Source organism: Hylobates moloch, unplaced genomic scaffold (assembly GCF_009828535.3).
Source record: "Hylobates moloch isolate HMO894 unplaced genomic scaffold, HMol_V3 SCAFFOLD_4, whole genome shotgun sequence".
NCBI lineage: Eukaryota > Metazoa > Chordata > Mammalia > Primates > Hylobatidae > Hylobates > Hylobates moloch.
This window is the reverse complement of record NW_026652279.1, coordinates 125,036,438-125,180,616: the sequence shown is the minus strand read 5'-3', so window position 1 is coordinate 125,180,616 and position 144,179 is coordinate 125,036,438. Positions and strand designations below refer to the sequence as shown.

Genomic DNA, 144,179 nt, shown 5'->3' with positions numbered 1-144,179 from the left:
ATTAATTAATCAATTAGTTAATCCAACTATATGTCAGCCCCACATATCCGGGCATCATGAATCATCAAATTCAGATTAAACAACTAATTTTTGAAAAAATAAAAATATAACACAAACATAATTATCAACTCTGCCAACTTTCTTTAAGGATTACTAGTTTCTTTCACTTCAATGGGCCATAGTATACCATGTACAATGATTACTATTTGAATATCATACAGATACACTTGCTTTGAAACTATAGAGAGTGGTACTCTAGTGTTTAAACTATCTCAGTACATGTCCATGGTATTTTGTCTATTAAATATTTTACACAAGTCTGGGTAACATAGTGAGATTCCATCTCTACATAAATAAAAATTTTAAAAATTAACTAGGTGTGGTGGTGCATGCCTGTATTCACAGTGACTCAGAAGGCTGAGACAGGAGACTTGGTTGAGCCTGGAAGGTCAAGGCCATAAGGAGCCATGATCACACCACTGCGCTCCAGCCTGAGCAATAGAGTAAGACCCTGTTTCAATAAGTAAACAACAAAAATATTGTACAGCTGCACCATTGTCATGAATCGGCACTTAACAATATATATGAAAAGTGAAAGATGTTAAGAAATCACATGTACCCAAGCACATGTAAGATGTAATTATCTTATCTTACAGCCTTATCGCTTTATATTTATAGAAAATACCATGCATTAAATGATGATGTGCAACAAAGTTTAATGAATAATGTTGCATAAGAAATCACTTTGGAGAGTATAAATGCATTTTAAATTTTTTTGCTTTAAAATGCATTTAAAAATTTTTTCTCTAAACTCAGAACATAGCCTTGAAATGCACCTTAAAATTATTTGTTTCTTTTTCTTTCTTACCAGACACTCCCTTGTATCATGCATGCTTATTTAATGATATGCTTGTTTAGTATACCAGGGGATAATCTAGAAGCAAACAGGACATGGAGACCCAGCTGCAGAACTCTCCCCCACCTAGAGATCACCTCAGAGTGGATAATCTACAACCCAGTTGTGGCCAAGGTGATGCCAGCTGGAACTCTGGGTAGACAATAATTCAAGATAGCCATCAAAAGATGTGAAGACCTACAACCTGCGCCACTCCCTCATATTTCCCATACCAAGTTTCCCTTTTTAAACCCCTTCAGTCAGCCTCCCAATTTAAAACGGTCTTTTGGAGACACAAACTTGGCCATTTCCCAACAGCTAGCATTTAAATAAAGTTGCTTTCCTTTCACTGCACCTCACTTGTATTTTGCCATTTGAGGTGCGAGCAGCTAGACTTGCATTGAATTATAATTGAACATTTTGGAAATTAGGTGATTTTGAAGCAACTTATACAATCAAGCTTAATAGAATGAACACTACAAAAAATGCAAAGAACGACTTATTCATAAATGAATTATGTACTGTTATTCTCATTTCTTACAAATAATTTATTATTCTATAAAAATAGGGTTGCTCTAATATAAATGTGACAATTTAGATTTTCCAACATATAGAATTCATTTTCTTAAGGTAAAATATCAGTACAATCCAAACTGTTTAATTCTCACCCTTTAAAAAATTAAGCTGCTCTATAATTTTACAGTAAATTTTTATTAATTTTTTCTCACAATGGAAGTACAAGATATTTTGTATTGAAACTTAAAGAGAACATAAGAGTTAAGGCTTTTCGGCCAGAACCTAAAGTGTCCATTCTAGAAAAAATTCAGTTTGAGGGTGTTACCACAGATCCACATAATTTTCTTTCAACGCTATCTTTAATTAATTTTAATAATTTTCTATATAATTTTTCCATCTTCTCATTCTAAGAATCCATTTTTTCACTCTTTTATCATCCACTTCTATTTTCTAAATAACCTGAATGCTTATATAGGCTTCATATTTTTGTTAAGAAGAGATTTGCTTGTAAATATAAGATAATATCTTTAGATTAAATTAGCAAAGTATTAATATTAATAAAATTATTCAAACATTTTATATTTTTGAATATAGAGTAATGTGTTGCAGAAAATTCTTGTCAAGAATTTTGCTTTGCTTATCAAGGAAAACAAAAGTACAATAAATGCAGCTTATTACTCTTTTTTTTTTTTTTTAATTCAGGGTCTCACGTTGTTGCCCAGGATGTAACTCAGTGGTATGATCATAGCTCAGTTCAGATCATAGCTCGCTGCAGCTTCAAATTCCAGGGCTCATGTAATCATTCTGCCACAGTTGGAATTATAGGCATACTCAACCACACCCAGGTATTTTTTTTTTCACATTTTTAAAGATGAGGTCTTACTACATTGCCCAAACTGGTCTTGAACTCTTGGCCTCAAGATCCTCCCACTTCAGCCCACGGAGTGGCTGGGATTACAGGTGTAAGCCACCACACTGTCATGATGTTTTCCATAAGTAATTTAATATATAATCAACTTTAAATAAAAAATAAACCAAAATCACTTCAAGATTATAGTATCACATTTTTATGTTGATTATACATTACAAAAATTAGTTCCATATGTGTGTACATCTAGAATCAACTACATATTTTTAATGTGCTCTTTGATTTCATTTTGATGAATAACAATAATGTGATATAAAAATTTCTAACAATTCAGTTTATATTTATGTGTTAATGCACTGACAAAACATTGCCTTCCAATAGTTATTCAAGCTTTCAAATATAAAAAGACAATATTATTTATTGACAATGTGCTTACTACAAAGAGCACAAATAATTTTAATAGAGAAATTATTACAGTTGAGTAGATAATATATTTTAAAAGTTCTAAATGAATGAAGATGTTGGATTTATTTTCACTTATTATCAAAATGATTGCAATGATTAATATTATTGCCTCTAGATTGAGGAAGAATAATTTCCATTTTCCAATTTACTTATCTGTGAAATGGGAATGTGACAAACTTAAAGAAGGCATGTATTGTTATTAGCATGAATTTAATAAAATCTAGCTATTAAAATTACTCTCAGTATTATGAACATACCTAAGTTAAGAAACCGTTTACATTTAATCAGTCTTGCAAAAGTCTGTATCTCTGCCAATATGACAGGATAGTTAGTATAGATGATACAGGAACCCTATTGAAAGAAAGTAGATGAGAGAGAGCTTTGGATTGTAACTCAGAGGGAATAAATTCCAAACCTGTCTCTGGCTCTAAATTTAGTTGCTATTTGAGCAAGTTAAGTAACTTCTGCCTCAAGATCTTCATCTGTGAATGATGAGGTAGAAATGAAAGTTAGAAAAATGATATCAAAATATATGGCCTTAAAATTTCTAATTCTCTGAGCCCTTTTCACTTGAAGGGGAGAAGAAAGCTCATTAAATGTATTGTGATGTCTACCCTTGAAATAAGACAGAGATCAAAGTGAGGCCTTCTTAGACAGTATTTATTAAAGCAGAGCTCTGACTTCTCTTAAGGAATTGTTCTCAATAAGATATGCTTTCAGCCAGGAAAAGAACAGTCCCATTTGTCTTTTTCTTTAACTTCTTCTTGGTCACTAGTTTGTAACACTTCACCCTTTGGAGAAATAACTGCCTGCTTCTGTCAGTCTCATTAATACTCTCTTCAGTGAATTCCTGGCTGATGCCCAGCTAGGGTGCTTTCCTTCAAATGGAGCTTGGCAATAATGGTAGCGATAACTGATTAGACCGGGGCTATTTTTTTTATACATCTGGGGTTCACAGCAAAGTCAAACAGCTAGCTTGTAGGCCAGGTGCTAGTAACTAATTCCTTCTTTGGAGAATGTAAAAATAGATACATGAGGTCGTTGCCTATTTCTCACATTGTTGATTCAGATCTTACACAGTCATTGTGTCCTTCCTGTAAAATTTATTTTTAATAATTTTTACCTATTTTATATTTACTCCATTTAAATTTAAAAAACAGTGACTGTTTTTTCAAATGCTATTTACCAATTTGATTTTCTAAAAATGCTAGAGCTTTATAGTCACAATTCATAGCAAATCTACAGATAAACAAATAAAGAAAATAAACTGAGGAAAACCCATCATACACAAACAATCAGATGAATTCTTTAGTTCTAATTTTGTCATGAATTACCAATACAGAATCATCTTTCTGTACTTTTGGATGATACATGGTTAATAGCATAAAATGAAAATTGCAGAATTGCAGTATATAATAATTACATACATCTAGGAAAAAGTGGTAGACGTTATATGTGTACATTCAAGATCTTTTTTAATTGGAAATCTTTACTTGGAAAATTGGTACATAAAATTATACTGGATAAGCCATCAACGTAATTTGTTCATTTGCATTTAGTCAATTTACATAAACATTTTTAGAAAATTAAAAGCCAGATTTTATATAAAAGGTGCATTTGCTTAATGAATCTCAAAAATAATACCTTCTATTCATTTTCCACAGAAAGGCCAAACTACAAAATGTTCATTAAAGTTTTTTAACCAATTTAAATTTCTGGGAGAGATATGAACACTTAATTGAACAAGGGTGCTAGCGTTTGCAACCATCCCTTCAAAAGCAAACACAGTAAAGATAGCAACAATTTATACCAAGCATCTAGAAAAAATATTTTTAATTTATTTTTATATTTTACAATTAACATGCATATGTGCGAAGCTTGTTCTTGTGACCTCCTCAAGTAAATAAAGCCTGACGTTTTAATATAATAAAAAACGTTTTAATAGAATAAGAAAATGTTTGAAGTATTTCACTAGCCATCAAAGGCATGCATGTAGCTGTGTCTGCTTTATAAACAGAAGTAGCAGTTATGCTTGCCAGAAAACCTATTATTTAGCTGATTCATGGATGCGTATTATATTTTAAAGGTCAGAGTTATCCATTAAACTTATTAACACAAAGCAAAATGGATTTAATCAAAACTTCTTTTATACTTTTGTGTCATGAATACTAAGGAAAGAGAAAGATTTTAATATTTTTGAAACATAATAATCATTACTAAACTGAATGGAATGGCAGTTATCAAAAATTGGAAGAAGAAATATACTGTTTAATTTTTTAGAGAATAATGGAGAGAAATTGCTTTTGCATGTTAGAGAAATATTGTTTAGTTTTCCATTTCTCTGTTTCAGAGGAAATTGATTAGGTTTTCCATGTTCAGGAGACACATTTTTCCTTTCTTACACATTTACCACCTTCTTTTTAGACAATATTGAAAAGGATCTCAAGATTGTAATGGAAGATAAGATTCTTATTCATGGCAGTGGTAGGGAGAAAAAGTAATATATTCTTTTCTCACTCGTGGCAAATTTCATGACAGAGACACCAATAACAAAGGACTGATTGACCGGAGAAAAGCATATAAATTCATTTAAAATAAATTTCACAGGAGACTTCAGAAATGAAGAAACAGGGAAGACTGTGTATCATTATGCTTATGTTTGATGAAAAGTAGACAGTGTCATGGAAGGATGCTTGGACAAAAGTGCACATGGACTAATTGCAATAAAGTGGGGAGAACTCAGGAAGGATTGTTCAGATTATTCCTTGCTTCTCTATGTCTTCATTCCTTTCCTCCCAATGTAGAAAGGACCCCTGTCACATGAGAGTCTTCATGAGTGACAGAGAAGACAGAGAGCTACTTTCCTAAGTTTTACAGCCTTCTTCAGGGCAGACGGCTAAGAAGAAAGTGAGACTGGTCTTCCTGTTGTTGCTGTTTTCTCCATTTCCAACTTGCCATATTTTGGGGCAGCATTTATTGTACCCCATCAGCAACCTGTTCCCGGTCCTCAGCCACCTGTTCCCGGTCCTCAGCCATTTCTAATCCTTCCAGACTGAAGATCTTTTAAAAATCCTTTCTTTAAGACCTAATACTCCATTGATTTTACTCCCATCAAAATTTACCCTTTGACTCTTTCTTCCTGACCGCCTACTACCAATCTTGCTTAGTCTTTGGGAGACTAAAAAAGGAAAAACTGGATTGTCAAACATGTATCTAGACTGCCCTTAGATGATGGCTGCCTTAAGTCAATATTTCTGCTCTAATGAACAAAGACGGAGATGCTAGCACGACCGCAAGGACACTTGGATCTGCTACCACTTTAGACCCTCACATGTTTAACTTGGTGAACTGATAGTGCCAAAAAAAAAAAAAAAGTGCTTTTTTCCTGGACTGAACATAGCACTACGTTGCGATACAAGATTTAGTGAGCAAAGAATGAGTTACATTTAGCTGGTGTCTTTGTGAAGTGCCTAAACTGCACAAAAACAATCAACTTTAGAGTGACAGAGGAGTGATTTAGGCAGATACACACAGGTAATTTTGTGTAAAACCTTGCCACATTAATATGACAGACGTGCATGATGCTTTAAATGAATTATACCTAATGCTCAAAATGCTATTAGAAAGAATACTATTTTTATATTCTAAAGATGAAGACAGTGAAGTTCAGGGAATTTAATAATCTGTACAAGTTTACTCAAGTGGTAACTTATTGGTGTGTATCTTCTCCATTGTACTGAGAACTTCTAAAGAAGGTTTATTTCTACTTATCTTTGTATCTGTTCTAGTCTGCAATACATAGTAAATGCCCAATTGGTGTTTTTAAGTTAAATTATTAAATGTAAACTGTACTCACTGACATTTAAACAAGTAGATATTTTGTTGCAGATTCTGATTATTTTTAAAGTATTCATTCTTTGATATTTTCTATTTTTCAGATATCATTAATACTGTAATTGTAGAGAATATTTAAATATTACTTTTCGTTACTGATGAATATATGCAGGCCATTTTAAAAGTACTAATTTAGAACATACGATAGGAATACTCAAAGCTGGTTTTGTCATTTCTGAAAAATGCTAGCATTGTGCTTCCACAAAATGTAAATCTATGCATTGACATTTGCATTTTTTTATCTTGAATGTGTGAATGTTTAATACAACTTAAAAATTCATGGTGCACCTGCCGGGCACGGTAGCTCACGCCTGTAATCCCAGTACTTTGGGAGGCTGAGGCAGGTGGGTCACAAGGTCAAGGGATGGGACCATCCTGGCCAATATGGTGAAACCCCATCTCTACTAAAACTACAAAAATTAGCTGAATGTGGTGGCACGTGCCTGTAGTCCCAGCTACTGGGGAGGCTGAGGCAGGAGAATCGCTTGAACCTGGGAGGTGGAGGTTGCAGAAGCCGAGATCGCACCACTGCTGTCCAGTCTGGGTGACAGAGCGAGACTCCGTCCAAAAAACATAAAAATAAAAAATAAAAAAATCGTGGTGCACCATAGAAGTTAACTCATTTTTCTAATCAGAACTTCTATGTTTTACAGGTTGAAATTAGCAATGGTTTCATTTCTCTCAGCGACAGTTTAGACTAGAGTGTGGGCTAATTCCTCACACTCATATTATCCTTTTTCAAAAGATTAGGAATCACATGGAGAATACAGTTGTAACAAACATTAAAATATTAGTTCTTTATCAAAGGAAACCAACAAATTTCCAAAATTGTAAAAGAAAAAGCTGCATCAGTTTACATACTCACTAGTTGGGTGAACCTATATGTTCACATTTTGGAAGCGTTTAGTTTTTCTTCTCTTTTGAATTTGGGAGTTGCAGGGCTTGGAAAGGATTTAATTCATCAGAATACTCAACATTTTGTTTCAGGAGTTCAAATTTAATTATTCTTTTATATGTTTAGTTTTCAAATTATATTTAGATTCCTTTATATTTTTTCATACATTTATTTTGAAAAATGTTTGTGAATAGAATTCAAATGTGAAAGTTACTTTATGAATTATATAGGATAAATTATGCTTAACTAAACTCTGGGATGATTTTTAAATAGCAATGCAAAGATGTGAAGTAGAAAAAGAGGCTCTAACTGAAAACCTCTGAAAAAGAGAATCATAGAATACATGTGAGAAAGACTTAGAACCCAGTTCTCTGTACTTCTCTTATATCAGTATCCTAGAATTTTTAAAAATGCAATACTTAAAAATGTTTAAATTATACTTTTTCCCTCTGGTTTCTCTTTGCCTTGAAATTGTTAAAGGACTAAATTTCAAAATTACAGTTAAATATAATAATATTTTGAGTGATTTTAGAGTTCTCTGACACTTTCTGCAGTAAACTGAGAGTCTGTTGTATTAAAAACATAAAATACAAATGTGTGATTATATTTGTGTGTATATATTTACATAATTTATATGAAACATGTACATCATATATGAAAAATTATTCTTTTCATTGAATATATATTCTCGAATGTTTCAAAAAATGTCTATCTTATTCATAAACACACATATATAGGTCCATTAAATCTATATTACATTTGCAATCATTAATGACTTTATTGCACAACTTCTTAACATAAAAATAGAAAGGCAGAAGAAACTTTAAGTGACGCTATTTAAAATATATAGAACCTATGACCTGTGGTTCACACAGTACATTGATTTCTTAGCATACTGTTTGTTTATAAATACAGACCAGGAAAAGTTAGTCAATTTTATAGTAGAAGCAAAGATTAAACTTCAATAAAATTCTTTTTGTAAGAAATAGACCTTGATGACTTTTTAAATCACCACTGTTATGTTTTGTCTGGTAAATATTATAATCTATATTTCATCAGAATTACCCTTCAGATATTTTTGTTTTATTAACAGATTTTCATTCAATTATCTGCATTTCAGTCAGATAATCTCACAGGAAGAAGAGAAACAATCACTTAATTGTTTATAGCTGGGGTTGTATTCAGATCGAATCTACATAGCTAAAGCAAAATAAATATATAAATAATAATTTGAAAAACTTGAACAATTCAATATGGTATCATACGTATATTGTACAAATATGTCTTCAAAATACCTGATGTTAGGAATCAATTCATTTATCACCAATATGAGCCTTATTATCAATAATAGCTATTAATCAACTTGAAAACATATTTTCAAATAATCTTGATAAAAATTAATGAGCTACCTTTTCATAAAGTATGTAGGGAAAGAGAAACTTTATTATAAAGTTTTTAAAAATAATTCAAATTCAAAAATTATTATATACAACAAATTTATTGTTGTTTAGATTATATTTAAAATTATGAGTTTTTTATACAAGATATTTTTATTATAAATAATTACTAATATTAAAAATATTTTAATGGACTTTTTTTAATTAGGTAAAAGCAAACTTTTAGAGCTGGAGAAATTCAATAGAAATTAACAAACATTGTGCTAAGTTAAATTTGCTCTGGTTTCTGTGCTATTTTTGCCTAATGCTAAGTTAAAAAAAAAAAAAAAAAACGCATGTGTGGAAACAGCAGAGAACTCTATATGGGGCACTAGGTAACACTGCCTCAATAATAGTCACTTCTCATTAATGTATCATCAGCAGTTGCTTTCTGGAAAAAATAACAATAAGTCTCTCTTTAAACTAATATTGTTTCTCCCATAATGGAATAAAGTTTCATTCTAAATACTTCATCTCTTGAAGGATTTTACTATATCTTTCTCATTCATTTTACAACCACATTTTTAAAGCTCCTTATTCTTTTGGCCAGGAGTGAGTAAAATATGTGAACTTACATTTCTATCATAAACAATGAAAAACAAAAAATAACAAAATATTTGTAAAAAACAACCATGGTTACTGAGAAAACAAGAACAAATGAGATGAGAAATATCATTTCCTAGAGATTCGGCAATTCCAAGATTGTGACTCAAGGATGAGTCCCCAAACAGAGTGCAGAAATCTTGCCCAGTTGAGACAAATTTTGAAGTGTGAGACGTCAAAGTGGCCAGAAATTCTAGGGCACATTATATAAGAGAAGGAATTTATATTAGAAAGAAATTACAGTAAGAGTTTTTAGTCTGTGACTAAACACCAATCTACACATTTGTAAGGTAGAAACCCAGGGAAAGAACAACTTCCAAAGAAAGAACAATGATTAGATGGTTGTAGATGTGTGGTGCTATTTCTAAGGTCTTCTGTTCCATTGATCTATATGTCTGTTTTGGTACCAGTACCATGCTGTATTGGTTATTGTAGCCCTGTAGTATAATTTGAAGTCAGGTAGCATGATTCCTCCAGCTTTGTTCTTTTTTCTTAGGATTGTCTTGGCTATATGGGATCTTCTTTAATTTCATATGAAATTTAAAGTAGTTTTTTTTCTAATTATATGAAGAATGTCAATGGTAGTTCGATGGGAATAGCATTGAATCTATAAATTACTTTGGGCAGTATGGCCATTTTCAGGATATTGATTCTTCTTATCCACGAGCATGGAATGTTTTTTCATTTGTTTGTGTCCTCTCTTATCTCCTTGAGCAGTGATTTGTAGTTCTCCTTGAAGAGGTCCTTGATGTCCCTTGATGGCTGTATTCTTAGGTATTTTATTCTCTTTGTAGCAGTTCTGAATGGAAGTTCATTATGATTTGGCTCTCTGCTTGTCTATTGTTGGTGTCAAAAAATGCTTGTGATTTTTGCACATTGACTTTGTATCCTGAGACTTTGCTGAAGTTGCCTATCAGCTTAAGGAGATTTTGGGCTGAGACTATGGGGTTTTCTAAATATAAAATCATGTCATCTGCAAACAGAGAAAATTTTGATTTCTTCTCTTTTTATCTGAATGCACTTTATTTCTTTCTCTTGCCTGACTGCCTTGGCCATAACTTCCAATAAAATACTATGTTGAATAGGAGTGCTGAGAGAGAGTATCCTTGTCTTGTACAGGTTTTCAAAGGGAATACTTCCAGTTTTGCCATTCAATATGATATTGGCTGTGGGTTTGAAATAAATAACTTTTATTATTTTGAGATATGTTCCATCAGTACCTATTTTTGAGAATTTTTAATATTAAGGGATGTTGAATTTTATCAAAGGCCTTTTCTGCATCTATTGAGATAATCATGTGGTTTTTGTCATTGGTTCTGTTTATGTGATGGATTATGTTTATTGATTTGTGTATGTTGAACCAGCCTTGCATCCCAGGGATGAAGCTGACTTGATCCTGTTGGATAAGATTTTGATGTGCTGCTGGATTTGGTTTGCTAGTATTTTATTGAGGATTTTCACATTGATGTTCGTCAGGGATATAGGCCTGAAGTTTCCCTTTTCTGTTGTGTCTTTGCCAGGTTTTGGTATCAAGATGATGCTGCCTTCATAAAATGAGTTAGGGAGGAGTCCCTCCTTTTCAACTGTTTGGAATAATTTCAGAAGAAATGGTACCAGCTCTTCTTTTTACCTCTGGTAGAATTCAGCTGTGAATCAATTTGGTCCTGGGCTTTTTTTTTTTGGTTGGTAGGCTGCTAATTACTGCCTCAATTTCAAAACTTGTTATTGGTCTATTTAGAGATTTGACTCTTCCTGATTTAGTCTTGGGAGGATGTATGTATCCTGGAATTTAGAAATTTCTTCTAGATGTTCTAGTTTATGTACATTGAGATGTTTATAGTATTTTCTGATGGTAGTTTGTATTTCTGTGGGGTTAGTGACAATATTCCCTTTATCATTTTTTATTGTGTCTATTTGATTTTTCTCTCTTTTTTTCTTTATTAGTCTAGCTAGTGGTCTATTTTGTTAATTTTTTTCAAAAAAAAAAAAAACAGCTCCTGGATTCATTGATTTTTTGGAGGGTTTTTTCTGTCTCCCTCCTTCAATTCATCTCTGATCTTTGTTATTTCTTGTCTTCTGCTAGCTTTTGGATTAGTTTGCTCTTGCCTCTCTGTCTCTTTTAATTGTGATGTTAGGGTGTCTATTTGAGATCTTTCTAGCTCTCCGATGTGGGCATTTAGTGCTATAAATTTCCTCTTAACACTGCTTTACCAGAATCTCTGGTACACTGTCTCTTTGTTCTCATTGGTTTCAAAGAACTTCTTGATTCCTGTCAAAATTTCATTATTTACCCAGGAGTCATTCAGGAGCAGGTTGTTCAATTTCCTCCATCTGATCTTTGACAAATCTGACAAAAATAAGCAATGAGGAAAGTGTTTCCTATTCAATAAATATTGCTGGGAAAACTGGCTAGCCATATGCAGAAAACAAAATCTGGACCTCTTCCTTACATCTGATACAAAAATTAAATCAAGATAAATTAAAGACATAAATGTAAAACCCAAAGTCATAAAAACCCTTGAAGAAAACCTAGGGAATACCATTCAGGACATAGGCATGGACAAAGACTTCATAATGAAATGCCAAAAGCAATTGCAACAAAAGCCAAAATTGACAATTGGGATCTAATTAAACTAAAGAGTTTCTGCACAGCAAAAGTGAACAGACAGCCTACAGAATGGGAGAAATGGGAGAAAATTTTTGCAATCTAAAGATCTGACAAAAGCCAGAATTTACAAGGAATTTATACAAATTTACAAGGAAAAGAAAAACAACTCCATCCAGAAGTGGTCAAAGGATATGAAAAGACACTTTTCCAAAGAAGACATTTACATGACCAACAAACATGAAAAAAGCTCAACATCACAGATCACTAGATAAATGCAAATCAAAACCACAATGAGATACCATCTCACTCCAGTCAGAATGGTGATTATTAAGAAGTCAGGAAACAACAGATGCTGATGAGGCTGTGCAGAAATAGGAATGCTTTTAACACTGTTGGTTGGAATGTAAATTAGTTCAACTATTGTGGAAGACAGTATTGTGATTCTTCAAGGATCTAGAACCAAAAATACCATTTGACCCAGCAATTCCATTACTGGGTATACCCAAAGAAATAGAAATCATTCTACTATAAAGACACATGCACACATATGTTTATTGCAGCATTATTTACAATAGCAAAGTCATGGAACCAACCCAAATGTCCATCAATGATAGACTGGATAAGGAAAATGTGGTACATATTGGAGCCAGGGAGGCTGGATGTCTTGGTCCCAAGACTTGTCCCCACAGCTCAACACATCAGGTTTGGTAATCTGTGGCCAGAGTGCCTCTTCAAGCCTGACTCTGACCCATCCTTCCTCACTGGGCGGGGCTTTGCTACAGTAACTCCAATAACTCCAGCCAGAGGCTCAAGGACAGACCTCTAATCTAGAGAGGCAAGAACAACTAATCCAAAAACTAGCAGAAGTCAAGAAATAACTAAGATCAGAGAAGAATTGAAGGAGACAGAGACATAAAAAACCCTCCTTCAATGATGGACTGGATAAAGAAAATGTGGTATAGAATAGTATGTAGCCATAAAAAGAGATGGGATCATGTCCTTTGCAGGGACATGGATGAAGCTGGAAGCCATCATCCTCAGCAAACTAATACAAGAACAGAAAGCCAAACACCACATGTTCTCACTGATAAGAGGGAGTTGAACAATGAGAGCACATGGACAAGGGAGGAGAACAACACACACCAGGGCCTGTTTTGGTGTGGGGGGACGAGGGGAGGGAACTTAGAGGATGGGTTAATAGGTGCCATGGTGATGGCACACATATGCCTATGTAACAAACCTGCTCGTTCTGCACCTGCATCTCAAAACTTAAAGTAAAATAAAAAATAAAAAAAAAGAACAGTGATCACAAATTTGTAAGATTAAACAATTCCCAGAGCTCATACAGTGCAAGTTAACATGAGTGTTCCCTCTATTCAGAATGGAGAATTCTTGCTAAATACATAGGGAATTTATAAAGACTTGCCTTAATAGTGAGACAAACATAGTTCTAGAATGAAGTCTGCTCTAGACCTGCCATAAAGCAGCTAAAAATTGCATATGACAAACAGTGCAAACTATTGCATTAGGAATGTAGTTGCCTTCCAGGAAAATCAACTATTTTTAAATAAACAAAATTCAACATGTTTACATGTAAAACACAGTTTCAGAATCTAATCATATATTACTACACACATAAAGAAACAGAACAATGTAACATACAACCTGGAACTATAACAGGTAGTTAGACAGTTAAAAGAAAACTAGGAATGACAAAGAAAATCGAATTAGCAACAAAAAATTATTGAAACAGCAATTCTAAGAATTCGTAGTATACTTAGGGGTAAACATGATGAGGAGAGAAAAGGATAATATAGAAAAGACTCAAATGGACTTCCAGAGGTGAAAAATACAGTATCTAGGAAAATACACTTGAAGAGATTATAAAATGAGTTAAATAGCACAGGATAAAGAAAACCAATGAACTTAAATATGTAGCCAAAAGACTTTAAAAATATGCAAAGAATATATGTGAAACAGAAATAAGGTTTGTCAGCAACTTTTGGTAGCAAATAACAGAATCTAACACACACACGCGCTCGCGCGCACACACACACACACAGAGAGAGAGAGAGAGAGAGAGAGAGTTCCAAAAGGAGGAATGGCATGGTGGAAAAATTATTTGAATAAATAGTAACTACAAATTTTCCAAATTTAGTGAAATGTGTAACACCTGGGATTTAAAATCTAAATAAGCTTCAAACAGCATAAACCTAAAGAAGCCGAACTAAGACACATCACAGTCCAAATGGTGGAAATCAGTGATTAGGAGAAAATCTTAAAAATAGCAAATAACAAAAAGACAAATTACATAAGGACAGAAAAAATATAAAAGCAATGGCAGACTTCTTGTCAGACATATTTAAGGAAGACAATGTAGCAAGCCCATTAAGGAACTCAAGGAGGAAAATTTCTGAGATAAAATGCTATAGCTATTAAAATATATCTCCATGCTATATCTATTAAAATATATAAAGGTGAAAAAAGACTTTCAGAAAACATGGTTAGCAGAACTTTATTACAATAAATATAAAAATGTAACATCTTCAGACAAAAGGAGGATAGTACCACATAGAAATCTGGATCCATAAGTCAGAATCAAGAAAGCAAAAATTATGAATATTTGAATGTATTTAAAAGCTTAAAGGTGGTAAACACCTTTATTAACTCCATTTTCTCATCTGCTATTTACTTTTCAGTGGACAGCAATTTGGCACCCATCCTCACATCCCCACTTATCTGATAAACTTCCTAATAGCCAAATCCAAAATTATTGTTAGGGCTTATTTACTTGTTCTTTCTTCTGTATTGGATGTTCATGGCTAATTCTTTCTTTGGGACACACATGACTTTATCATTCCTAGTTCTTCTCTTAACCCTCATATATTTAAAGGATTTATCTGACTTATGTTTCTCTGTACATCCCATTATACAGTGTTGATTAGTATTTGCAACTGACCATTAGTTTTCTTTTAGATAGGCATTTTCCATCACCAAAACCATTTACTCACACGGTTTTTGTTAACCACTTACATGTTAATTTTTCCCAATTATTTTTCTGGCATTTGAATATCTGTACTAACTAATGAACCCATATATTTATTTGTCAGACTTTATTCAGCACCACTGAGCCTCAATATCAAAACAACTAAAATTAACACACAACCTTCAATTGCAAAATATGCATTTATACTTCACGTTCATTATATTGTTGAATGGTACCATCATTTATCTACTTGGCTAACTGCTAACCAGAAATTAAAACTCCTCCATTCATCTTCTTGTCATTGATTTACCAAAATGTGCTGAACACTTTCTACATGTTAAGAACTTAAATGTGCACAAGAAATATAAAAATAAAAAGAAATATCTGTTCTGCTGGAGTGGAGACATTTGGGAGACAACAAATAAAGTTACAAAACAATGGAAAAGAGGCGATGAGAATAAAGGGAAAGATGTATCTAGAGTTCTTCTGCAGTGATCATGTCATTTGAGACCTCACAGGTGAAGTAATATCATAGCCGACTGTTGAATATTGATTGGGGTTTGAGAAGACAAAAAACAAAACAAAACAAACAAACAAACAAAACAAGATGTCCAAGGCAGAAGACATAATCTGTGAAGCCATAAAATATTGATATAGAAAAAGAAAGTAGTTCCATGAATATGAGTTAGAGGCACTAATGTAGACTCTGGTGGACCTTAAAGCGGGTTTTTAAGGAAATATAAACTTGGCTTTTTGTAATATATAAAACGTTTGACTTTTTTTAATTAAGAGAGTATGTTTTATAATGTTTCTTTCTTGTACTATACCCACTGGTTTTATTTGAAAGGAATGAGGAATGTTGGTGTGGTGGGAATATGAATATATATGTGTGTGTGTGTGTGTGTGTGTGTGTGTGTGTATAGAACTCTGATCTCCTACTGCAGGGAGAAAAATTGCCTGATGATACTAATCATTATCTTTCTGAATCCACCACTATGTACACACAAAGAATACACTTAACTGAGATGCTCCTAGCCAGAAAACTGAGCACAGCAGGATACAAGTGGAGGCGCATTTCTTCACAAACTGGAACTGCTCAAACAGGTGACTTTGTCCTCATCCGTTTGGCTGAAGTTGTCTTTGAGATGCCCTGCCATCTGAGAAGTTTTTTATTCAAATTTCTTTCCCTCTCCCTGTATTTTTACAGATATTGGACCTGTTTTGTAGTCCGAAGGCTATCTCTACGTATTTATCTTCTTTCTCTCTTTAATATTACTGGGCATTCTCTCTTATAACTCCTTCACATATCTAATCCTTCCTTGGCATCTGCTTCTTGGAGATTGTAAACCAACACAGCTGGCATCTGTTCGTTATAAGTGACAAAACAGATTCTGTAGGTAGACTCTTCAAATACTATTTAAGTGAGAAAATTCTCTAACCTCAACATCCCATTGGTACCCATAAGCTTGATAAGAAAAGGGGTTTACCAGGACTTCGTCTGTTGATACTGGAGAGACTGTGGTTAAGTAATGAATCTATGAACAAAAACAACAATGATAAAAGCAGTAATAAGCTCATGTTAAATAAATTTAACACTCTTTGTGTGTGTATAATATACATATATTTAATAGAAAAGCTGACAAGGATTCTCTGTGTTAAGTTAGCCAATTTCTGTAGTGAACATTTTATTTGATATTCTTAGATTAAATATTTATTAAAATGTTACCTTCTTTTAGATCAATAATCTATGGCACAGCGAATAAATAAGTTATATCTGTGCATGGTACTATTCAATGTCAAAACAGAGATTCAAATGGGCCTGTATGTTTCCAGCTCAGCCTACTTAAACTATTGTAGTGTCTTTTCTGACAAAAATTGAAGTAGAAAAACTTCAACTGACAGAAAGTATATTTCATGTTATTTTATCTTTATCCTTTAGCAACTCTCATTCCAAGAAAAACATTCAAAGGCAAGATCAAAGCTTTACACCATGAGATATGCCAAGCTTACAAACATTAATTATATCTAAATTATAATTAAATGCATATTATCTCTTTCCAAATAAATATAAAAAGAATTTCATAAAATTGTTACAATGAAAATTCTTAGCTCTTTTATGAAATCATTGTTAATTCATCTGAAAACTGATTCAATAAACTTCAGGCCATAGCAATATAGGACACAAGTCTTCAAATATATTGCATTATCTTAGCTCAGATTCTATTTATAAATTTCCTAAAGATGGTGCTAATGATGAAACAGGCCATTAAACAAACAAGAGAAGAGTTTTCTTGCAGGTTTAATATTCTGAACCAGTATTAGGGCTATAATAGTTGAGGATTATCACCTTTATTCTATTACCACATTCTTAATTTTCATTAACATAATCAATAACTTCTAAATTATAAGATAGGAACTAACATAAACTTTGTCAATGTGAAAATAAATTTTATGGAACAGTATATTGGAAATACTCTTAAAACTGGTAATATTTTTGTCCAAATTTTTTTAAACTTGCCTTTTCTTTTTGTGTATAGCATACTTTATAATGTTCTGTCCAGTCTGGCTCAACCTTCCATTTCAAGATCACTTTCATGTATTCCATCCACCCAGTGGTATAAGTAACCCAGAGTATTTCTGTGCATTTTTGTCATGTTTTGTTTTCCAGAATTACTTTTTCTCTTCATCCTAAGTATCTGGGTCAAATTATACCGATTTTTAGAAAATCTCTTTATACCCCAACAAAATGCCAACTACATAACAACATTGAAAAACAAATTAATTATTTTACTCGCCCATTACTGGTAATAATTGTCTTTGGATTTCTAATAAAACTGGATAGCTTGCAATTTCCCCACAAGTGTCTATAAGTTATAACATTTCAAAGACTTTTTAACATGAACCTACATGCTGAGGAGGCTTATTACTTCATGTCCACAAAGTTTCTGAGTTTCTACTTACACAAGTGAAGTTGTGAGTTTCTTTGCAAGGTTTCTCAAAGTTAAGTATGCATAGAAATCACTTGAGAATCTTAATAAAAGGCAAATTCTGATGCAGTAATTGGGAAGGCATTTAAGAATATACATTTCTAAAACTTCTGTGATGCCGCTAATCTGTGGGCTACACTTCCAATCGCAATATTGTTGAGTACTGCAACAACTCATATATTAAATTAAATCCCTTCTTTAATTTCTACAAATATATTAATATACAATTTGTACAGAAACTATGAATGCAGTATACTCTTCAAACTTCTGAGGAAAAATTGGGAAGTGTTTTAAATTAAAACATTATAAATTATTTTAGATGAAATGAGAGGGTTCATCACTGTTAAAGTGTCCTTTGTTTTTGTCCGGCAAATCAGGAGATTCAATAGCATTTCACCCTATGTAATACTAGCCTCTTTTCATTTAGTTGGTTCTATCACTGTACTTTTTTCTTCTTAACTTGTACTTTGAATCAGCCAACACAATCCATGCAGGATTTTACCCATTTTAAGAGTACTTATTAGACGCTTTTACACAGAAAAGTATATTGCTCCATGAGGGAAATTCTGGAACCAGTTATCAAGAAAATAATTGTTACCTCATTAAATAATATAGATAACATAGAACGATGGTCCACAAAGATCTTTATATGTCTTGAGGACAAATAAGACTCAGCAAAGGTTTCTTAAAAAGAAAGACAACGCTATAAAACTAACTCTACTTACTCAAATCATGTGAAAGAAATAAGGATTTTTCTATTAAAAACAAAACAAAACCTGTACTTATGGCTGGGCACAGTGGCTCAGGTCTTTAATCCCAGCAGTTTGAGAGGCCAAGGCGAGCGTGCATCGCTTGAGCCCAGGAGTTCAAAACTAGTCTGGCAGCATGATGAAACCCCATTTCTGCAAAAAAATACAAACATCAGCCAGTCGTGCTTGCATGTGCCTGTAGTCCCAACCACTCAGGAGGCTGAGAGGGGAGAATCTCTTGCGCTCAAGAGGTTGGGGCTGCAGTGAGCTGTGATCGTGCAACTGCACTTCAACCTGGGTGACAAAGTGAGACCCTGTCTCAAACAAACAGAAAAAACATAAACTTTTATGTTGGCATGAAAACATCTTTTAAAAAAGTGTTTTAATTTTTACTGAAATATTATTATCTATGTACCTCTGGAAAAATAGCCATAACTTCTGATGATTAATAACAAAATATAATTTTTAAAAGTTATTCTTCTCTATTAAATTCACACAGAGCAAGAGTTTAAAGGATGGCAGGCTTAGCACTCTGTTCATGTGCAAAATTTCTTCACAGTCAGCTCATTGCCAATATAATAAAAATAATCTATCGATTTTCAGTGAAAAGCCATCTGATACCTAAATAATGATAAATTCATCTTTGTGCTATTATGCTCAGTGTTCTTTGGTTCTTGGTATTTTCTTTTATTGAAAAGTAGCAGTCGTTTTCTCTCTCCTTTCTGCTAAAAATAGTGAGATCTTTCATCATATCCTCCAGCGTTATGACTGTCATATCAACTTCTGTTAAGCCTATAGTTTTATCACGCATTCTCTTATCCACTTAAAGGAAGTACATAGACAAACTTCACAAGCAGAGTAACATTTATCTTCTAAGTTCTTCACTTGTTGAAAGCATATTCTCTTATGCTAAAAATATCTTTTTACAGAAAGAGAAATAAGTTGAAATGGGAAGCCAATTCTCAGAAGGAGGGATCGTTCAAACACAAATGACCTGATTTTTTTTTTTACTAGGAATATATTTCCTACTATAAGAAAAGACAGCAAAGAGTGATACATTGGTAATATTAGAAAGGGGAAACTTGCTGTTACAACCCATAGAATTTGAACATTAATGTACTCGAAGCATACATCAAGTATATTTTTTTACTTGCTCTTACGATGTCTCACAGTTAAATAAATCTAAAGATGTAAAGTGATAATATAATATATATTCAAGCTGCTGACAGGAGAAATATTTTCATATATATATATATTTTTTTTTCCAGGATTCTTTTCATGGCCTAGTAGTTTCAGCTTAGAAAAACCACAAATCAGGAAATAGAATATTAAGAAAATGAGAGGGGTTGGGACAATTTAATTTGACAAAATATTTTGTGGGAATTCTGAAAGATCTTACAAAATTTTGGTTAGCAGAAATACTTGTTTGGTAATGGTTACAATATATTAAGAAAATATAAGGTGCTGGTTATGTGCAAGAATGTGTCTATGTGATTGTGTTAAGGTTTTTGAAAGACAAGTAGATTTATATTGGAACAATGGAGCTATTAAAAATAGAATATTTGATCTATGTAATACTTTATTATTTATTAGAAACACTATTTTAAAATTTGCTTTTAATTTAACTTTAATTAATGTTGCTATTTATTCAATGAATTTATATGCAAACATTTATACTTTTTTTGAATTTTATTATTATACTTTAAGTTTTAGGGTACATGTGCACAACGTGCAGGTTTGTTACATATGTATACATGTGCCATGTTGGTGTGCTGCACCCATTAACTCGTCATTTAGCATTAGGTATATCTCCTAATGCTATCCCTCCATTTATATATTTTTAAAAATGAAATCATAAATATGCTATATTTAGATGTAATCTTAATATTTTTCTTATGTTAATAACAGAAACAATTTTACATTCTATAATTTTAATTAGTACCATGTCAAGTATATTTTCTACTTTGCTACAATATGTTGTTTTTATTACCTCCACAATACTAGGCTTTTTGTTTCTCATGACTATATTTTCCTTGCCCATACTATCATTCTTGTGTGCAATAAAAATAATTAGTAAAACATAGTAATATGTCTCTATGATAGTACAAAATACAAATTTCCTTATAGCTTTCTTTTTTTTACTTGTGTTTATATCATTGAGATCCAAACACATCAGTTGGAACGTAAATAATTCAATCCTTTGTACAGTGGCTTAGAATTTTATGGTAGGCATGTTCTATAATTATTTCAGCCTATCCATTATTGATTCGCATTTACATAAGTTCAAGGTTAACTGACCACCCTCCACCCACACTATAACACTGTAATAGATTTTCTTGTGTTGCATCCTAGATATATGCCTGTGTTTGTGGATTATATGCGTATATGTGTGTGTATGTGTGTGTGTATGTATGTGTGTGTATTTGATTCCCGGGGTGGCAGAATTAGATCAAAGTGTCTGTCTTATTTGTTATTTTCACAAATATTAAGAAACACATTCCTATATATTTGTGGAATTTCATACTTTTTAGCAGTGAATAAGAGTAGACTTTTTCATACTTTTATGCTAGCACTTAGAATTTTCACCCTCTGAATTATGTTAATGTGAAAGTTAGGTAGTTAAAGCTTGGTTTTTTAATTTGTTTTTTCCTGAGTATTAACAAAATTGAGTGAATTTTTGTGTATTCTGGACATCTGAATTTCCACTTTTATTACTTATTAATAACAATGCCCCAGTTTAAATTAGGTTATTATTTTGTAATCAAATGTAGGGTTTTAAAAACTATTTTGAAACTATTTCTTTTACTGTCACTAGATTTGCATATTTTTTTATAATATACTATTTTTGTTTTGTATTTGGCATATTTATCCATAAAGTCTTAATTTTTTTGCTATTGTCAAATACTCCCATTCCCTTTAACTTCTACCCCTTCTACCTTCCTTAACATGAAAGTGTTAAATAGATATTTTCTAAATTAACTTCTGAAATTATTATTAACTTAATAAACATTTTAGCATTTATGCCATTTGGATTTTGTATTTATAATTTGGTGTTATAGTCCACATTTGTTTGTTTTTTAAATAGCTAACCAATGTGTCAATACCATTTATTCAGCACCATTGACTCAGCACCTTCTATCATAGAATAACGGTCAATAGTACGGAATAAATTTTATTCACTTACAATTGACTTTTCTGAGCTCCAATATAGATATCATATTACTTTGTTTACAACAGCTTTTTAAAATGTTTTCATACATGTTAAGGTAAAATTGTCCTCATCAACTTCTTTTAACATATTCATTGGGAATTAACATACATTAATTATTATAAGGATATTAATATTTAATCTATTACCTACGCCATCCTCAAAAAGAAAAAAAAGCCATCAGAAAATCTAATTTGAATTACATTAAATTTAAATAATAGTCTTGTATGACTGTTAGTCACAGATACTTTTATCTAAGAGCATGATACTTCATTTGTTTTAATGCTATGTTAGGTCTTTCACTTAGATATTGTAGGTTGTGTCTCATAAATATAGTTATTATTTGTTTCTTAAACTTATAACTATCTTTCATCTATTTTGAGATTTAATTGACTACTACTGATCTATTAATGGTAATTTAAACACAGTTTTATGGCTAACAAAACTTAATATTATGACCTCCAAAACTAATGTTAACATTTCTCAGATAAATCAAGGGACTCAGTATGAGTTCAACCTAAAGGTTTGGCATTCTGGAGATCCTTAAAATTTTATAAAGTTACTGAGAAGAAAGAACACAATGATCTAGTCCTCTTACCAAAGTCCAAAAGCCATAGTACCCACCATTATCTCTACAAAGAGAGAGATTTTGTGGCAGGATGTCCAATAAATATGGCAGTTTGGGAGCTACTTTTCAAAAGCAATAGTCATTCTAGTTACTAGCACAGGATGGTGAATAAAATTAATGAGGAACAAAGACTACCAAGTTTTGAGGTCTGGAGTGGTGGCTCATGCCTGTAATCCCAGGATTTGGGGAGGCTGAGGCAGGTGGATCACTTGAGCTCACAAGTTTGAGACCATCCTGGGCAACATGGTGAAACCGGATCTCTACAAAAAAATACAAAAATTATCTGGCTATGGTGGTGCACATGTGTGGTCCCAGCTACTCAGAAGCTGAGGTAAGAGGCAGATATTGAGTAAGCTGAGATCACCCCATTGTATTCTTGGGCCAGAGAGGCAGGCTGAACTGAGATTGCTGCCAGCCTGGGCAATAGAGCCAAACTTTTAATAAACCAAAAAAAAAAAAAGAAAGAAAAAGAAAAGAAAGAAAGGAAAGAAAGAAAGAAAAGAAAGAGAGAGAGAAAGTTATCCTGCCAAACACACACATACACACACACACACACACACACACACACGCCTGAACTAAAACTGACTCTGACTCTCTAACTGTTCGAGTCTATTTAGCACCCCACTATCAGCATGAAAGAACAGAGTATTCTCAGAAAATAAAAGCATATTCCCCAATACCCAAACCTGATGCAATCATATAAAAAAATTGTAAAGGATGAAACTACCAAAGGATAGTGCCAGAATCCATAGAGCTTTAGAATGAAGGCATTTCCTCCCATAAAGAAGAATCAAAGCCTAATCAAGGAACATTTCTTAACTTCAATATATGGGTCCCTCAAAATATCTGTCCTTAGAGATTTCATACTTGCTGTGAACTAACAACTTCCATGCATTTCCATTTTTTTCATTTCCAAATAGAAGTGCTTATTTTGTATAGAATCTTACTATTCAAACATTGTATATTAAGTGTGTTAATGACAGATTAGCTTTGTTAGGTTAACAGGTCTGTAGATCACAAGATACCTGCTGAGAAACTACAGGTCATTAGTGAGGGTTCCTTGACTTTGAACTTGAGTCTGTAATTGGATTACACTTTATGATGATTGAATAAATGTGTTTTGCATGTGGAAATCTCTTCTCTTATACAGTCCTATAAGAATATAATTATATCCAAATGCATTGATTTAGGTGCAATCATGCAACTTACTTTGGCTAGGTTACTGTAAATGAAAGTAGGATGTAGTTTATTCTAGAAAAAATAGATGTATCATTCTCCATATTCTCTTTTCCTGCCTGAGAGAACTATAAAGTCTTATGTTGTAATGGTGGTTTCATTACATGAAGCAGTTTTTTAGGTAGGTCTCATGAATGAATATGGCAAACACAGCTCCCCCAATAACTAACATTTTATTATGGCATTTGATAGGCACTGTGAATGAGAAATAACTATTGTTGTATGAAGACACTGACATTATTCTTAATTTCTGATTTTGTTTTTTGTAAGAAAATGCTATATTTGTAAACTAAATTTGGAGAGTTTTCATCTCTTGTATGTACATATGCATGTACTGACATTATGCAAACATTATTGGTATGGTTAGCTTTTAAAAAATTGGAAAACATTCAGCCGAAAGTAGAAGTAAAAAATAATTCGCATTTTATCAAGATAATTTTCTGTGTTGTATTCATTAGGTTTTTGTTTACTTTGGAAAATTGAGCTTTAAAAGTTAATATTTTTAATTTATATAACCTTCTGTATTGCTTTTGATTTATTATAATTATGATTCTGGTTAAATGAATGTTATTCATTTTATATATATATACATATTCAATTATGGTGACCTGTTATTCTGTTTTGATCAATGGTTGAAACTTTTGGCACTTGTGGTCAGCTTTTGCCAAGGATGAAAATTCTAAATTAAGTCCTTTTAACTTAGAATTAACTTTGAGATTTTTTTCAGTTGAGCTCCTGGAAAGTCTCAAAAAGCATATATTTCATCTTGTAGGGATATTACATTATTGGGCTTTTTGGTAAGTTGTTTGGTAAGTCAAATGGAAAGTGATACTAAATATTTTAATCACATTTATGGGTATGTTATTGATATAAATCTTTCAAAAATTAATAAATTCATAGAAATCTAATATGTATTCTGTCATAATTTTAGTTGTTATGTGAAATCTTTTATAAAGTTATATTTGTTTGGATAGGTTACCCATGTGAGTATTCTAAAGATCATGAGAAATATATAATGTCTGATGATCCTGATGTGATGCTGTCAGTTATGATTCAGATTATCTTACAGTGCTGTATGTAATAAAAAAATAAGTAATTTTTCTTGTCAATTGTGAACTATCAGATTTTTAACCATGGCTCTTCAAAGATTTTTTAAATAGATAGTTAATGCTTTGATTTATTTCTAAATGCATTTGTAATAATATTTATGGAAAGGACTCTAACAAATATTCTTGAGCATAGATTTCTCATAGCTTTAAGACTTGTGCACCTAATAAAATTTTTCAGAACTCTGAGAAAGACAAACTGATGTGATCATAAAATTGCAAATCAAGATCAATCAGAACAAAAACTAATTAATATGAAGGTAAGTAACTGAAAATATTTTTAGGACTTTTATTTGAAATGGAAACTTTCTTGTTTCTTTACTTAAATATTTTTTTTCCAGATTTAGAAAAAAATTTCTTTCAGGCTATCTATAATCTCCAACCATTTGGTAAAGAATATTTTGTAAACAAAGATGAAAAGATTTGCTTTTTCTTTCTACTTGATTCTTCCAAAATTCAGAAACTATTTCTGAGTATTCTTTTTTATTACAATAGGGTTATTTGTATAAGTTCAATAAAATCTGTTCTCTTTTTATAGTGGAATATAACATTGGTTATATTACAATGGCTTAGACTGAAATATATTTACTACTTTGGTTATAGTACCAAGGCTTTGACTGAAATGTCATACTTGATAATGTGCATAAAATATTCAATATCAAGAGTTCCCAGCCTTACAGTGAATGAGAAAAATAAGAACAGTTCTTAGCAGACCCCAAAACCTTGATATTATAAGTGAAATCTAAAGTCTGCCTTGGTTTGACTTTCTACACTGAAGAGCTTTTTAAGTTTAAAAATCCTATGAGCTCAATGTAGAGAAAAAACTATGTTTATTAAAAAAACTATAATATATTGGTTAATAGATTGTAGCTTCATGCATTATTTTCACGTTCTTGCTATCTATCTGTATACCAGACTAAATCCTAACTCTTGTAGATCTTTTCAATTCACCATTCTTTCAGGGAATTACTAAAAACAAAAACTGCTCTGTTCTTAAAGCATTATATGCTGAAAACTAGATACATTTTAAGGGACAAGCCTCATGCCTGATGTATGGGCCACACAAAAATTTCACCAAACCACATAATATTAGAGACATTGATACTGCAAATCCAGACAAGAAGTTAATGTTTTCATGCTGTAAGCAGCTTTTCCCAAGATGCCAGAGCAAGACTTCATTTATCATAATGAGAGTCTTACCAGCCTTAATGCTACTTTTCGCACTTGGCAGGACAGTAACGTAATTGAAATTTTACAATCAATAGCCTCTGTCTGTAACTTGACAGAAACTGACCTGAGATATCCTTTAGTATCCATTGGTTAAATAAGGAAATGTCTATGCTATTGCTAATACCACATGCTAATACCACCTAGATAAATTCCTCTAGAACAGTTGAGATCCATGTGCACAAAATAAGAAAACAGGCAACATGGTTGCAACAGGTCTCACCTACTTTCTTAAAGTACTTGGATTTACGCAATTAGTTGCCTTTCAGTCTACGTTAAGACGTTAATGGCTCAAATCAAATCAAATGAAATTTCAGAATGCTCTCAGATGCTAGACACTTATGGAATGTAAGGTTCCAAGAAATAAAGAGAAAATGTTGAACCCTGTTTAAAGAATGACTTCAGTATATTAGGGAGTCAACGATTTCAGTGAAGAGAATTTATGGTGAAGTTATGAGAATTTAAGATGAAGTTTATGGGTTTGTCATATTACTATTAACTTTACTTTGTATTCTCTCTTTTTAAACTTTGTATCTGTTACTTATTAAATTTTGCAGAAGTACAGTTCCTAACAGGTTAATGTTAGCCCTGCATTTTGAAATGATAGCAAAAGACAACACAACAGACAAAATTGAACTTAATAATAGACTCCAGGTAGACTTAGCCTGAGAGTCATTCCCTTCAGAACTTCTTTATTGCTCAAATATGGCTGAAAGAGTTTTGATACTGACTCCTAGTTGTCAATTACTCCCCACAATGTGGGACAACACCAGCAGCCAGGATAAGTCTATCCTGGCACTGAGGGACATGCAAACATAATGACAGGATGATTGACCAATGATCCTTTCAAGAATAATCTTGATCCAATGGATATGTGACAATTTTCAGAACCGGAAGGGAGTCATTCATGTTAAAATTTTTTTTTGACAAATAGAGCCAATAAAGGCTATGAGGAGAGGGTTTTCATGCTTATTTTCCTCATAATAATCTATCACAAAAGACTTTGCAAAAACCCAAAACTATACCGTTGCATAAAGGCCATGACAACCTCACACAAAAATACTTCTTCAGGGTCATGTGCCCAGCAACTGCCACTCTAACCCCACACTGGTGTGATCCTTGCTGTTGATGTTTGCAGTCAAAGATAATCATTTGAAGACAATTATGTTATCCTCTTCATTTTTACTTTAAAAACTGTTGTCTCCCTTTACCTTCCTGAATACGCACATAGTTTACTAAGCATGAGTATTCCCATTGCAATGCTCTGTTCAATAAACATTATTTTCTCTTAGAGAGTGTCTCTCTGTTTGTTATTTAGTTTGACAAATGTTTCTGCCAGATATCTTCTTGGTCTCGGACTTCACTCACTTCATGTCTTGCTTTAATAATCACCTCTGTAAGAGGTAGTTATTCATAGAGGACAGTTTCTGTAACGTGCATTAATAACTTTTACTAAACAAGTCTAAAATTACATTTTAATTGATTTTTAATTTTTGAGAAAAAGTGACAAAATACTTTTAAAATTTGCTTGTATTCCCATATATATATTGTTTTTGAGACAGGGTTTCTCTCTTTCGCCCAGGGTGGAGTGAAGTGCTATAATCTGGGCTCACTGCAACCTCTGCCCCCGGGTTCAAGCGATTCTACAGCCCTGGCCACCCTAGTAGCTGGGATTATAGGCACTGACCACCACACCTGGCTAATTTTTGTATTTTTAGTAGAGACAGGGTTTCGCCATGTTGGCCAGGCCGGTCTTCAACCTCTGACCTCAGGCGAACCACCTGCCTTGGCCTCCCAAAGTTCTGGGATTACAGGCATGAGCCACTATATATTTTTTGATTTCAACATATTTTTAAATTCAGGTGTACTTTATATAAATAATATATCATTTTTACTGTTTTGTACTGATAATAAGCTTTAATTTTCCTATTTATGACATATTAATTTGGAACAAAGAATATAAAAATTATTTTTTAGTCTTCTAAGGATTACATAAATGTTCCCCATATGAATGACATGTAAAAATGTTTGCTTAACATTAGTGGACTGTGTCTATACCACAATTTTAACAACTTATATAAATTTAATATAGAATTCAAATACAAATAAATCATTAAATTCATATACACTGACAAATTCTCAACCCCTCAAACTACCTTTATTTGGTAAAATATATTGTTATAATAATTTCTAGAATTATTTTCTTTTTATGTGCTCAATTGTCAAACAGTTTATGTAAATTTTATGCCTATTTTTATACCAATGCCATGCTGTTTTGTGAACCATAGTCTTGTAGTATAATTTGAAGCTGGGATAATGTGGTGTCTCCAAATTTGTTCTTTTTGCCTAGTGTTGCCTTGGCCATATAGGCTCTTTTTTGGTTCCATATGTATTTTAGGATTTTGTTTTGTCTAGTTCTGTGAAGAATGAAGATGGTATTTTGATGAGAATTGCATTGACTCTAGATTACTTTAGACAGTATGGCCATTTCCACAATATTGTTTCTACCCATTCATGAGCATAGGATGTGTTTCCATTAGTTTGTGTCATGTATGATTTCCTTCAGATGTGCTTTGTTGTTTTCTTTGTAGATATCTTTCACCTTCTTGGTTAAGTATATTCCTAAGTATTTTATTATCTTCTTTTCTGCTATTGTAAAGGAGATTGAATTCCTGATTTGATTCTCAGCTTGGTAGTTGGTGTATAGCAGTGAAACTGATTTGTGCACATTCATTTTATATCCTGAAGCTTTAATGAATTCATTTATGAGATCTGGGAGCCTATTGCCTGAGTCTTTAGGGTTTTCAAGGCATACAATAATATAATTGGAGAACAGTGACAGTTTGACTTCATTTTTTTTTCAATTTGGATGCCTTTTGTTTCTTTCTCTTCTCTGATGGCTCTGGCTAGGACTTCCAGGACTATGTTGAATAAAAGTGGTGAAAGCGGGCATCCTTGTCTTATTCCAGTTCTTTGAGGAAATGCTTTCAACATTTCCCCATTTAGTATGATATTGGCTTTGGATTTGTTACAGATGGCTTTTGTTATTTTTGAGCTACATCCCTTCTATGCCAAATGCAAACAAATGCTGGGAGAATTTGCCACTACCTAACCAGCCCTACAGGAAATGCTAAAAGGAGTTCTAAATCTTGAAACAAAGCCTCAAAATTCACTAAAATAGAAACTTTTTAAAGCATAAATCTCAAAGGGCCTATAAAACAAAAAAAAAAATGAGAAAAACAAGGCATTTAGGTAACAACTAACATGATGAATAGAAAAGTACCTCACATCTCAATACTAATGTTGGATGTAAGCAGCCTAAACACTCCAATGAAAAGATACAGAATGGCAGAATGGATAAAAATTCACCAATCAAGTATCTGCAGTATTCAAGAGACTCACTGAGCACATATGGACTCACATAAACTTGAGCTAAAGGGCAGGAAAATATATTCCACACAAATTGAAACCAAAAGCGAGCAGGAGTAGTTATTCTCATATGAGACAAAACAGACTTTAAAGAAACAATATTAAAAACATGACAAAGTAGGATATTATATAATGATAAAAGGATTAGTCCAACAGGAAGATATTACAATCCTAGATATAAATGCATCCTTCAACTGGAGCTCTCTAGTTTATAAAATAATTTCTACTACACATAAGAAACGAGGTAGAGAGCAATACAATAATATTGGGGGACTTCAATACTCCACTGACAGCACTAGACAGGTTATCAAGACAGAAAGTCAACAAAGAAACAATGGACTTAAAATACACCCGAGAGCGAATGAACTTAACGGATATTTATAGAACACTATACCCAACAACTGCAGAACGTGCATTCTTCTTATCAACACATAGAACATTCTCCAAGATAGACTATGTGATAATCCACAAAGCAAGTCTCAATAAATTTTAAAAAGTCAAAATCATAACAAGTATTGTTTCAGACCACAGTTGAATAAAACCGGAAATTAAGCCCAAAAGGAAGCCTCAGAACTGTATAGTGGAAATTAAATAATCTGTTTTTGAATAATCTTTGGATTGACAATTAAATTAAGATGGAAACATAGAAATTCTTTGAACTCTTTGATAATAGTGACACACTTATCAAAATCTCTGGGATACAGCAACAGTAGTGCTAAGAGGAAAGTTCATAGCATTAAATGCCTACATCAAAAAGTCTGAAAGAGAACACATAGACAACCTAATGTTACACCTCAAGGAACCAGAGAACCAAGAACAAACTAAACTCAAACCAAGAATAAGAAAATAAATAACAAAGATCATAGCAGAACTAAATGAAATTGAAACAAACAAACAAAAATAAATGAAACAAAAAACTGGTTCTTTGAAAAGATTATCAAGATTGATAGATTAGAGAGATTCACCAAGAAAAGAAGAAAGAAGATCCAAATAAGATCAATTAAAAATAAAGTGGAAGATTTTACAAATGATACCACAGAAATAGAAAAAAATAATTCAAGGCTATTATGAATACCTTCACACATACAAAAAGTAGAAAATCTGGAAGAGATGGATAAATTACTGGAAATAAGCAATCCTCCTAAATTAAATCAGTAAGAAATAGAGACTCTGAACAGACCAATAACAAGCTGTGAGATTGAATCGGTAATAAAAATAATTGCCAACAAAAAATGTCCGAGACAAGGTGGAATCACAGTTGAATTCTATCAGACATTCAAATAAGAACTGGTTGGTACCAGTTCCTATTGAAACTTCATAAATTATCCAGTCTCAGGCAGTTCTTCATGGCAATGCAAGAAAGGACTAATACAACTTGGATTTTTGGTCTTATTTTTAAAATACTTGTTTATAATTGTTTTAGTTCATTTGTTCCACTATAACATAATACCACAGACTGAGTAATTAATAAATAATAGATATGTATTTCTTACAGTTCTGGAGGCTGAGAAGTCCAAGATCAAGGCATCAGCAGATTTGGTCTCTGGAGGGCTGCTGCCTGTTTCAAAGACAGTACTTTGTTGCTGCATCCTCCAGTGGGCATGAATAATATGTCCTCACATGGTGGAAAGAAGTGGAAGGACAAACTCGCCCTGTCAAGCCTTTTTTTTTTTTTTTTTTTTTTGGTAGAGACGAGGTTTCTCCCTGTTGGTCAGGCTGGTCTCGAACTCCTGACCTCAAGTGATCCATCCACCTCGGCCTCCCAAAATGCTGGGATTACAGGCGTGAGGCACTGCACCTGGCCCCATCAAGCCTTTTTATAAGTCACTAATTGATTTATGAGGACAGAACCCTCATAGCCTAATCACTTGCTAAGGGCCCCCCATCATCATACTGTTGTATCAGGGATTATGTTTCAACTTGAATTCTTCAGAGGACACAAAATCCAAACCATAGCAATTAAAACTCACATCTTTATTTGTAAATAATATAATTATTTGCATTATAGTCTTTTCATATTGCTTTATTATCGCTAGTCACTCTAATGTATGTTTTTTGGTTTGTTGAGTGTATTATTCTTAATTATGTTGGCTTTCCTCATGTATTTTGAAATACTTGATTTTAAAGTCATATTATATAGAAGGCATCTTTTGCTTGATCTTGCGCACTTTCATGTGTCCCATCTTGGCTCGAGCTTCTTGTGTAAGCTCTCTGTTTATCGTTTTAGGGAATAGGATCACTATTATGTTTAGGTGACATGGTATTGACCCACCCTTCCAAACTGTGGACAAACAGCTCTACCTAGGCTGTGGTCCTGTTGGGAGAGCAGAGTTGTTCTAAATGCCCACTTCACAGACAGCGTCTTCCTAGCTGTAGACATAGGCAGATAGTAATCCAGTCTTGAAATCTGAGCCTTATAGCCTACCTCTTTTCCCGGACTTTCTTATATATCGATTCACTACATTCCCTGTGGAATATTGTGCATTTTGGTGTGCTGCCTTTTTAAAAGTTATATTTATATATATACATTTATTTATTTCTAGATACTTTATTCTAGTGTTTGTGCGTGTGTGTGTGTGTGTGTGTGTGTGTGTGTGTGTGTCTTTTCTATGGCTTTCAGCACAAAGTAATTTTCAACATGTTTTTAAGATTTCATCTTAAATTATTCATATTTCAGTCATGTTCACACTTTTATTCTTTTTGAGGCCTATCAAAAATACATGTTCGAACCCCCTTGTAGGAACTTTAGATATCTAGAGCACACATTTTTACCAATAGGAATCTAATACTTCTCAGTTGTAACCTCAGGTTTTATTTTCAAAGTCTAAAAATTTTCAGTGTTCCAAAGGGGAATATTACAAATATAAGCCATATGTTTATAAGTATAATACTGGCTTTCATTTTGCTACAATTGCAGACCCTTCCTTTTTGCCAATAATAATTGAATCCTGTGTGCTGCTCCTGGCCACAATGTAATTATTTATCACCAAGAGTTATGGTATGTAACATAGGTCTATAAATAAAACACCATGAATCGCTATGAAGGTATATTTTACTTTCATTCTGTATTATAATAATTGGTTCAAGTTCTCAATTTGAGGTCTTAAAAGATATTAATAAAATCCATAGTGCCTGAACAAATTTTCCCCTCATTATAAATTGTTACAGCATTGACACAAGGCTGCTACAATAACTAGATATTAGCTTAAAGCATCATCTCAGGCAAAATGTTCCAAGTAATATGAGAGACTAATTTCTTCTGCTTGCACAGAGTCTTCTTAATGGAGGAAACCTGAAAATACGATTTTGAGTGAAAAATCAAAATTTTATGTTATAAAAATATCTACTTAAATCTTTTTTATTGGGGAAAAACCCCTGAGGTTGTGCTGTATTTGTAAAGGATATTTACATCACTGTCTGTTCCTCTCAGCAATGAAGCTAAGTGATTTATCACAGCTATGTGACCATTCATCTCCACAGGCTTTCTAACAGAGTATGGAAAGGCATGTAAGCCAGAGTGAATCTTTATGACATAAGTCATTGTACATGTGTTTGGTAGCATAAGTGATTAATATCTTAAAGATATATATCCAAGACACTTCTCTACACTGGCCAAAGCAAATCTAAATCTATTAAATTTATTTTGGAAGGATTATAGTTGTGGGGGCGTGTGCATGTACAAACATGCATGCACATGCATGTCTCAGATATTCTTAGGGTAGTTCTCTTGACTTTTCAAGGCAATAACTTCTTATTTCCTTTAGTTTTCTAAAACATTAAGTGAGAATTGCCAGTAGGGTAGAAATGTAAGACATGTAGCTTCTCTTTCTGAATGTTGTTGAGAAACAAAATTATTCTTTTCTGTTGAACATAGAAAAATTAGCGTGTGGGAAAGGAAGAACTGATATGCCCAAGGTTGGATTTATTAGAGGAAACTCACTTGGGTTGTGAGGATTTCAAGGGTGGTAAACCGTTTTATGCAGATCCATAGGAAAGTCCTGATCAAAATTACTTTGACCTTTTACCAACATTGTGATATTTTCTAAGGTGTACAATGAGGTTACCAAAAGTCAAGAAGAAATACATTATTAATATTTCTTTAGTCCATCTACCACTTATTCCTATGTCAAAGATAAATCTGGTATGGTATATGTTGTCCTCTGAGGTTCCTTCACACTTCCAAACACATGCTATATATATTCATGCTGTGACACTTTCTTTAAAACATGTCTGAGGAATTTTTTTCTTCCAACCATGTTGTCTACACATTTGATAGTTATCCCAGTGAAAATCATGGTAAATATTTAGCTCAGTGGTCCCCAAATTCTACTCTGTGGATTGTTGACTAGCTGACCATGGAGTGAGAATCACGTAAGAATACTAGCTACAGTATAGACATTTTCCCTATACTACTCTAGATATTCTTCCTTCATCCTCAGAAATACGGATTTTTTCCACAGATATGTACAACCACCACTGCAGTTTTAGAATATTTTCATCATTCCCCAAAGAAACTCTATTCTTTAGCCATTTCCTGCCCTACTACCACCTGTAGCCCTAAGCAGCCCATAATCTACTTTTTGTCTCTATAGATTTCCCTATTTGATACTTTTACACACTTCATATGTCATTTTATATAAGAATCACATAATATGTCATTTTTTGTTAATAGCTTCTTTCACTTAGTAAAATATTGTCATGTTCCTTCCATATTGTAGGATGTATCAGAATTTCATTCATTTTATAGCTGAATAATATTAGGTTGTATAAATATACCACATTTATCATGCTTATCGAATCATTTATTGATGGACATTCAGATTGTTCCCACCTTTTGGCCATGATGAATAATCCTGCTATGAACATTCACGACCAGGTTTTGTGTAAATATGTTTTCCTTTCTCCTGAGTATATAGTTTGGAGAGGATATGCTAGTTCATATAATTCTATGTTTAATCATTTGTCAACTGTCCAACTGTTTTCTAAGATAGTTGCAACATTTTACATTTCCACCAGTGGTGTACAGGGATTCAAATTTCTCCACATCCTTGCCAATACTATTATTTGACTTATTAATCCTAGCCGTCTTAGTGTGTGTGACATAGTATCTGATAAGTAATGATGTTGAGCACCTCTGCATTTGCTTATTGGTAATTTTTATATCTTCTTAGGAATAATATTCTTTCAGATCCTTTGTCCATTTTTAATTTTTTATATTATTGAATCATATGAGCCCCTTGTATATTCCAGATAAAAATCCCCTGTGACACATATGATTGCACATATTTTCTTCCTTTAATGGATTGTCTTTTAACTTTTTTGATAATTTCAACTGAATACAAAGTCAATGTATATATATTTTTGCAGCAAATTATAGAGACAAAATTAAATAAAATGAACAGTAATATAAAAATCAAATGTGAAGTATAAAATAGATACACAGTATTGCACAAATATTTATTGAACAGAAATTTTAAAAATCTACTTAAATGAAAGGACTTATCATGCACATTGATTGAAAAATTCTCCTTTTTCATTTCTAAATCAAACTTTGTATTTTATGCAAATTACAAAAGTAATTTTTGATAGAAATTAAATAGGTAATTTAAGATACTATGCAAAACTCAAAACACAGAGAATCCTCAATACACTCTTGAAGAAGAATGTGTTGGAATAAATATTCTCCCAGGTACCTATAGTTATAAAAACATAGTAATTAAGATACTGTGATATGTACAAAGGATAAACATATAGGCCAATTAACAAAAACCGCCCAATCCTACATAGATACTTGACTTTGACAAAGGACACTAAAGATCCATGAGGAAAAAAAAGAAAAGAAAGAAAGAGAAAGAAAAGCCTTTCCAACATAAGGTACTGTGTTATATTAAAAAGAAAAAAAATAAAGAAACAATACGAAATAGATTTGAGTCCATCTCACACCATACTAAAAACCATAAACTAAAATAAATGTTAGGTGGATAGTAGAATAAAATATAAAAAGTAAAATAACAGAGTATTGAGAAGATAATAGGAAAGCATATTCATGATGTTAGGGTAGGAAAGGATATTTTAAGCACAACAATTAAAAAAAAACTACCAAGAAATTTGATTAATTGAACTACACTAAACTTAAGGGTTTTTATTAATCAAAAGACCTAATTCAGACAGTAAAAGGCAAACCAGGTAGCTGAAGATATTTCCAACTTTTACCTCTGAAAAGAGCTCATATCCGTAATCTAAAATAACTACAATTAAAATTAAAATGCAATCTTAAAAATATGCATAAAGTCAGCTTCACATAGAAAATAGGCAAATAGTTAACACTTTAAAAGTCCTTAAACTTATTATATATCAAGTAAATGCAAATTTTAAAATGAGATACCACAATAGTAACAAGTAATGGCTGTGACGAAGAGTAATGAGAACTCTCATTAATTTCTTTTGTAATGTCAATTGATACCACTACCTTAGGAGTCATTTTTGTAGTAAAAGACATGCATAAGAATGTTTAAAGTATTATTACTCATAAAGCTCAAAATGTAAAGGGACTATATACACATATTTTGATATATTTAATAAATGGATTATTCTACAGCAATGGAAATTAATGAGCTATTGGTATATGAAGCAACATCATGAATTATTCTCACATTGTTATAATAATTCTGATATAATATGCTTATACTTTGAACGTATACGAAGTTTAAATTCTGGCATTATTATAACATAGCTATCCATGTGAAAGTCTTGGTACTTGTTATTTTTGAATGAGAGGAACAAAAGACAGTGACTTTCAGGGAGCACAAAGAAGGCACATAGGATACCAGTATTTTTTCTGTATTTTGTAATCTATATATATTGGTGTGTTTTGCATTAAACATTTTTTTAAATCCCCATACAGCCAGGAAAACACTAATTGTTTTGTTGCCATAATAACAAGTAACCACCAGGTTCTGTTTTAATAGTGTTTAATTGATTGATGACAACTTGACTCAGTTTAATCAATGGGAACATTGAGCCAATAACATAATTCTAAAAATGAACATCTCAGTGATAATCTCATATTTTTGTGAGCCAATCAGTGAAAGCCTCCCTGCAGTGAGTACATTACCAACCAATCAATAGTTTTACCTGAATAATCACACTTCCACAATATACATTAATCAAAACTCCCCTCTAAAAAGGCCAACAGTCCCTGAGCTCCTTGGTTCTTGCTTCTCTAATCCCTTGTATTTTATTAGACTCCTGCTTTGTCCAGAGAGGGGCTACAAATAAGCATACCTCTTCCCTACTTCAGTATTCAATGCATTCACTCTTTATTTCCTGTATTGCTACTGCATTATTTTCTCTCCTCTTTCAGTAAGAAGATTGACAATTTATTAAGAATACTTAAGATTTCTGCACTTTGTAGGGATGCATATTTCAATAAATGTTTGTAAGATAAAAACTGCCTTCTAAAATTCTGTGAGCTTTCCAGGAAAAGCTAAGGAACTCACTGTAAAGAACACCTCAGCTCAGTCCAAAACTACAGGCAGCTTTTGATGATGAAGGGTGAAGTTGCATACAACATTAGTTTCATATATTCTGCCAACATATTTTCTGTTAACTAAAGCCAGTTTCTCCCAGGAAAGGTTTGTTGGGAGCTGGAGATAGTAAACAAAGTTTAAAAAAAAAAAAAAATCAGCACTGTTTAAAACATGCTAATGAAGTTAGCCTTCCTTATTAAGGGTCCATTCTTATTGGTCTCATGGTTTATGTGGTTACATCCCCTGTCAAATGTATTCCTGCTGTGTCTTCACACGGTGGAAGAGGCACACTAGCTGTTTGGAGTCTCTTTTATAAGAGCATTAATCCCCAAAATTAGGGTTCAAGCTAATTACTTCTCAAAGGCCTCATCTCTCATCATAGTGGTTAGTATTTTAACATGAATTTTGGGGGTACAAATTCAGAGCACAGTATAACACATTATTATTATTATTATTATTATTATTGTTGTTGCTTAATGCCATCAGTTACCTTGTGAGGATACTTTAAAAATGTTTTATATTCATTGGTATGTCAATTTTAACTGGAATCATAAACTTTTAAAACAAGAGTAAATAAAATACATTCCTCAAGAGTAGAATAAGACTTAAGTATTATAACTCATTTTGCCTCATACGTCATTTTTTTTTTTTATTATACTTTAGGTTTTCGGGTACATGTGCACAATGTGCAGGTTTGTTACATATGTATCCATGTGCCATGTTGATTTCCTGCACCCATTAGCTCGTCATTTAGCATTAGGTATATCTCCTAATGCTGTCCCCGCCCCCCCCACCCCCCACCCCACAACAGTACCCGGAATGTGATGTTCGCCTTCCTGTGTCCATGAGTTCTCATTGTTCAATTCCCACCTATGAGTGAGAACATGCGGTGTTTGGTTAAACAACAAGTGCTGGAGAGGATGTGGAGAAATAGGAACACTTTTACACTGTTGGTGGGACTGTAAACTAGTTCAACCATTGTGGAAGTCAGTGTGGCGATTCCTCAGGGATCTAGAACTAGAGATACCATTTGACCCAGCCATCCCATTACTGGGTATATACCCACAGGAGTATAAATCATGCTGCTATAAAGACACATGCACACGTATGTTTATTGCGGCACTATTCACAATAGCAAAGACTTGGAACCAACCCAAATGTCCAACAACAATAGACTGGATTAAGAAAATGTGGCACATATACACCATGGAATACTATGCAGCCATAAAAAATGATGAGTTCGTGTCCTTTGTAGGGACATGGATGAAACTGGAAAACATCATTCTCAGTAAGCCTCATACGTCATTTAATAATATTAAATAACATAAGAAATATTCTTAAACTATTGCTAAAATTTAATTACCCATCTAAAAGGTTTTCAGTTTATTTAAAAATTGGATTATAATTATTTTATTATATGACTAAGTCAAATTAAATTTAATAACTGTTTCCTCATTCACTTTATTTTTGTAAATATCTTATATTGAAACACAAATGTGGACTTCAAAAAAATTTTCTGTATAAAATAAAATACAAATGCAAATGTTCATTTTGTACTGATAATAATTCTATGAATCAATCATTATTTATAGCAGAGTATATGAGAATTTGTTTCTCACAGTTTACCTCTTACTAAGAAACAAGAGTTTCTAAATTTCCTAATGTTCCAGGTTTAATTTTAATAATTATGTTTATAGTTAAAAATTAAACAACTAATTTTAAGATTTATGGATAAACATAGTATAAAGTTAAGATTATCTAAAATAATATTCAAAAAATTTACAGAATTATTGCTTTTAGCACTCAACTTTTAATTAAAAATAATTATTGTCTCAAATCTGCAAGAAATTTTGGCCTCATAAACATACACATTATAGTCGTGTGAAAACGGTAAAAAAGGATACCAATAGTTTCTTTTTACATCCCTTCTCTAACATACACACTGCCTGGTATCTTATTTACAATCTTTATTTCTTATTCCACAACTGAAAGTTAATTTTGTAAAGAATGGCAAAATGGCTTTACCAATGAAGATTAATATAACATTAATATAAGCAGAAAACTATCTGAGAGGATTTTGATAGTATACTACAAAAATTATTTGTGTAATTGAAAAATATCCTTTTGAATGTTGATTTCTTATACATGGAACATATCAGTTGTTATTGTATATAAAAAGTGAATAGTAGATGAACTGTAGACATAAAATAATTCGATATTAAAATAGCGAGATCAGGCATAGATACTATGTTTATCACTATCTCTATAAATCCTTAAAACACAAACATGATTAAGAATGTTTAAGGTTGATTAATACCATTTAAAAGTGTTTAAGAATGATTAAGAATGTTTCATAATTAAGACTAAAAATAAATAAGGATTAAGGAGAAAAGAGGTTAATTGTAATCCAACTTAAAATGTCACTTGTATTAAAAAAAGGCTGAAAAATAACTTTAGACTCATATAGTAATTACATTTTAATATCTCTATTTAAAAACTCACTGTGAATAGTGTAAGGAGAACATTTGCAATGAAATACACTGCACAGGTGAAGGAAAATAAAGATATGGAGACAATTGAAATGTTGGCTCAGTTTTATAGGCACACATTTAGTAATATATTATTAATATATTATTGCTAACATAATGTTCATATATAATTTCATGATATTAAGAAAAGTTAACCCATTTGAAAAACATTTTCACAGATTATTGTCTTATATTGACAAATATAGGGTAAACTTTACATAAAATGTAACAGTGCAAGGCTAGTATAAGCTATCTCTCTAAGATTCATTGTTTCCCTCAGGCACAAAAATGTGATTGCAAATATGTTGAGTAGTCTCATAACTGTTATAAAGTGAATCTTGAACACACTTATATTAGATTGTGTTACTACTAGATTATGTTAAATTAAGTATTGGTGGTATGCCCAGCACTATGTTGAAGCATTAATACTGAAGGCATTGCACTTTCCTAGAGAGATTGGTAATTGGCAAGAAAGCCTATTTATACTTGGTACAGGACATAATAATCGAAAATAAAGTGCCAGTGTCAAGTTAATTTTCAAAATTGCTTTTATTCAAGTATTTATGCCTCCATATTCTCTTTATATAGTTATATTACTTGACACCATTAACAACCCAATGGGCAAGTTATGCAGAAATTATTGTCCCCATCTGACATTTGAAGAAAGTTCCTTTATCTAGGTGAAGAATTACATAGTGACAGAAACCTTGGGTTCTCAACTTGTAGTCCAACAAATTATCCAATCCATTTCATTTGCTATATAATGGGTATACATTTCAGGGATACACAATATGGATATCAAAAATCAGTAGTTATGTCATAAAATCAGTGATTGCTTTAATTATATAGAAACTCATTGAGAGATACGTAGAATTATTTTTCATTAGCTACTTCAGAACAAGTCAGTTTTGAAGCTCCTGTGGATGAAGTTGAATGAACTACTCATCCTGATATCCCTAGGGTCTTTCTTAGTTTTAGCACTAAAATTCCTGCATCCTAGGAATCTTCTTAGTCCTTGATAAATCAAGATGTATTTCCTGAAACAATTGGAATATCCTTGTTTTCAAAGGAAAAGTCCTACATGATGAATCCTTCCCTCCACCAGTTCTAGAAAAAAACAGGACATCTGGTCACCTTAAGAGAAAAAGTAAGCCTTGTTTATGTATGTGTGTTTTTGTTTTGTTTTTTGAGATGGAGTTTTGCTCTTGTTGCCCATGCTGGAGTGCAGTGGCACGATCTCAGCTCACTGTAAACTCCACCTCCCAGGTTCAAGCGATTCTCCTGCCTCAGCCTCCGGAGTAGCTGGGATTATAGGCGTGTGCCACCATGCTCGGCTAATTTTGTATTTTCAGTAGAGAAGGGGTTTCTCCATGTTGGCCAGGCTGGTCTCGAACTCCCAACATCAGGTGATCCACCCGCCTCGGCCTCCCAAATTTCTGGAATGACAGGTGTGAGCCACTACGCCCAGCCTAAGCCCTGTTTTCTTAACTGTAAGGGCAAAGAGGAGAATTGACATGAGGTCAGGACATGAAGGAAAATATTAAGAAGACGATAGAAAATACATTATTAGAATTTATGTCGTGAAATAGGAGAAAAACCCTGAGGAAATTTCATAGATAATGATTTGTCTTGGTTTAAAGAGCAAAAGGGACAAGAAGTTTTTGAGTGAGTCTAGAGAAAGGACAGGAAGAGAAAGCCTGTCACGAGTTCAGATAAATTATCAAAACAAAAAGAAAGCATTAAAAAGATATAAGGACAGAAAATAACAGAAAAATATATCGTTTTCTAATAGGTTCTCTTGCTGCAGTTGTTCAAATTTTATTCTAGCACACATGGAAGAAGGGTAAAGTTAACAAATTAATTGCCTGTAGGATAAATAAAACAGGTTTTTAGATAAGAATAAGGGGATAAAGCTTTCATTATTGTGATGGATTTATCTTCCTATATTTTTCCTAGATGTTTTTACCAAGGATTTTTACCTTTGTTTACATTCATTCACTTATTCATTAAAAATACTTTTTATGAGAAGCTACAATATGCTACAGACTGTTGTAAATTCTAAAGATATAGCAGTAAGCAAAACACAAAAAAGCTATGTGTTAGAAATTATATTTCTAGTAGGAGATACAAAATACATAGCATTAGTTTCCTATTGATACTATAAAAACTAACACCAATTATTTTAGAACAACAAAACTTTTATTAATTTACAGTTTTGGAGCTTATAATTCCAACATAGGTCTCACTGAGTTCAAATAAAAACATTGGCTGTAAGGCATTATTTTTCAGAATCCCAGGGCAAAATCAATTATCTTGCCATTTCCAGCTTCTAACAGGAAAGCTGTTCACATTCACTGGATTATGTCCCCCTTTCATCTTCAAATCCAGCAACATTCAATTTAATCTTTTACACATTGCATCACTCTGACATCTTAACACTTTTGCTTTCCTTTTTTGCTTTTAAAAGACCCTTGTGATTGTATTCGGCCCACCCACAAAATTCAGGGTACGCTCTTTATTTTAATGTCAGTGATTGACAGCCTTAGGTCCATCCGCAACCTTAATTTTGCCTCGTCATACAACTTAACACATTCTCACATTCCAGGGAATAACACATGGACATCTTTGGACCATTATGACTCTTCCTATCACACAACTAATAAGTATAGCATAATGACTGTTAGATGCGAGTTAGTGTTTTGACAAAATTTAAAAACAAGAAAGGAAGATAAAAGGTCATAGTGTGGGGAGGAGGCACTATTTCAAAATAGGAAGACTTGAGAAGCTCTAAATGTAATATTTTTGCAAAAATATAAACGAGAGAAAGGAAAGAGGGGCATGTACATTCTCATTAGAAGTGAAACAAGCAGTAATAACAGGAAATGGAAAGGCTGTGATGCAGCTAGATACCGGACATGTTCAAGCACAGTAAGGAAGCCAATAAGGTAGAATTAAATGAAAATACAGGAAGGTAATAGATATTGCAGGCAATGCGGTAATGGAGTATGAGAAGTGCAGATCATTTAATACATTGTGGAATTTGGGCTTTTGATTTAAAGAATATGGGAAGTCACTGGGTAATTTTAACATAACATAATTTCTAAATTCTGTTCAAGATATATATTTCAGAATAGATTATAGGAGAAAAAGTTTGGGAGCAATGAGGCTAGTTTGAAGTCTCTTGCTTAATCACGTTGCAGGTGATAGTAACTTGGATCTGAATAGTATGACCGAGATGGTGGGAAGATTCAGATTCTATTTTCATTTTGAAGGTCAAGCCAACAGATTTTGCCAACAAAGTAGATAGTGTAGAATAGAATCAGAGAAGTCTGTTTATCTAAGTTTTTTGGCTCAAATAACAGAAGATATACTTTGAATTTTCTACTTTAGGATGTCAAACAAAATAACAAACACAGAGAGGCTGTCTAAAAGAAAATGACATTTATTTGGGAATAGGACATTGCAATGGGAATATGTGTGCCATAGTAAACTATGTGCATATGCAGGGAAGTAAAGGACGACAAAGTGTTTTTAAAAGTAAAATGAAGATAATTCATAATTGTTTAGAGATAATTAAGCTGGACAGGCAGTTGCTTGGCACATGTCTTTGCAGAAGTAATTTTTGGGTAAGAGTGTGATGAAATTTGTGCAAGGTGGCAGTATTTGCAGAGTCTTCTGATACTTTTTGCTATCACACATGTATGCATGAGAAGACTATACTTATAGCCTTCCCTGACTCTGTCAGTTTTGTTTTTTTTCCTAACACAAGTGATTCCATGTTAATTCTGACTACTTTCTCATTTTCCACTTTTGATCAAGATCTTTCTCTGAAAGCATAACTGATTCATCATTCTGTAATTAGGTTTTGAGGACTCTTGGTGCCAAGATGGACCTATCCCAGATTGCTTACCTGGTCCTGTTAGAGAGGGTGAATGGCAGCTAGGAGTCGTGTTAAAACCATTTTAGCCACATTTGACAAACAAGGGAGGTGTGAAGAGAATGGCTCTTAGGAAAAGTCTGATAAGAGTTTATTATTTAGTTTTATTTTTATGTGTTGTAGCCGTTTGCTATCTCAATGTGCTGGACCAATATTATTTTGTAAGGAGTTACACTTCTGCAAAAAATTAACAAGTAACAGATGCAAAGTTTAAAAACAGAAAATATGAAGTTAAACTGTTAGTAATATGACAATTCCAATTTACACAATAGTTTTGAGCCATAAACTTCAACTTAAAAGATGCCAATTAAAAAAAAAGATAGGCATTAAGAGGGATAAGAGTCTCAGTATGGAGTCTTGTTCTGACATCTTGGTAATAGCTGTTTTCAGCGTGGAAATAGCAATCTCTCATCCAGGGTTGAAGTTTTACTGTCTCTGGTTAAGGCATTGAGCAGTTTGGTGAAATTTTTGTGTTGCCCACACATCAAACATGAGACTTCTTCCTTAAAATTTATCTTGTTTCAACTTATAGGTCTTCAGGAACAAAGAAGTTCCCATTTTTAGTAATTTTATGAAATAAAGTTGGGTTGCGGGAATCTAGAATAATTCACTATTTTTCTAGTCTATAGGTAAATAAAAAGAACTCAAAAAGAATGCTCAGAGCTACACTCTATATACAATCAGGTATATTATACTTTCTCTTTTGAAAACTTACTCTACATTGATCACATAGAAATCTCATATTTGAAAACATCTGGATGCTAGCAAGCCAAACCAAGGCAGAATTTAGATTTTACTTATAGTCTCAAGGTTCCTGGGCCTATTAGAAAGTGACAACTTTTTTTTTTTTTTTTTTTTTTTTTTTTTGAGACAGAGTCTCGCTCTGTCACCCAGGCTGGAGTGCAGTGGCGCAATCTCGGCTCACTGCAAGCTCCGCCTCCCGGGTTCACGCCATTCTTCTGCCTCAGCCTCTCCGAGTAGCTGGGACTACAGGCGCCCGCCACCACGCCCGGCTAATTTTTTGTATTTTTAGTAGAGACGGGGTTTCACCGTGGTCTCGATCTCCTGACCTCGTGATCCGCCCGCCTCGGCCTCCCAAAGTGCTGGGATTACAAGCGTGAGCCACCGCGCCCGGCCTGACAACTTTTACTGACTGTAAGGCTGAGAGTCCTTGAAACCAGACATTGTATGCACATTCTCAAGTGCTGTATTTCAGTCAAAGTGTTGGTAGCATAATCAATGTTTCCAATTGTATCCTGCTATAAAGAGAGAGTTAATTTTAGTGAACTTATACAAATAACCATATTGCCATATAAAACAAGAATACTGACAAATATTTTCGGCATTTTGTAGAAATCAAGCAGAAAGAAAAAACAATTTTTTGATCTTTGTTTACAAAAGTATACCAAGTTGCATAAACTATAGATAGCTATTAAAGAACATTTTCTTAAATCTGGGAAACAAAAAATTTAAGTAAAGAACCAACTATGCTTTAACTAAAACTCGTAAAAACAGTATCATCATCAGTTATTTAATCTCTTGTAAATGTTTTTCTACTTTACCTTGATTAGCAGTTTTATGAATCCTGTTTTTTCATTAGAATTTTGAAAAAATTATTTAGTCAATTGATCTTAAAGTTATGAGAAATCTGTCTTCAAGAGTGCTTGTTAGCTTCGATAACTCTCTTCCATCTTACATTCCCCGAGGGGCCCAAATCAGGTTCCCAATCCAGTAGCTTCTACCAGAGAAAGAAGAACTCATGCTGATTTTGATAACTGCTAGATCAGAAAGTGAATATGCCTTTCTCACTGCTGGAGACATTGTCTGTGACCAAAGATTTTTCCGTTTTCTGTTGATGAACATGTAGGACTCTCATTAACACCATGGAACTTATGCATGCACTTCACCAAGGGTACACACCCCTTAGTGTTGAAAGATGAACATTCCTAAAATAAACTCCTTTTACATCTAAATTGCAACACACAGGAGGTCTCAATGCTGAGCCGTGCACAAATAAGGAAGAGGAAGACTGTCATGTGGATAATGAGTATATGCAAAATTCTTTAGTGAATAATCACAGACACTGGCTAAGGCAATATGCAACTGTGCATGCATAACATCTCAAAAGCTGTGCTGCTTGGATCATGGTTTGTTGCTGTGTAAAAGAAATTAATCTCGGGATGAAAAGTTATTATGGCACTGGCTTAACAACCTATAAAATAAACTTAATGTAATTATATCTGATATGAATTTAAGCATGTGGCATAATCAGAGTTTGAAAAGATTAATCCGAGAGGATATGAAATACCTGAAGTGACAATTATTTAATAATGCCTCAGGAAAACAGCTATTTAAAAAGTTTGGTATGCCTAAAAAGTTATATACAAACAATACATTATTCACATTTATGATAGATAGGATCTGAAAGTTTTTCCTCTGCTGAGTAAGACCACACTCCAGTTTTGGATTGACCAAAATCGGGGCTGGGGGACCAAGATCTGACTTAAATAAACAGAAAAGGGGAAGAAAGCTGACTCTTGGACCGCTATCCTGGCACCATTGGGTTGTTACTGGAATCTTCTCATAGCTATTTAGTTTGAAAATATTTTTTGTACTGTTCTTTTTAACAATTCACTCTACTTACTACCTAGAGAGTTAGAGGTGAAGAATGTGTGTGTTTGTGTGGAAAATGGGTGGGAGACTTTTATTCTAAATGACATGCACCATGGTCTGTTAAATATGTTTCTTTTTCTTTCTCTTAAGCTTAAGGCACTGCACGTAGAAAACATTCCTCACTATCTCTTCCACTTTTTTTGGGAGTTTCCTCAATCCCTCATGCAGATAGACTCCAGAGAAATTTTATGGGCCGTAAAAAAATTGAAGTGCACTCATGATATCACACTTACTATAACTTATGAAATTACTCAATTTATCAATTTTACTCTGTAATTTAAAATTTCAGTATCATTTTCAATTTCTAACAATATACATTGTTTTTCCAAGGAGCTATTTAAAATTATTTTATAACACTATATAACTCATGTCTTTATAAATATTGATTTTCTTTAGGAAATGATGCTCAAGTTTTGACTGATTATATTCTATCTGCAGGTCAGTCATAAGAATGTATCAGAGAGAGCTTTGGTTTCTCAGTTCATAAGTGCAACACACATAAATTATTAAAAGCAAGTGATAACTAATCAGTACTTCTTATTCGATATTTTAGAAGGAGAAATTGTAATCACTAATGTTATCAAATGTGGGGATGCATTATGTATATAATCTCTACATTTCTGTTATTAAAATCTATAGTAATAATAAACACTATGGACAGATTAAAGTCTTTTATTTTGAGACCCAAGAAATGCAATGTACGAACAATAAAAGGCAGTGGGAGAGCACCAGCCTCTCCATTGATACAATCCTTTTCATTTTCTCCTAGGGTCTTGCTGATCATGGGATTGTATCAAATATTCTTAACAGCATGAAATAATCAACATCCTGAACTAGAGAAAGAGCAAGATCAGTAGACAGAAAAATATTATGTAACCATGAAAATAGTTATGAAATTTGATGATAATCTCTCTTTTCTTAGTTTTATTAAATGCATATATATGTAATAATTATTAAATAGCATAATAATATAGATAACAATTTTTTTAAAAAACCCACCCTCTACTAAACTTCTTGGATGCAATTTATAATACGTAAATGTCTTAAGTTTAAAAATACCGAAAATGTATTACCTTCAGAAAGAACAGAAATTGTAAGTAACCCTTTCATTTCCCCTTACATATAGGCATCTCAAAAATCTCACTCAAAGAAGAAGATCCTGCCATTTGCAACAACAATTATTAAGTAAATAACTCAGACAGAGAAAAGTGAACACTGCATGATCTCACTTTTATGTAGAATCTGAAAAAATAGAACTCATAAAGGCAGAGATTGAAAAGGTGGTTGTCAGGGGCTGGTGGGGAAGTGGATTGGGAAAATGTTGGTCAACTTTCAGTTGTAAGATAAGTAAGTTATGGGACTAACATAGAGCATGGTGAGTATAGTTGACAATATTGTATTGTTTATTTGAAATTTGATAAGGAAAATTTTAAGTATCCTACACAAACACACACACACATGCACATGCACACACACAAATGGTAACTGTGTGTGGTGACAGATGCATTAATATATACTATACATACAATTTGTATTCAATATATTTACATGTATATATAATATATATACAATTTTTATGTCAACTAAATATATTTAAATAAATTAATCTTATTAAATATACAATACAAATTATAACAAACTGCACACTTCTGAAAATTTTCTCCAATTCACTTCAAACTGTTCTTTCATGAAAGCTCTTTCTTCTCATTCCAATATCTTATATTATATTCTTAGCAATATTTCACATAAGTACTTTTTGGGGGAATGTACCACAAAGTGATAAACATAGATCTATTTTTATTTCACAGAGGTCTGCAGATTATCTTTGTTCATTTTTAGTTCTCAATGATAAATTATTATATACTTCCATTTTAATAACTATTTATTGTTAAAACAGTATCTATCACCCATACAGACAAATTTTTTTTAAAAAGAAACGCTACATGGTTTTTGTGCTAGTTAAGGTCAAGTGATAGAAATAGAAAATAAATAGTGATTAAAAAATAAATGGTGATAGAAAATAAATGGTGATAAAAAATAGCATTAGCCCTTGAGTTTACATCAACATTGTAGTTAAATTACATTTTACCATTGCTTATGTCAATTTAATAATACTCTTTGCAGATAAGGTAGATTTTCACAATAATGGTCCTGACTAAATCACCCTTCCTCTGTCTACAACCCAGTAAGTTGATTGCTGCTGAGTAGCCATTTTCCCACATCCCATAACTGAACTGGCCTTGTGACTCACACAGACCAATATAAAGTTGCAAAATGATGTTGTGTCACTTTGAGGCCTTATGAGGTCTTATAGTTTCCATTCTTGCTTCCTTGCAATGATTCACCCTAAAGGTTTTCCATCAATTGCATGAGTCTGCTGAGATAGAATACTGGCACAACAAGTCAGGCAAAGTATACATATCATTCGCAGATAGGCATCAAGGATAAACAAGCCCTAGGATCCATTGCAAGCTGAACTCCAAGGTTCAGGAAAACTGCCTAGGTTGAATAGTCTCGTCTGTGCATGCCTCACAACACACTGCAGCTAAGGGACCTGAGAGCACTCCATTGTGGGTGTTACATTGGAAACGACTTGTCACACTGGGTTCAGGTTTCAGAACATCCTGTTCTGAGAGGAATAAGGACATAGTCTGGGTTATTTCAGACATCTCCCCTTTATCTCCGGATGTTGCATTCTTGGTAAATTCTGAGAACTGCAAGCAGGAGGGAGAAGAGCTGAGGAAAACTTAGAAAAAATAAAATCTCTGAGCCTCTTTGTATTCCTAGAAATAGGAAGGCCTTTTTCACCATAAGAATACATTTGGGGAAGAAGCATTCTTCTCTCACTTTAGTATTTGCTTTTCATGTTATGACATTTTTTGCTTAATTGACTATACAGTCAATAATCTCTTCTTTAATGGAATATTTTATACTCCTAGAACTACACTTCTAAGAATTATAATCTAACAGTTTGAATTATCTTTCAGTGGAAATTTTTGATGATGGACATCATTATATTATAGTAGAAATGTCTCTTGTTATGCTCAAGAGAAAATATTGATGAGCCTGGATAGCTAACTGGGAGGAAGAAAAATATCAAAAGCATTTTCCTTCATGGGGAGGTTTTCTGGATGATATAAATCAATAACTCACAAGGAAGTGCCCCCTTCAAGTAAAAAATTTGATTATGAGATATTGTGACCCTGAAAACCAGCGTCTGTTTTTTGATAATTTATTTTATTTTCAGAACTGTGTTTTGAGATGCCATTTTTGCCTGATGCTTTATATACCCCATATGAGGAAAGATGACCTTTTTACATATTCCAGATTAGTTACAGAATACTAAAAATAATCAGTATAAATGAATATGACAAAGTGTCATGAGTGGGAAGAAATACTTTCATAATACTTTATGGGTTAAGTTCAGGTAAAGTAAATGTAAAACTTCTTTGAGTTTGAAGTTTCTTCATTAGCAAAGTTTTGGAAAGACATAGACATGATCTCAGACAATAATATACTATACGTGTAAAATTAAAATGATTATTTAGAAATAAAACCTTAAGAGTAAAATATAGTAGTACAAAATATTAAGTTCAGTGTGGATTTTAAAGCTACATTAAAATCTGCCAGGGAAACAAAACTAAACTATGGAGTGCTTTCTCATCCTTGCACTGGATTATCTTCATATTAAATAAGGAGTAAGTATTTATATTATCAGATTCTATAATAAATATTGGCATGACATGTAAGACATAAAGTCAGAGCACTTATTTATAAATATCTTGATAAATATCATTCTCCTGTCTAATCTTTTCATTGTAATACACAATAGAACTGACTGTCTCCTTCCTTACATTACACAGTATGTAAATGAGGCAATTATCACTTCAGGCAGACACCGTTTTGTTTTTTTTTAATTATGTCATGGCGAAAGCAGAATAAAACCAAAGCTTCAAAAAGTTTAATAGTTAGCCATCTATAAGAAGTGGCACCTCTTAAATAAGCAAGTCACCAAAAAAACACCTGTGTAAGAAATGTCAGAATGAAATACAGTAAAACGGAATCTGTACTGAGAATCTTTATCAGAGTGCATAAGTCTTTTCACATGTGGCCTGTTATCCTCGTGTTAAGATCATAGGGGAAATAATTGCTAAAGGGTGCATCCAGCTGAGTCTGTATTTTATCTCTGTATTTATGAGAAAGAAGATAAAGGGCAGTGCTCAATCTAGCAAGATCAGAGTTTATGGCTCCTGTTGGATGTTAGTGTTGAACTTGGGTAATATAGGTTGCTTTTCCTAATGAAGTGATAAAATATGAAGATGAACAATTTAAACCTTCTCTAATAAAAAAATCAGTGGAATATAAAGGCATCACAATTAATTAGTCTCTTTTTAAATTTTCCTCTTTGATTTACTCTCAGGTTATTATAATATGAAACTCAAGTCTATGTTTAGCAAATGGAAGAAAAGAACATTTAAATCTAATGAAGATCAAGGTAATTAAAACAATTGAATATAACAGCAGAAACTCAGGCTGTGAAAACGCCTTCAACGGAATCATTCGATTAACCTGATTCAGTAATATCATTCAAAACAAGAGTTTACTCAGAAAACATTAGGTGCTTGGCAGGATATGCCATTGTCTGTTTTGGCAGAGGTAATGTCAAACTTGGTATATATAAGGACAGATAGTAAGAAATCAGACTGCATACCTATATTACATTTTAAAAAATGTTTCAAGAAATTTATCCTCTATTATACTTTGTTAAATGGACTCCTGCATGGAAAAAAAAAGTAAATATGTTCTTTATATTTATGTATTCATTTACTTATAGCCTTCTCTTATATGGGAATATTCTAAGGAAGCTAAATGTTACATTAATGTGCATATATTTCATATTTTTAATAAATGATGTTATTCCAAATTTTCTATATCTCAAAAATTAAAGATTATTTGCTGTTATTTTAATAATGATTATTCATTATTCTTGACTATTAAAGATTATACACCAATAGAGTACAGATCAATATTTTAACTTTCACATGCATTGATAGGCAAAATGTAATAGGGAATGTAATCTAAATAGTACTACCTTTGCTAGATGAAGTTTACTCTATCCCACTGTATTGAAATGTAAATGTTTAAAATGTAACTATTTGAAAGTGTTAATATAAACAGATTTACATGTGGCTTAATCTATATTGATGGGCCATTATTGACATTCAAGTAAATTCAATAGGTTGTTTATATGAATGGTTTGACATTTATATCAACTTTCCTAAAACTACAAGAAATATTTTCTTTTGTGTTGGAGATAAAAAATCTAAAATTTTATCTAAATTTTACTGAAAAATGTAGAGTTTCTACTAGCATGTGAATCTATCAATGACCACAATACTCAAAGGGGATCTTTATAGAGTATTAACTGTCAACTATATTTTAATCAGTGTAGCATAACATCTTGACAAGGTCGATAAAAATGACTTTCAAAGTGTTTAGAATTGACGGCATATGCAACAGTAATTAATTCTGGACAATTTTATGTTTTAGAGAGAACCTTGGATGATAGGAACATTACAGACTTCAGAAAAAAAAAATTTAAAAAGGAGATTCTCATCCCAGCTGAGCTCTCAGCTAGGAGTGATTTCTACGGGCTAGTGACCTAACTTCATTGTCTCAGTTTCTCATTTGTAAAATCGCAATAAATGGGCATTACTATGCTTGGTTGCTAGTAACGTTTAACATACTGATTCTTATTTAGAATATGTTGAATAGGAAATAAAATAGCCATTTACCTATTTTCTTTCTGTCTTCTCCTTTTAAATAAATTAGCTTTTCTTAAGTTTTTGTTGTAATTTAAAGGCAAGAGATAAAATAATCAAGCATAAAAACATTCACTATTTTACTTGTATCAATATAATATCACATTTGTAAAGTTGATAAAATGAAAGAATTTTAAGTCAGCCTAAAGTGTATAATTGTCATTGTTAGCCAAAGCATCTAAAGAAGCTTAACTTGGAAACTAAGTGTCACTGTTAATGTGCCATCAAGTTCATGTTCATTGTATCATAGATACCTAGAAGACTTGAGAAGGATGCTTACATACACTCACACAAACATATTCTCTATATTTGGCTTAATTTTTTGTGATGCTCACTTTCCTGAATTTTCAGGCTGTAAGTAAAGCAATTGCATATATGCTAATGTCCACGAACTGTAGGGGTGTACTAAAATTGAGTATGTATAAGCAGGTTTTAGAGGCCTCATGAACAGGTGACACATGCTAAAGCTACTAAAACTTGTATTTTCTCCTTGAATCCCATTTATATCAGCGTGTAACTTATAAAATTCATAAGGTGTTTGTTTCACTTATTTTCTTTCTCTTTGTCCTTTTCTTCCTGCATGCATGCTCGCTTGCACACGGTCATTTTGACAGAAGGTAGTCACTAGTAATTGATTAGCTTCATATTCTAAACCCCAGGGGTTGCCTACAAGATTAATGAGATTGTTTTTGTTTTAAAGAACAATAATCTTAGGTTATGAAGACCTCCTTGAAGGCATCCAGAAGTCTGATCAGAGGAGGGATGGAAACAGCTTTGACCAGGAGATCTCACCTCCCGCATACCGACCTTACTCATAAAAGCTCCTATTATGTTCAAAGGCAAGTCAGATTTGAGAATTTGCCTCTCCCACTCTCTCATTTTGGCCAAATCAAATAAAGCCTTTCTCTCCTCCTAAGCGCTGATATATCAGTGTTTGGCTTATTGTGCATTGGGTACTCAAACGTAAATTTATAGCAATTTCACTCTTCTGCAATCATTTGAAATAATTTTTCTCCTTTGATTTCTGTTTGTTCTTTCACTCACCCACAATGATTCTACCAGAAATGTTTTAATCAGGAAAGATATAGCTTGAATTTTTGTATGTAAGTCCCTAGTTTCAAACTCAAATTTACATGACAAAATAAAAAACAAAAACAATAAAAAAATCTGTGTATGCCTCTCCATCTACACATTAATGGCAAAAGTACAAGACATGGAAAGCATGGCTTGTATGCTGTGTGTGTACTGATTGTTTCATACATATGTATTCTTTAGACTATGTCTATGTATAGAAACAAATTCTAAGATTAGTGCTGTTTCTTAAATCATAAAAAAGCTCAAGAACTGCTAATCATAGGAATAAAAAATTCCCTATATAATATTTCATTAGTGATATTTCCAGCCCGAGTGCTTGTATTAACTATATTTTTGGTAAGTACATTTTTAGATATTTATGGAATATCTGATTTACTATAATAATAAATTTGTGTTAACTAACAAAAAGTTTAAATATTGAGTGCATTAAATAAAATCTAGTTACTTGTCTAGGAATTTTTCAAAGCAAAAACTTACTCAAATATCAGTTGACATTGTGAAAATAGTTCTGAACATAATGTGTCATACATAACGTAAAACTTTAAAAATGAAAGCGAGAGTTTCTGTCTTACATGTAAAATAAGTTGTCAGTATTAGAATAGTATTTTGACCTTGAACAGAAATAAATCTCTAATAATCATCATTATGTTACCAAAATGAGAGAAAATAACACTATATAAATACTTAACCAAAGAATGCTTTTTTTCATCTAATAATATAGATATGCCCCTAAAATTTACCATTCTAAGAATGTGTGCATGATCTATTACTAGCCATATAAAAATAATTGTAGTGGGCATTTTTGAGGGGTCATTTTAGAACTTTTCAAAATTGCCCTGAGAATATTTTGTTAGAATAGGTGCCACATATTTTTAGAATCTTGATTTGGGAGCTATTTCAATATAAGTATTTCTAGTTGTTTAAAATGAATAATTTTAAAAAGAACAGCTGTAGGCAAGAAATAAAAGATTAAAAACTTGTAGATTTTTATTTAAGACAGTTAATGTACATTACAGTCATGTACCACATAATGAAGTTTCAGTCAATAATCCACTTCATATAGGATGGTGGTTCCGTAAAATTGTAATGGAGCTGTAAAATTTCTGCTCTCTAGTGATGCTGTAGCCATCATAACTTCATAGCACAACACATTACTTACATGTTTGTGGTGATGCTGGTGTAAATGAACCTACTTTCATAAATGTATAGCACATACAATTATGTATAGTATATAATATTTAATAATGATTATAAACTACCATGTTACTGGTTTATGTATTTACTCTACTATACTTTTTATAGTTATTTTAGGTATTCCTTCTACTTAAAAAATAAAAAAAAAAGTTAAGTGTAAAACAGCCTCAGGCGGGTCCTTCAGGAGATATTCCAGAAGAAAGCATTGTTATCATAGGAGATGACAGCTCCACACATGTTGTCTGACATGACCTTTCAGTGGGCAAGATGTGGAGGTTGAAGACAATGATATTGATGATCCTGATTCTGTGTAGGTCTAGGCTAACATGTGTGTTTGTGTTTTCATTTTTAACAAAATGTTTTAAAAGTAAAGAAAATAACAATTAAAAAGTGAGCCTGGTGGATCATCTGAGGTCAGGAGTTGGAGAGCAGCCTGGCCAACATGGCAAAACCTTGTCTCTACCAAAATTACAAAAAAAAAAAAAAAATTATCCAGGCATGATGGTGTGCACCTATAGTCCCAGCTACTCACGAGACTGAGGCAGGAGAATTGCTTCAATCCAGGAGGCTGAGGTTGCAGTGAGCTCAGGTCCACCACTGCACTCCAGCCTGGCTAACGAGCTAAACTACATCAAAAAAAAAAAAACAAAAAGAAAGAAGGAAGGAAGGAAAAAAGGAGGGAAGGAGGAAGGAAGGAAGGAAGGAAGGAAGGAAGGAGAAGGAAACAACAGAAAAAAAGCTTATAGAACAAGGATGTAAAGAAAAAAAATGCATTATTAGCATGCCTCTCCCACATAGAAAGACAAAATAATGTGTAGAGACTCACACTATGAACTTTTTTCCAAAAAGAGATTCAGGAACTTAGAAAAACTAAAAGAAACCCCAAACTCTTTGAAAAAAAAAAAAAAAAAGCTGCAGGCTGCATGCTATACTGTGAGCCTGGTGGAAAACTGTAAGCTTCCAGAATCTGAGAGGGAGATGAACTGCCTCCAGGATGTATACTTCCAGCAGGGAACCTGGCAACCCAGGCCACGAGGGAAGGCCTTAACCCTACCCAGCACTGGAACTGATACAGGAAGCAATGGGGAATGTAAAAGTAAGTACAGCTACTGGAAGAGCCTTGCATGCATTCCCAGTCTCCAGCGTAGATGGAGGGAGACCATTTCTGACTCTACCTCATAGGAGACCTCAGGGAAGTCTGCCAGCTAAATAAGGCAGTGGTCACAGCTTAAGAGAAGCTCCCAGCCAAAATTCACAATATAATTGAGTGGGCATGAACTCCCTTGGCCAGAACCAGGGGATGAGTGGGAAGTGTGTTGCAGCTATGAGTGATGGAGCTGGGTGCCCTTGCTTAACAGTTGGTCAAGGAGGAGCATGATCTGAAAGTCAGGCTTATGGTCTGGGACAGTTTTGAGTTCCAAGTGCAGAATGCCTGGAATTTAGCTAGCTATAGATAACAGAACACCACAGGGATGAGACCTGCCTTGCCAACTACATGAGAGCTGGATGAGGTTTACTGTCGTCTGCTACTCCACACTCCCTATGTAAACTATGCAACAAAGGCAACCTTGCTTCCACCTAGAACATTATCCCAGCAGCCAGAAAATCATCAACCAATCCCCACAGGGGCTATTGCTTGTTGCAAGCATGGAAAGACAGAATATGGACCTATCTGATCCAGCCCCCACCTGGCTTTGCCCCTGAGCCTGCCCTGGTAGTTTACCACAACAGACAGAAACTTTTGGGAGCTCTATGTCCCTGGTCATTCCTTGAGAATCCAGAATAACTCCCTAGGTAACATAAGGCAAACACAAATCTCACTGTTACCATCATAACTGGCACTCTTTTGCAACTGTCATCTTCTGGCTGGAGGTCAACTGGCACAGTTCATTATGGCATCTCCAGGCAGATTAACGCAGTGCTCAAGAAGGAGAAAATCTGTGCATAACCTCAGCTATCATCATTGCCTTCAACACCCTGGCTAACCAGGAGGTCCTGAGTCTTTCCACATGACCAGTTAATTCCTACTACAACCAACATTGGAGAAATCCAACACACCAAGGCTATTTATAACCAAGGAATCTCACAGGGTCTATGTCACTAACCTGTCACCCCCATCAGAGCTGGTGTTGGTACCCACTGCTGTGGGTACCTGCAGCTCTATCCAAATAGTCAGGCAGCCCTGATACTTGTGAGAGGTCTGGGAGAAGGGGACTTCTTTTCCCACTCATTCATCACTACAGACACAGCCGGGAATTCTCTCATGGAACCTCAGCATGGGTGTACTTATAAACGGACTTGAGGACAGGTAACATCACTGGATCCCTTGCAGACATTCCTGAGCATCCACCTGAAGTGTGGCAGCCCCACTGTCCGGCTAGACCCAGAGGAGCAACAGCATACACAGTAGAATAGCTCTCAGGGCTTTCTCCTCCTAGGAGAAAGAAGAATGCGCCACATCAAAGGAACATTCCGTGGGACAAAACAATCCAGATGGCAGGCTTTGAATCCCAAAATTTTTCTGCTGGTGGGAAGTTTCCTTTAGTAGAGGCACAGATGCAGTGCTGGGCTCAGCAGGGAATACCTGCAGCTCTTTCCAAATACTCAGGCAGCCCTGATACTTGTGAGAGGTCTGGGAGAAGGGGACTTCTTTTCCCACTCATTCATCACTACAGGCACAGCTTGGACTTCTCTCATGGGACCTCAGCATGGGTGTACCTGTAAACGGTCTTTCTGGAACAATTCAGGGCGACTGCATCACCACCAAAGGAGTGCTTGTCAGGTTCATGCTCGCATGAGGGGTAAGGTAACAATTCCTCTCTATTTGAATGTCCTCTCGACATTCCTACAGATGAAAAGAGGTGCCTGTCTGATCTGAACAAGCAGAATACTGGGCCAAGAGAATGACTGTGATATGGTTTGGCTCTGTATCCCCATCCAAATCTCATCTCAAATTGTAATCTTCACATGTTGGGGAGGGGCCCGGTGAGAAGTGATTGAATCATACAGGAGGACTTCCCCCTTGGTGGTCTCCTGACAGTGAGTGAGTTCTCATGAGATCTGGTTGTTTGAAAGTGTGTGACACTTACCCCTTTGTGCGCTCTCTCTCTTTCTCTCTTTCCTGCTGCCATTGTGAAGAAGGTCCTTGCATCTCTTCCACCTTCTGCCATAATTTTAAGTTTCCTGAAGCCTCACAGTCATGCTTCCTGTTAAGCCTGTGGAACTGTGAGTCAATTAAACCTTTTTTCGTCATGAATTACCCAGTCTCAGGTAGTTCTTTATAGCAGTGTAAGGATGGATTAATATAACTAGAAGATGGATCACTTTCCTGCTGGCCTGGCAGGAGAGCTGAGGTGGCTCCCACTCTTGCCTCTGATAAGACCTCAGCGTGTTACACTGGGAGATCCCTCAGCCACCCTCTCAAGGCTTTTGTGACCTCTGTCTATCATTGCATATTGCATTTACCCACCTGCTTTAGTGACAACTTGTTTCTACCCAGGGACACCTTTCCTACTCGACTGCAGCCTGAACTATTCAATAAATAAAATACTGGGGAAAAATAAATAAAGTGAAAACCACAAGAGAATGAGATAGGCTTCAACAGACCTCTGCCATTCTAGCTTCATAGGAGACAGTAAACTTGCTCATACACTGAGCACATTTCTACTACAACCACCATTTGAGGAATCCACATACACAGGCCCTCTATAACCAAGGAGCTGATACAGAGTCTTCACCCCTGAAAACATCAAGAGCTGAATTACACCACAATTAACTATAAACATTGAAGTCACATCCTTAAGGGGAAAAAAGAAATTAAAAAAAACACAGTCAAATAAAAAATAAATTCAAAAATAATTTGAAGAAATAGTCTATCCAAATGAGAAGGAGCCAGAAAAATAATTCTGGCAATATGACAGTATGTATGTAACACCTCCAAAAGATCACATTACCTCTCAAGCTATGAATCCATATCATTGTGAAATCTTTGACATACCAGATAAAGAATGCAAAGGGTTGATTATTAAACTACTCAATAAGATAAAAGAGAAAGGTGTAAACCAACATGAAGAAATTAAAAATAATAATTCAGAATATGAATGAAAACTTCCTAAAGAGTTAGATATTTTAACAATATCAGAACTTGTGGAAATGAAAGACACATTTAGGGAATTACAGAATGCAGTGAAAAATTCTAACGATAGACTAGATCAAGTTAAATAAAGAATTTCAGAGCTCAAAGACAAGGCTTTGGAATTAACCCATCAGAAGAAAATAAAGGAAAAAGAATATAAAGAAATGAACAGTCTCCAAGAAATATGGGATTAGTAAAATGGCCACATCTAAGAATAACTCATATTCCTGAGAGAAAAAAGAAGGCAAAAAGTTTGAAAAATTTATTTGGGGGAATAATTGAAAAAACTTGTGTGGCCTTGCTAGAGATTTAGATATTCAGATACAAAAAGCTCCAAGAATTTTTGGGAGATTTATTGCAAAAAGCCATTGCCAAGGCATGTAGTTATCAGGACATCTAAAGTCAACCTGAAGAAAAAAATCTTTTTTAATCAAGGTTTCAGAAATCGAATATAATATATAATGTTAAAATCTTTTTATGCAAGAGTAATGAACAATATGAAATTGAATTTTTTCATATGGTACTTATAATAGCAACAAATACAAAATACTTCCAGATAAATCTGATAAAATATGTGAAAGTTTCACACAGCTAAAATTATAAAACACTATGAAAAATTAATGATTACTTAAATAAATGCAGAAAGATACTTTTTCTGGTAATGAAATAGAATGATAGTTTTATTTTTGTTTTTGTTTTAAATTTTACCTTAAGTTCTGGGATACATGTGCAGAACATGCAGGTTTATACCACAGGTATACATGTGCCATAGCGGTTTGCTGCACCCATCAACCCAGCATCTAGATTTTAAGCCCCACATGCATTAGGTATTTGTCCTAATGCTATCCCTCCCCTTGACTCCCATCTCCCAAAAGGCCACAGTGTATGATGTTTCCCTCCCTGTGTTCACATGTTCTCACTGTTCAATGTCCACTTATGAGTGAGAACACGTGGTGTTTGGTTTTCTGTTCCTGTGTTAGTTTGCTGAGAATGATGGTTTCCAGCTTCATCCGTGTCCTTGCAAAGGACATGAACTCACCATTTTTATGGCTGCATAGTATTCCATGATGTATATGCACCGCATTTTCTTTATCCAGTCTATCCTTGATGGGCATTTGGGTTGGTTCCAAGTCTTTGCTATTGTGAACAGTCCTGCAATAAACATACATGTGTTTATTGCATTCTACTTTATGGTAGAATGATTTGTAATCCTTTGGGTATATACCCAGTAATGGGATTGCTGGATCAAATGGCAGTTCTTGTTCTAGATCCTTGAGGATTTGCCACACTATCTTCCACAATGGCTGAACTAATTTACACTCCTACCAACAGTGTAAAAGCATTCCTATTCCTCCACATCCTCTCCAGCATCTGTTGTTTACTGACTTTTTCGTGATCGCCATTCTAACTGGTGTAAGATGGTATCTCATTGTGGTTTTTTTGATTTGCATTTCTCTAATGACCAGTGATGATGAGCTTTTTTTCATGTTTCTTAGCCACATAAATGTCTTCTTTTGAGAAGTCTGTTCATATCCTTCACTGACTTTTTGATGGTTTTTTTTTCTTGTAAATTTATTTCAGTTCCTTGTAGATTCTGCATATTAGACCTTTGTAAGATGGATAGATTGCAAAATTTTTCTCCCATTCCATAGAAAAATTCTAAGAGCAGTGAGACAAAAAATTCAGATAACCTGTAAATGTAAACCTATCAGACCAGAAGCAGACTTCTCTGCAGAAACCTTATATGCCATAAGGGATTGAGGTCCTATCTTCAGCCTACTTAAACAGAATAACTGTCACCCAAGAATTTTGGATCCAGCAAAACTAAGTTTTATAAATGAAAAAGAAATAAAGTCATTTTCAGTAGAACAAATGCTGAGGGAATTTGCCACTGCCAGATCAGCCCTATGAGAAATGCTAAAAAGAGTTCTAAGCCTGCAAACAAAAGCTTGATATGCACCAAAATAAAACCTCTTAAAAACATGAAACTCACATGGCCTATTAAACAGTAACACAATGCAGAAAATAAAGTTTTGAGGTAACAATCAACTTGATGACTGGAACCGTATTTCACATCTCAATACTAACGCTGAACATAAATGGCCTAAATGTTCCACTTAAAACATACAGACTGACAGGATGGATGAAACATCACAAGCCAAATATCTGCTGTCTTCAAGAAACTCGTCTAACATGTAAAGATTCTTAAAAACTCTAAGTAAAGGAGTGGAAAGATATTCCATGCAAATGGAAACCAAAGCAATCTGGAGTAGCTATTCTTTTATCGATAAAATAGATGTTAAAACAACAAAAGTAAAAAAAAAGACAAAGAACGTCATTATACAATGATAAAAGGATCAGTGTAATAAGAAGATATTACAATCCTAAAGTTATATGCACCTAACACTGGCACTTTCAGACTCATAAAGCAATTACTACTACACCTAAGGAATGAGACAGATAGAAACACAATAATAGTGGGGAACCTCAACACTCCACTGATAGCACTAGACAGGTTGTCAAGACAGAAAGTAAGCAATTAACAATGGACTTAAACTACAGTCTGCAACAAATGGACCTAACAGATATTTACAGAAAATTCTATCCAAGAACTGCAGCATATACATTCTTCTCATCAGCACATGGAACATTCTCCAAGATAGACCATATGATAGATTGCAAAACAAGTCCCAATAAATTTTAAAAATCAAAATGATATCAAGTATCTTCCTAGACCACAGTGGGATAAAACTAGAAACCAACTCCAAAAACAACCCTCAAAATTATAACAAACACATGGAAATTAAACAATGTTTTAGTTAGATCCCATTTGTCAATTTTGGCTTTTGTTCCCATTGCTTTCGGTGTTTTAGACGTGAAGTCCTTGCCCATGCCTATGTCCTGAATGGCATTGCCTAAGTTTTCTTCTAGAGTTTTTATGGTTTTAGGTCTAACATTTAATTCTTTAATCCATCTTGAATTAATTTTTGTATAAGGTGTAAGGAAGGGATCCAGTCTCAGCTTTCCACATATTGCTAGCCAGTTTTCCCAGCATCATTCATTATACAGGGAATCCTTTCCCCATTTCTTGTTTTTGTCAGGTTTGTCAAAGATCAGATGGCTGTAGATGTGTGGTATTATTTCTGAGGGCTCTGTTCTGTTCCATTGGTCTATATCTCTGTTTTGGTACCAGCACCATGTTGTTTTGGTTACTCTAGCCTTGTAGTATAGTTTGAAGTGAGGTAGCGTGATGCCTCCAGCTTTGTTCTTTGGGCTTAGGATTGGATCTAATTAAACTCTAATTAAACTAAAGAGCTTCTGCATAGCAAAAGAAACTACTATCAGAGTGAACAAGCAACCTACCTAATGGGAGAAAATTTTTGCAACCTACTCATCTGACAAAGGGCTAATATACAGAAACTACAATGAACTCTAACAAATTTACAAGAAAAAAACAACCCTGTCAAAATTGGGCAAAGGATATGAACAGATGCTTCTCAAAAGAAGACATTTATGCAGCCAACAAACACATGAAAAAATGCTCATCATCACTGGTCAACAGAGAAATGCAAATCAAAACCACCACCTCACACCAGTTAGTATGGCAGTCATTAAAAAGTCAGGAAACAACAGGTGCTGGACAGGATGTGGAGAAATAGGAACACTTTTACACTGTTGGTGGGATTGTCAACTAGTTCAACCATTGTGGAAGACAGTGTGGTGATTCTTCAAGGATCTAGAACTAGAAATACCATTTGACCCATCCATCCCATTACTGGGTATATCCCCAAAGGATTATAAATCATGCTGCTAAAAAAGACACATGCACACATATGTTTATTGTGGCACTATTCACAATAGTAAAGACTTGGAACCAACCCAAATGTCCATCAATGATAAACTGGATTAAGAAAATGTAGCACATATACACCATGGAATACTATGGAGCCATAAAAAACGATGAGTTCATGTCCTTTGTAGGAACATGGAAGAAGCTGGAAACCGTCATTCTCAGCAAGCTATTGCAAGGACAAAAAACCAAACACCTCATGTTCTCCTTCATAGGTGGGAATTGAACAATGAGAACACTTGGACACAGGAAGGGGAACATCACATACTGGAGCCTGTCGTGGGGTGGGGAGAGGGGGGAGGGATAGGATTAGGAGATATACCTAATGTAAATGACCAGTTAATGGGTGCAGCACACCAACATGGCACATGTATACATATGTAACAAACTTCCACGTTGTGCACATGTACCCTAGAACTTAAAGTATAACAACAACAACAACAACAAAATATATATATAATGAAGCTGGTTAGGTTTTAAAAGGCTTCTCAATGACAATTACTTACATAGCTGAAGAAATGGGAGACAAAAGGAGGGCTTCTCTGCCTCCCCAGGGTCTTGGTTTGCCTGGTGGATGGAATGAAAATGTAAGAAGCACTTGCAGATAGCATACAGTCTGGCTTTGAATGATCAGATGTGAATACGTTTCTTGGGATTTGAGGGAGGTTGGACAAGGGGTAGGTGTGGAAGTGCAGAGTGAGCTGGAGAAAGAAGTCTGGCAAAGAAGTTGTAATGACTCAGGAAAGGGAATAGGGGTGTCTCTTTCCCTATGGGTAGAGGTAGATGTTTTAGGAAAAAAGAGAGAGAGAATAAAAGGATAAAATTTTGTTATGATCCCCCCAAAACTTGTTATGTAAGATATATATCTACTGATAGGAGATTTTGAAAATTAGTATCAGCTTTATATTTTGGCACATAATTTCATTGAGATAGTTCTTTGGCAGAGCAGATTAAAATGATGCTCCTAAAATGAAACTAGAGTCTCCAAAATAATTGGCTCATTTTAAGCAAAATAATATTGATGATCAACAGTGACTGGCACATAATAATTGTTTAAATATTTGTTGGCTAAGTCAGGGAATGAATGATATGCTTTGGCAATTACTGACAGTATATAAAGGTCTCAGGGAAGTAGAAGACATCCACACCTCAGAAGCATCTTCTTGAAACCCATCTCAATTCTCTCCTCTTGACAACATGTGTTGCAACTACTATGGCAACTCCTGTGGCTATGGCTCCAGCTAGGTCTCTTGTTATGGCTGTGGCTATGGCTCCGGCTATGGGTGTGGCTATGGAACTGGTTACGGCTGTGGCTATGGCTCTGGCTCTGGCTGTGGCTATGGAATTGGCTATGGCTATGGGTATGGCTGTGGTTATGGAACTGGCTATGGCTATGGATATGGCTCTGGTTCTGGCTGTGGCTATGGAACTGGCTACGGCTGTGGGCATGGCTGTGGTTATGGAACTGGCTATGGCTCTGGATATGGCTCTGGCTCTGGCTACTGTGGCTACCAGCCATTTTGCTTTAGACGATGCTATTCTTCCTGCTAAAACATCACTGTCAGAGGACCATTTGCTTCTAAAATGACACGTCTAAAGATAATGCTGATTCAAGGATTCATACTCCAAGATTTCTATATCCAAGAATTACATGTTTGACAGAGTCTTGGACCTCTAGCCTTACATTTCTTTGAATGAAATCATGGCCATAGGATCCATGGTGTCATCTGACTTTTTTCCAAATGTTGTCTTTTGCTCCCTTAATCTCTGATTCTCTGTTATGATTGTGTTAATGATCATAACATCTACTGTTGGGGAAGTCAATCATTTGTAATAAAAATGGTTCTTTATTCCAAAAAAAAACACAATGTTTTAGTACAAAAGAGTCAAAAAGCTAAAAGGAAATATAGTTTATAAAGTAAAGAATTATCAGTAAGCTAAGTTTAATGTATTATTGAAGAAATAAAATGTATTTTATAAATTTACCCTAATGTCTAATGTCTAAGACATCTACTGTAGTGTACAGTAACATTCCAGGACTTCACATTCACTTGCTAATCACTCACTGATCCACCCAGAACAATTTTCAGCCCTATAAGCTCCATTCATGCTAAGTGGTCTATATAGGTACTGTCTTTTTATTATTATTATTTTATACTGTGTTTTTACTGATCTTTTCTAGATTTCAATAAGTTGAGATACACAAATATTTATTATTGTGTTACAATTGCCTATATTATCCAATACGATAACATGCTGGGCAGGTTTGTAGTCTAGAAGCAATAGGCTATACCTTATAACTAGGTGTGTTCTAAGCTATACCATACAGGTTTATGAAAGTACACTGTGAAATCTGCATGGCAAACATCATTGCCTTATGATACATTTCTCAAGTTTTCAGAACATATCCCTGTTGTTTAGCAGCACATGAATGTATTTGATTTATTGTCTTAATGTCCCTTTGCTTTCCCCATGCTTTACCATCAACTGCCTAATGAAACAGTCTGGAATTGCGTAATGACTAACTTAGTGCTTTGAGTTTAATTCTTTTTCAGCCACTGTGGTATCTTGATTACTATATTAATAACGTGTCTCCTTTATGTGTTTTTAAATAGTTACTTGGTCATGAACTATTTATAAGCTTTGGAAACATGATTTCATTTATTCTGCAGGATAATTTCAGGAAGTGGGTATTAATTCTCATTGTATAAATGAAGACATTAAGCACCAGAGTTTAAGTAGCTTGGTAAGTGTTATTCCAGTAATTAAATAGGCATAAATAGAGTACAACTTTCTCAGTTCTATCTATAATTTCTTTCTATGTATGGGCTTATTTATATCAACCAATATACACCTTTGTTTCAGCAATCAGTTATTGACTTTCTTTTAAGAAGGAAGAGAAGAAGAAACAAGGGAAGAAAAAAAAACAACCATAATCCTCTTTTACTATCAGATACCACATTTTTCTCTTCCACATTATCTTCTTTAAAGAACTGCAGGTTGCAGAGTCTATGAGTGCAAGTGCTAGAAAGGCCAGGTGGAAATATTAAAAGTGATGCAGTTCAATACTGACAGTGATGAAATACAGAATATATGGACCCTGATGTCCATAAAATGTGGCACATATACACCATGGAATACTATGCAGCCATAATAAAGGATGAGTTCATGTCCTTTGTAGGGACATGGATGAAGCTGGAAATCATCATTCTCAGCAAAGTATCGCAGGGACAAAAAACCAAACACTGCATATTCTCCCTCATAGGTGGGAATTGAACAATGAGAATACTTGGACACAGGAAGGGGAACATCACACACTGGGGCCTGTCGTGGAGTGGGGGGAGGGGAGAGGGATAGCATTAGGAGATATACCTAATGTAAATGATGAGTTAATGGGTGCGGCACACCAACATGGCACATGTATACATATGTAACAAACCTGCACGTTGTGTGCACATACCCTAGAACTTAAAGTATAATTAAAAAAAAAGAGAGAGAGAGAGAGAATGTATGCACCCTATAATCTCAAGGAGGGGCGGCAACCCAGTTGAATATTTTTCCAAGCCAGTTTAGGGAAAGATTGATAAGGTTTCCAATTTTTCAAAAGGACCCATAATCCAAATTTTTATATGAAATCTAATTTTTAATTTCATATGAGTTGGAAATTAAAATCAATGTTTTATTTATGTTATGATCTCTACTTTTGGTTCTATGAGATTATTACTTGTTTAACTCTCTGTAATCTGAATTCTGCCACCCACAAGCCATATTAATGGAGATCGTGAATGACTTACATATTGTCTTTTGAATATATATTAATTTACATCTCAATTGACCTGCAAACAGTTTAAAACTCTTCAGGTGTGTTTATCAAAAGATTCCTTCATGTGGCTTTTTATCTTTCTCTACTTTTTCATCAATCTCATTTATTACTAAATTTCAGTTATCATCTGCCATGCCAATACTGCCAACTCTAAACATTTATCACAGTTTACTATGCAAGCTTTATAGGAATATTAATATACCTCATATTCACATATTCAGCATACATCTTAAGTGTTAATTCCCCACACATATGATTGTCGTTCAGGAGACTTTCTTTGAACCTCAATAAATGTCATCACATTTTATAGCACTCTATTTTTGTTTCACTGTTTTATTAATCATTTCTTTGGATAATATCATATATCTTCTACAAAAGTATAATTTCTATAGGAAAGATAATTTTATTTCTTATTTTTACTATGACATTTTAGCATCTACTATGCTGGCCAGCATGCCACATATTTGTCAATAAATAATTTATTGCCTCTCAGCTCCAAATTTACCCTGCAATCACTCTGCCATAATGTGTGGAATTCCTCTTGTATTTACTTCCTCATAGTGAGCACAGTATTCAAGCCTTCTCAGTAGAGGGCACGGGAGAGATGCTGTAGAGGAAAGGGCTCTCCTATGGTGCCTGCCTCCTTACAGTGAGTGGGTGGCGTGAGTGTGAGAACATCTAGAGGTGCTATACCTCAGAATCTGAGGTCCCTCAGCAATCTTACAGCTGGGGCTGGCTTCCTGCAGCCTTCTCAGCATGGACACAATTTCCAGGCTTCATACTTCCACAGGTTTTTTTATTCCCTCTACCCACCTGTGTACCTGGACCCTTGCTAACTTTTGCCTGTGGCCTGCTTGCAGTTAAGAATTTGTCATTAAAAAAAAAAAAAAAAAAGAATTTGTCTTTGGCAGCCGGGCGCAGTGGCTCACGCCTGTAATCCCAGCACTTTGGGAGGCCAAGGCGGGTGGATCACGAGGTCAGGATATCGAGACCATCCTGGCTAACACGGTGAAAACCCGTCTCTACTAAAAATACAAAAAAATTAGCCAGGCGTGGTCGCGGGCACCTGTGGTCCCAGCCACTCTGGAGGCTGAGGCAGGAGAATGGCGTGGACCTGGGAGGCGGAGCTTGCAGTGAGCAGAGATCACGCCACCGCACTCCAGCCTGGGCGAGAGAGTGAGATCCCGTCTCAAAAAAAAAAGAAAAAGAAGAAGAATTTGTCATTGGCTCACTCCTTCTATATCCTTTTACTTAGATCCACTGAAAGAGATTCAACTGTGTGGCACCTATGGTGAGGAGAGTTGCTTTCTGCCATTGTTGCTGTCCAGCAGTTGCCAAATAGCTCTGACCTGAGCAAAGCAGTGAAAAGCGGTGCTGTTGAGTGGATTGCCACTGCACCTTTTTCAACTACTCTAGTCTTGCGGAGGAAACCCCTCTTCTAAATTTTTTCTTCATTGAATACTCTCCCTCAGCTCTAGGGTACCATATAGAGTTTTCTTGTATTTTAGAATTATTCTTTCATCAAAGTTTACCAGTCTTTTGTATTGCATTTCTCCTGTCTAAATCAACTGTGTGGTTTCTACTCATTATGGATATAGATTGATACAAACTCAATAAATATTTTTGAATGAATAACTCCACAGTCCAAGTTATTTTAATCACTGTAGAAAATCTCCAGTTTCTTCCATATTTCTGAACATGCTATGTATCAAGAGACAAACCACAAATTTAAAGAAGGTGTGGTCAAATTTTGTGTTTATAACATTTGTAAATGTTTGGCATCTAGAATACATGTATAATTCCAACAAATAAGTAAGAAAAAAATAAATAATCCAGTGGGATATTGGGCAAAATATTGAAACCAAAGTGTCATAAAAGAGGAAACATTACTTTCTAATACACCTGGAAAATGTGTACCCACCCGAGCAACCACATAATGCAAATAAAAGTTAAAACAAAACACAACAAGGCAACAAAAATTCCCTTGCTTAAGCCTAATGTAAACAAACAAAAAATTCATCAAAAGACTATTAGTTTCTATATAGTCAAGGATAGTGTCCAAAACCTGGAGCCCAGAACTGATTCAGTGAGGAAACCACACTCACCACCATTAAAGATTAGTTGCTATAACTTACATGGGTGTCACCATTGTTTCAGTAACTTGATCTTGCCGCTACTGCTATTGCTACCAGTGAGAATTTTATAGTGCTTAAATGTATCATTATATCATAATTAAAATCCTGGGGAGTGGGTTGATCTAATTGTTAGAGCTTAGATCATCGGGCATACCCTAGCTGCAACAGAGACTGAAATAATGATTACCTGTTATCTTCAGCTTCTATAGTAGGTGGCAGGCTCTGCATTGCAACAACAATCACAAAATAAAAGGTTTCTCAATCATATAAAGGTGATTAAGATACTGAGCAGCCAAAATGCACATATGCACATAAACAGACACTCCCATTACACATATGCCCAAAGAGATTTATTTCAGTATTCCATATAATATTAAAAACTTGAAGAAAATCTAAATGTTGGCCAATACAAAAATGCTTGAATAAATGGTAATGATATTGGCAGACATTATTATTAGCAGCCATAAGTCAGTCTCTATATGCCACTTTCTCTGGCATTCTACTATGGAAAATAAACAAATAAACACTTTCAAAGTTTCTCTTTTGTCTTCTGGTCCATATAAATTATATCTTGGTTAGTAATATTTGAAGAGAGATCTCCTGTGAGGTTTATGAGGAAGTTATTTTTCTTTCTATAAAGACGTGTGTGTGTGTGTGTGTGTGTGTGTGTGTGTGTTGAGGGGCTGTACATAGGAGACCAGCCTAGTTCTTGCTTAATAGTGAGGGCATAATGTGGTGAATTGAAGCAACTACCTTTCAGTTATGAGGCTACAGGTCTAAGAATGACTGTGAGGATTGCTGATGGAAAGAAGTGAGCCTGGCTTACGATAACATTATTTAGTGACTGACTCTCTATCCAAATCTTTATTATTTGAGAAAACAAACCCTAAATTTAAATGGAAGGTTGTCGGGAATTTCCATTAAGTCAAACTGAAAGTATCCTTAACTTACTCAACATTTATTTCATAGAATATTAAACAGCACTTGATTATGCTGGACCCAAATGCATCGATGTGAATAAATCTTAAAAGTATAATGTTGAATGAGAAACCACTATGTTTGGAATAAGTATAATATGATGAAATGTATTAATTAAGAAAAATTATAAAACATTTCTGAATATTGTTCAAGCATACAATATCTGATCTCCTTACGTATGCAAAAAAAAAATACCTTCAGAGTCCCTCAGTAAGCCAGAAGAAGTGGAATTTAGCAAGTTTTTAACGGTGATAATGAGAATTCAGTTTTTTCATTTGACTGATGATCAAATAGCCAAAATGGTTCTGAATCAATGTGATCATGAAAATAGTGATCATGAAGATGATTCATACATTGCAGAAAAAGAGCCCATGACAACATGGTGAAAATGTGTGATGAGCTTATTGAAGGGCTAAAGCAGTGTGCATTCATAACAGAAACAGAAATATTCTCAGTTCATAAAATCAGAAAGTGAATTATAAGACAAAGAGCGCTGTTAATGAGACAGATGATTCTGGAGGAAGCATTTAAAAAAGCCATCCAGCTGAATGTCTCCTAATCCCTAGAGGATCCACTTCCTGGTTGGCAACTGTTTCTAGTGTTTTTTTCTCACCTACAAAAGATAAAATACTGTCTACAGTAACCTTTTAATCAAAACACAGCTTCTTAGGTGGAGACTGAAAGCCTGCTCTTATTTTTTGTTGCTGTTGTTTAACAGCTGTTAAAGGTATTCTGGTGAAGCTAGTGTGCTGATTAGTTACCCTAAACATATTATTTTTTCACTGTATTAATATTATGTCATATTTATTATGGGTAAGTACTTATGTGTGAAAAAAATATAAGAAAATGCTTATCAGTAGTTATAAATTCAGAGTTAGGAATGATGGTGTTGCCAAAAAAAAAAATCCCCACAGACTGTTCACGTGGGTGGCTGAGATAGTAGCACTTTTGGTTTCTGTTGGTTCACTGTACAAGAACTTTATTTTATGCACGAAATTGTTAAAAATATTATGTAATGTTAGCTTCAGACTATCTTGGTAAAGTGCTTATGAAAAATAAATTTTGTGTTTATATTTGTGTCTCAACCTCAAGACATCTCATTATGTGTATGCAAATATTTCAAAATCCCAAACAATTCAAAATCTTACACACTTCTGGTTCCAAGAATTTTAGACAAGGAATAGTTAGTATGTATGAATAAACAGCACTTAAGAGAGAAAATGAAATTAAATAAAAGCCGAAAGAAGAATAAAGAAATTTCACTTCACTAAGAAAAATAAAAACAGCAAAGAAGAAATGTGATGTGTTACTGTGCTAAACTAAAGTTAGAGTTATGCTACCATTGCAATGACTTTCAGGAATATTTGATGATATCAACAAGGTATTGCTTCTGCAGCACATGGAAAAGGCTGTGGAGATAGTTTCGGCTTAATTGAAGTGGAGCTAACATTGTTAGTTTTACTAACAATGGAAGTGATATGCATGATATTAGAATTATATAATTGTTCTGCGGGTTTTGACTGCATGCTCTATGTCACCAATTTTTAATATTACAAAAGTATAAGAGTGGGAAAAGTACAAATGGGCATTATTTGTTGTGTGTGCTTAATGTGTTGCCAAAATGTAAGGGCTGGTTATTGGTAATTCTATCAAAAAGAGCACACACACTGCATACATACATATCCTGGAAAGAGAAGATTTAAAAGAGAAGTGAAATTAAGATCAATAGAGTCTGTGCTAAAAAACAGTTGACATAACAGACATTGTATACTATTTCAAATAATTTCCATAATAGCTATAAGATAGGTTACCATTATTATTCAAATTTTAGAGATAAGGAAACTGAATTATGGTTTTATTTAGCACTGGACAAAGCACAGACAGTAAGTAGTAGATATTTATTTAAAACAATATTCATATTTTATCTAGAGCCCACAGTTTGAACATAATATCATAAAGGATTAAGTAGGAAAAATTAAGAACTATTAGAAGGTGATGACAGTCTTAGGTTTACATCATATTCTTATAATTTATTAATTTTTCTTCCATGTTTATGTGTATTTTCTGAACCCATTTCCTTATCTTAAAAATGGAAGTGTTAATACTAGTCTTGTAAGAGTTATTCTATCTTTCCCACAGTTTTATCATGGGCAGAAAAAAAAACTGATAGCTACATATAAACCTATGACAAATGAAATGATATTCATTGTTCAAATATTTTATCACGTTTATGTACACCTCTTGTTTAAACTTTATTTTTTCACAGGAAATGATACAAGTTATTATTAAATTTGTTGCTTATAATGAATGTCTTATAAGCTTAATTTATAAGTTTGTAGTTGGCCATTTTATTCTCTATTTTATTGAGAATTACTCACTAACCATGCAGTAGTATTGTTAGTATCTTTCTTTTTTATCATATGAATGATTTTTTAAAAAGTGAAGATAGAGTTTTGTGGATTAAATACCATTCAAATTATAATTTATTGTTTTATTTCACTGGCACTGCTAGAAAACTAGTAGGTTTAACTATGTAAAGACGATCCATGTTTTTCATATTTTAACTAAATGTTATATTTAGTTTAACTATATAAATATTAACTTTCTAATACCCCAATATATTACTCACAAGCCATGAATGAACATACTTTACATGGTAGTCAGTAAAAACCAACTTTTTCAAGTAGACTCAGATGCCAGTATCTAATTCCCAAAAGGCTAAGAGGCTAAGAACTTGGTCTTGTGTACTGCTGTATTACTAATGGTTAAGAACATGCCTGGGACTCAGTGAACACTCCATAAATATTGATCCTATGAGTGTGAGAGAGTGTGTGTGTTTGTGTGTATGCACACATGTGTCTGCGTGTGTGTGAGAGAGAGAGAGAAAGGAGAGAGAGAGAGAAAGAAGAGAGATCAACTTCCATCTCATTATTTCAGGCAAGAGCCACCATAAACAATGTGTACTAAGTCGTAAGAAGAAATGGAATCAGATAGAGCTTTATTTTGGAATAAGTACTCACTGATATTAAGCAATGTCAAACATAAAGAAGATTAATGTAATGTTCAGGATTTGAGTAAAAATAAATCAGAAGAACTGGGAAAAGAATATATCTGCTTAAGTTTTGAAAACCTACAAAACAAAGTAGCAGCTTACATATATCAAAGCTTGGCTGTTTAGTAACTATTTTCTACTTCTGTTTAATTTTTATTGTGTGTGTGTGTGCACGCGTGTGTGTGTGTGTGTGTGTGTGTGTTTGTGTAGCCTTAGATTTGCAGAATAACTTAAGACCATTTCACATTATTATCAAATTAATGCAGCAAATGAGGAAAAATTCAGTGTATCTACATCAAAAAGCAAGGGTTATTTTTAACATTAACAGTAAGGAAATGTTTAAATGCATTATTTAAAATTCAAAACAGAAGTGATAGGTGCCCATTTTTAATAAGAGGAGGCAAATGAACATTTGAGAATTTTCCAACAATTCCACAATTAAAGAATATATAAAAACTAGATATTTAAAATGTGTATATCATCAGGGTGTTTGACTAAAATGTACTGTCTGTTTTGATGAACCAAAGCAAGAAAGTGTTTCAGGAGTTCATCAATGTTGAACAGTTGCTGACAGCTTTGTTCTAATTTTTGAAAACAATTGTTTGCTAAATTATGAGGTATCTGATGAATAGCTTTAATTAGATTAGCATCAAGAAAAAAGAATAAAAAAGAATATATTCTTTAATTACATCAAGATCTAAGCTTATGTTTATATTCAGTGAAAGAAATCTATTAATGAGAAAAATCTTTTTGTTTTTCCCAGAAAAATACAATTTAAAAAGTAGATGTCTATCTCTTATGGTCCACTGTTTTCCTGGTTTTAATACCAGGGTGTGCTTCCAGTTTTAAACTCCTTTATTCCCCTTGATAGTAGAAATCTTTTTCGGAGCCAACATCATCATTTCTTAGGGCATTTATCAAAAGCTTAATGTATTATTTTAGGCTGAAAATATATCAGTGCAAATGTAATTGCAATCTCTGTAGCATCAAAGTAGGAATACCCAGAGTTCATGATTGGTCATTCTTATCCATGAATGTATCGTAATAGGCTGATATGCTCCCTTTCCCAGGAAACAAATTTTCTTCTGGACATGGTCCTTCTGATTAAATAATATCTTATCACAAAGAATGACACTTAATAGTAGAAATTTCAGGCCTTGAACATTTCATCACTGATCCAACCTGGTTAAGTATAGAACATTATTAAAGGGGAAAAAAGGCTTATAAGTTGCTTAGTAATCAATCAACTAGCATTTACAACCATCATTTGATTATTACTCTCTGTGGTACTGTAGTGGAAGGAAAATCTAAGCCGTCCATCCACTCCTGAAAGAGATTTGAATTAAGCATATCTGATATACCATAGCAATTTAATGAGTAAAATTATTCAATTGAGCACTTTCTGTTGAATATTCTCAAAGAGCAGCTTTGGTCACTGTCAATGTTATTTTTAATGCTTTTTCCCAGAAAGTGCTAGTCAATCTAGTATTTCAATTATCAACTCTAGTCACATCATTTCTAAATTATATCTATAAATGTAAACTTTCTTTAATATACCAGAAATCTATTTCCATATTTATTATATTTCATTTATTCAGAAGATATATTTATTAGTCACCTATTTACATGTACCTCTCTAAGCTCCGTAACAACTTTACCAGTTTTGATAGCTCAGTGTCGTAATCGTTGATTCTTGATCATTGAAATGTTTGATAACATGGACATCAAGTCAAGCAATCATAGACATTTAAATTACTTATAAAAGCCCCTAGACAGTTAATTTTCACTTACCAATCCTTATTTTCTAAAAATTTTGTCAGGATTTTTTCTTTCTAGAGTATTCAGATGGTACTTTTATGAAACTTAACCTGAGTTTTTCTATTTTTCAAAAAATATTTATTCAAATTTTTATTTTCTAGTGTAATTATCTGACTTTTATCTAGAATTTCAATTTCTTAAAATTTTTACTTTATATTTTTTAAACCTGATTGTCACCAAGATAATTTTTATTTAGTAAAGTAAGCACATTCTTTTTCTGCTAAATATATATTTAGTTCTACCTTTCTACTTTTGATTCCATCACAGCAAAAAAATAGTCTGACATAACCTCCTCCTTTTGTTTCAACTTTTTTTTCTTATAGATATTGGCCTGTAGCTTTGAGTTTATTTATTCATCTGCATCATTTACCCATTCCAAGTACTGCTGCGAAAATGTGCCCATCGATCTTCCTTTTCCTTTACTTCTCATTTTACTACCAACTTCCTTTTTCTTCTTTTTTCTAATTGCCATCAATAAGTATAAAGCATCACAGATTTCAGTGTGAAAATTAATATGGCTGAAAAAAGAGATGTTAAGAAATAAATGCCTGTAAATGCATTTTAGGTAAGGAAAATATTATCCTGTGTAAAGATTCCTGAATTACTCTGGTGGAATTTACTTTATTCTTGTTTCTGGAGCATGGGAATTATTAAGATAAATAGAGCTTTGTTGATTCCCTTCCCCTAGTGAATGGATTCCTCCCCACACATTCACAATTTTGGTAATAGAGAATACGTTACCAGAGAAAAAGGAATACTTTTATTGATTTTTTCTTTTTTACAAACATCATGTGCAACACCAGAGTGTGATTTCATGCTATCTTTATCCCAGAATGAATGAAATGTTAAATTTTATCTAATATTGGCTTCTAGGGGCAATAGGGAGTGAAATAGATTAAAGTGGATTATCTCAGAGGCGGGGCAAATTGAAATTCTGGTGCTTTGATGTGGGAGACAGGTGTAGTACCACATTAGAAATAGTGCTGGAAATCCTAAATTGAGACCATTAGGTACTTGAATGCTGTTTGCATGAATAATCCCAAATAATTTGCATATATATGTTTTTGCAGAGGCTGAAAATGAACATGTAGCACTTCTGCCCTGGGATTCTAAGCAAAGGCCTTGTTGGCTGAATGTTGCCTTTGGGAGAAAAGATCATTCTAGGGGAGTTTACTATTGAACTTTGAAGGGGCCATGTGGGCACAGGAAAGGTGCCAAGTCGGCCCAGGAAAGGTGCATGTCAGCCATGGCAACAACAGGAAGTTCTTCCCATTTCCCTGAAGTGTATAAACTTCAGGACACTCAGGATGCTCAAATGCTTTCAACGGGCAATCTTCATAAACAAAGATTAACTCTGGAGAGAGTAAGGGGAGCGGGACAGATTTATTTTGCTCAGGAAAAAAAAAAAGGAATACAATATTTCTTTCACCTGGGGATATTTTAAAACTATAAATTACCCTTGAATTTCAGTCAGTTATGAACTGAGATTAAATCTTACTTAGAATATTGTTCTACTTCAGGAAACACGCACTGTGATTCTCTAATGAGAAAAAGCAATATTGTGCTATGTGTTCTATAAAGATTATTAAATACATGGAGGGAATAATGTTCACTTAGCACAATTAAACATTATGATAGGCAAGGATTGGTGTCTTATTGTTGTTTAATTTGAAAGACTCCAAAGATTAATGGGCAAGTTGGAATATGTTTAGCTATCAGGCAACTTGATTGTACTCTTTTTTGCAGTACCCAGTCAAGTCTTGGCCCCTGTGCATGTGTGTATACACACACACACACACACACACACACACACACACACAGACACACACACAGGCAAAGAGAATTACTGAATTCTCTTGAATTATTAGGAAATCATGACTTTTGTTATGGATTGAGGCTAAAGTTCAAGGTGTTTTTAAATCCAATATGAATATCAAATTTCTTCAGCATGACTTATTAAAAAATAAGCTATACTTTTTCATATATATATATTTAGAGAGAGAGAGAGAGAGACAGAGAGTGAGTGAGAGAGAGAGATCATGAGCCTATAGAGGTGAGTCTCTTTCTGGACTTGCTTTTGTTCCATTAGTATACATCCTATTTTTGTTTAACACTACACTGTTTTAATTATTGCATAATAGGAAGCCTTGATATATTGTAGGGCATAATCTCCATCTCTGCTCTTTTTCAAGATTGACTTAGCTCTTCTAGATTCCTTAGAATTTGCTTAAAAGTTCCACAAAAAATAAAAATGCAAACAACCAAATAAATTTTATAAAATAAAACTTTCCATGACATAAAATATCACAGGATATAGATAAAACTTTTTCACAATTATAAAGTGAATAATTAAATGTCCATTTAGGAAAAGAATAAATTAACTAAGTATTCCAGTTGGCTGAAGGAAAGGGAGAATGACCATATTATAGGAGGAAGAACAAAAAGTAAATTAAAAAAAAATACAGTAATCACAGTGATTAATGCAAACACTTTAAAGAAAAGTAAACTGGAAAATATCTAGAAAATCTAATCATATTTTTTAATAAACAAACTTCAAATAAGATAAGAGCATTAATCTGCACAGAGGTTACTTACAATATATAATACACTTCAAAGTACATTAATATGACATGTTTAAAAATATTTTTATTTTTGTGAATAAGATGGCAGAAACAAAATGGCACAAAGCAAGAATAATAATAGGGTAAAGAAGCAAACAAAGAAGGAAGGTGAAAAATTTACTTTGTATATTAGAGACCTTTGAGGATTATAATATATATTATGAAGATATGAGAATCATTACTTCATTTTATGCTCTAAAAATGAAATGTAAATTCAAATAATACTATCTTAATCATTCTTTTCAGTTTCTCTTAAAAATAAATAAATTGATGGTGCATTCTTACGTGAAGTATAAGTGAATTTGCAAGTTTAGAGAAATACAAGATTATATATTTCTCATTAAATGCATGAACTATTCAGCATTTAGAGAAACAAATTCTTAACCAAACATTATGGAACCATCCAGAATCTAAAGTAAAAGGTTATGATGTGTACAATGGAATAAATAATTTGAATAAAGATATATTTTAAGAAAAAGTTAGGTATTAAAATTAAGCCTTTTAAAAATTTATTTAAAGTATTAAAGCTAACTGAATATGCACAGAAATACATGTTTGTACAAGCAGTAAGAGGACATAAATATTCATTAACAGAAAGTGTTGAGGCATCATTCTGTACTTAGGTTATGCTTATTCAATCTTACCTTGCTTCTAATTGTTCTTCATTTAACCACTTGTGTCTCAAAGGTTTTCTGATATAAAGGAAAAATGCAGCTTGAAGCAAAAACCAAATGCTTGCATGCATTCAAATGTATATACCTGGATATACTTTCTCAACTTACAGAGGCACTTCTGTGAATTACCATTTCATCAGTGAAATGAGGTGAAAAACTAACATTGCTTTTACCTTAGGCATTCTCTTCAAGGGAACATTAGAAGCTGGAAAATGAGACTCTTTAAGTCTTTATTTATCATATTCTCCAAAATCTTAAAGTAATTGTATGTCATTTCACATATAAACACAACATATCCACTTTCCTGGATATTCTAAAAGCAAAATCACAAACTATCTGTGAAAACTGTTATATTAAAATGTGGATCAGAACAGCTGTTAGCATCGTTTTATTTGCTTTCTTAAAAATCTAATGTTATGAACATTAATTATCCATAAAATATCATCATTATGTAAAAGAGATAATTTCTCAAATCACTTTTTCTCCAAACTAATGATAGTCGAATAAAACCATGCTTCATCACTTTATGAGGAAAGAAGGGACATATTAGAAGTGTAAGCTTAGAAGCCCATCACAACTTATAAGTGAATACTGACAAAAATAAATCTACTTTGACCTGTCTCTGTTCTCCTTGTCACTTCTTCAAGGATTTTCTGTAACTTTTCTAATCCTCTTTTGCCTCTCTATCTTATGCTCTCCCAATTCCACACATTTTTATGTTATTCAGAAATTAACTTAGGGAAACATGACTTTTTTTCTGCTTATGCCTGTGGCATCATAGAGATTGCTGATTTTAGCATGCTGGCATTTCCCCATTTTCTAGAAGACCATGGTTTAAAAAAGGTGAAACAATCACTTCTGTGTGAGAACATGGTAAATTAGATAATTTATTCACTGACTATGTCAATAATAGTGCAGAGAAGGACAGTTTTTGAAACCATGGGAAATATTGTCTTAATTCTTTAATTCTACTTATATATAAGTGACATTAAAATGAATTTCACTACATAACTCATTAGATTTTATTTTTAATGAAGATTCAAACTCAGTTTGAAAACAATTCGTTTTCTCATAAAACACAAAAATGACTGAGACTTTAAAACATAAATGTATTCACATATATAATTGTACATAGAGTTATGGAATAAATACTTTAAGACTATTAAGGAAAGTTAAAAGAAGTTTCTGTAATTAAAATATTATATTTTTTATGTAGAATATAATGAGTTTGTTTTGGGAGCACTTATATAATAGGGAAAAAAGGATTTCATTAAAACATAGCGGATGCAAACATATTGGTCAATACCTTACAAATCTCACGGATTTTCAATTGCCTTGCAGAATAAATGAGGAGAATAAAAGTGTTGACACAGCTTGATGAGTTGATATTTTTTAATGCTTACTTTAAAAGAGTGCCTGGTGCAAGCTATTTGGCAATTTTGCCAAGTTTCTAATTTCTGAACTCTCATTTGAATTAAACTGTCTACCAACCTCTTGCTCCTTGCATGAGGAGACATAAAAACTCAATTAAGTTGATGGAATATACATTTTAACTAAACAGTTTTTTGAGTTTATTGTATTAAACTGGAATTAAAATTTCAGCAACTATAAAGACACCCTGCTATCCAAAAATAAATAGATAATAGAATAGATAATAGCTCAACTTATAACTTTATAACTATGGTCACTAATTCTCTCTTAAAATATTTCCTCTTATAGTATATAATTATTCAATGCTACCCTAAATGGTTACAATTTAAGATGTAGTATTTGTGAACTTACATTAATAAAAGATGCTATTGATGGTGGCGGGAGGCAGACAGGTTTCTAGGCAGGGCAGGTCCTTGGTGGGGCCCAACCATCAAGTCAAGGATAGCCTAAAGCCTGGGGGCTGGGCTTCCAGTTCCAAATAGAGTCTGCAACCCAGAGTGAGAACTTCCTTGATGCCTTTCAGCCAGTCAGATGGTGCTTTTTCCACACTCACCCATGGACCAACTCAGCACCACTTCCTCTTGCTCATGGACCAATCAGCATGCACTTCCTCCATTCTGAAACCATAAAAACCAAGGACTCAGCTGGACTCAGGCACCTCACAGGCTACTCGACTTTGGGTAGGGGGCTGCCCTCTTTGGGTCCCCTCTCTGCTAAAAACTGTGCTGTTGTCACTCAATAAAAGTCTCCACCCTGCTCACCCTTCAGTTGTCAGAGTAACTTCATTCTTCTTAGAAGTGGGACAAGAACTTGGGACCTGCCAAACGTGGGTATGAAAAAGGCTGAAGCACCGTAGCCCACAGTCCTCCACCAGTGTCCGGCGGCTGCCCTAGACAACAGAAAGTAGCAGTGGGGCTGGGTCAGCCCAGGAACCACAGGCCAGAGTTGGGCAACATGACTGAAAAAGATGTTAACACACCCCTGTACACTGAGCTGCAGAGGGTGGGAATAATACTCCCTTAATAATAATACTGGAGTTGCTGGTGTCTCCGAGTTTGTTGGGAGCCACTGCATTCCCCTCATCCAGATGCAGGTGCCCAAGGTGGAAGCAGGTTGCTGCATGCCCGGCTGAGCTGCAGGCTGAGCGTGGGATCCCACCGTGAGCGCGCGATCCAGCCTGGAGCACAAGCCAAAGGCAGCCCACTGAACCAAGTGGGTGGGATACCTCCTGTAGCAATCCAAGGGCAATCTTGGGTAGGGGCATCACCAGCCTCAGAAGTCACCAGCTGGCAAAGGGGCACCGAAAATTCCTGTGTCACTAGTCTACTTTCTTAGTTTAAGATATTGGGAGAAGACATAGTTCTTTGTTCTGCTGATACTAATAAAAAAATACCTTTTGAATATTAAGCCTCCTTCTTACTTGTGCCTCCCCCAACAATTTGCTCTATAAATTCAGACAAATGTCCTAGCATCATCAATGCATTTTTCATTAGCTCAACCTATTTCTCAGTTCCTTCACCATCTGGCATATTTTTTCAAGGTGACCTATTACTGTATAAATTCTATTTAAGCAACACTCGAGCAGGACACAATGCTTTTCTAAGTAAGTATTCACTGACAAAGTGTATTTTCTAACATAAGTAATTCTCTAAAGTCCACCATATATTGAACTAGAATTCTTAGTATTTGATGTACTTAACCTAAATTTTATATTAACTTAAACATTTGTGTCAAACAGAAAAAATATTGCAGGCATGAAAAAAGTACATTTCACAGAGAATGAATTGAATCAATAAGGATAAATTTGAAAAATGTTAGGGAAATGAATAGAAGGTCAAAAGTCAAATATTCTTTTGAATATATGCAAACAGTTTTAGTGCCAAGACTGAAAATTAGTTTTTATGATTACAGAAGCTGTAGATACGCCCTGACATTTGCAAAAAATATGCTATAGTAGTAGGCCAAGAGAGGTAGTCTAGAAACTGATTGATTTGGAGAACATATAAAATAATAAGCTTAAAATGTATTATTATTGTTTTCTTCCCATAGCCAGTTCTGTGAATCAGGAATGAATCTAGGAATGCTGCATTCTGAAGGCATGTGGTGATTTTATGGTTCAAGTAAAATAATAACAAAAATATTAAAATAAGTATCACACACTTGTTACAAAAGGAATGAACACTGAAAAGAAGTCAACTATGATTCAGTTTTAAATCTCTTAGATATATTAGTGTATCTTGACATCACAAATTTATTTAATAAATATACTTCTAATTTGATGTCAATTTGAATTAAGTGATTACATAATTATTATTAATTTGTAAAGAGCTTCTTTTTTGCCAGACACTATTCTATTTTGTTTACTCCTTACAACTCACTGAGAAAGTTATTATTTTTTTTTTCATTTTACAAGGGAGGAATGTGAGGTTATAAATGAATTTCCCAAGATCACACTATTCCTGACTTGATACCAGTTATATCTTAGTCCAAGATAAAAATAAAAGCTGTAATTTGTTTTAAAAATTTGTGTAAAGAATATTATGTTACTTATCATCTATTTGTCTCTGTCAACTGTATTTCTTATAACGTCCAAATTGCTAGATATCATGACACTGCAAGTCATTCAATCCATTCTCGAAATTAACGAGATTTAATAGTGCTGAGTACTATTTTGACTGTAAATGAAATGTTTAATGACTGATATTCAAGTATAAAGGCATCAATCATCTGGCAGGCACATTTTTAAGATAAAAATAATGCATTTTAAATTCATGATGAAAGAAGGAATTCCTAATTTGGACTCAAAATAAGATCAAAAGTCCAATGACTGGCACTGGTTCTGCTAATAACCATCTCAATGGCTCCTTGTATAAAGTTACCTGATATTTTAGGTCTCACTCATCTCCATATTTATTCAAACTATTTTAAAAGGACTTATGATGTGCCAAAAACAAAAGCAGAACTCGGAATAAAGTGATATAACAGAGTCATCAAACATACAGACTAATTTTCCAGGCATTGGACTTCATGAAATAACTTAGCAACTGGGTGCAGAAATAGTAGAGAAGTGGTTGGAAGTCTCAGTTCTTAGACCCACAAGAGATTCCAGATCCATAAAATGAGAAAGAATAAGCAAAGGGGAGTGAGAAACAGCTGCCAATGTGATAGAATTTAAACCAAGGTAAGATATCGCGAGAGGGTGGTCCCGCTAGGCTTAGCGTCGCTCCCCAGCTGGAGCTCTTGCTGGCGTCTCCCCGCTAGCAGCGGCTGAAGTGCCGGGGACTAAGGGCACGTCAGCAGCCGCCACTCCTTCCGCGTTGGCTCTGGCGCCGGGGTCGTTGTTTCGTGACAACCACTCAGGTAGCCGTTTCTGAGACAGCAGATGCGGCCGCTTTAGCCCTGAGCGGGCTCCCCGGCTCCCTGAACGGTCTCTGCCAGTGCCCAACTCTTCTCTTCCGGACTCCAAGCCAGGCAGCGACCCTGAGCCAACAGCAGGAGCGCCCGAAAATGGCGGTCTGGACTGCCTCGCACTGGCCAGTCAAGGGGGTCCTGAAAAACAAGATCTCTACAGCTTCCTCTATGGTGGCCTTAGCTGAACAGCCCAGCGGGAGTGTCGAGGAGGAGCTGAGCAAAAAATCCCAGAAGTGGGAAGAAATGAACATTCTGGCGACATACCATCCAGCAGACAAAGACTATGGTTTAATGAAAATAGATAAACCAAGCACTCCTTACTGTCGTAAGATGGGTGATGGTGAAGATGCGTGTAGTGATACAGAAACCACTGAAGCCGTGGCACCAGATACCTTAGCTAAGAAATTAGCTGCTGCTGAAGGCTTGAACCCAAAGTATCGGGTTTAGGAACAAGAAAGCAGTGGAGAGGAGGCTAGTGACCTCTCATCTGAAGAACGAGAAAAAAGGCAACAATTTGAAATGAAAAGGAAGCTTCACTACAGTGAAGGACTCAATATCAAACTAGCTAGAGAATTAATTTGAAAAGACCTAAATGATGATGACAAAGATGAAGAAATGTTAAAGACTGCAGTTGGAGAAAGCATGAAGACGGAAGAATCAAATCAAGGCTCTACAACAAGGGACCAACGGCAAAACACATTCAGTAAGTTCATAGAAGAGCTTTGTTCAACAGTGCAACTGTTTGTTAGATATAAGCCCTGTAACTATAATACATTGCTTCTTGTTCTCCACAATTTATGATTTAAGTACCAAAATCATACCAGTTATTATATATTACCAAGAATTAAATGATATCCTTAGAAACTGATTAGACTGAAAATGACTAATTGTTATATATATCTTGTGCCTAGTACGTTACCACAAATACAACGTAATATCATCAGTCCAAAACTGCATTACTTTTGTAAAAACATTGGTTAATTTGTGTAAGATATTATATAGCATTTTTAGAGGATAAAAAATATCTTTGGGGAGGGGAACTAAGTTATTTTCATCACTCTAAATGGGGCGATACCTCTTACAAGTTTGTTGGTTTGCTTTTTTTTTTTTTAAATCAAAAGACAATTGAACAACAGGATGTATAGGCTGATACATATTCAGGCCGAATAGTATTTTAACACTTGTCTTCAACTTGATTTGTCTGTTTAATTGAAAAGGATTATAAGAGTTACTCTTGCATTTTCTGTCCTACTACCTTTAAAGTTCCTGTTGAGTTTCTTTGTATTTACAAGGAAAGGACTGAACTTTCTCTCATCAAAACTAGCTTTTTTTCCCACAAATAAATTATTAGTTTAAACTTGCAAAAAAAAAAATTAAGCCAAGGTAGAATGTAGTTGTGGTCTGAGGAAATTAATGTTCTAAAAGTTATAGAATGATAACAGGGTGTGAAAAGATACTGTTAAGTCAACTTAAACGTGAACTGATAATTAACCACTGGATTCAGGTGAGCAGAGATGACAACAGCATGTGATATTTCTTCAGAGTAGAGGACGCAAAGTCTGATTGAAGTTTGTTGGAGAGAGGATGGGAAGAGAAAGAGTTCAAACGGTAAGTACAGTTACACTTTCAATGAGTTTTGTTGAATAGAATAGTCAAGTTAGGCATTAGAGGAAGAGGCAGAGTCTATGGACTTTTATTTTTTTTCTTGCTTTGTTTCTAAGCCAGTAGAAACTGCGATGTTTCTATGCAAATGAAAATGTCCAAATAATAAGGAAAACATTGATCATACAGGAACATGATAGGGAAGTTGCCGGAGTAATTCACTTTGCAAACAAGAGGTAATGGGATCTGTTGCACAAGTGTAGAGCTGAGACTTACATAGGAGCATATAGCTTATTTGTTGTGGGAAGAGGATAGGAGTGTACGAAGGTTGATAGACGATGATGGGTCCATGCAGGCATTTTCTTCATATACTTTCTACTTTGTCAGTGAAATAATAGCCATGAATATGTATCTGGAAAAAAAAATGCTCTAGTTCCATAGAGTGGGGAATAATTGGAACAGTTATGCAGAATAATGGGAGAGTAAATTGAGAGTAAATAAGGAGATAGAGTGGTATCACCCTACAGCCTTAAGGAATCCCTTGAATTCAGTGGTCAGGATATGAAAATGAGATCATTCAACATTGTTGTGAGGTTTTCTCCTTTAAGTTCACTTATTCGATGATGACTTAGAACAGGTGAGTTCTAAGTCACCTTAGAACTTTTCACTGGTGAAAAACCAGTGAAAACAGTAAACCTTTTTTCAGGAAAATAAACCAGGGGTGTTGATAATGGTATTGAGGCTTTATGAACAAAGGAAAGAGATTATAATGAGTGGTCATAAGATGTAAGTCAGATAGGTAGGAAAGACATGGTGAACAGTGAAAATACAGTAGTATCAATGGATTGATTGGAAGATGGGATGAACCTAGTAATAAGTGAGGAAGAGGGGTTAGCTGTTACTGGTAATTTTCAAAGTTCAGATGGCTGAACTAACAGGGACCAGAAGTCCATTGAAGGAGAATTCCTAAAGGAACTGCGTGTGTAAATGGATATTGAAAGCATAGTGTATATGGATAGGAAATTTACTGAAAATTTGCAGGGATACTTTGGGAGAGAAAGATAGTAAGCTGAATTACTAAACTTTCAGAGAATGAGGGAGACAAAATTACAGATCTGGAGATGTGTAAGTAGCTGTGGCAAAAAGGGGCAATGTGTGTCATAAACTGTTGTCATGAGCTTCAAAATAGATGAGAGTTTGGAGAAATGATAAGGAACATTGGTTTGTTTGTTGTGAATAACACCACAGATCATTATGGGATAAGTATAAGACTTTTGAGTGGCTATGAAGAATCAGGTAGGCCAAAATCATACGAGCATAAATTGTGTTTCTTGATTGTAAATGCAATGGGCTCCTTGAGTTAGCGAACTGGGTGGTCCTTGATGCTTCCCAAGAGTCTCTGCCTGGCACTTGGTCTGCCACACCTTAGGATCAGACTTTTTGGTAACTACACCCTGATTATAAATACCCGTGGTTTATACGTCTGTTGAACCACATTTCTCCCCTCCTATTCAACAAGACTTGTATATTTAAGAAACCGTTGTCTTACTACCGTGGGAAATGAGTACCTTGTCCCATACTCCAAATAGAATTTCCTCACTCCAACAGAGTAGCACTTCCATTGTGATGCTATAAAACAGGGGGCACAAACTTAAATATGTACAGGAAATTTAAATAAAGTTGCTAGAGGAAAGAAAAATCAACTACCAAAAATATAATAAAACACTACTTTTACAGAACTATGTAGTAAATAACAATAAAGGATGATTAGTCCTAACAATTGTATTTTAAATTAAAAAAAAGTAATGCAATTACAATCAAAACAGCTGTGCATGACCTTGTTCTTAACTTTTAATTCAGTTTTGATATAACAGAACTTTTTTTTCTTAACTTCAAAATGAGAATATCTTTTTTTTTTTGATGTTGTAATGTGAACCATAGCATGTCAGAAACTTTTATAGAGACCACATGAAGATTGTTTTAAAATTAGATCTGTTACAATTTTAAATTGTAGTTATAAGTTGTTAGTGAATTGAAAATATGTTGAGTAAGGTTTTATTTTTAAAGGTTAGTATCTGTAATTGTCAATTATAGTACTGATGTAAGGATTTTGTTGGGAATGTAGGGATTAAATTATAATGACACCATGAAGAATAATTCTATCTTCAGAAGTTATTAAAAATAAATCTACTCAAAGATCAGAAGATCGGAGGATTTGTGAGGTCAGGAAATGTGTCTGTATTGTTCACTGTTATATTCTTGGAACATGGAAAAAGGCCTGGAACATAGCATCCATTCAAGGAATATTTTTGAGTGAGTTAATAAATATATTTCATTCCTGTGAAAGAATTTTTTTCTATTAATGCTGCCTAAAAGGACATTGCTAGATAAATTTTAATAATTTTATGTCTCACTTAATGAACACATCATGTTAACAATAACATAAAAAGTAAATTATTTTCGTATTTGAAATTAACTTTTGTAAAATCAACGTTCCCTTTTTTGCTTCTTTGTTTCCAGAAAAGTACAGCGCTATGCATTTACCCTTGAAAAAAAGATATGCTTTAAAATAGTGAATTGAATCTCATTATTTAAGGATGTGAATGCATTATTCTGTAGAATTTACACTTGAAAATGTCAATTAGTAATGGGGGCAGTACTTATTTTGAAGTGCAGAAATTTGATCATAGGATCATAGGCTATATAGTGTTCATCTTTACAATGCTACAATACACAAGCCCAAAGAGATAACAGTGTATCTTAGAAATCCTGCAGAGAAACACACCCTTGTCACCCAGCTTCAATCACAAGCCTATGATAAGGTTTGAATATAGAAAAATATTACTCCCTTTATCTCATTCCTGTCCCCAGCTACTCTGGCTAAGAAGAATCAGTGGAAGAACATTAGGCTTAGTAATCATTTTAATGTATGCCTGAGCCTATTTGTAGCTATCTCTCATAGACAATATTGTTTCTTTAACCTTTCGTTGTTTCTGATTGTTCTATTTGTGAATGGTTTTATTGTTTATAATGAGGTTCTGTGTTGTTGTAGTTTTGTGCTCTTTGAGGTTTTTTCTTTGCTTTTTTTTGGTCCTATCTAGCTGTAGTTGCTTCTGTTTCTTCATGGTATGTTTATGTGTGGTTGTGTATGTGTGCATGCACCTATGTGTGTGTGTGTTCACAGAGTACTCTGTAGACAAATTTGGAACTCTAGATCTCATGAGGCTTCTGTTGGAACAGTGAGACTATCCAGAGTTGACCTCAGTCTAACTCAGTGTGGGAAATTTACATGACATAAATTAAAACTCATTATGTAAATAAGAAGAGATCCAAGTTAACATAGTTTCTAATAGTCCCACAAGGTGTTACAGTTCATCTGACAAGATTATCAGGCTATTTCATTTATATGAGTCATTATGTTCTGTATTACATTCTTCAAATTAAGACTGTTTACTTTAGCTCCTAGGAAGCAGTCACATTACCATCAGTGATAATTACCATCATTAAAACAATACCTTAATAGAACACTAATTTGGGGGCTCTTGCAGTTCTTTTATAGGAAGCATTACATAATAAGTGGATGTTACACTTACTTTCACACAAGTTCCTAATAATGAGACACAAGAGAGCCTCCCATTGGGAAATGTCTCACCTCACCAAACACTACAGAATTTCACGTGAAGTGATTTTAATTCAGATATAAAAGTATATTCATAAAAATTCCAACTTGTTTAACTACTCGTACTTTTATAAAGAATGAACAAATACATAATTATATTTTGAGTTTGGAGAAAGGGGTATCATCATCAACTACTTGATTTATAATTATAGTTATACCCTTTGGTGTGAAAAATGTGTGTAAAATATATCTATTGGCTGATTGGTTTTAAAATAATGATGGAGCTGTGTGGAAACAATGGAGATATAAATGTAAGTTTTAAAGTTTTGATAATCTTGAATGTGTCTCATATTTACAAAAATCAATCCCTTAGATCAGTGGTTCTCTCCATAGGCTGCATTCTGGTATTACCCTGAAGTCTTAAAAACCCGAGTGTGCTAGATGCAATCCAGTCCAATTAAATCAGTATCTCTAGAGATGGGACCTAGGGACCTGTGTTATATAAAGCCTCAGGTGATTGTTTTGTGCAGACAGTGATGAGAACCATTGAGGATAATCTGAATACATGGTTAGGCTTCAAGCTAACCTGGAAAACTTCTCAACAAAAGAATGATGTGAGTCAAATCAAAACATAAATTTTTTTATGAAGATAATAACAATGTTTTTCCTCAAGAAAATGTTCTATGGCGAGTTATTATCCCAACTAGCTACTGATTTTGAAGAGCTATAATGAATATTTCTCACTGTTTTGTGTGCTTTTCCATAAGAAGAAGTTTATTAACACCAAAGGTTATTGTATTTATCACTTAAGTCAGATAAGCAGTTTATTAGAATAAAATTATATTCTATGTCCTTTATTTTCTCTAATGTGTGGGACACATGTATACACTACATATATATGTGTATGTATATATATGTGTGTATGTGTATATGTGTATATATGCATATATATCTTAAAAACTATTCTGGTATACTAATTTTTTGAGAAAATATAAGTACTGAAAAAATGTAGTGATGTTTGTTCTATATACACAAATGAGCTCTGAAACATGAGCTCATTTCTTTGCTAAATTGTGTCAATTAAAGGACTTTAAGATAAGCTCAATTATTCATCAATATTCAGTTTTTTCAAGAAATTCTTTGAAAGAATAATATTTAAGAATAATATAAGTTCATTTAAAAATGCCCCCACCCAGATATAAATCTTACAACCATCCCATTAAATGCATTGGATTTTAAGCTTTTAAAACATATAGGCCCCTCAGCAGATATACTGCTTTTTGTTAAAATTTCCCAACCTCTTTTGGACAGTAAACATATCATGCATGTTTTACGCAAATGGTAGAAACAATTTTCCATATGTGAATACTTTTAGCAATTAAAATAACTACTTTCCTGAGTATACTAGTGTCTTTTGAACATTTTAAAAATGACCTTATGCTAATTTTTCCTGTGATAATTTTTTAAACAGGGCATTTTTCTGACCTAGAGAACTACCTCTTTACATTTTGTTTGTCCAAAAGATCAAGAAAACCAATATCATTATAATTTTCCTGTATAAACTGCAAGGTGCAAGGGTTTCATTATTGTTCTATATCTGAAATTTAACATGTAATTTATGTTATTACATGCCCATTTGCATATCAAATTAGATAATATGCTGTGCTCAGTGACATAAATAATTATATTCATTTATGTCACAGAGATTAATTATATTCAACCTCTGTAGGCTGAATGTCTTTTCAACTCTCTAATCAAATGATGATTTAGAGTTATAGGATTAAATAAAATTATAAAATACTTATATATCTCATCTATTGATTACAACAGAAGCGTGTTTGTTTTGTCAACAATAAAATGTATGTCGTTCTTAATAAGAATTTTGATACTTTGTAGCTCTTTGAAATAATTATCATTATGAAATGAATATAAATGATCACTTGGGCTATAATCAATAAAATATGTCAATATTGTTTTAAAAAGTAAAGTCCTTTTAATGTTTAGTTATCCTGCTTTTGAACACTATATAAAATAAGTGGTTTTGAAAATTTTTATAAATCCGCTTTTACAGCACAAATTTTAAAAACTTGAATACTGTATATAGGTAATAGTCCTATTCACTGTTTTATTAGAATTCAAGCATCCTACTTAGCTACTTAGATTTATAGTATGTTACCTGTAATATAATTTTATAATTAATGGTAATATAATCAGTCTTCCATAGCATATTATTAGGCACTCCTAAATACACTTAAGATATTACCAAATAAACAAGAATTTATGCTTTCTTACAACCTAGTTCTAAAGGATGGATGTTTGTTAGTTGCTGCAGCAGTAAATAAATCTTGGCCATGACTCTCCTGAAACAGTCCAACATGCTGTGTGACAAGCTTGCCACAGGTAAAGATGTGGTAGGTACAAAATTAAATGTTAGCTTAAAGGTTAGAAAGTTAAGTTCAAACAAGTTGAGAAAGGCAGTATATGCAACTTCTTGCTGCCTGCATGGCTGCATAAGAGTGGCCTTCGGCCTGTAATATTTCTTATTGGGAGATAAAAAACCCTCACAGCCTGGGCTGGGCTTGTCATATTTTCAGAGAGAAAATACTTTTCCCTGTTTAGGCTTGATGTATGCTCCGTAAATATTCTGCTTAGGCACAAGCTTCAGTGATCCTCTGGCACTCCCCCAGCTTTCTATATTTCGGACCCCATGGGGAAGAGGTCATCGTCCCTTTACTGCAGTACAAAGTGAGGGACCTGCAGCCACACTAACCACATCGGCAATGGAGTGGATCCTCTGGCCATGGGGAAACAAAGTCTTGCACTCCTTTTCTTCTTTTTCTGTAAATAAATAGCTGTACCATACCACTGGAGCCTAGTGTACATGTCTTCGGTTCTCAGTGACCCCAAATCATGTAGGTCTCTTCCCTGGGTGGCATTCATCTGCTTGTTAACCTTGGCCACACTCATTTTATATTCTGTCCTGCAGCACAGCTTGACCACCCCGTGAACAGTGAAACACAGCTATTTCTAAAAAGTATTTTGGTAAACTCTCTTGGAAGGAACAAAACAAGTGTTTGTTGGGCTTCTATATTACCATGTGAAACTGAGAGTGTTAAGGCACAACTGCTGCAGATAGTTGCTAAGTCATGTCAGGGAAACTTGTGCACCTCTTAAAAATGTGAACAACTCAAAGTTGTGCTGTATTCAAAGTTTAAAATCAAACATACAGCTTCAAATATTTTGACACATGCTTTTAAACAAGAGTTTGTCCAAATAGGCTATACATCAGAAAAATCTAGAGCCTCAGAACATACCATGCAAATAGCATTGTAAAAAATGTAGCCTAAGTAAAAGCAGATAAAATTGTCTGATTGAAAAAATTACTGCGTAACATTGGGCATTTTAATGGAGCCCAATTATTGGATTAACTCTGCAAATCTGTACTAAGAAACTATTATATACAGAAACTGAAGTCATCATTTGGGGTACACTAGAGAAAATAGAAAACAAAACTAGGAAAAAGATAAAAGAAAAAACAAACAAAATATCTGAAGGTCTCCATCTTTGTGTATTTCATATTCTGGATAAGAGAGACAGATTATAACCAAAAAAGTACAGTCAGTTAGAAAATGTTATAGAGGCTAAAATATGATGAATGTTAGTGAAAGAATAAACAAATAGATCAACAAAATAGAAAAGAAAGAGGAAGACTAGAATAGAAAGCCCAGGAATAAACCCAAATAAATACAATTGATCATAAATGAACTTATCTTAGACAAAGGAGTAAAGGTCATACAACGCCAGGAAAGACAGTATTTCCAACAAATGGGGCTGGAGCTTCTGGGTATCCACATGCAAAATAATGAAATCTAGACACAGACCTTACATCCTTCACAAAATTTAATCCTAAATGGATCTTAGATCTAAATGTAAAACACAAAAGTATAAAACTACCAGAAGATAACATAAGAGGAAGCCTAGATGATCCTGGGTATGGTGATGACCTTTTAGATACAACGCCAAGCGCATGATCCAAGAAAGAGAAAAATTGGTAAGATGAATTTAAAAACTGTTCTGCAAAAGACAGTGCTAAGATAATTAGAAGACAAACCACAGGGTAGGGGAAAATATTTGCAAAATACACATGAGATAAAGGACTGTTACGAAAAATACGATGAACTCTTCAAATTCAACAATAACAAATCAGATAACCTGACTGAAAATGCAAATTAAATAAGAACGAGATACCACTACACATCTTTTGAATGATCAAAGTCTGAAATACTGGCAACACTAAATTCTGGCAAGTATGTTGAGTAATAGGCACTCTCATTCATTGCTGGTGGGAATTAAACATGGTACAGTCACTTTGGAAGACCATTGGAGCTTTCTTACAAAATAAACATAAAATCCAGCAATTGCCCACTGCCCACCTGTATACTTAACAAAGGAATTGAAAACTTACGTCCACACAAAAACCTGCACAACAGATTTTTATAGCAGCCTTGTTTATCATTTCCAAAACTTGGAAGCAACCAAAATGTCCTTTAATAAGTGAATGGGTACATAAACTGTGACACATCCAGACAATGAAATATTAATCATAGCTAAGAATAAATGAATTATCAAGCCATAAACAGACATAGAGAAACCTTAAATGAATATGACTAAGTGAAATAAAACAATCTGAAAAGATACATACTGTATGATTCTGTCAGTTTGATATTTGGACATTTGTCCAAACCCATACAGTGTAAATTCTAATGTTAACTATGAACTTTAAGTTATTATGAGGTGCCAATGTAGGTTCATCAGTTGTAACAAAGGTATAATTGTGGTAGGGGATGTAGATAATAGGAGAGCAAATGCATGGGTGTGGGCAGTGTGTATATAGCACACTAGTCACATCTTATCTACAGGATAGAAGTTCTAAGACTTCCAGTGGATGCCTGAAACCACTACAGATAGTGCCAAACTTTGTATTTTTAGTTGACTCTTGAACAGTATAGGGGTTTGGGATGCCAGTCCCCCAGGCAATAAAATACCTGCATATAACTTTTGTCTCTTCAAAAACTTAAGTACTAATAGCGACTGTTGACCAGAGCCTTATCAATAACATAAAAGAGTCAATTGACACATATTTGTCTGTTGTATGTATTATATACTGTATTCTTACAATAAAGTAAGCTAGGAAAAAGAAAATATTATTAAAATCTTAAGAAAGAAAATATGTTTTACTATTTATTAAGTGGAAGTTGATCATCATAAAGGTCTTTATCATCATTATCTTCACATTGAGTAGGCTGAGGAGGAGGAGGTAGAGGAGGGGTTGGTCTTGCTGCCTCAAGGGTGACAGTGGTGGAAGAAAATCTGTATATAAGTGGACCCATTTAGTTCGAATCTGTATTGCCCAAGAGTCTACTGAGTATTATGTGTTTTTCCTATACATATATACCTATCTACAATAAAGACACTTTAATTTATTAATTAGGTATATTAAGAAATTAATAACACTACTACTGTATTAATCAGTTTTCATGCTGTTGATAAAGACATACCTGGGGCCAGGTACGGTGGCTCACGCCTGTAATCCCAGCACTTTGGGAGGCCGAGGTGAGTGGATCTCCTGAGGTCGGGAGTTTGAGACCAGCCTGACCAAAATGGAGAAACCCTGTCTCTAGTGAAAATACAAAATTAGCCGGGGGTGGTGGAATGTGCCAGTAATCCCAGCTGCTTGGGAGGCTAAGGCGGCAGAATCACTTGAACCCGGGAGGCGGAGGTTGCAGTGAGCCAAGATTGTGCCATTGCACTCCAGCCTGGGCAACAAGAGCAAAACTCCATTTCAAAAAAAAAAAAAAAAAAAAAGACATACCTGGGACTGATAAAATTTACAAAAGAAAGAGGTGCATAGGACTTACAGTTCCATTCCACATGGCTGGGGAGGCCTCACAACCATGGTGGAAGGCAAGGAGGAGCAAGTCGCATCTTCGGTGGATGGCAGCAGGCAAAAAGAAGTTGTGCAGCTCAACTCTCGTTTTTAAAAGCATCAGATCTCATGAGACCTTTTCACTATCATGAGAACAGCACCAGAAAGACTCACCCCTGTGAATCAATTACCTCCTGCTGGGTCCCTTCCACAATACATGGGATTTCAAGATGATATTTGGGTGGGTACACAGCCAAACCATATCAGTTACCAATAAAATATGACAAATAAAAATATTCCAGCACCACAGTCCTTGTACTTTGGGGCTATTATTAAGTAAAATAAAATAAGGGTTACATAAACACAAGCACTACAATTCCATGGCAATCAATCTGATAACCAAGTGGTCTACTAAGTGACTAATGGGTGGGATGACTTATGGCCCTGGTCCCTGGGCAGGGCCGAGTGGGGCAGCATGTGGTTTCCTCGTGCTACTCAAGATGATGTGCAATGTTAAACTTATGAATTGTTTATTTCTGGAATTTTACATTTAATATTTTTGGACCATGATAGTAACTGAAACTGAAAAGTCAAACCACAGATAATGAGAGACTACTGTAATTCTCTGTACTTTCTGCTCTATTGTGGCATGAGCTTAACTGCTCTAAATAAAAATAAAATCTTTAAAAGTAAAAAAAAAAAGGTGGCTTATTTCATCTACATATAAAAATATATATGCATATATGGTAAATGTTACATTTTTTAAAGTAGAATATGGATTATGAGCGGTTCCCATGGTAATGCCTCATGGTGCAGTATTGTGGGCGTAATGATACATAGAGAAGATGAGATTTGAGCAAATCTTTGAGAGAGGTAAAGGAGATGCCAAGCAAATATTTTAGAGATGTGCCCTGCAGGCATGGGGAGTGTTGAAGGAAGAACACTGTGGTCATTGTGCCTGGATATTATCTGTTCTTACATGGAAATCATTTTATTATTCTGCATGTTGTGGGTTGCCATGAAAATGCCATTTCTCTTCTTTAATCTTAAGCTTCATATGAAAATATATTTTCTGTAACTCATTTTTTATGCCTGCATATCCTGGTGGTTAGAAGCTGCATTGAGCCAAATTGATTCTAGATATGAAGTCAGACAAAAATGATAAATACAGTTTTCATAAGCATCCAGTTTGAATTACTCAAAAGGTATAAAGGGAAAGAAAAAATTAATGAGAATGCAATATTTATATGATATTTGTAATGAGGTCAACTTTAATGTTATTTTTCTGTGTTTTGGGTCAGCTTTGCATGGGGGGAGGATGATCTAGTCAATATGCTCAGTTGAAAGAAATGTATAACCACTAGAAATTTACAAAGATAATTTATATGAAACAACATTGCTTACTTAGCAGACAAGACTGAAAAGCAGTTAATAAGCTGAAATATATAACAAGAAAATTCTGAGAAGACATATTAAAGTAATAAGCATATAAAAAATAAAGCAATAAAAAGACATGGTAGGCAGAGTAAGGTAGTATGATCTGCATCTAATTGAAGTTCTGGAAGTAAACATATAAATAAATGTGTAAATATGTAATAATTTCAGAGGTAATGGTAAAGTTTATGGCAAGTGTTGACACACAGATTTAAGAAGCCCCAAATTCAAATCATAATGCATAAAATATAAATTTCACTTCAATGCATCTTAGTAAAGCTAGAGTTAATAAAAAGACTTTAACAATAGCCAGAGAAGAGATAAATAATAACTGGAAGTCAGAGAATAAATGAATGTCTGCAGAGTACTAAGAGAAAATAATTAGCTTAGAATTCTAACGCACAGTCAATATATCTTTCAAGAATGATAGTGGAATAAAAATACTTTCTACCAACAAATGTTCTCTATGAAAAATATTTTCTAATGAAAGATCTAATAGATGTTTTTATGATGAAGAAAAATTACTTCAAACATAAAATTTGAGATTCAAAAAGTAATGATAAAGAAAATAATTGATAAACTTGTAGGTTGATAGAAACAAAGACATAACTTTTAAAAAACATTACTTCATTTAGCATGAGGAAAGAGATATTAATTTTAACAATTACTTGGTTGACATACATTCTGGCTTCCCAGGATATTTTAAATGTATAATTATGTAAATAAACTGTATGTCTCACTATAAATACAAATATAACTCATACTTTCAACAATGCCCTGAATTAGATGACAAATCATATGCTAATAGTGGCCCTAACATTGATAGGTGAGTTTTATAGTAAAAATTTGTCTGAAAATATTAGGGAAATAGAAATGACATATTTAAGTTACAAATTATTAGAGAAAATAAAGAAAAAATTTAAATCAATTAAAACGTAAGAAAATAGAAAAACCACATTAAGGGGTGGTATAAACAGAAATTATATAAGATATTTGAGAAGTAACAGTAGTTCAGTAAATATAATAATTATTAATTAATAAAAAAGACCTAGAAAAAGACGAAGGTTATAAAACTGCATTAAACTACTAAATTTATCTATATATTTTTTAAATAAACATACATAAAAACAAAACAAATTTTCAGAATAAAAGAGTGATAAAAGATGATCTAGCCAAATATGTAGTAACGGGAAATAGCTGAGATAGCCACATTTATATCTGACAATATAGACTTTACATAAAATTTTTACTAGAAAATAAGAATTCAAATTACTCTTAAATATCTAAATATTTTTAAATGTATAAATGTAAATATTCCTAATAGCACATCTTCAGAATATATAAATTAAAAATTTATGTTCTGGTTAGGGGATGGGTAGCAGCAGAAACCCAGCAGTATTCATTGTGTATTTGGTGGTTCTACCATCAGAAGAGTATATGAATTTCAGTTCTCATCATCAAGTTGATTTTGGGGGTCGTACATCTGGCCAGTTGTTCTGTGAGAAGGTGATTTTCTTCAGAGTGATTTCATCTGACAATAGACTAAAAACAGAGAAGTTCTCCTTTATAGAAATCTTTAGGGGACACTCCTGAGACTGCTCGTTGAATTTCAAGTTGGGCAGATTCTAGAACCTCTTGTTGCAGAGAATCCCATTCAGAGTGGGCTGATTTGTGAGTTATAGTATAAATTAGGCTAAATAAAATTTTAAAATAGGAATATATTGCATCCAGAACCCTGAGTAGCTGGGATTACAGGCATGTGCCACCATGCCCAGCTAATTTTATATTTTCAGTAGAGATGGGGTTTCACTGTGTTGGTCAGGCAGGTCTTGAACTCCCAATCTCAGGTGATCCACCCGCCTTGGCCTCCCAAAGTGCTGGGATTACAGGTGTGAGACACTGTGCCAGGCAAATAGATGCCATTATTAAAGCTGTAAACTAAGACTACAATATTGCTCCAGAAATAAATGAATTGACTAATGGAACATTAAAACAATTCAAAAATATATATTGTTTCAGTTGGCCCTAGTTGCATGTGATGGGCTGAACTGTGGCAAAATTCAAATGTTGAATCCCTATCTCCCAGTGGATTTTATTTGGAGATAGAGCCTATAAGAAAGTGATAATTGTTAAATGAAGTCATTATTGTGAGAATAGGGCAGGCGATATTATAAGAAATGACATCTCTATCTCTGTGCACACCCAGAAGAAAGGCCGTGTGAAGCTACTGCCAGAAGGGCCATCTGCAAACCAGGAAGAGAGACCTCACTGGAGACAAACCCTGACATTACCTTGATCTAGATGTATAGACCCCAGAACTGTAAGAAAATAAATTTCTGACATTTAAGCCAGGCTGTGGTATTTTGTTATGGCAGCCCAAGTAGGCTAATACATTCCATAACACAATAGTGGCTTAAACAACAATTAATTACTTCTCATGATTCTGTGCATTGACAAACTTGGTGGTTCTTCTCTTTGTTTACCTGGAGTCAATTATACAGCAGCAGTGGTCTGATATCTAGGCTGCAGCTAGAGATTGTCTTAGAGACCCTCAGCCTAGTAGTGCCTCACCATACACCTGCCTCCAGTGCTTCATCACGCTAGTACTGGACAGTGATCATGAGGTCTGGCACCTCATCAAATGCTGACAGCACATTTTCTCTCATTTCAGATGTCTACATTTTTCTTGGGTGGAGGTGTGCCTATGGCACAGTCATTCATATTTCATTCATGTGAGTGGTGGAGGTATTTTTCAAAAAGCAGAAAACCAGGAATCACACAAGCACAGGGCCCTCTCAGGCACTCACTAGCACCTAAACATTGTCTTCACTACTTCTAGACTCTTGCCCTGTGCTAGGCTGGTTTTCCTACTTTATTTCCCATCAGTTGTTTATAGTGTAAATCTTAAGATTGCCTTAAAGCTTACTATTTTAAAACTCTAATGGCACTTTCAATGTTAAAAAAAAAATGCTGGCTTGAAAAAATGTAAAATATTTACTCTCAACACTGCTGTCCTGATGTAAGTTTTTGGATCATATTTTGGGCCACTATAGCAATCATTCTTTCTTTATGTAATCTTGCCATCAAATTTTCAGTGCTTTTAACTAAAAAAGAGGGTTGTTAAATCTGTCGGATTAGGTCATATCGTACAGTTGTAGAAAACATTCTAAAAATCATAGAAACTTATTAAAACAGACCTTTATTTCATTTTCCCATTTTATTTTAATTATGGGTCAGTGGTTGCTCTGCTCAATGTCATCTAATTTGCAGGACTCAAATCGCAAAGCAGCTTCTATCTAGACTATTTCCATACATCACAGCAGAAAAGACATCTGCACTTGATTCATGCGTTTCTACCTTTCACTGCCAAAAAGAGTCATATTCATATTTTTGAGTAGAACAGGGAGAAATTGTAGTCTTGTATGGAAGGCAACTGCCAGGAAGAAAAACACATGTAGCATGGTCACCTATGCAGAAGGCCAGGTGTTATGTTGCCACAATTTTACTACTAATATCTATGACTCATCAAATATATAAAATACGGAGTGTTATAAAACATTTTACACTTATTATCTCAATGAATTTTCACCCTAATTTTGAGTAAATTTGCCTAGACCACACAAATTTTAGTGACACTTCTTATATAAACCCAATCCTGTGATTCTTGGTTTTCTGCTTTTTGAAAAATGTCTCTGCCACTTATGTTAATGAAATATGAATGACCATATGCTGCTTCATAATTGTAACACATTGCATTTATGTAGTATCCATATTATACAGGTGGTTCTTCTAGTTTTTCACTTATAAAATCTATTGATTCATATATGTATTTAGCAAATATGCACAGAATGTTTAATATGTACCCCCAAAATTACTCTGGGGCACAGTATTGAACAAAGCAAATATGCGACCTACTATCATAGAGCATATTGTCTAGTGAACCACAGAGCATATCACTAGAGTGACAAATAATTTCCAAATCATGTATAGAGATTTGCAAATGCCTATGGTAGTTGAATCTAGTTTACTCTGTGCATTTAGGGAGACCACTCTGAGAACTCACTTTTATACTGAGATCTGAAGGTGAGTGGACAAATTGTTTCCAATAAAAGCACTTTATAGCTAAAGCGTATCGTATTTTGACCATAGTTATATAATCAGGCACGTTTCATCTTTAACTCTGCCGTCATTCAGTGTAGTGTTGTCCATTAAATGATCAAAGTTTTCTATTTACCAACAATAAAAGTTCAATTGTAGTTGTTTAGCACATTCTCAAGATTTTTTTTGGCTAAGCAGTTTATCAAAAAAGCATCAACATAAGCATCTCTAAAAGATAGTGAGAGCTGCAAAAAGAGCATTAACATACTTTGGGGCTGTAAAGGTGATCTCTTCTGTCTCATCTCACACAACTTCTATCCTTCCGGTATAATTCTGGATGAACACAGGCTGCTCAGAAGAGCCTGCAGACAATGACCTAGTGTACTTTGAGGCCTGAGGTAAAATTGCTATTCATCAAGTCAGTTCCTTTTGAACTTAACTCTCACAGTTGTCCTTGATTCATCACAGTTGTCATTCTCAGTACAGCACAAACATCGTCCTTCTTTGTCAATATAGATTTATTTATGAGCCTCATTTTTATGTAAATATCTAAAATAAATGTAAAATATGATGTTTTTTCTCATGCAAATGTGATCAACACATTTCAGTGCTAAAATAAATTTTATAATACTGTCGAAGGGTTATTTCTCTATGTAGGCAGCTTTGTATGTAACTTTTTTCCCTCTTTTGTTTGTTATTCTTTTGAAATGTTTGTTATTCTTTTGAAAATCAACAATGTCTGTTTTATTACAAATTTATATAATTATTTTTGACAGTTGACTCTACCAATATAGTAGCAGGAATTTGGGAGGAATTTTTTCACATCAAATTTAGGATTACAGTAATCACCAATGACAAATTTTAATGTTAACAATGTTTACCTCACAAGTAACAAATGACAGTATGTTTGCAGACAAAATCCTTGAGAAACAAGTTAAAAATACAAAGAGAGAAAAAACTGAAAAGGGCACAAATCATCTACATATATATGTAATTATCTTGGAAAAATACTCTATTACCTATTTCATAATGATTAATATTAAACCAAATCAATTTATAAAAATCATTATAGCAAAAGGAGTGTCTAATTTTTAATTGTCCAAATAGTGCCTCAACAATTAATCAGTAATCCAATATACAAGTTCAAGAATAAAGGTGTGCGTATGTGTTAAACTAAACAAAATTACACAAAATAAATTATTATCCTCTGACAGAATGATTGCTGGCTACAAGAGAGTACTTACTTAACAAAACCAGGCATGAGAAACGAAATAATAATATAATGTCTAAAATGGAAATAGGAGAAAATGCTCTGATCTCAATTTATTGAGTGTTCTCTCATGAGAAGAAAAGGTAGTCTAAATATTCTGTTATTTCTATCATGTGAAATGAGAGAATTGCTTTTCTATCTAACCCAGACTTTACTTTTTGCAACTTAATATAAATTCTGCCTGGCATCTTTGCTTTTGATTCTTTTCTCAAATAAGTTGTGGCTAGTATTACATTACTTTAAGTGCATTTCTCCTGGTGGAATAAAGAGTGATTAAACATTTGCATTTCTATTACAATGTTAAGGTACTCTTCTTTTTTTTTTTTTTTTGAAATATTTTATCCACATCTGACCCTCTATATTCCATTAAACACTAGTTTCCCTTTGTTTTGCATTATCAGTCACTGTTTCAGAAATTTATATTGGATACCTGAAAAGGACATTCTTGTTACCTGTAGCCATATATAACCAATTCGTTATTAAATAAAGTGTTTTTTTTTAAGCAGCAATGTATCAGTAAATATACTGTGAGGAATAAACTAAGGATCTGCAGGATGAATTAGATCAGAGAATAACTTGATTCTGATTACAGGTTGTCTCTCTACTCCTCATTTAATGTTCCATTAAGATTATTTTTTACTCAGGCCAGGTAGAATCAAAATATCCAAGAATACAGTTATGAATTGTCATAGGAATCTGGCATTAATCACATACTTAAAATGCAAAGGTTACTCTATCTTCCTAGAAATCATAATTCACTTTTCTCTGCCTTTTCTGATGCTATTTAAAATTTTCCCATGTAGATGCTCCATCAAAAGCATGGAAACTTAATTTTTTGTATTTAGAAAAATGTCTTAAATATCTTATGGGCAGCTGATTAGAACTTTATTGATGATATTTAACTCAAGTTTATAAAATATTTTGCTATTAATAAGGCTAAGGTAATAATAAGGTAACTATGCTAAGTAAAGCCTTTGTGTATTATTTATATTTATTATTTGTCATTTATTTAAATATACAAAAGATGGGAATAGGCATTATTTTTTGTCTTTTTAAATAAGTTTTACTTTTAACTTTGTGTGTACATTAATGGGGTGCATGAGATATTTTGATTGAGGCATACAATGCATAATAATCACATCAGGGTAAATGGGGTATTCATCACCTCAGGCACTTATCCTTTCTTTGTGTTACAAACACCCCAATTATAATGTTTTAGTTATTTGAAAATGCGTAATAAATTACTGTTGACAGTAGTCACCATGCTGTGCTGTCAAATACTAGATCTTATTTGATTCTATCTTTTAATCAAATGGTTTAACTAAATCATTTTCATTTAATTTAAATGATTTAATTTAAATTTAATTTGGTTACATTTTCTTTTTTTCCTTTAACTTTTATTTTAAGTTCGGGAGTACCTGTGCAGGATATGTGGTTTGTTACATAGGTAAATGTGCGCCATGGTGATTTGCTGCACAGATCATCCCATCACCTAAGTATTAAGCCCAGCATTCATTAGCTGTTCTTTCTGATGAGCTCCCTCCCCCCACAACTCCCCTGAGAGGCACCAATATGTGTTGTTTCCCCCACAGTGTGTCCATGTGTTCTCATTGTTCAGCTCCCACTTTTAAGTAAGAACATTAGTGTTTGGTTTTCTGTTCCTGCAAAAATTTGCTGAGGATAACAGCTTCCAGCTCTGTCCATGTCCTTCTGAAGGACATGATCTTGTTCCCTTTTATGGCTGCATTGTATTCTATGGTGTATATGTATCACATTATCTTTATTCAGTCTATCATTGATGGGCATTTGGTTTGTTTCCATGTCTTTGCTATTGTGAAGAGTGCTGCAATAAATATATGTGTGCATGGGGCCAGGAACGGTGGTTCACTCCTGTAATCCCAGCACTTTGGGAGGCTGAGGTGGGCAGATCACAAGGTTAGGAGATCGAGACCATCCTGGCTAACATGGTGAAACCCCCTCTCTACTAAAAATACAAAAACTTAGCCAGGCTTGGCAGCATGTGCCTGTAGTCTCAGCTACTCTGGAGGCTGAGGCAGGAGAATGGTGTGAACCCAGGAGGCAGAACTTGCAGTGAGCCAAGATCGCACCACTGCACTCCAGCCTGGGCTACAGAGTGAGACACCATCTCAAAAAAAAAAATAAAATAAATAAATAAATAAATAAATAAATAAATAAATAAATAAATGTATGTGTGCATGTATCTTTATAGTAGAATAATTTATATTCCTTTGGGTATATACACAGTAATGGGATTGCTGGGTCAAATAATATATCTAACTCTAGATTTTTGAGGAATTGCCACACTGTCTTCCACAATGGTTGAACTAATTTACATTCCCACCAACTGTGTAAAAGCATTCCTTTTCCCCTGCAAGGTCACCAGCATCTGTTGTTTCTTGACCTTTCAATAACTGCCATTATCACTGGCATGAGGTGGTATCTCATTGTGGTTTTGATTTGCATTTCTCTAATAATCAGTGATGTTGAGATTTTTTTTTCATGTTTGTTGACTGCATGTATGTCTTCTTTTGAGAAGTGTCTGTTCATGTTCTTTGCCCACTTTTTAATGGGGTTGTTTGCTTTTTCTTGTAAGTTTGCTTAAGTTTCCTGTAGACTTTCCATATTAAAGCCTTGTCAGATGGATAGATTGCAAAAATATTCTCCCATTGTGTAGGCTGCTTGTTCACTCTGATGATACTTTCTTTTGCTATGCAAAAGCTCTTTAGTTTACTTAGTTCCTATTTGTCAAATTTTGCTTTTGAAGTTGCTTTTGACATTTTCATCATGAAATCTTTGCTGGTGCCAATGTCTTGAATGATATTGCCTAGATTTTTTTTCTACGATTTGTATAGTTTCCAGTTTTACATTTAAGTCTTTAATCTCTCTTGAGTTAATTTTTGTATAAGGAATAAGGAAGGGATCCAGTTTCAATTTGCTGCATATGGCTAGTCAGTTTTCCCGGCATATTATTAAATAGGGAATCCTTTCCCCAGTGCTTGTTTTTGTCAGGTTTTTTGATGATCAGATGCTTATAGGTGTGCGGTTTTATTTCTGAGGTCTTTATTCTGTTCCCTTTGTTTATGTATCTGTTTTTGTACCAGTACCATGCTGTTTTGGTTACTGTAGCCTTGTAGTATAGTTTGAAGTCAAGTAGCATGATGCTTCCAGCTTTGTTCTTCTTGCTTAGTATTGTCTTGGCTATTCAGGCTCCCTTATTGACTCCATATGAATTTTAAAATAGTTTCTTTTACTTCTGTGAAGAATGTCAATGGTAGTTTAATGGGAATAGCATTGAATCTATAAATTACTTTGGGCAGTATGGCCATTTTCACAATATTGATTCTTCCTATTCATGAGCATGGAACGTTTTTCCATTTATTTGTGTCTTCTTTGATTTCCTTGAGCAATAGTTTGTAGTTCTTGAAAAGGTCCTTTACTGCCCTTATTAGCTGTGTTCCCAAATATTTTTTTTCTTTTTGTACCAATTGTGTATCTCAGTTCATTCCCGATTTGGCTCTCTGCTTGACTGTTGTTGGCGTATTGGAATGCTAGTGATTTCTGCACATTGATTTTGTATCCTGAGACTTTGCTTAAGTTTCTTATTAGCTTAAGAAGCTTTTTGACTGAGACAATAAAATTTTCTTGATATAGGACCATGTGCAAATAAAGATAATTTGACATTCTTTCTCCCTATTTAAATACCCTTTATTTATTTCTCTTGTCTGATTGCCCTGGTCAAAACTTCCATACTATTTTGAATAGGAGTGGTGAGAGAGTGCATCCTTGTCCTATGATGGTTTTCAAGGAGAACACTTCCAGCTTTTGCCCTTCAAGTATGATATTTGATGTGGGTTTGTTATATATGGTTCTTATTATCTTGAGGTATATTCCTTTAAAACCTAGTTTATTGAGAGTTTTTAAGATAAAGGGATGCGGAATTTTGTCAAAGGTCTTTTCTGCATCTATTGAGAAAATCATGTGGTTTTTGTCTTTAGTTCTGTTTATGTGATGAATTGTGTTTATTTATTTTAATATGTTAAACCAACCTTGCACCCCAGGGATGAAACTAACTTGAATGTGATGGATAAGCTTTTTGACATGCTGCTGGATTTGGTTTGTCAGTATTTATTAAAGATATTTGCATCAGTGTTAATCTGGGATATTAGCCTGAAGTTTTCTATTTTTGGTGTATTGTGGTCAGGTTTTTGGTATCAGGATGATGCTGGCCTCATAAAATTAGTTATGGAGGAGTCCCTCCTTTTCAACTTTATGGAATAGCTTCAGTAGAAATGGTACCAGCTTTTCTTTGTGCCTCTGGTAGAATTCAGCTGTAAATCCATCTGGTCCTGGGCTTTTTTGGTTGGTAGACTACTTATTACTGACTGAATTTTAGAACTCATTATTGGTCTACTCAGGGTTTCAATTTCTTTCTGGTTCAGTCTTGGGGGGATGCATGTATTCAGGAATTTATCCATCTCTTCCAGATTTTATAGTTTATGTGGTTTATGTGCGTACAGATGTTCACAGTATTCTCTGATGGTTGTTTGCTTTACTGTGGGGTCATTGGTGATATCCCCCTTATCATTTCTGATTGTGTCTACTTGATTCTTCTCTTTTTTCTTCTTTATTAGTCTAGCTAGTGGTCTACTTTATGTTTTTTTGCAAAAAAAAAAAAAAAACTCCTGGATTAATTGATTTGTTGAAGGAATTTTCATGTCTTTATCTTTCAGTTGCCCTCTGATCTTGGTTATTGCTTATCTTCTGCCATCTTTGGGTTTGTTTGCTTTTGGTTTTCTAGTTCTTTTAGTTGTGATATTAGATTATTAATATGAGATCTTCCTAGCTTTTTGATGTGAGCATTTAGTGCTATATACATTTCCCTCATAACACTGCTTTATCTGCATCCAAGAGATTCTGATACGTTGTCTCTTTGTTCTCATTAGTTTAAAAGAATTTCTTGATTTTGCCTTAATTTCATTATTTACCCATGAGTCATTCAGGAACAGCTTGTTCAATTTCCATGCAGTTTTGTGGTTCTAAGTGAATTTTTTAGTCTTGAATTCTAATTTGATTGTGCTGTGATCTGAGATACTGTTATTTCAGTTCTTCTGCATTTGCTGAAGAGTGTTTTATTTCAGATTATGTGATCAATTTTAGAGTAAATGTATATGGCAATGAGAAGAATATATATCCTGTTGTTTTCAAGGTGAGGAGTTCTGTATATATCGATCAGGTCTGCTTGATCCAGAGCTGAGTTCAGGTCCTGAGTATCTTTGTTAATTTTCTGTCTTGATGATCCATCTAACGTTGTCAGTGTGGTGTTAAAGTCTCCCACTATTGTTATGTGGGAGTCTACATCTCTTTGTAGGTCTCTAAGAACTTGCTTTATAAATCCAGGTGCTCCTTTATTGGGTGTACATCTATTTAGGAATAGTTAGCTCTTCTTGTGGAATTGACTCCTTTACCATTATATAGGGACCTTCTTTGTCTTTTCTGATCTTTGTTGGTTTAAAATTTTTTTTTGTCAGAAACTAGGTTTGTAACTCCTGCTTTTTCCTGTTTTCCATTTGCTTGGTAAGTTTTCCTCAATCCCTTTATGTTGAACCTATGTCTGTCTTTGCATGTGAGATGGGTCTCTTGAAGACAGCATACCAACAGATTTTTGACCCCGTCCAGCTTGCCATCCTATGTCTTTTAATTGAGGCATTTAGCTCATTTACATTTAATGTTAATATTGCTATGTGTGAGTTTGATCCTGTCATCATAATTCAAGCTGGTTATTTTGCAGACTTATTATGTGGTCGCTTCACAGTGTCACTGGTCTGTGTACTTCAGTTTTTTTTGTAGTGGCTAGTAACAGTTTTTCCTTTTCATATTTAGTGCTTCCTTCAGGAACTCTTGCAAAGCAGGCCTGGAGGTGACTTATTCTCTCATACTTTGCTTGTCTGTAAAGAATCTTATTTCTCCCTCGCTTATGAGACTTAGTTGGGCTGGATATGAAATTCTGGGTTGGAAATTCTTTTCTTTAAGAATGTTGAATATTGGCCCCAAATTGCTTCTGTCTTGTAAGGTTTACACTGAGAGGTCTGTTGTTATACTGACGGATTTCCCTTTGTAGGTGACCCAGCCTTTCTCTGTGGCTGCCCGTAACATTTTTTCTTTCATTTCAACCTTGGAGAATCTGACGATTATGTGCCTTGGCATTGATCTTGTTGTGAAGTATCTTACTGGGGCTCCCTAGATTTCTTGAGTTTGAATCTTGACCTATCTTGCTAGGTTGGAGGAAGTTCTCCTGGATGACCTCCCAAAGTATGTTTTCCAACTTGGTTCTGTCCTCCCTGTCTCTTTCAAGTACCCCAATCAGTTGTAGGTTCAGTCTTTTTACATAGTCCCACATTTCTCAGAGGTTTCGTTCCTTCCTTTTCATTCTTTTTTCTCTATTCTTGTCTTCCTGTCTTATTTCAGAAAGATAGTCTTCAAGCTCTGAGATTCTTTTCTCCACTTCATCTATTCTGCTATTGATACATGTCATTGCACTGTGAATTTCCCATGTTGTGTTTTTCAGCTCCATCAGGTCAGTTATGTTTCTCTCTAATCTGGCTATTCTGGTAAAAATATGGAATGCTTCACAGATGTGTGTGTCATCTTTGTGCAGGGGCCATGCTAGTTTTCTCTGTATTGTTTCAATTTTAGTGTAAGTGCCAAAGTAAGCATGACAGTATATTTTTAAAATGGTTTGTATTTATACTCCATTTATTTACTGACTCCAGAATTATGAAGCTATTTTAAAAATGGTTAGCAAATTTCCCATATGTAGTTTACTAACAGATTTCAAAAAGGCAAAACATAAACAAAAATAAAACAAAATAATATGAAATGAATATATACAGGATAATAATGAAAACTGTTATTGAATGTTAGGATTTACTGTAGTCATCATTTATATATTAATTTGTGATATAGTAATTTTTAAATCATAATGACTTATATTAATCCTTTTAAAAGTGTTTCCTTCTAGTAATATTTAACATGCTGATTGATGCATTTTAATACTTTTGTTGAGGTTTAATTGATGTACAATAATCAGTGCATAAAGTGTTTAATTTGTTGAATTGATATGCATATAAGCCACTCAAATAAACACTGCAATTAAATTGATAAGTATACCCACCAGCCCCAAGAGTATCTTCTTTTGTAATTCATATAGAGTCCTACAACCTCTCTTTTCTAACACTATTAATTTCCTTTCTGTCATTATATTTTGTTTTTCTTATTTTTAGTGTTTTATATAAGTGGAATCTCACATTATATACTCACTTTGTGGAGTTTATTTTACTATCTTGTTTTTGTTTTCAGATTTATTCACATTTTGGTGTTAATCAACACTTTAAAAAATTTCTGAATAGTATTCTGCTTTATGGGTATACAGTTTGTTTATTCATTTACCTGTTTTTGGATATTTGGAATGTTTCCAGTTTGGTGCTTTACAAATAAAGCTATAAAAATTTGTGCATAAATCTTCATGTGAACATAAATATCTAGGAATGAAATGTCTAGAATATATGCAAGTTTAAGTTAGAAAGAATTTCTAAAAACTATATTATAGAAGAGGTTGCTAGGAAGATGGCTGAATAGGAACAGCTCCAGTCTGCAGCTCCTGGTGAGATCAACACAGAAGACAGGTGATTTCTGCATTTCTAACTGAGGTACCCAGCTCATCTCATTGGGACTGGTTAGACAGTGGGTGCAGCCCATGGAGGGCGAGCCAAAGCAAGGTGGGGAGTCACCTCACCCTGGAACCACAAGGGGTCAGGAACTCCCTCCGCTAGCCAAGGGAAGCTGTGAGGGACTGTGCCGTGAGGAACAATGCACTGCGGCCCAGATACTACACTTTTCCCATAGTCTTAGCAACCTGCAGTGCAAGAGATTCCCTCGGGTGCCTATGCCACCAGGGCCCTGGGTTTCAAGCACAAAACTGGGCAGCCATTTGGGCAGACAAGAACCTAGATGCAGGAGTTTTTTTTCATACCCCAGTGGCGCCTGGAACACCAGTGAGATGAAACCATTCACTCCCCTGGAAAGGGTGCTGAAGCTAGGAAGTCAAGTTGTCTAGCTTGGCAGATCCCACCCCTATGGAGTCCAGCAAGCTAAGATCCACTGGCTTGAAATTCTTGCTGCCAGCACAGCAGTCTGAAGTTGACCTGAGCCACTCGAGCTTCATTGGGGGAAGAGCGTCCACCATTACTGAGGCTTCAGTAGGTAGTTTTCCCCTCACAGTGTAAACAAAGCCACCAGGATGTTTGAACTGGGTGGAGCCAACTGGAGCTCTGCAAAACCTCTGTAGCCAGACTGCCTCTCTAGATTCCTCCTCTCTGGGCAGGGCATCTCTGAAAGAAAGGCAGTAGCCCCAGTCAGGGTCTTATAGATAAAATTCCCATCTTTCTGGGACAGAGCACCTGGGGGAAGGGGCAGCTGTGGGCGCAGCTTCAGCAGACTTAAACATTCCTGCCTGCTGGCTCTGAAGAGAGCATCAGATCTCCCAGCACAGTGCTTGAGCTCTGCTAAGGGACAGATTCCCTACTCAAGTGGGTCCCTGACCCCTGTGCCTCCTGACTGGGAGACACCTCCCAGCAGGGGTCGACAGACACCTCATACAGGAGAGCTCTTGCTAGCATCTGACAGGTGCCTCTCTGGGATGAAGCTTCCAGAAGAAGGAACGGGCAGCAATCTTTGTTGTTCTGCAGCCTCTGCTGGTGAAACCCAGGCAAAGGGGGTCTGGAGTGGACCTCCAGCAAACTCCAGCAGACCTGCAGAAGAGGGGCCTGACTGATAGAAGGAAAACTAACAAACAGAAAGGAAGAGCTTCAACATCAACAAAAAGGACATCCAGACAGAAACTCCATTTGAAAGTCACCAACATCAAAGACCAAAGTAGATAAATTCATGAAGATGAGGAAAAACCATTGCAAAAAGCCTGAAAATTCCAAAAACCAGAATGTTTCTTCTCCTCCAAAGGATCACAACTCCTTGCCAGCAAGGGAACAAAACTGGATGGAGAATGAGTTTGACAAATGGACAGAAGTAGGCTTCAGAAGCTGGATAACAGCAAACTCCTCTGAGCTAAAGCACCATGTTCTAAACCAATGAAAGGAAGCTATGAATCTTGAAAAAAGGTTAGTTGAATTGCTAACTAAAATAAGAGTTTACAGAAGAAGATAAATGACCTGATAGAGTTGAAAAACACAGCAGGAGAACTTTGTGAGGCATACAGAAGTATCGATAGCTGAATTGATCAATTAGAAGAAAGGATATCAGAGACTGAAGATCAACTTAATGAAATAAAGCATGAAGACAAGATTAGAGAAAAAAAATAAAAGGAACAAGCAATACCTCCAAGAAATATCAGGCTATGTGAAAAGACCAAACCCACATTTAATTGGTGTACCTGAAAGTCATGGGGAGAATGGAACCAAGTTGGAAAACACTCTTCAGGATATTATCCAGGAGAACTTCCCCAACCTAGCAAGACAGGACAACATTCAAATTCAGGAAATACAGAGAACACCACAAAGATACTCCTTGAGAAGAGCAACTCCAAGACACATAAGAATCAGATTCACCAAGGTTCAAATGAAGGAAAAAATGTCAAGGGTGGCCAGACAGAAAGGTTGGGTTACTCACAAAGGTAAGCCCATCAGACTAACAGTGGATCTCTCTGCAGAAACCCTACAAGCCAGAAGAGAGTGGGGGCCAATATTCAACATTCTTAAAGAATTTTCAACCCAGAATTTCATATCCAGCCAAACTAAGTTTCATAAGCGAAGGAGAAATAAAATCATTTACAGAAATGCTGACAGATTTTTGTCACCACCAGACCTGCCTTAAAAGAGCTTATGAAGGAAGCACTAAATATGGAAAGAAAAAGCTGGTACCAGCCACAGCAAAAACATACCAAATTGTAAAGACCATCCATGCTATGAAGAAATTGCATCAACTAATGGGCAAAATAACCAGCTAGCATTGTAATGACAGGATCAAATTCACACATAACAATATTAACCTTAAATTTAAATGGGCTAAATACCCCAATTAAAGGACACAGAGTGGCAAATTGGATAAAGAGTCAAGACCTATCAGTGTGCTGTATTCAGGAGACCCATTTCATGTGCAAAGACACTCATAGGCTCAAATTAAAGGGATGGAGGAATATTTACCAGGCAAATGGAAAGCAAAAAAAAAAAAAAAAAAAAAAGCAGGGCTTGCAATCCTAGTCTGTAATAAAACAGACTTTACATCAACAAAGCTCAAAAAAGACAAAGAAGGGCTTACATAATGGTAAAGAATCAATGTAACAAGAAGAGCTAACTATCCTAAATATATATGAACCCAATACAGGAGCACCCAGATTCATAAAGCAAGTTCTTAGATACCTACACAGAGACTTAGACTCCCACACAATAATAGTGGGAGATCTTAACAGCCCACTGTCAATATTAGACAGAAAATTAACAAGGATATTCACGACTTGAACTCAGCTCTGGGCTAAGCTAACCTAATAGACATCTACAGAACTCTCCACCCCAAATCAACAGAATATGCATTCTTCTCAGCACCACATAGCACTTATTCTAAAATTGACCACATAATTGGAAGTAAAACAATCCTCAGCAAATGCAAAAGGACAGAAATCATAACAAACAGTCTCTCAAACCACAGTGCAATCAAATTGGAACTCAGGATTAAGAAACTCACTCAAAACTGCACAACTACATGGAAACAGAACAACTTGCTCCTGAAGGACTACTGGGTAAATAGCGAAATGAAGGCAGACATAAATAAGTTCTTTGAAACCAGTCAGAACAAAGATGCAGCATATCTGAATCTCTGAGAAACAGCTAAAGCAGTGTTTAGAGGGAAATTTATAGCACTAAATTCCCACAAGAGAAAGCAGGAAATATCTAAAATCAACACCTTAACATCACAATTAGAAGAACTAGAGAAGCATGAGCAAACAAATTCAACAGCTAGCAGAAGACAAGAAATAGCTAAGATCAGAACAGAACTGAAGGAGATAGAGACATGAAAAACCCTTCAAAATATCAATGAATCCAAGACATGGTTTTTTGAAAAAACTAACAAAATAGATAGACTGCTAGCCAGACTAATAAGAAAAGAGAGAAGAATCAAACCGACACAATAAAAAATTACAAAGAGGATATCACCACTGATCCCACAGAAATACAAACTATCATCAGAGTATACTATAAATACCTCTAAGCAAATAAACTAGAAAATCTAGAAGAAATGAATAAATGCCTGGACACATGCACCCTCCCAAGACTAAACCAGGAAGAAGTTGAATCTCTGAATAGATCAATAACAGGTTCTGAAATTGAGGTAGTATTAATAGCCTACAAATGAAAAAAAGCCCAAGACCAGACGGATTCACATACAAATTCTACCAGAGGTACAAAGAGGAGCTAGTACCATTCCTTCTGAAACCATTCTAAGCAAATGAAAAAGAGAGAGTCCTCTGCAACTCATTTTTTGAGGCCAGCATCATCCTGATACCAAAACCTGGCAGAGACACAACAAAAAAACAAAATTTCAGGCCAATATCCCTGATGAACATTGATGAAAATATTCTCAATAAAATACTGGCAAACTGATTCGAGCAGCTCATCAAAAAGTTTATCCACCACAATCAAGTCAGCTTCATCCTTGGGATGCAAGGCTGGTTCAACATATGCAAATCAATAAACATAATCCATCACATAAACAGAACGAATGATAAAAACCACATGATTATCTCAATAGATGCGGAAAAGGCCTTCAATAAAATTCAACACTGCTTCATGCTAAAAACTCTCAATAGAGTAGGTATTGATGGAACGTATCTCAAAATAATAAGAACTATTTATGACAAACCCACAGCCAATATCATAGTGAATGGGAAAAACTGGAAGCATTCCATTTGAAAACCAGCACAAGACAAAGATGCCCTCTCTCACCACTCCTATTCAACACAGTATTGGAAGTTCTGGCCAGGGCAATCAGGCAAGAGAAAGAAATAAAGGGTATTCAATTAGGAAAAGAGGAAGTCCAATTGTCTCTGTTTGCAGACCACGTGATTTTATATTTAGAAAACCCAGTCATCATCTCAGCCCAATATCTCCTTTAGCTGAAAAGCAACTTCATCAAAATCTCAGAATACAAAATCAGTGTGCAAAAATCACAAGAATTCCTATACACCAATAATAGACAAACAGCCAAATCATGAGTGAACTCCCATTCACAATTGCTACAAAGAGAATAAAACACCTAGGAATATGACTTACAAGGGATGTGAAAGACCTCTTCAAGGAGAACTACAAATCACTACTCAATGAAATGAAAGAGGACACAAACAAATGGAAGAATATTGCATGCTCATGGATAGGAAGAATCAATATTGTGAAAATGGTCATACTGCCCAAAATAATTTATAGATTCAATGCTATCCCCATCAAACTACCATTGACTTTCTTCACAGAATTAGACAAAACTACTTTAAATTTGATATGGAACCAAAACAGAACCTGTATAGCAAGGACAATCCTAAGCAATAAGAATGAAGCTGGAGGCATTACGCTACCTGACTTCAAACTACACTACAAGGCTACGGTAACCAAAACAGCATGGTGCTGGTACCAAAACAGATATATAGGCCAATGACAGAACAGAGGCCTGAGAAATAATGCCACACATCTACAATCATCTGGTCTTTGACAAACCTGACAAAAACAAGCAATGGGGAAATGATTTCTATTAAATAAATGGTGTTGGGAAAACTGACTAGCCATATGCAGAAAACTGAAACTGGACCCCTTCCTTACACCTTATACAAAATTAACTCAAGATGGATTAAAGACTTAAATGTACCTAAAACCATAAAAACCCTAGAAATAAACCTAAGCAATACCATTCAGGACATAGGCATGGGCAAAGTTTTCATGACTAAAACACTAAAACCAATGGCAACAAAAGCCAAAATTGACAAACTGAATCTAATTAAACTAAAGAGCTTCTGCACAGCAAAAGAAACTGTCATCAGCATGAATGGGCAACCTACAGAATGGGAGAACATTTTTGCAATCTATCCATCTGACAAAGGTCTAATATCCAGAATTTACAAGAAACATAAACAAATGTACAAGAAAAAAAAACATCAAAATGTGGGCAAAGGATATGAACAGACACTTCTCAAAAGAAGACATTTATGTGGCCAACAAACATATGAAAAAAAACCTCATCATCACTGGTCATTAGAAAAATGCAAATTAAATCCACAATGAGATACCATCTCATACCAGTTAGAATGACGATCATTAAAAAGTCAGGAAACAACAGATGCTGGAAAGGATGTGGAGAAATAAGAAGGCTTTTACACTGTTGGTTGGAATGTAAACGAGTTCGACCATTGCAGAAGACAGTGTGGCGATTCCTCAAGGATCTAGAACCAGAAATACCGTTTGACCCAGCAATCCCATAACTAGGTATATACCCAAAGGATTATAAATCATTCTACTATAAAGACACATGCACGTGTATGTTTACTGCAGCACTGTTCACAATAGCAAAGACATGGAACCAACCCAAATGTCCATCAGTGATAGACTGGATAAAGAAAATGTGGCACATATACACCATGGAATACTCTGCAGCCATAAAAAGGATGAGTTCATATCCTTTGCTGGGACATGGATGAAGCCGGAAACCGTCATCCTCAGCAAACTAACACAGGAACAGAAAAACAAACACCGCATGTTCTCACTCATAAGTGGGAGTTGAACAATGAGAACACATGGACACAGGGAGTGGAATATCACACACCAGGGTCTGTCAGGAGGTGGGGAGGCTAGGATAGGGATAGCATTAGGAGAAATACCTAATGTAGATGACGGGTTGATGGATGCAGCAAACCACCATGGCACGTGTATACCTATGTAACAAACCTGCACGTTCTGCACATATATCCCAAAACTTAAAGTATAATAAAAAAAGAAAAGGTTAAAAGCTCATCATCACTGGTCATTAGAGCAATGCAAACCAAAACCACAATGAGATAATAATATCTCATGCCAGTTAGAATGACGATCATTAAAAAGTCAGTAAGCAGCAGATGCTGGAGAGGATGTGGAGAAATAGGAACACTTTTACACTGTTGGTGGGAGTATAAGTTAGTTCAACCATTGTGGAAGACAGTGTGGTGATTCCTCAGGGATCTAGAAACAGAAATACCATTTGACCCAGCAATCTCATTACTGGATATATACCCAAAAGATTATAAATCATTCTACTATAAAGACAAATGCACACATATTTTTATTGCAGCACTGTTCATAATAGCAAAGAATTGGAACCAACCCAAATGCCCATTGATGATAGACTGGATGAAGAAAATGTGGCACATATACACCACTCTGCAGCCATAATAAAGGATGAGTTCATGTTTTTTGCAGGGACATGGATAGAGCTGGAAACCATCATTCTTAACAGTTTCCAGCTTCATCCATGTCCCTGCAAAAAAACAGGAACAGAAAACCAAACACCGCATGTTCTCACTCATAATTGAGAATTGAACAATGAGAACACATGGACACAGGGAGTGGAACATCACACACTGGGCCTGTCAGCAGGTAGGGGGCTAAGGGAGGGATAGCATTAGGACAAATACCTAACGCAGATGACAGGTCGATGGGTGCAGCAAACCACCATGGCACGTGTATACCCATGTAACAAAACTGCATGTTCTGCACATGTATTAGAGAACTTAATGTATTTAAAAAAAACTATATTATAGAGGGTCAAATGCCAAACTTCTTAACATTTTAAGAAACTGCCATTTTTAATGAATAGAAGTTTGTTTCAGCTTACTAGTGTATGCCAAATAATTGCCCACATAGTCATTTTCATAATAGAATCGTAAAATAATACACTCCTTTGTACTTTACACTTTCTTGTGTCAATGTATTTCATTCTCTCTAATTATATGGTAAGAAATAGTTGGGATTCTTCAACTGAGGTGGTTGAACAGGTATTTGCTATGTTTTTTTTTTTTTTTTTTTTTTTTTTGAGACGTAGTCTCACTCTGTCGCCCGGGCTGGAGTGCAGTGCAGTGGTGCGACCTCCACTCAGTGCAAGCTCCGCCTCCCAGGTTCACACCATTCTCCTGCCTCAGCCTCCAGAGTAGCTGGGACTACAGGCGCCCGTCACCACGCCTGGCTAATTTTTTTGTACTTTTCTTAGAGACAGAGTTTCACCGTGTTAGCCAGGATGGTCTTGATCTCCTGACTTTGTGATCCGTCAGCCTCGGCCTCCCAAAGTGCTGGGATTACATGCGTGAGCCACCGCGCCCAGCCAGTATTTACTATTTCTTTGCTATTCTCAGCTATGTATACACCGAATATTTTAATAGGTTAAAATTGTATATTTTCAAAGGAGTTACAAATTTTAAAGAGTTTAGTCTTTAAATATTATTTAATCATGTGCATAGGTATATATTAAAGTACAAAACTATCATTGTTAACTCATATTCTGTTGTTTTAAAATATGATTACTTCAAAAGTAATACTTGTTTTCAAAGGTAGTTGATTGTCAGTTAAATATTTTCCACTTATGTTCACAATAAAAAAATTAAAAACTATAAAAACCATTTTTTACATAGCTTGATGTGATTAATTACTATAAGATTCAAATTAACCAACAGTTTGTAACCATCTCTGTAGTTTAAAACATTCCTTTATCTGGTAATTTGGGTACTACCCAAATTTTCACACATTTATTAGAAAGATAAATATATTCAAGACATTAACATTTTAAGAGATTACCTCCTACAGGAACATGCTACATCTGACCACTTCATATGATCACCCCCACTAACCTTGATGCCTACTTTCTAATGATCACTATCATCTCATACCTGGACCTTCTTAATGGTCCCCTTGCTGCTTTCTTCATTTCCATTCTTACTACAAAGGAGCAGGAAAGATTCTCCATGAACATAAATCATCCCCTGTTTCTCTTTTGCTTAAAACATTCCAGTAGCTTTCTATTACAACTAAAAAAAGTACAAACTCTGGCAGGGTTCCACGTATTCCTGTTGAGTAATTTATTTATTTCGGCCATGTTTGATATGCTCCCAGGTGAGCAAGGTTTATGCTTGTTTTGTTGTCTCCCAAGAATCTAAAACATCCTGGCACACCGTAGGCACCCGGTATATATTTGTCTAGTGGATGAATAAAACATTTTGCCATTTTATTTTGTCAGTGTAATTGTATTCATGTATTCTTGCTTATTTAAGCTGCAAAAAAAAAAGCTTTATTTAAAGGATAGTTGTTGATCATATGTTAGAAAGAAAATAAATATCCATGTGATGATAAGAAATTTACCGAGCAATATCTCTTGGGAAATAAAAAAAAAAATTGCAGGTAGTTCCTATGCCCAGGGGCTACAGAATAAGTATGGTGTGTTGAATGTTTGCAAATATGCTTTCTGTGTTAACGCACTAGCAGCTATTTTTTTTTTGTAAACACTGCATACTAAATTAGCAGAAGCTGAACTTTATTCAAAAATCTAAATGGAAGTCTAAAATAAAGACATCGAAGAGTGAAGAGGGTGAGGAGTGAAAGTTTCAGGGGATTTGTTCTCATTCTAATAGGGATATGCCTAAAACCGGATTTATTCAGTGTGAATGTATAAGCAGGAGCTCTTTGGACTTTTTTTTTTTCTTTTTTTACAAGCATAAAAGATTTGTCTGCCACTCTTGGAGACAATCCCAAAGGAAGAATTCCTTTGAATGTGGCTTCTCTGTTCCCTGGGGCAATAAAAGGCATGCTATTGCTGAAAACTTGTGTTTTACTTGTATCAAGTGGTGAGAAATTATGCTACAATGCATCTGAGAATTCTTTTAGATGTTTTCTTTTTTATGATACAGTCTTTTACTAATTATTCCTTACATAAAACCATTGTCAAGAGAGATGTATAAATGTTGTTATAATTTCCCTGAGTTTGATAATAATGACTGCTAAACTAAGGTCATGTGGAGTGACCATGTCTTAGGGACAAAATTTAATGAAATAAAATCACTTCTTTCAGTCAAATAATAAAGCTTCGAGATGATGTATTGCCATCTGAAGGCAGCAATGTTTTCCATTATGTATTAAAGTTATTGCCATAGTAAAGTAACATCAAATAGACATGGATAAAGCTTGTCTTTCATCTATTGTTGCTTCAGGTTTTCTATATTAATTTCAGCATAATTCTACATTCTTGTGTTTTATATGGAGGTGTAATTTATTTGCTTTGAGTCTATCAAATTTATTCATGTATTCTCTTAAGTTTATCTTTAATAGAATATATTTACATACTTCAAAAATGTTAAGGTCTTCTGATTGTTTACTAGATATAAGTGGGACAGATTTGGCATTGACATACTCTTTATGCTACAAGATATATACGATACATTTTAAAATGTCAACTACATTTAACATATATGATGAATATTGTGTAAAAATGAATAAAGTAGTGTCATTTATCCTGAGTTTATCACAAGTATTTTTGTGGTGAAAATTCCCTAAGTTAAACCAAAAATTGATGAAATCACTTTTGGAGAGCTGAAGATTTTTCAAGGTAAAAATGACGTTAAATATTTTTTCCAAACTCTGTCTATGTATAAATTCACTCTGCAAAATGCACTGCCTGTACAAATGCAATTGTCAGAACTTTTATATTTACTCAGACTTTTTTATTTTTGAAAAAGCCTTTATGTGCTGTTAAGATTTTCAGTATCACTTTATAAACTCTCGATGATGGACTTTTTGGTTTAAATAGTAATATTTATTTTTATTAACAATTATTTTGTGGTTTCCCTGTACTAGACACTGCAACAATTGGTTTATATGGAATATCTTGTTTATTTAACAAAATTATACAATGAGGAAACCATTTTTACTTTTCCTATTTATAGAAGAAAAAAATAAGGATTATGTGACTTCTTCAAAGCTCTATGCCAGTAATAGAAGAAATTAGAATCTAAATCAAGACAGTCTAAATTTGCATATTATAACCCTAACAAGATATATAATGTTCATACAGGAATTGCACTTCTATTTTTTGATGATGAAGGTGATGATAATCATGATCATAATGAGAATTTTATGTTTTATTAAATCATTTTATATTTAATTAGCCACAGCTCTTACTTGATGTCTCTCTGCACAGAACTTTAAGTCATGTAGCGTACAATTAGATTACATGTATTCAAGATGGACAACAACCAGAAAAATACAAAGACATTAAAGGTAAAAACTTATCATTTATTCAGCTTTTGTACAACTAAAGAAATGAATTTAAGTCAAGTAATCTGTGGAAGCTGGGAATATGTGAAGTGGGGGAAGGTAAGGCAGTGGAAAACACATGAACTTTTGAGGCAGGTATAAATGGGTTTTAATCCCTATTCTCTTACTTGGAATATCTGCCTTAATAAATTACACATGACATTGAAAGATCAGTTTCTTCATTTTTAAAACCAATTAGCATTAAAATAATTAGTCTTTTTTACCTTATGCAAATTTTCATGGCTGTTTTTATTCTTTTTATTCTCATATTTGATCTTTAATAGTTGTATAGTGTAATGCTTCAGAATATTTTCCTTTTGCTATTTATCCTGCTTAGTATTTATAGTGGTTTTTGTATTCATAGTTTCATGTCTTAGATCAATTTCATGAGCCTTTCGTGCAATAGGTCATCAAATATTGATACTGATTTATTTTCTTCCTCCTCTTTTTCTGGTACTCAATTAGCAGTGTGTTTGCCATTTTGATTCTACCTCCTATGACTCCGTACTGTTCTTTATTCTGGACATTTCTTTTTTTTTTTCAGTTTATTAGCTATCTTATTAACTGTGCATAATGTGTTTTAAATCCATGCATTACGTTCTTAATTTATTGAGTTTTTCATTCTATACATACCATTTATTAGAATCTATTACAGCTCTTTGACAAAAAAATTTTTAATTTAAAATCCATCTGACATGCAAATTTTAGTGAAATTAAGACTTGTGCTTAATAACAAATGTGTCAGCAGAATCTCACCATTGCACTTACAGAAGCTATTTCCAAAATAATTTTCCAATTTTTATTATCAATATAATATTTATACAAGAAATAGGTTTCCTAGCCATACCAGTTAAATATCACTCTGTAATAAAAGACCACAAATCTCAGTGACTTAAAATGAGAACAATTATTATTTCTCATTACTGGTAGGTATGTGAGATTGCTAGGGCAGACTCAGTTAATCTGGCCTCAGGCTTGTGTCTGCCATAAATTAATTTGGCTGTGGTCTAATTGCGCAAGGATGTCCTCAGTTGGACAATTTATTTCTGATCCACCTGCACTCTTTTTTTTTTAACAAGTTAGCACAGACTTGTTCTCATGTTGATTTCAGTAGAAAATGGAAATGTGTGAAGACTCGAGGACTACGCTTGAAACTATCATACTATAACTTTTCTTAGCTCGAGAAAAGAAAGAAGCCAGCCTAGGCTAAGAGTGAGAAAATACATTCAAACTCTTGATGAGAGGATTTGCAGATGACATTAATATGGAAAATTTGAGACTTGTAGTCATTTTTCCAACCAACCCAACATATTAGCTTGTACCTAAAATTCTCTTAATTTAATAAAGTTCAAATAGCACAGTGATCTAAACATATACAATCATATCTAAGGGGATGTTTTAATCAAAGAAGCCTGAGCAAGAATAGATTAATAACTATCTAAAATTATAATAATAATGGTTTATCAAATAACCTATTAGCACATTAACCTAACCTTAGTTAACAGTTTTTAAGAACATTATGCATACTATAAGAGCAAAGTATAAGTCAGATAAAATTCTCCGTACTTTCTCCATAATTAAAAAAAATTTCCAAATTAGAAGATGACAGTAAACTTAATATTCTCTAGGATTATAAAATCTAAAAACATAAACATGATCATAACCAGCTACCAAACAATTTAATTTGTCATTTTTCTTTAAACTTTAGCCAATGTTAATATTCAATTTTATGACTTGTATACTATTTGTATTTATACATACACATAATACTCAATTTAAGGACTTCAAGATCTGGAAACACATATTTTAAAACTTCCAGGTACAGAACTAAAGGATTTTAGATATTGTATTGGTGAATTAATTTTGACATAGTACATTTACAAGTCCAGTGACCTCAATTATGGAATAATTAATGATGGCAAACATTCTTAATCCAAGGAACTGTATTGTATCTTAATTCCTGAATAAATCCAATATTTAGTTAATAACTTTAGAACCAAGGTCATCTTACTTAGAAGTTTTCATATCACTTATCTTCTCATTTTTTTGTGAAGGAAACTGTTTTCCTCTTTCAAATGCATTTTTCAGCATATTAAAAACACAATAGAAATATATTATTAATTTTCTTATGAAGACACCCACTAGAAAAGCAGAACACTTTTATATGGCAGCTTTAGTATCAGCCAAATAATTTGTGTTAAAGTGATCTATTTTGATTTCTTAAAACCAATACATGGTTAAATAAACTAAATTTTGCTTAACACTGTGTTCTTACTACCTAGCAAAATGTGGTAGCTTGAAAAATATTTGTTTAATAAATAAATTATGTAAATCATAGTTAGAAGTAAATATTATATTGTCAGCAAATTTTAATTTGTTATTAGGCCATAGCTATTTAATTGTAAAAGGCCTTCTTTAATCTTTGACAGAAAAGAGCATGAAGTAGGTGAAAGCATTACAAGGAAAATTCCATAGCAGAAGTTTCCCTTTGTTTTGGTTTAGTTTTTCCATATTCTTACTGATTTTCCTCTTACACTGATTATTTTCTCCTTCCCATCTACACCTATATCCCTTTCTTCAGTACACCTATGTCCACAGCACAGGCACATAATACAATCAGTATGTTTACTGAGACCTGGTATTCTCAAATAGGCATCCTGTTTGTCTGCTGCCATTAGGTCTTATCCGTGCAAACTTCATTACTCTAATCTTTATGCCCAAAGAGATTAGCTCATATCTATAGGCCACAAAATTGGTGTTACCCAGGCTTAAAATACCTGATGATGATGAATGCCTTTGCAAAAATGCCTTCTCAGAAGAGATGAATATCTTCTCAGAAAAGAGAGTAGTGTTCAGGGAAAACAGAGCTTGAAGAAAATAGAGAAAAATAAAGTATTTCATAAATGTGAGACTAAGATAAGCTCATGTGCTCTTCTCTGTTCCTGTCCAATGAGAATTCTTGTAGAAAATTAGAAAAAGAAGACCAAAGAAAGGAAAGCATTTGCTTTCTCTGGAGTTAAAATTTGTAAGAAATAACTGGACCTACTAAATTCCTCTTAAATATTCTTTTTTTAATTTATTTTTTTAACTTTTATTCTAAGTTCAGGGGTAAATGTGCAGATTTATTACATAGGTAAACCTGTGTCACAGGTTTGTTGTACAGATTAGTTTTTGTCACTCAGGTATTAAGCCTAGTGCTCATGAGTTATTTTTCCTAATCCTCTCCCTCCCTCCATCCTCTGACAGCTTCTAGTGTCTGATGTTCCCCTCTATTTGTCCATGTGTCCTCATCATTTAGCTCCACTTATAAGTGAGAACTTCTGGTATTTGGTTTTCTGTTGCTGCATTAGTTTTCTAAGGACAATGACCTCCAGCTCCATCCATATTCCTGCAAAGGACATAATCTTGTTTTTGTTTTTGTTTTTTATGGCTGCACAGTATTCCATGGTGTATATACACAACATTTTCTATATCTGATCTGTTATTGCTGGACATTTAGGTTGATGCCATGTCTTTACTGTCATGAGTAGTGCTGCAGTGAACATATGTGTGCATGTATCTTTATGATAGAACAATTTATTTTCCTTTGGGTGTATACCCAGTAATGGGATTGCTGGGCTGAATGGTAGTTCTGTTCTTAGGTCTCCAAGGAATTGCCACACCATTTGTCACAATGGTTGAACTAATTTACACTCCCATCAACAGTACCATTTGGCACAATGGTTGAACTAATTTACACTCTCACCAACAGTGTATAAGTGTTTCTTTTTCTCTGCAAACTTGTCAGCCCTTGTTATTTTTTGACTTTTGAATAATAGCCTTTCTTACTGGTGTGAGAAGGTATCTCCTTACAATGCAGAAGATATTGGGTGCCAATATTCAATATTTTCAAATTGAAGAAATTGCAACCCAAAATTTCATATCCAGCCAAACTAAGCTTAATAAGAAAAGGAGAAATAAGATCCTTCTCAGACAAGGAAATGCTAAGGGAATTTGCTATCATTTAACCTGCCTTACAGCACCTTTGGAAAGAAGCAGTAAATATGGAAGTGGAAGACCATTACCAGCCACCACAAAAACACACTTATGTTCACAAACTAGTGACAATATGAAGCAATCATATAAACCAATCTGCATAGTAAATAGCTTACATTATGATAACAGGATCAAATCCACACATATCAATATAACCTTGAATGTAAACGAGCTAAATGCCCCAATTCAAAGGTACATATTTGCAAGTTTGATAATGAAGCAAGACCCAATGGTATGCTGTCTTCAAAAGACCTATCTCACATGCAGTGACACCCATAAGTTCAAAATAAAGAGATGAAGAAAAATCTACCAAGCAAATGGAAAAACAGAAAAAAACCAGGGATTGCAATTCTAATTCAAACAAAATAGACTTTAGCAAAGATAAAAAATAACGAAGGGCATTACACACTGGTAAATGGTTCGGTTCAACAAGAAGACCTAACTGTCTTAAATATATATGCAGCCAACACAGGAGCACCCAAATTCATAAAGCAAGTTCTTAGAAACATTCAAAGAGATTCAAATAGTCTTTGAATACTCTGGAGGAAGTGAAGAAAGAGGGATCATGATTTAGTATTTTTAAATAAACTTGATTTGGTTTTCTATCTTTTTGACACACACCTTTAAATAAAAGCTTGTTAAATAAAACTGCACTTGTACAACTTAAAGATAAACTGAGGTATGCCAAACATGATCCTGATTCAGGTAATAGTGTATTTTTCTCCTTTATGTTAATATTTAATTAATTAATTAATTAATTAATTTTTTAAGACAGGGTCTCACTCTCTTGCCCAAGCTGGAGTGCAGTGGAGGAATCCTCGCTCACTGCATCCTTGACCTCCCACATAGCTTCATGGTAATATTAATACAATTTTTTCACTACTGTTTTTCTATTCTCTCTATTACCTGTGAGTTTTCATATCACAGATTTTTGGAATCAGATAAAATGGGGAGGGAAAGTAAATTATTCTCCCTGAGCCTATGTCAGTGGTCCCTAAGACTTATCGCAGGACTGGCAATTTGCTAGGAAGGCTCAATGAACTCAGCATATAGTCATATTCATGTCTATTATTAAATGCAACAAAAAGATACAAAGCTAAATCCACAAAAGTAAAAGGCGAATGCAGCAAACTTTACAAGAAACTAGGTACAAGTATCCAAAAGTCCTCTCACAGTGGAGTCACACAGGCCTATATCCTCCAACGAGTTATGACAATACATATGAAATATTGTCTATCAATATTTTATTAGTTCATTCATTGGCATATTCTAATTAGCTCATTATAGACTTGGTGCCCAGGGTTTTTACTGGGGTTGGTCATGTAGGCAGTTTTTGCTTTGTATATATCAAAATTCTTGGTTCTCAGAAGGTAAGTAGATATTCGGCATAAACCATACTGTTCGCAAAAAAGTTTAGGTATAATAGTTTCTCTTATAAATTTTGGGAATGGTAGGAACTCTCCTGTAATCCATGTTCCCAGATCAGCTAACAGACAACCATAAGAGCAGTCCTTTCTAAGGATATCAGTCTCCAAACTACTACATTAACTCTTTTCTGTGCAATCTTTATTTGCAAATTAGAATAAATGCTTATGTTAGAATACAGTTGATTATAAATAATACAAACATAGCATGCCTGTGGCAGGGTTACTTATATAATGCTGTGTTTATTATTTTTATATTTTTATTCATATATATCATTTCCCTGTGTATATTCACCAGCAAGAATTGAAGAAAAGTCAACTGTTTATTCTTTTCCTTCAGTTAATTCCTACATCCAATTCATGGATTAGTACTTTGTATCAGTCAGTTCAGACTGTCTAACAAAATATTGTAGTCTGAGTTGCTTACATGGTAGCAATTTATTTTCTTACAGTTGTGGAGGCTAGAAGTCTGAAACCTGGATGTCTGGATGTCAGCATAGTCAGGTTCTGCCTCTCTTTCTGGCTTATGGACTGCTGCTGCCTTTTCACTGGGTGCTCACATGACTTCCTTTTTGTGCATGCAAAGAAGGCAAGCTATAGTCTATGCTTGAAGGGACACTGACACAATTATAAGGGCTCCATCCTTGTGTCCTCATCTGCTCTAACCTCCAAAGGCTTTACATCCAAATTCTGTCACACTGAGGGTTAGGGCTTCAACATACGAGTTTGGGGGAGGGGCAATCATTCAGTTTATAATAGTTTAATTTTTCTCATCTTATAGTTGAATCAGTTGATTGACAAAATCATTAACTTGTCTGGGATCATACAGAGAGTGTCCTTTTTCTAAATTCCTGTCATCTTGTTATTGTTATGCCATTAAAACCTTTGATAAATATATTATAATTGAACATATATAGAAAGTTAGAATAAGCAATACAGGATAATAGAGAGTGGAAGGTAAATATGTTGTTTAAGCAAAATTAACAGAGCTAGCTATTGTTGGAAAGTGATTTCCAAAGTAAAAGAAAGCTTTTCTTAAACTCCAGATGTTGAATTTGAAGATCTAATGCAAACCTCACAAATTAATATTGATGTGAAACCTATGGCAGTCACTTAACCTCTTTAAATGTCATTGTTGTCACCTGTTAAATTGAAATAATAATTAGACTTGCATCACCTTTGAAGTCCCAATCACCCATGCCTTTACTTACTAATTGTTTTACAGTTTCACTTGTGTGTGTTTGGGGTGAGGGTAAAATTCTGGTTTATTTCTGTTAACATCTCCCTCTGCAGGTCTGTAGACATTTCCTTTTCTGCTTACCCCATTCTCCTAAATTATTTACTTTGCTGCAACCACTTTAAAGCTTTTACAATTATGTCGAAATATTCTACCAATGTTTGCTGATATTCTTATCTTTGTAGGCTTCTAATTAAAAAAATTATCTCACTGTACTAATAAAAATTGGTGAGTAAAATGCTTTCTATTAAAAACTTCGCTATTTAATAGCAAAGAGAAGAAATACACATAAACAATATTTGAAATTGAAATGATTTTATATCATATTTTATGTACATTAATATGACAAGGAAATTACAAAAAAAAAGTCAGATTGAGATTCCAGACATGTGATTTTGTTCTAGAGAAAACAGAATTTGAAACAAATGGGATGTTTAGGCTATTCTGGTACAGCACTAAGTTTTATATGGGCCTAAAGTATAGAGCATAAGTTAAGGAATAAATGAGACGCCCATTGGAGGAATAATGAGTATTTAATTTTGGTATAAAAAGTTGTAGAAATGGAAGACAAAAGTGGAAATTTACTTGCAAATTTTATAGTTCTCTCACATATTTACCATTATTGAGAACTAGATTAAACAAAATGCACAGATTCTATGAATTGCAACCCATTTAGTTTTCATGCTCACGATATGGCCTTAGATTTCAAATATCTAAATAGAAAAGCATTATTATGTTTATTCAAAATGTACTTTTATTTTCATGTCAGGTTTACTATCTTGAAAAAAAAAGGCTGTGATTATTTCCTTCTCTATATCCAAACCCCTTTCCATGTGACTTAGCAGATTCTCCTAAGAAATGTGGTGAACTTTCTCACCCTTTCATAAGGGCTGGCCTTCTGTGATGATTAATATTAAATGGCAACTTAATGCGATTGTAGGATGCAAAGTATTGTTTCTGGGTATATGTGGGTGTTTCTGGGTGTTGCCAGAAGAGATTAACATTTGAGTCAGTGGACTAGGAGAGGAAGATCCATCCTCAGGAAGACCCACCTACAGTGTGGGTGGGCACCATCAAATTAGCTGCCAGACTGGCTAGGAGAAGGCAGAAGAAGGTGGAAGAAGCTGACTTGCTGAGTCTTCTGGCCTTCATCTTTCCCCCATGCTGGATGCTTCCTGCCCTCAAACATCTGACTTCAAGTTCTTTGGCTTTTGGACCCTTGGACTTACACCATTGATTTGCCAGGGGCTCTCAGGCCTTTGGCCACAGACTGGAGGCTGCGCTATCGGCTTCCCTGCTTTTGAGGTTTTGGAACTTGGACTGAGCCACGACTGGCTTCCTTGCTCCTCAACTTGCAGATGACCTATTGTGGAACTTCACCTTGTGATTGTGTGAATCAGGTCTCCTTAATAAACTCCCATGCAGATACGCATATATCCGATTAGTTCTATCCATCTAGAGAACCCTGACTAATATACCTGGGACATGCTTCAGTCAGTAGAGTGCGGCAGAAGTGACAAGTTGTCAGTTCTGAGCCTCTCTCAAGATATCTAGTAAATGTTTGCCCTTTTTCTTGGATTTCTGAAGTTTTCCATGTGAACAAGCCCAATCTAGGATGGTGGTGCATAAGAAAATATGTGAGGTAGAGTTGAGTAAACTGTTTCATCTCTACCAAGTTTCCAGATACACAGAAAAACCTAGCCAAGATTAGCAAAGCCAATCTGCCATTGATCCTCTAACTGACCACTAAAAATTGAGCAAAACTCTCTTAGTCATTTTCCAGCTGACCTACTGATTTGTCAGCTAAATAAATGCAGCTATTTTACTCCACAATATGTTTTGAATTGTATGTTACATAGTAATGACTGTTACATTATCAGATGGAAAGTGCTATTACTCAAAGTACATTTTTGTACTAGTATTTCCATTACCTAATATAAGGACTGGAATGTGTATATGCACCAAATAGAAATGAAATTACAAGTACTTAATAAAATAGATGAATAAATACAATAATAAAATAAAATAAAAATTATAAGTACTTAAAAACATAAAGAAATTGTCATAAAAATTGCTTAAAAGATGGTTACTAGAGGCTGGGAAGGGTAGTTGGTGGGTGAGAGGAAGGAGGGGAGATGGTTAACATGTACAAAAAATAATTTAAAAGAATAAATAAAACCGTAGTTGATAGCACACCAAGGGGACTAAGTCAATAATAACTTAATTTGACATTTAAAAATAACTAAAAGAGTATAATTGGATTGTTTCTAACACAAAAGTTAAGTGCTTGAGAGCAGAGACACCCAATTTTCCACGATGTGATTATTATACATTGCATGCCTGTACCAAAGTATCTCACATACCCCATAAATATGTACACTTACTATATACCTACAAAAATTCAAAATTAAAAAAATCTAATTAGAAATTGCTTAAAGATATTAATGAAACAGCAAACAAAGGGTTTGTATTAGTTTCTTCTCACACTGCTATGAAGAAATACCTGAGACTGGGTAATTTATAAAGGAAAAATGTTTAATTGATTCAGAGCACTGAATGGCTGGGGAGGCCTCAAGAAACTTACAAAATGTCATGGCAGAGGGCAAAGGAGAAGCTGACACCTTCTTCATATGGTGGCAGGACAGAGTGAGTACAAGAAGGGGAAATGCCAGATGTGTATAAAACCATCAGATCTTGTGAGAATTCACTCACTACCATGAGAACAACAGCGGGGAAACCACCCCTATGATCCTATTACCTCCACCTGGTCCCACCCTTGACACATGGGGATTATGGGAATTACAAGAGATTTCAGGAGGACACAGAGCAAAACAATACCAGGGGCACTCTTCAATATTAATTGTAATTATTAATAAAAGTATTACTTCCACGTGGTGCATTTTTTTATACACTGGTATTTGTTTAATCCTCCTTGCATAGCCTGGTGCTTAGAATATAGTAAAAGCATTGTAAGTACATGTTCGTTTTAATAAATAATGTTAAAATATTGAAGGTGAATGAGTCTTACATAATTTACTAATTTAATTTCTCTTATTTTAAAATCTTATTATATTCATTCAGTCCTCCCTCCATGTTTATGGGTTCTATATCCATGGACGTAACCAAGCTCTGATTAAAAAAACTTATAAAATGCAATAAAAATAAGTCAAATAAAAAACAATACAATAAAACAACTATTCATATAGTTGTATATATAAACATGTATAAATAGCATTATATATATAAATGTATTACATATATAATGTAATATATATAGCATTACATATATAAATAGCTTTACATATAAATATAGCATTACATAAAATAAATATAGCATTGCATATATAAATTGCATTATATATGTAAATGCGTTATGTATTGCAAATACTACACCATTTTTGTTTCTGTAAGGAGAATTTTGTATCTATTAGGGGTCCTAGACCAATCACTACATGATATCAAAGGATGATTTTATAGTTTAAATGGTAACTTTTCATTAAACAAAATAGTGACCTAGAGTAATTAATCACATCTCTGTTTGTGTGTTTGTTTATATGCATGTGTGTGTGTGTGTGTGTAACTTCAAGCAAAATGTGTTCCATGTATCACAACCTATGTAAATGTTTATTTTAAATAGGTATTGTAACTGAAAGCCAGTGAAATAAATAATGAAGTATTTCTGATTGATTATTTTTTAGAAATATTAAAATAGTCATTTAAAACCTAATTCAACAAGAAATAGCCAGATGTTCAGAAATGAGTAAAGAAATTTCATAGGATGACTTTTCAAAATTGGTTTCTGTATCCAATTTCATTAAAATGTTTGAACAACAAAACTCATATTTTCATAGAAGATATAGCATCATTTTGTTAAAAATTACCCAACCTAACTTCAAAAATCGTCTCTTAGGAATAATAATAAGTGTAGAATTTACTTTCTAATGTTACAAATGCTGCAATTTATAAGAAAGTTTGAAAATATAAAGAAAACAAAAAATTTATATTTGAAAAATGGAAATTTATATCTATCTCAGTAATATTTTTTAGATTTAATTAAATAATAAAAATAAGCCAGTGAAAAATAAAACCACACTGACTTATTTTGAATACATATGTATGCCAAACTATATAATTATAAGAAAAATATTAAACAAAAACTTAAAACTGACCAATTTATCATGTGCAGAGCACCATCTCAACAAAGTTATTTATTAAAGCTGCATGAATTCCAAATACCCCATGAGGTATAATTGTAGCTTCTAATAAGTAACTACATATAATTCAAAACTATTATAACCTAGCTGTCTAATGAGACAGTAATTTCTTCCTCTGACAGCTTCATTTTAAAGAATTCACATTATGCTCCATCATGGATTATAAACTATGAAAAGTTTAAATTATAATGAGCGCCAATTTTATTTCACTGCAAAGGGCAGAGAATTTATAAAGAATACATATTATTTTAATTACTCCTCTAATAATAATAATACTATGCACATGTGAAGAAGATTAGCTCAGAAAAAAGTAAGTCTGAAAGACCAATGCAAGACAAAGCAATATGAAGAGGCTATAATAAATTGTTAAATGGAATTTTACTTTGACTCTTGACTTAATAACAGCAACATATTAGCTTAGGTAAATGCATCAATCATGATTTTTCTTCATGTAGGATGTATCAGTCAGGATAGAATGGTTGTGTTGTGCTAACAATGGATATGACACGACTGAATTATATTTCTCAGTTCCAAGCATTCTCAGTCTTCCAAAGGTTATCTTAGCATTTTAGTTAGGTTCCTTTGGTCTCCAGGGCACCTACTCATAAACGTATATTCACATGGACTGGATCTGGAGAATCAAGGATGAGGAATTAAACGCTTCTGCCCAGAAATGAGAGCTATTACTTTTGCTCATATTCATTGTCACAAGCAAGTCATTTCACTATGGCCTAACTTAAAAAATACAGGAAAGTTCACTACTTCCAGCTGCCGGAAAAGGAAGAGAACCTGATGTGTGTTTTCCTTACGATATCATTTACTCTTCCATGGTTTAGAAATTTTGCTATATACTTAAGTTTGTTAGGGATAACATACTTAAATGAAGAATACAATTTTAAAGTTAATCACCCAATGGTGATGAAAATCATGCACAATATTGCATGATTCTTTCAAAGTGAACATTTCTTGAAAGTTCCATGACTTTAAAACAGACAGCCTAAAGCTGACGGCATTAATTTGCCATTTGGCACTTTAAATTGACTATCAATAATCTTTGATTTTCAAAAGATAAGTGTCTTTTCTTACAATTAAAATAAGTCAACGCATTTTTGAAAATCAGATTTAAAAGTTGTAGTTATGACAGAAAAAGGCATTTAAAAAAATTTTCTTAGGATTTTAATTGCAATGAAGTTAAGACAGCACTTTAAGAACCTTTGCTTTTCAAATACAGTCAATCAAAAGTTTTATCCAAATGCCTTAATATTATTACAACCACCAACCTATTGCAAAATGTACTGATTTAATTAAATGGTAAGAGAATCATTTAAAACTGCTCTTGAAAAATCTACAATTTAGAAAATAAATAATTTATCATTACTGCATATTAATTGAAAATCATTTTTATTTGTGACATTATATAATTATGTACTTGAGTTAAATTTTTCAAAATAATCTTAGGTGAACCTGTATTAATTTATAATGTGAGGAATTATGGTTTCATATTCATACTATAGAAAACTTTCTGTAGTATCATAGCCCAATAATATGCATGAACAAGATATTAAAGCTAGCTGCAAAATTAACCTTTGTTCTTATGTAATATAGCAAAACATCCACTATTTAGAGGTGAAAAGCCTGCCTCTACTTATTCTAATTTCATCATATGCTATATGTTGTCATATATTGTTGATTTGCTATATTGTTGATGCTATATTGTTGATATCTTCTTTTTCTATTATATTTCAGAAATTTTGTCTATAAAATAGTTTCCATTTATTGTGGACTATGAGACGTCTACTTTAAAGATAGCATTCGTAATTTAGTTGTTTTTTGAACTCTTTTATTATAAATAATCCAAAATCTTATAAACTCTGGATTTCAAAACTATTCAACTAACTTATATTCTACATATTCTTCATTGCTTGAAGAGAATGGTAAAATTAACAACAATAACAGCAATATATTATAGTAATAAAAGGAGAAGAGAAAAAGATGAAGGATATATGATGGGTAAGATGAAGAAAAAAATTGAACTTACCAGTCATCAATGACAAACTTTTCTTCTGTGCTCTATGCGTTAAGAAAATCATCTATATGAATTTTAGTTGGACCTTATAAATTATTTTGTTCACTGTATTAACAGTTAAATTTATTAAAGTTTTAATGTGTACTCTACTATTAACTAAGCATTTAAAACATGCATCCAGAGTTAAAACTTTCCTTATAATTTCTTCACATGGAAGAAAACTAACCTTTGTGGTAAATTATACAGCACACTCTTTCTATCTATATCCTACTAATCTGACAAATTATCGAAATTTCAATCAGAAAACCACCACATAAACCATCATATTGAATTTAGTAAAGTTTCTGGATGTTAAAACAAGTGGAGAACCAACTAAAGAAATGAATTATTAATGTAATGAAAGTTTCTGACAGGTGGTAAAAGCCCTAGGGTTATGAAGATCAATGTACAGACATCCTTCAGATGTCAAATCTTGTTCCTAACAGAAACATAAAAATGCTTGGGAAATATGTATTAAGGAACAAAAAATTACTTTATCCACATCTAGGCTTTAGAATATATCTTTTAGCTAAAAAACTAAAATATAGATAATACAATCTATAATATGTTCACATAAAATAGGATTGTATTTTGTATTTTCATCGGTTGTATTTTTATTTTATATTTTTCTCCATTTTAAAAGACACAAAAATACTCAATAAAAATAAATTTAAAAAATATTTCCCAATAGAAAGTATAATAATAAATACTAGAAAAACATACGTAAGGCTTTTATTCCTATTTCAAAGCATTTTATGTTTTCAGGTTTAAAAAAGTCATAAAAAGTGTACATTTTTCCAGAATTTTTGAATTTGTACTTTTACAAGACTAGAATGGCATCCTTCATTAGAATAATTTTACATGGTTGAGATATTTGTTTAAAAATTTGAAGTTATAAAGAGCATTAGAAACATAGCAGTAACTCTTGATTAATATCCACAATCCTACTATCAACTTCTCAGTCTGGTAGATGAATCAGTAAAATTCAGAAGTTTTTATAAATTACTGGGAAGAAACCCAATTCTATTGCAAAGCAATAAAAAATTAGATTTAGCGATATTTTTAAAAAATAACTTTCTTGAGCCTTTTCAATATGTCTTAAATGTGTTATTTAGCCTTTCCAATAAGCCCATTTGTAGATATTATCTCCATTTAGCTGTTATTATAACAACTGTTAAAGTCATACTTAACATTACTGTCTTCTTTCATCCTTACAACATCTCAATGAGAGGATTGGTATTAGTTTCCTCATCATTTGATTGACTGATAATCAGCTTTCATCATTTCATAGGTGAGAACACTGAGGCATAAATAGGCTAGAAAACTTGCCTGTGTCACACAGCTAGTTTTTGGCCACAAAGGCTTGGAATTCTGCCTAGGAATGACATTATTCTTCTCTGAATAGTAATCTTTACTTAGACTCTTAAATATCCTCGCAATTTTAAAAAGCATTTGCCTTAATCTCTTTCTCCTTCTTATTGCTCTATCCTTCCCCACTCCCTTTCTTTCTGTGTGAATGGGTAAGTCTGAGTTTAATTTTAGCACATTTAGCACATTGAGTTGTCTTTATGACATGGAATACCTAGGAGTGTTTAGAATAAAGGATCAATAAACAAATACAATATCCTTCTGAGTTCTACTCACATTCTTTAGATACAAATGTCTAAGAACAACTTTTGATGCCTATCAATAGTTATGCCCTTCTGAGTTAGAAAGATGTAATATAATCAAATTATTTTTTTCATATATTTTATAAACTCAATACCAAGAACAAAAAATGAAAGAAAAGTTTATTAATATATCCTTATCCATGCATTGGATATTTTAAAATATACTCTTTTCTCATTTTAGACTACTCGCCCAGAAATATATCTATCTTCTAAAATTATATTCATAAATAATTATTAACATACTTCAGGAACAAGGATCAAAGTATATCACCTTGTTTTCTGCTGAGAAGTAAGTCCTGAAAATGTAATGGTGGCATTCTAGTCCAGGAAGCAACACTTCTGCTTTTTGCACAGTAAGCAGTCGTCAGTATTTCTGAGCAGCCACTGTGATTTCAGACACACTCTGATAAAGGTTTCACTATTTTCAGACTCTGGCCTGATAAGTCAAGATATCGAGTTTCGTCAGACTGCTGAGATATTTAGAAACTCAGCAATCGGATTCACTAAGTAATCCTTTATAATAGCAACAAGACTCCTAGGACACTTTCTCTTTAGAGTAGGTTTAGGTGAATCATCTGGTTTAGCTTGACCTCTTGTCTTCTTGTACCAGCTAAGACAGATTCCTAATTTAAAAATACCTGGGGAGTAAAATCGGTAGCATCTGGAAGGGAAGGCTTTGTAGCATCTGGAGTGATGAGAGCTTTTGATCCCCATTTCCCTGTAGGTCTCTGACTTTGCAATTACATTTGAAGGACTTCTCTGTTGAATAACAGTTCCAGTCAAGGTGATACAATCACAGACAGGGGGAGAGGAAACAAGGGAGGAATAAAAAACAAAAATCTTGGAATGGAGACTTTGATTTTCTTTGTTATTATAATACAATAAAATAATTGTTTTTCCTAGCTTAAACACTCTTACTTATTTCAGTTAGGTGCCTTGACTCTTATTAGGCATTTCACAAATAATCTTTATCTGATATGTTTTTAAATTGTATAACCCCTGCCAAGTTGAAAGCACACACTTTAACAATGAATTTAGGCACCTAAAACATTTCTAACAGCCTCATCAACCATGGAGGTTGGCCATTCTAGTCATTTCCACATTTGATTGCTTTATTTTATAATTATAGAAAAAGTTTCTGTAAATCATTGGCATGTTTTCAGTGACAAGTAGCAAGGACAAAAATCAAAGGAAAAAAAAATGTTGGGAAGGGCATAGTGTACCCAGGGATTGCTTTACTGAGGAGCAGGTATGTGAACAAAGAACTGCAAGACGCCAGGTAGCTAGGCAGGCATATGTCTCGGAAATAAACTTTTGAGATGAAGGGAAGAGCAAATTCAAAGAACTGGAGGGAGAAGTGTGCCTGACATTTTTAAGAAAGATTGAGGTTAGTGAAACTGAGCCGAGTGAACAAGTGACAGAATGGGAGGAATTGAGATAAAGGCTCAGGAGGAAACAAAAGCGCTGGATGTTCTGGGATCTTGTAAGGACTGTGGCTTTTACTATGAGAAGGTGTGAAGCAAAGGAGGGGCAAGATCTACTTTTGAAGAGGATCACTCAGACTGCTGGATGGAAAATAGACTGAGAGGTGATAGCACAAAAGAGTGACAATTCAGAAGGCAATCACAGTGACCCAGAGATGCTGGAGACTTGGGCCAAAGAAGTAGCAGCTGAAGTTTTGAGATGTAGATGGATTGTTGATATAATTTGGAATTTTCTATGACTAGATCTGATGACCAATTAAATGTGGGGACACAAAGCCTAGGATGATTCCAAGGTTTTTGGCCTGAGAAACTGGAACAATGAAGTTTCCGTTTATTGAGATAATGTTGTTGGATTGTCCTAAAAATATACATTATCCGTGGTGATTAAAATTATGCCGAGAAAACTGGCACTTAAAATTACTTTCTTGGTTAGGCGCAGAGGCTCATGCCTGTAATCCCAGCACTTTGGGATGCTGAGGCGGGTGGATCACCTGAGGTCAGGAGTTTGAGACCAGCCTGGCCAATGTGGTGAAACCCCATCTCTAGTAAAATACCACCACGCCCGGCGTGGTGGCGGTAGCCTGTAATCCCAGCTACTCAGGAGTTGAGGCAGAAGAATCACTTGAACCCAGGAGGCGGAGGTTGCAATGAGTAGAGATCGCGTCACTGCACTCCAGCCTGGGTGACAGAGTGGGACTTTGTCTCAAAAAAATTACTTTCACAAGTGTGTCTGTTAGCATTGAGTAAATAAGCCTTCTTGAGTGAGTTTTACCATTAGTGATAAATATTTTATACTTGTATTTATTCGTAAAGCAACTCAAGACATGAATGTGTATTTTTTTCTAATAGAAAACAAAATATGACCTACCTTAGAAAAATATAAAATATAAGTTATCTGTGCTGTCTTTTGCGTCTTTTTCTAGAGTTTTTTCAAAGAAACATTATGCCTGAAATGGACTTTTCTACAGCAGCTTATTTCTTTGTTTTATCTAGTGAAAATTAAGTTCAATATCTATATTTGAATTGATAATATACATAAAACACTGTTGTAGGTGCCAGGTAAATTTTTGTTAAAGAAACCATTTAATCAAAAGTGTCCACTGTAATAGAAGCATAGATTAGGTAAGTATGACATTACATGTTTCTTGGATCCAAGAAACAGAAAAAATAAGACTTACAGTATTCTGGTTCAAAGTATTCCTATTACAAACCTACTGACATAATGAACAGAGTACTTTATATGACAAGACTTCACCTTGATAGATACAGATCCAGTTGTGGTCTCTTACACAGCAGTGTTCAATGACAATCTTGAACAATTTCAAAATCAGGCCTCATTATTACCTTGTGATTTTAAACAAGTAATTAAACTGCTTTCAGTTTTTATTTCTTCAGGTGTAAAGAAAAGAAACTAAGGGACATCCAGTCAATAGAACAAATTGAACTAATATTAAAGGATTGTTTTCCCCATCTCATTTGTCTAATTTCAGATTAAAATGCTGAAACAAATAAGGAAAATAACTTTTAGATACGTATTTGCATCTGAGACTACCTAAGATGGGCTAATCAGCTACTCTGGATTGACCAATTCTTATTCCCAAGGTTTCTGGGAGCCTGACAAGACTTTTGGGCCAATGCTAGGGAATATATGGAATAAAAACAAATAATGTTTTGTAATCATAGATCTGTGAATTGTTTTGGGAGCAGACCATACCGTCCTAGCTATTTATTAACAGTAATTGAATGTGTGATTTTGAACTTCTGTTTAGTGAAGCCTGAAAAGTTTTGATAGATAAGGCTTGGTCACATAGCTGGAATGTGCTTACACAGCCAGCTTATGTAAGAGATCAGGGCAGACTTTGGACTTCCTGGTACAAAGTGCATTGCAGGTATGCTGGTGATGGTTTCAGACCTGGAGGTCCAGGCAACCCAACAGTGTGAGGAAGAATACGTCTGTGCCTTAGTTGTCAGGACACATTTCAGTGCATGTCCTTTTCCTGATACTGCTGTACTGAGTACCTTGCCTGTATAGGAAAGCTGTTCCACAAGTATGAAACTTTGTGGGCCCAGTGATTTGCCTTATAGTCATTAATGCACAATTAAAGCTAAAACCAAGGCAGGTTAATTCCAGGTTCCAGAAATAAAAATCAAATCCAAGTCAGAAGAGTAGGTAAAGCTAACATTTCTCTAGATCTTAAGAATTGGACATGGGTTTCTGAAGTTTGATTGCCTCTTATGAGGAGAGAAAGAATGTAATTGTCCCACAATCAGATATCATGGCTATGATTTTAGGATCCCATCCTGTAAGACAGTTCTCTGGATGGGCTTAGACCAAACCAGTTTTATTCCCTTTCTTTCTTGTAGTTCTCAAGAATAACTGTAGAATGTGCTGGGAATGCAACACCTTGAGATTATGGGAAGATGCCTGAAACAGCCCAGGATCTCTTCTAATTCCCCCTGGATGTGGGATGACTTTTATTCTGGGGATCTCGTTGCCCCAGAATAAAAAACTTAGGATGGGCTGTTTTTCAGAGTCCCTCAGCTGCAGTGCAAGGGGGCACACACACAGGAGACTCCATCTGGCTCACATTGATTCTCAGGGTTCTGTTGTCCCTTGTTGCCTATATGTAAGTATTAATAATAAACCCACTTCATGTAACTTGTATACATGGGTGTTCTGTCTCACGAGACCCAGACAAGTTGGCAACCAGTGCACAGTGAACCTGCTTCACACATGCTGATTTGGCCTTTTATAGAGGAGAGAATATATGAACCCAGCAGCCACCCCAAGAATTGTCTGCTGAAACATCATGTTTCCAGATGAAAGAATCATTTAATGACTTGCGAGGTACTCTCGTTGTGTCTCAACTTCTCCACACTGACCATTGTAACTAGTTAGTATCTATTGTAATTGTCAGGATATCCTTCTGTTCCTTAAATATGCCACTCTGAATTTGAAGAAGAAAGTTTAAGGAAGAGGAAGAAGTGTTAACTTTATTTGTCCTGTGGTGTGTGGTGTGTGTATGTGTGCGTGTGTGTGTCTGCACACACAAGTGTGATTGTCTATGTCTTGCTGAGTTTTACAGAGATTAATCTTTTGTGATCACCAGTTTGTATGGCAGAATTTGACACGTTATTCTATTTAGCTGTTCTATGGTAACCTGGTGTGGTTAGTATAATCTCTATGTTAAAGACCAGTAAATGGAAGCAGACAGAATTTAAGAGGCACTTCACAGATGACATAGCTTGTTAGTGATTTGGCTATGACTGGGATCCAATTCCAAAGTTTTACTAATTTACTATTCTATTTAAGGACAGGAGGGAGTTACTCGAATCCATGTACTGGCTCAACAATATTTTCAGAGAACTAATGTTGCTTCTGTTCTAAAACTGAAAAATCCAGTATGCAAAATATGGCAAATACAATGAAAAAGACACTGGAAATTAGCCATTGAGTTTGAAGGATTGAAATGCTATACCTTGTTTTAGTTAGGGGAGCATTGCTATTGCTATTTTGTTCATTTTTTTGAACTCAAAGATATTCTATAGCTAGTTTTATTCTGTTGTTGAGACTGTAACAGAGCCAAAGAAGGAAAAAGCATACAGAGTGTTGTTTTGTTGTTTAAAATAAAACACTTTTAAATATTAGGGTAGAGAAAACAGGAGACATAGCCCTTTGGGTAAAAATAATCAATAAGAATTATACTTCCTTCAGTACAAGTGTGTAGATACTGAAAGTAGCCAGTTTAAATGAATCATGCTATCTAGGTTTTACTCCTATGAATGACGAAGTCTGATTCTACGAGTAGTATTCCAATCTTTTAATTTTAAAAAATAACTTTTAGCTCAAGAGGAAAGTATGTCAGTGGGACTGATGATCTTCCTATTTTCAATAGAATGATGAACCTCTAAAGTTGATTCAAGCTCTTGCACTCTTATTAAAAAGCCCTTGACAAAAAGTACCAAGTTTTGAAGCAATCCTATCCTTACAGAGTGATTTAAGAATTTTGGTTTAGAATTATTGGATGCCTATTTTTAGAAGTTCCCTTCTCATGTATCTTTATTGATTCAAAGTGTCATTACATTTCTGAAGCTGTAAGGAAATTGTCTGCTCAAAATTCAAGGATTCAAGAATGTTCTACTATAGAAAAAATCTTGGATAGTTCAGTTTCTGATTTTCATTGGAACTGAGGGAAATTGCTCAAGTGAAATATAAAGTGCTGAGTTTAAAAAATAGCCCTAAGGTTTTACTAAGTAGACACTTCATGTATAGTCGACAGAGTTTCTAGGCAAATATTTGTTTAAGTTCATCTAACTACAGGTTAGGTATAAGTGGGGAAGAAAGGGAGATGATTTTGTTTGTACGTACAAGGCAAACACAAAGTAAATATATATATATATATATTTCAATAAATTATTTAATGGAATTAAATGGCAGAACAAAATAAGCTGATAAACATCAGTGCAACATTATATATATTATCTTTCAAACATATGATCAAGGATAACATTGAATTTCTATAACAATTGCTCTAGCCTGAGCTCTAGCTAACAAAATGCACACCTGCCATACTGGAGCAACCTGGGACCCACTGGTGCATACTGGCCTGATAACAGCCTTATTCATGGCCAAGTGAAGCAATGGTGAGGTTAGAAATGCAGACTGTATCACTATGCAGTGATAGACATAAAGAACCCTAACATAAATTTACAAATTGCTATGGCATTATTGTTATTAGCAGTGCAAAAAAGAAGTATACAACACATATCTGTGGTTTTAATTGCACTTTATATTTGAACAATTTGTCTATATTTTTTAATCATGTAACTAACAAAATACTTCTATTTCAGTAAATTGAAATGGAAAGAGGAGAGAATATATGGACAGAAATATTTTTACATTAGCACAAGAAGCTGCATGGCAGATTTAGAAAGAAGAGTGATTTCTCAGCAAAATACTAGTATGGGCAACAAGGTGAGAATAAAAGCTTCAAAAAACTGGCAACTGCTTATGAAAACTGCTATGAGATATGCAATAAAATTCAAAAGGTATTCTACATGCAATAAAATTTTAAAATCTCCGATTGAAGGAGTGTGTTTTTGTGATATTTGAGTGAGCTGTCAACAAAGATGTAAGTACTCTACAGTAACCAAGCAGACAGTTAGAGGTTCACACACTTTAGGCTGAGCAGCTCAGTTATATAAAAAAAAGTCTAAGGACTGAATAATTTTAGAATATAGCTAGACTTCAGGTTTAGCAAGGAGCAAATAAAGCCATAAAAAGTTGATAGCTTGAGAGATTAAAGTTGGAGGCAGCAGGTTGTAGAAAAGAGAGCTGAGAAGTATAAATTTTTGAAAGGGACAGATAGAAAGTAATGTCAATGTGTTCTCTAAGTGCTTATACTTACACCAACAAAGCTTGTTAATTTTAGGAAAAATATAAAATTAGAGAAGTAAGTAATGGGTTAAGGTAATACCAGTAAGATGTAACAAATAAAGCCTGAAATGTAGTGTCCTAGTGCAATAAATACTCATTTCTAACTCACATAAAGACTGACTTCTAAATCCTTCACTGAGTTCAGGTGTCACATTTAATGTCATACCTAAAGATCTCAAGTCTTGAATTCTATTTTTAGGAAAATTGACATCATATTAGGGGATGGGGAAATAGCAAGTGTATTATAAATCAATTAGATTTAGAAATAGATAAAAACAAAAGATACAATAGGAAATAAACTAGGCAATTTCTGAACATTTAAATATATTTACCTTGAAGAAAATATGCAAATTTTTTACATAGTATTGAGGGGAAATTAAGTTTCCTTGTCATGAACAGATGTATCTGTGAATAGCTTGTGGTGAAATCATGTGGCAAAAGGGGAATATGTTCTGACTGATGGGATATGCAGCAGCACAAAACAATTCTTTTTCTGGTCCCCTCTACTAGACCCCTCTACTCCCTCATGGTTTTGCCTCTGAGAGAGTTAGATCAGAAATAATAATAGTAGTTTAGAGTGAAATTAACTAATACCTAAGTACAACTGCAACTAATACCCCAGATAGAGCTTCCTGAATGGAAAAAAGTCAAGACATCCCCTAACATGTCTAGATAACAATTTATAAAATGATTTTCTCTACCCTAATGGAGAAACGTTACAACCTTACCACAACATTAATCAGACTTCTGTCTAATAACAGGGGATTTGAGTTGGAATAACCAAGACTCAGACTTTTTAAATGTCTCTAGAGAAACTTCAGGACAACAGGAAACAAAAGGCACTAAGAGGAAATGTTAGCCTCTGACACAGCAACAACAAACAGTAAACACAGCCTAACTCTTAGCTAGATAAACATAAAACCTCACACTAAAGATCTATTTGCTTCAGTTCCTTTTACCAATACATCACGTTCAGCGTTCAACCACAAATTACAAGCACGTTATGAGGCAAAAGAAAACACATAATGAAGCGACAAAGCAAGTATCAGAAACAGACTCAAATTAGATTTTGGAGTTATCAGACTGGTAATTTAAGATAACTATGATGAATATGTTAAAAGCTCTAACAGAAAAAGAGAACAACACACAGGAACAGATGGGTAATGAAATGAAATAAAGAGAAATGAAAAGTCCTAAGAACGGATCAAAGGGAGATGCTAGAAATCAAAAACACTGTATCAGAAATGAACAATGCCTCTGACAGACTCATCAGGGGACTGAACGTGGCTAAGGAAGAAACAATTGAGCTTGAAGATATGTCTAATGTCTCAGACTGATAAACAGAGAATAAAATGAAAGAAACAGATGAACAGAATATGTGAGAACAGTGGGCCAATTACAAAAGGTACCACAAATGCAAAATTAAACATCAGAAGGAAAAGAGAGAGAGAGAGAAAAAAAAAAAACGGAAGGAATACTTGAGGTAATAATGACTGAAAATGTTCAAATATGGGTATGTCTCAAAGCCATAGGTCCACTAAACTCATAAAACACTAAGACGGTTAAACATTTTAAAAATCGAAACATGAGCATAACATATTCAAACTGGCAGAATTTCAAAGGGAAAAAGAAAATCTTGAAAAAATTCAGAAGAAAAACACCTGTAGTTCTGAGTCTTCTCTTTCATGTGGTTACTTTGGAATGTTCACTTTCATAACTTATTAATATGCATATGTTGTACATTTTTGCATAGACTTTATTCTTTCATGTGAAATTATATTATGATAAATTCCAGGTGTGTTTTACTACAGAATAATATGCTCATTGCACTATTTATGTTTTAGTGTTAATTATTATAACTCTGTAATCCACATGGATACAATTACTAAGAAAATAATTACACATATTAGCCTCATAACACTTAAATTCTTAGAGTTAGAAAACTTCTTGGAATATATTAAACCACAGTCTGATCTGTTATCACCTGTACTTCTCTATAATTCCTGATGGGTAGTTATTTCATCCAAGCTTGGATATTTCCACTGATAGATATATCATCACTATGTTCCACCTATTTATTGCTTTTTTGTACAAGGTACTGAGTTATTACCAAGAATACAGATATGATTGATATGCAGTCCCTTGTGTCACAGAGTTTACCGCATAGTGTGAGAGAGAAACAGAATGAATTGTTATAACATTATTCTATAAATAACACAATGAAATCACGTGCAAAAAATATGAACCGTAGAAGGTGTAGTTGAATAATCTGGATGAGGGTAGGGATACGAGGTAATAGAAAAGATACCACAATGGCAACATTCAAGTTCAGCTTGGAAAGCCCATGAAAACTGCACCATCAAAGGAAATATGGTAAAATCCTGATAAAAGGCACTTAATATCTACAAAAGTAGTTCTTTATTGCTGAAATGCATTTTATATGGCTGAATGCCATATAAAACCAAATAACAACTTGAAACTGGTGTGAAAATTGTAAATGTCAAAGTAAGTAGTTATATGATGAGGCAGCCCCAATTACTAGAGCTAATAATTTCTATAAACCTGGAAAGTGCTTTCTTATTATTTTCTACCTAATTTTCCAGCCTATTGCCTTCAGAACAGTATTGAATAGAGGTTATACAATTAGACACCCTTGTGTTGATCCTGAACTTAGGGCAAAAACATTTAGTCTTTCACCATTAAGATTATGCAACCTGTGAGTTTTTGCAGAGGCTTTTTATCATATTGAGGAAATGTCATTCTATTCCTAGTGCGTTGAGTGGTCTTTATCATAAGAGGGGAATGGATTTAGTCAAATAACTTTTTCCTGTGTCTATTGAGATTGTCATGTGCTTTTTGTCTTGTTTTCAATTATTATGGTATGATATTACAGTAATTGATTATCAGATGTTAATCCAACTTTGCATTCCTTAGATAAGTCTCAATTGTTCAGAGAATATGTCATTTTATATATTGCTAGATTCTGTTTGCTAGTGTATTGTTGAAGAATTTTGTGTCTATATTCATGTGGGAACACGTAGTAGAACAAACAGTGGACTATGACATTCAATTTAATTCAAAATTACCACTCATATGGTAACATGCCCTTCTTCTGAAACCTGATTTACTTTGCCCTGAGACACTACTTATAAATATTGCTTGTAAATATTCAGACAAAAATTTTTAAAGCTTCAATATATTGATCATGTCAAAATTAAAGACTTATTTGACTCACTTGTACACTCATAATTTATTCATTTTTACATTTGGGATTTGACACTTATAAATAATTTATAATTATTAAATTGACTTCCACTAATTGCTGTTAGTCAAGCTTTTCATATATGAAATGTCAAATACATATAATATGATTAAGCACCAAAGTTGTTTGGAACATAATATAAAATTATTTTAATTATCAATCATAGAAAACTACAACTAAGAGTTACATCGATAATATGCAGAGCTTTTGTTCTTGTTAACAGGCGTATAAATATTTGAATTTTCACTGGTGTTATGGGAAATGCCACTAGCTTAGCTAGAAGTTGAAATTTCTCTCTTAAATACATTTTATATGTCTTTTCTTGTAAGAAAATGCAATTAATTGAGCAGAATGGTTTATGTTTCAATAGTCATATGGATTGGTCACAAATATACTCTTGTATCTATCTTGCTGCAAAACAGTGAATCAATGAAAAATGGTCTAGAAATGCCAGAAAGTCTTGTTTTCTTCTTTGAAAATAAAATTATATCAAATATGCTCAGTTTTACATGAACTTTACAATTTTTACATCAATTTACAATGTTTTACATCACTTGCTAAT

At 34.0% G+C, this 144,179-nt stretch overlaps 1 long non-coding RNA gene, 1 other non-coding gene and 2 pseudogenes across 3 annotated transcripts; 3 read left to right on the top strand and 1 right to left on the bottom strand.

The window, feature by feature from the left end:
• Positions 1-63,696: 63,696 nt before the first annotated feature.
• LOC131383183 (keratin-associated protein 6-2-like) lies at positions 63,697-65,021 on the top strand (annotated as a pseudogene). Its single transcript, XR_009213000.1, has one exon. The product of XR_009213000.1 is annotated as a keratin-associated protein 6-2-like (transcript).
• A 147-nt stretch (positions 65,022-65,168) lies between these two features.
• Positions 65,169-67,886, top strand: LOC116466437 (uncharacterized). The gene is made up of 2 exons (XR_004247546.2): positions 65,169-65,245; positions 67,578-67,886. It is a non-coding gene; the product is annotated as an uncharacterized LOC116466437 (long non-coding RNA).
• A 14,451-nt stretch (positions 67,887-82,337) lies between these two features.
• LOC116466436 (protein phosphatase inhibitor 2-like) lies at positions 82,338-139,888 on the top strand (annotated as a pseudogene).
• Positions 107,023-107,126, bottom strand: LOC116467619 (U6 spliceosomal RNA). Its single transcript, XR_004247837.1, has one exon. It is a non-coding gene; the product is annotated as a U6 spliceosomal RNA (small nuclear RNA).
• Positions 139,889-144,179: the final 4,291 nt, after the last annotated feature.